This window comes from Lissotriton vulgaris, chromosome 1_1 (assembly GCF_964263255.1).
Source record: "Lissotriton vulgaris chromosome 1_1, aLisVul1.2, whole genome shotgun sequence".
Classification (NCBI taxonomy): Eukaryota; Metazoa; Chordata; class Amphibia; order Caudata; family Salamandridae; genus Lissotriton; species Lissotriton vulgaris.
In genome coordinates this window covers 83,293,245-83,437,423 of record NC_141685.1, presented here as the reverse complement: position 1 = coordinate 83,437,423, position 144,179 = coordinate 83,293,245, and the positions used below count along the sequence as shown (strand labels likewise).

The 144,179-nt window shown below is 47.6% G+C and overlaps 1 protein-coding gene and 2 long non-coding RNA genes across 3 annotated transcripts in view; 1 reads left to right on the top strand and 2 right to left on the bottom strand.

Annotated features, from left to right (window-relative positions):
* Window positions 1-19,199, bottom strand: part of LOC147737448 (uncharacterized) — a 21,172-nt gene extending 1,973 nt beyond the window's left edge. The window contains exons 1-2 of the long non-coding RNA XR_015299329.1: window positions 19,100-19,199; window positions 7,556-7,625 (exon numbers count right to left, since the gene is read on the bottom strand). This is a non-coding gene — a long non-coding RNA (uncharacterized LOC147737448). The remainder of the gene's footprint in view (window positions 1-7,555; window positions 7,626-19,099) is intronic.
* Window positions 19,200-31,781: 12,582 nt separating this feature from the next.
* Window positions 31,782-47,507, bottom strand: LOC147737447 (uncharacterized). The gene is made up of 3 exons (XR_015299330.1): window positions 47,404-47,507; window positions 32,144-32,317; window positions 31,782-31,832 (listed from the first exon to the last, which is right to left on the bottom strand). It is a non-coding gene; the product is annotated as an uncharacterized LOC147737447 (long non-coding RNA).
* Window positions 47,508-73,323: 25,816 nt separating this feature from the next.
* Window positions 73,324-118,887, top strand: LOC147737446 (uncharacterized). Its single transcript, XM_086930393.1, has 3 exons — window positions 73,324-73,484; window positions 74,833-74,952; window positions 115,653-118,887. The coding sequence occupies exon 3, from the start codon at window positions 116,999-117,001 to the stop codon at window positions 118,802-118,804; it is 1,806 nt and encodes a 601-aa protein (XP_086786519.1). The 5' UTR covers window positions 73,324-73,484; window positions 74,833-74,952; window positions 115,653-116,998; the 3' UTR covers window positions 118,805-118,887.
* The last annotated feature ends 25,292 nt before the right edge of the window (window positions 118,888-144,179 follow it).

Sequence of the window (144,179 nt, the reverse complement as noted above, 5' to 3'; positions counted from 1 at the left end):
AATGTGCTCTACGAAGTACTCAGGTGCCTGCTGTGACACCAGGGATGGTGTCAGCCTGACAGTTTATCTAAGTTGAAGGGACATCACCTGCAGGCTTAATTACTTAATGGAGAAGCTGTGTACCTGTCCTGAAGAGCCTAGAAGTCTGCCTAGAAGCCTGCCTGTCTGGTAAGAAAGGGAAGGGAGTTTGACTATCCAGCAGGAGGACAAGGCTGTCCTGGAAAAAGCAAGGTCTGACACATCCTCGTTCTCCGTAGGGTGAGCCGGAAAGCCATCCAGCAGGACCAGCTAGTCTGAGGGACCCCCTCCTCCCCCGCCAAGACTCTCCCAACAGTTCAAGGCAAAAAATAAAACTCTACAACAACATGATTGTTGAGGTCCAGTAGGACGATTGTGTGCTGCCAATAGGCCCATTCAAGGTTGCATTTGCCAAATTCCTAACACAACAGAGTCTGAATCTACTGACTTCCTGGAGAGCCTGTGTTGGGCTTTTAGCTGCTGAATTTCTGACTACTCTGTGTCAGAGGCCCATGAGGGACTACCACTACTCCAGTGTCGAACACCCTATCTGAGCTTACGCCTGTGGTCCAGCCAGCCACAGTGTGGGCTCAATTGCTGATGGTCGGGCCTCCAGAAGGCGCTTCACTTACAGACAGGCCAGGTGTGACTGCTACCTTGGGACTGCTTATCTTCTGGCAACTGCAAAGAAAAGACAGAGTAGGTGCCCTACTGAATGCAGCACTATACCCAGGACAAAAGCGCTCAACAAAAGCTTGCTGGTGGGTCACTGCTCTCTCGAGTCTTCGGGCGTGCCATTCAAGTGTCGGGAAACAGGAAAGCGACCCAGACAAGACTGACTCATCCTGTGAAAGGGTAAGACACTTACAACAGAGCATACATGCATTGGGGTGACTGGAGTGACAGAACTGACCCTATACTATATTCATGATACTCCAAAATGCCCCTAGAGGGTATCAGAACCGGACACACCTGTCTGCAGCACATGGTAGTCTGGAATGCCTGCACCATCCTTTCACCCAGACTGTCCATAAAGATAGTTTTAGAGCCTCTACACAGATAGAAGGGGGAATCTCAGACCATTCGCTGGTGGAGGTGCAACTCGATGGTCTGGTTGTGGACTTCATGCTACCCCCAAGGGTTGATCCGTGATATTTAAAAGACAAGACGTTCAAAGCTCGTATGTGAGATGGAGCAGACTTCTATTTTAAGGAGAATGGGCGGCTTGCTTGTGAATCAGCTTGCGTGCTATAGGATGAATTCAAGCCAGTGATCCTTGAGGACACTGACAACAAGGGGACGGAAATACTGGGAGAGACTTCCTGAAAGACCTGACCCTGCCAATGCTAACGAATGAGGACCGCGACACACTAGACCAAGACCTGACAGTAGACTAAATATATAAGACAATAAGAACCTTGCAAACAGGGCAAGCAACAGGGCCTAATGAGCTCCCCATAGAATTATAAAAAAGCATGATGGATAAAATCACGGAGTACTTCCAGAGTAGGTTTCAGACTACCTGAAAATAAGGGTGTCTCCCAGAGGACCAAAGAACGTCTGAGGTGGTGGTCATCCCAAAAAAGGACGAACCAGCAACTGAGTGTGGGTCATATAGACCTATCTACCTGCTTAATTTTGAGACTAAGGTCCTTACGTAGGCCGTGGCGATCTGCGTGCGGACAGTAATTGCAACAGTGGATCATCCTGATCAATCGGGCTTTATGCCACACCAGGGAACGCGATTATATCTCTGACACCTTAATGGAGTACCACACGCAACAGGGGATTCCTTTGCTGAACCAGTGGCGCTGCTGTCATGCTCTTGTACTCTAGCGCGCATGCGCGTCAAAATACAGTCTCATGAGTCTTTGCCGTCCGACAGGGATGTTCCTTGTCTCCTATGCTCTTCACACGTGCGTAGGTTAGCCAGGACCTCTCATATGGGGTATTCCAGTTGATTAGGAGTGGGATGAGAAAATCTCCCTCTATGCTGACGTTTTGCTGTAGGACACGTAATCAGCCTTCTCGAGTGAACGAATCCTACAAATTTTTCACATATTTAGAGATTATTCAGGATATAAGGTCGACTGGAATAAGTCCTTAACATTCCTGCTGGTGGCAGGGACCCTGCGGCTGCACTCTAGGTGCCCAGTTCGGGTGGCACTACATGACTTTAAATATTTGGGCGAGTTTATTACAAGAGAGCCACAGGCAGGAACATACTTCCGAAATTAGACCGGCTTTGCTGGGATGCCCCACACTTGCGGGCACTCCCGCTTTCTGTACTGGGCTGGGTGGTCCTATTTAAAGTGATGACCCTCCAGGGTCTCCTGTACATCGTGCAAAAAACGTCCTTTAAGATCCCACCAGACATTTTCTTTTTAAAAGGTAGACTGAGAACTTTGGCTCCTGTTGCGGGATGGTGGCGCTTCGTGCTTAGTAAGGCGCAAAGGGGAGTTTATTAAGGTGGACTAGCGGTCCGGAGCATTCGCAAGTATTACTGGGCCACGCAGCTGGTGGCAGTCAACAACTGGTTTTTGCGGACCGTGAGGATCCTGCTTACCGGGTAGATAGATTGGCCGTGGGCAAGAGAGGTTACCCCACCCCGGTGTTGTATTGAAGAAAGTATGAGTGCACTCTACCTACCCATACCCAAACAGTGGTAAGGGTGTGGAGAGAGGCTACCAAGTGCTTAGGCTGAAAAGGTAAGCAGACTGAAATGACTCCACTGTATGATGGTGATCTCATAAGTGCAGTGGGAGTACTTCAAAGCCAGGAATATCACCAGTAACTCAAAAAGGTTTATGTGCCAAGTTAATTGGTGGGTGTCCCATTTCCCCTTGACTGTGAGGGCTTGAAGATGCGCTACCCACCATTCGAGGGAGGCGTCTGTCGTGAGGATGAAACCGGGAGTGTCCACTACAAATGAACTGCTGAGATGTTTGGTATGAGAGTCCATCCTAGCAATGCTCTTCGTATCTGAGACGTGATGTTGATGACATCGTCGAAGGACCCTAAGACTTGTTGCAATTGGTTATCGAGTTCCTCCTGTTGTGGTCTCATTTTGAAGCGACAGTTGGGAATTAGGGGAATACAGTAAGACAGCATCCCCAGAAGCGATTTGAACTGTCGAACAGAAACATACTTTTATGTGTGCAGGAGAGTGGCCAGTTTAGAAATCCGCTGTTGTCTTTCGTTTGAGGCAAAAGCCCTTGTTTGCTGTGTGTCTATGATGGCCCCCAAGAAGGTCCACACTTGAGAGGGGGTGAACTGAAACTTCTCTAGATTGATGGAAAGACACAGAGACAGGCATGACTGAGTGTGTCTAGTTGCGACTGCGAACGACTGCGCCTTTATAAGGCAGTCGTCAAGGTAGCGAAATATTTGGGCACCATCTTGACCAAGATGTGCTGCCACCGGTGCCAAGACTTTGGTGAACATTCGGGTGCAGAGCGAATGCCAGATGGAAGGACTTGGAATTGGCAATCTCTGCCATCCACTCTGAAGCGCAGGAATTTTCTGTGTCTGGGTAGGATAAGGGCATGAAAATAGGCATCTTGAAGGTCCAGTGTTGGCTTGTAATCCCCTTGAGACAGTAATTAAAGCACTTCTAGGAGACACAACATCTGGAAAGTTTGCTTCTTGAGGCACTTTTTGAGGGAACGAAGGTCCAGAATGGGGCGCCACTCCCCCGAGTTTTCCTTGATTTGGAAGAATCTTGAATAGAAGCCTGCATCCCCTTTAAAGATTCAGAACACTTTGATCGCTCCTTTCCTTAACATGAGATTGAATTGGCATAAAAGTTCCTTCAGATGGGCAGCAGGAGGACTTCTGGGGGGAGAATTTGGTGTAGCCTCTGGACACTATGTCCAAAACCCATCGATCAGTAGTTATTACGGACCAATTGGAGAAGAAATGGGAGATCCGCCCTCCAACTTTGGTCGGATTGATGGGAAGAGCGGGTGACAGTTGGCAGTTGGCAGTGCTTTTTTGAGGAATCTCTACCTCAGCAGAAGGATTTCCCTCTGTACTGCTTGTAAGAGGCAGCCTGCGGCTGTCGAAACGACTGCTGTTGCAGGGAGGAGGAGTAACGCGGTTGGCCCGGATAGGGATGGTACTGCTGATATTGGTTGTAACATCCCCGAAAGGAAGAGGAGGAGCCACGACCCCTCGCACCCCCAAAGGGCTGCATTTTAAACTGTACAGTAGATACTACACACTACACACGGACCCGAGAGGCCTGGAATTTAGACTTTGACATTCCAATGGAAGATCAAGACTGGCAGCGGTCCTGTGAACTAACATGCATGGTTTCTAGTACTGGCCATTTTCAACTGATACATTATAATTTTCTGCGAAGAACCTACTTAACGCCACAAGACCTTTATCAAATGGTCGTGTCTTGCCCAGATATATGCCTGCGCTGCAACAATGTGGGAGCTGATTTCTTACATTAACCATGGCCCTGCGATGCAATACACTCCTTCTGTCGAAGAAATGGAGCATACCACACAACTAAGTTTTGAGCTGACAACCAAATGCTGTTTATTAGGCCTCTTTAGATGCCAGAAGGGCGCAAGATAACCTATAAATTTGGTCAGTCGCCTATGGTACTGGCATGACGTAGAATTGCAATCACATGGCTACCCCATCATGCCCCAACGATTGCGCTCTGGCATAGAAATGCGCTCAACTGGGCCGTAGCTGAGGAGAAACATATGCGCCTTAGCAGAAAGGATGACACATTTGAGGATACACTAAACACTTGCCGTGCTCATACAGATAACTCCTAGCTCCTACTTCCCGAGTGACAACAGACACAGACTCTGGCTCTGAAACTGATAAGGCAGAACACTACGACACTGGGGACGAGCAGGGAGGTGTCTCCACATGATAATTGTAAGGTACATTCCCAATTAGGGGAATTTGACAGAGGACCAGGCCCTCAGCCTGGGAGCTCCGGCGATTGAGGCCAGTCGACCCCAGCTGAGTAGCTTCCCCTCTCCCTCTTTGGATCCGGCCCTCAGCCTGGGAGCTCCGGCGATTGAGGCCAGTCGACCCCAGCTGAGTAGCTTTCCCCCTCCCTCCTTGGATCCGGCCCTCAGCTTGGGAGCTCAGGCGAGTGAGGCCAGTCGACCCCAGCTGAGTAGCTTTCCCCTTCCCTCCTTGGAGGAGTTTGGCAGCCTAGCCCTTACGATTTCATCCGGCTCGCCTCTTGATCCTCTCCCTCCCAAACTCTGGAAGGTGTTTCAGGAGGATCTTTTCCAGCCCTTGCATTCCATCTGTTGCCAGTCGTTTGAAACAGGGACGGTACCGGGCTGCTGGAAGAAGGCAGTGGTATCTCCGCTCTTAAAAAAACCTACGCTTGACCCTGTTTGCCTTTCCAACTACCGGCCAATCTCCCTGCTTCCTTTTCCAGTCGAAATCATGGAAAAATTGGTTACCCGCACTCTGTCCGGCTTCTTAGAAGGGAACACCTGGCTGGACGAGACGCAATTCGGTTTTCGCCCAGCTCATGGGACGGAATCCGCGTTGGTGACCGTGTTAGACAATCTGCGGGCGCGAGTCGACAGTGGTCGGGCAGCCTTTTTGGTGCTGCTCGACATGTCGGCCGCGTTCGACACGGTCAGCCATTCTACCTTGATTTCGAGGCTGGAAGAGTGCGGGGTCAAAGATAAGGCCAGGGACTGGTTAATCTCCTATCCGGACAACCGTCAGCAACGGGTTTCGCTCCCTCCCTTCAGTTCAGAGGAGCGGAGAGTAGGACAAGGAGTACCTCAGGGCTCAGCCATCAGCCATCAGCCCTATACTCTTTAATATCTACCTCCGCCCTCTAGTCCAGCTCATTAAATCATTTGGGATCTCCGCATTTAATTATGCGGATGATACCCAGCTGGTCTTTTCACTGGAGGGACAGGACGCAGTCCCATTGGAGACCTTCCACCGGTGCTTGCAGGCTACAGCGGAATGGCTCCGTTTGAACTCGTTACAGTCCAATGGAACTAAGACAGAGGTCCTGTACTGCTCCAACGACCGAATTCCCCGAGATCTCCCAGACGATTTTTGGCCCCCGTCATTTTCAGAGACGGTGTCAGCCGCACAATCGGCACGTAATCTGGGTGTCATTTTTGGGCCCAACCTGCAGCTGGATCTGCACGTAAATAAGACCACCTCAACGTGTATGATGTTGATCCGCATGCTGCGCAAGGTTTTACCCCTCCTCCCTGAGCAAGCCAGACCCGAAGTAGTGTGAAGTACCATCCTAAGTCGACTCGACTACTGTAACGCACTACTTCTGGAGGCCCCGGTAACACTTCTGGGCAAGCTCCAAAGGGTGCAAAATATGGCTGCCAAACTCGCCCTCTCCCGCCCCTACCAGAGCTCTTCCACGGCAGCGTTACAGGAACTCCACTGGCTGCTGGTCCATCTACGCGTTCGCTACAAAGCAGCGTGCATTGTGTTCAGGGCTATCCATGGCCTGGGCCCAGTCCCCTTGCGGAAAATGTTTGCCTGGTACCTTCCATCCCGAGCTTTACGTTCCTCTTCATCCAGGCTACTAATAGTTCCGCGCTTCCAGAGAGTGAGGATGGGTGGCCGATCGTTCAGAGTAGCGGCGGACAAACTCTGGAACTCCCTGCCAATATCCCTGAGAAGTCTTGAGGATCTCTTAGCCTTCAGAAAGGCGCTGAAAACCTACCTCTTCCCTAGGACAGGCTAAGCTGCTGATCTTGCTGGATCATGGGTCAAAGCGCCAGGATGCCCTTGGTGGTGACAGGTTTGCGCTATATAAGTATACCACAATACAATACAATACAATACTGATCACTTGGAGAATGGAAAAGCAGATTAGTGCATGTGTAATTATTGACTGCTTCTTGATTAACCTACTGACGTAGAACATATTGGTATGATATGTCTATGTATACTCTGACTGCCAGGTTGTATGTTGACAAAATTAAAATAAAGTTCTAAAAAATTTTTTTTTTAAATCAAAGCCATTACATTGTGGGTGGTAGAGGGTAGTGAACCGGTAATTCACACCACACTCCTTCGACATGTGTTTCAAGTAGCCAGACATGAAGTTGGTACCTCTGTATGACACCACCTCCGTAGGGAAGCCCACCCTGGTAAAGATGCTAACGAGGGCCCTAGCCACTGCTGGGGCAGTGGTAGTCCTGAGGGGTATAGCCTCAGAATACCTGGAGGCATGATCTACTACCAGACCGCACTGAAGGACGTGGAGTCACCACGCCAAGGCCCCGGAGTGACGTGGCTCTTCCAGGTGCGTGGGGGTCTCCGGGGCTTTTGGAAAGGGGCTGAGTCAGAGAGGGACGGGAGGGGAGGCTTAGGGGTGAAAGGGACCCAGGGAAAAGGAAATAAGTGAGACGGAAACAAAGACAAGAGCAGAAATCATTGGCTACTCTTTTTTTCTTTTGGTTGCTCCAACCTCTACCCCCTCCCTTCACATTTATGCATAGCTATTATTTATCCCTCACATCCTCCCTTGACTAAACCATAAAGCAAAAACACTTACCTGAGTCTTTTCCTTCTGTCCGAGGGACGACGGCGGCCGAGGCTCACCTAAGGGACTGAAGTGGAAGGCCCTGTGGGAAAGAAGAATACAAAAGAGACAATCAATCATTGTGATTTCCTGCAATACTAATAAAAAGTGCATACCAAGAAATTATTCCATGCAGTGTGCTCCTTCTTGACCGACTCTTCTAGAGCGGGGAGCTACATACTCTCCCTACAGGGAATGGGAGACAGACACACACACAGGAAAGCATTGTAGGAAAAAGCTACATACAGTTGTTCTATGCTTGCATATGTACATTGTTTTAGAAAGATGGTGGAACTATTTATTTTGTTCAATGTGCTTATTTTGCTAATTACTTTTATCTGATTCTATTATCATTGCAGCACATAAATTCTATACAAGAATTATGATGGTTGAATTAATAATGAAAATGCTAATGTTATGTTATTTTAATTTGATATTACACATGAATTACCCCTAAGCAGAAACTACTTTAAGGAGAAATGTAGGATTGGTACGTAAAACCACTCTATCTTTGTGAAGTTGAAAGAAAGGCTCTTGTATAGGTAATGCATGAAGTTCATCAACTCTCCTTTAGCGAGGTTATCGTTATGAGGAAAGCAACTTTCCATGATAGGAATTGTAACTGACATTTGTGCATTGGTTCAAAAGGCGGGCCCATTAGCCTTGTAAGGACTATGTTTAAGTTCCACTCTGGAGCAGGGGGAATACTTGGCGGTACCTTTTTAATCCTTCCATGAAGGCTTTAATCACTGGTACTCTGAAGAGAGATAGGGGTTGTCTATTTTGCAAGTATGCAGCTACGACTCCCAGGTGTAAACAAATGGATGTGTAAGTTAATCCACAATGCTGTAAATGCAACCGATAACAAATGATGTTCTGCACAAACGCATCAAGATGATTGATATTGTTGTTGTTACAATAGGCAACAAAACGTTTCCATTTGCTGCATAACATGCTCTAGTAGTAGGCTTTCTAGCTTCCTTGAGATTATTCATACAGTCTGGTTGTAGTTGTAAATAACCAAACTCTATGACTTCAGGAGCCAAATCGCTAGGTTGAGTTCTCTGGGAATTGGATGTCTGATTTCCCCATGGCTCGGAGTGAGGAGTCAAGGTGTGAGATGTAGCTTTTGATGTGGAACCACTGAGAGTTCTAACAGGGAGGTGTACCAAGGTTGCGAGCCCATGTGGGGGCTATTAAGATCTGTGTGAGGGACGTTTGTCTGAGTTTACGAACAAGTAATGGAATTAGCAGGAGAGGCGAAAAAGCGTAAGCAGATATACCTGACCAAATCATCCAAAGGGCATTGCCTTTGGATGCTGGTTGTGTGAACCTAGATGTAAAGTTTGGGTATTTTTCGTTGTGTACTGTTGCAAACAGATCTATATGTGGAAAAGCCCATTTTTGAAAGTAGGGAAGAAGAACTTCTTAGCTTCTCAGACTGTGTTTGCTAAGCAGGGCTGCAATCTGATGGCCTACCCCTGGGAGGTGTTCTGCTAGGAGATAGATTTTTGGGTGAATCGCCCAATTCCAAATGCTTTGTGCACAGCGTGACAGCTGGAGAGAGGGAGTCCCTCCCTGTTTCTGTAGGTAGTACATTGCTGTGATGTTCTCTGTGCGAACTCAGACAGTCTTGCCTACAAGTTGGGTGCGAAAGGTTTTGAGTGCTAGGAACACTGCTAGAAGTTCCAGATAGTTGATGTGAAGACGTTTGTATTTGTCCGACCACAGCCCTGTACTGTGTAATATTGAAATGGGCACCCCAACCTGTTAACGATGCGCCTGTTGTGAGTATAGTCTGTGGAATCAGGTCTACGGAAGGCCGCCCTTTTGCTAAGTTTTGAGGGTTCAACCACTGCAGAGAGCGATGGGTGCGACTGTCTACCGACACTAGATCGGTTAATAGACCCTGTGATTGATTGCACTTACTCGCTGGACAGTGCTGCAGAGGACACATGTGAAGCCTTGCATGAGGAACGCAGGATGCCATCATTCCCAGCAGCGTGATACCAAAGGGGATGATGGACGGAGCGATTGAGCAAATCAAACACTCACCCCCAGTCAACTGATCTGGGTTTAATCCATCACCATTCTTTAGCTCACTCCGCCACTCCAGTTCAGACATGGCCATATGCAAATCAGACTGACCCTGTGCCTCATGGGAACAGTCCAGCCCGAACTGCCAAGCGATGTCTTCCCTGGACCGGAAACAAGCATCCTGGGACCGGTTTCGGATTCATAATCCTCTTCAGCCAGGTTATCTTGAATCCAGTGGTAGAGTGAGCAAGGGACCCACGTCTGGGCATACCCTGCCAACTTAGGACGAACAAAGCGATACCAAACGGGATGATGGACGGAGCGATTGAGCAAATCAGACACTCACCCCCAGTCAACTGATCCGGGTTTAATCCATCACCATTCTTTATCTCACTCCACCACTCCAGTTCAGACATGGCCATATGCAAATCAGCCTGACCCTGTGCCTCATGGGAACAGTCCAGCCCGAACTGCCAAGCCATGTCTTCCCTGGACCAGAAACAAGCATCCTGGGACCGGGTTCGGATTCATAATCCTCTTCAGCCAGGTTGATGAAGGCTGATAGCCAGAAACCAGACTTCCTCCAGCCCGTAGATACCACGATTCCTGTATCAGGCCTACTACACGCCCCACTCAGACTGAGATCCTGCACTCTGTGATTCCAGGAGGACCCCACCCGGGCCTCTTGAAGGGCTGCCGCTTCCTCTCTGCCCCTTCAAGCATCAGCCCCCCCGGACAGCCCGCATTTTCTATCACCATCCACTGCAGCCCATCGTTACAGTTTTGAGCCCGGGACTCCTCATTTGGAGTTCTCCACTCGGTTATCTTTCTACTCCTTTTTGACGCCTCGCTCAGCATTTGGCCAGCGTGTATCCCGACCTTGTTCAACCTTTCCCGGTGCACTGATTTGCTCCCCTGTTACCTGCCGACTTGTGCGCCTTTCCATTTGACCTCCCAGATACCACCACCAGTGTTCTTTTATTGACTTGTGCCCTGATGAACGTGAGACCTCGCTGAGGTCGCACACCGAAACGTACGTCAGCACCGCGAATTTCACCTGCCGATACCTATGTTTACTATTGTATCTCCATATTTTTCCATTGTCATTATTTGTGGAGAAAGGTATTCCTTACTTGGTCAGCAAAATAACGATGGATTAAACCCAGATCTGTGACTGGGGGTGAATCTTTTGCCATTGTGCAACAGTCCGTCCATCATCTAGTGTGTTTTGCTGTTCCCTCTATGTGGGAAGGGTATGCCCAGACGAGGGTCCCTTGCTCACAAAGCCACTGGAGTCAAGCTATCCTGGCTGATGAAGGCTGATAGCCAGAAACCGGTCCTAGGATGCTTGATTCCGGTCCGGGGAAGACATGGCTTGGCAGTTCGGTCTGGACTGTTCCCATGAGGCACAGGGTCAAGACTGATTTGCATATGGCCATTTCTGAACTGGGGTGGCTTGGTGAGCAAAATAACGATGGATTAAACCCAGATCTGTGACTGGGGGTGAATGTTTTGCCATTGTGCAACATTCCATCCATCATCTTGCGTGTTTTGCTGTTCCCTCTATGTGGGAAGGGTATGCCCAGGCGAGGGTCCCTTGCTCACAACGCCACTGGAGTCAAGTTATCCTGGCTGATGAAGGCTGATAGCCAGAAACCGGTCCTAGGATGCTTGATTCAGGTCCAGGGAAGACATGGCTTAGCATTTCGGTCTGGACTGTTCCTATGAGGCACAGGGTCAAGACTGGTTTGCATATAGCCATTTCTGAACTGGGGTGGCTTGGTGACCAAAATAACGATGGATTAATCCCAGATCTGTGACTGGGGGTGAATGTTTTGCCATTGTGCAACATTCTGTCCATCATCTTGTGTGTTTTATCATTCCCAGCAGCAGCATGAAGACTCTGGCTGGTAATGATTGGTTGGGTTGAAATTGTAATAGTGTGACCTGGATATTGTGAATCCTGGCTATATTTGGAGTGGCTAGAGCTTTGAGAGTGTTGATGGAAGCTCCCAGATAAGATTGCACTTGTGCCGGATACAGGTGAGATTTTTGTGCATTTATTGTAAAACCCAACTGGTGAAGTAGGTGTACTGTTGTCTGAGTGTGTAGTATACAGTTTTGGTAAGTGCTCGCTTCGATAAGCCAGTGGTCCAGGTAAGGGAAGACATGTAAACATTGTTTTCTGCGATGAGCAGCTACTACTGCGAGACATTTGGTGAACACTCTGGAGGCCGTGATGACGCCAAATGAAAGTACCTTGTAATGGTAATGTTCGCCTGCTATCATAAACCTGAGATATTTGAGATGAGCGGGATGAATTGGAATATGAAAGCAGGCGTCTTTTAGATCTAATCAATCAATTAGGGGACTAGTACGCGTGCTACTCTCCCATGAGGGTCTCAAGGCGCTGGGGGGAGGGGGTTGGAGGGGGGGGGGGGGAGAAGCAGCTCTTTTCAGTAGAAGAGCCAGGTCTTGAGCGTCTTCCTGAAGATGTTCACGGAGGGGGAACATCTGAAGTCGATTACAAGCTTGTTCCAGGTCTTGGCCGCGATGAGAAGGCTCTTCCACCTGTTCTGGCTTTTCTGCTGCGTGGGGTTTCGGCGAGGTCGGCGGATCAGAGGTTTCTCTTGGGTACGTAGAAGGAGATCCTTTCGTTGAGGTATTGGGGGCCGGTGTTGTGGAGGCATTAGTATGCATGGGTGAGTTTCTTGAAAGTAACGCTCTTCTCCATGGGGAGCCAGTGGCGGTTACGCATGTGTTGGGTGATGTGTTCATGTCGAGGGATGCAGAGGACGAGTCTGGCTGTGGTGTTCTGTATGGTCAGGAGTTTGTGGAGCAGAGACCTGTTGATCCCGGCGGACAGGGCGTTTCCATTGTCCAGTCTGCTGGTTATGAGTGTGTGGGTGACCGTCTTATTTTTTTCGGCGGGGATCAGTTTGAAGGTCTTTCGGAGGGTGCAGGGGGTGTTGAAGAAGCTAGAGGTGACGGCGTAGACCTGTTGGGTCATGGAGAGGGAGGAGTCGAGGACGATGCCAAGGTTTCGGGCGTGGTCCATGAGGGTTGGAGGGCTGCTGAGGGCGGTGAGCCACCAGGTACTGTCCCATGCAGAGGGGGAGGGTCCAAGGAAGAGGACCTCTGTCTTCTCCAAGTTGAGCTTCAGCCAGCTGCTGCTCATTGAGGATGCAACGTCCATCATTCCTTCCTGGAAATGGAGTCTGGTGGTGAGTCCATGCTGTATGACGATGGCGGCGAGGGGGGCCATGAAGATGTTGAAGAGCATGGGGCTAAGCAACAATCCTTGAGGTATTCAGCAGTTGATTTCCGTAGGTTTGGAGAGGAAGGGTGTCAGTCTGATTCTTTGGGTTCTGTAGAGAGGAAGGAGCGGATCCAGTCGAGGGTGGTTCCGTGTATGCCGGTGTTGTGGAGTCTGGTGGTTAGTGTGCGGTGGGAGACGGTGTCAAATGCAGCAGAGAGATCAAGTAGGATCAGAGCCACGGTGTGCCCTTGGTCGAGAAGGATGCGGATGTCGTCTGTGATGGCGAGTAGAGCTGTCTCAGTGCTGTGGTTGCTGCAGAATACGGATTGGGAGGGGGCAAGGATGGAGTTTTCTTCAATGAATTTTGTTAGCGGGGCATTGACGATCTTCTAAGTGACTTTGGCCGCAAAGGGGAGGAAGAAGATGGGTCGGTAGTTCTTGGGGTCAGTGGGGTCCGCAGAGGGCTTCTTGAGCAGGGGTCTGATTTCTGCATGTTTCCAGTTGTTGGGGAAGGTGCTGGTCTTAAAGGCGGTGTTGATGGTGCGTCGTAGTTCTGGGGCGATGGTGGCACTGTAGTAGATGTGTGGCATGCAGGGGTTTGTGGGGGCTCCTGAGTGGATGCCTTTCATGGTCGAAGTGGTGTCTTCGGTGTCACTGGGATCCATGAGGAGACGGTAGGCTGTCTGGCATTGCTGGGGAGGGGGTGGTTCCGGCGTCAGGTGTCTGGTCATTGAAGTGGTCGTAGAGGCCCATGATTTTCAGATGGAAGTAGGATTCAAGCTTGTCGCAGAGGTCGTGGGAGGAGGTGATGCCCGTGGTTTTGCTGGGTGTTTGGTGAATTCATATATAGACTACTATTGGGGGCATTGATTGGTGGTTGCATCTGGTTTTTCTATTGGTTTATGGTTAGTGTTCTCATTGGTTGGTTATTTGAGGGTTCTGATTGGGTCCTGGATCAGTGATTCTATTGGTGTAGGGCTTAGGGTTAGTGATCTGATTGGTGGATAGGTTTAGGGTTTTGGATTGGTTCCTGGGGCTAGGCTTTTTATTGGACGTAGGGCTTAGAGTTTTTTGTGTGATTGTTGTGTAGTCTAGGGTTAGGACTAGGGCTAACGTTAGGCTTTCTATTGGAAATAGGGCTCAGGGTTTCCTGTGTGATTGGTTACTTAATATAGGGTAGGGACTAGGCCTAGGGTTAGGTTTTCTGTTGGAGATAGGGTTTAGGGTTTCCTATATGATTGACAGGGAACTGGGTTGGGACTGGGTTTGGGGTTAGGCTTTCTATTAGACGTAGGGTTTAGAGTTTTGTGCCTGATTGAGTTCTTGGCCTCCTATTGGCCCTAAGGTTCAGGGTTAGTGTTGCGATTGGATAGGGCTAGGGTTCCCATTGGCTGAAGGGGTCACCTGACTACTAGGGATATAAAAGGCCAAGGCCAAGGGTACGGGAGGGTATGTAGCCTTATGACCAGAGCGGTTGACCTTGAAGCTGGAGAACCAGGTTTGAGTCTCGACAACAACGCACAAAATCCTGTGATTCTGGGCAAATCACTTAATCTCCCCTTGCCTAACAAAATGAATGTGTCCTTGTGTAACGAAACTGGTGCTCATGTAAAGCACTCTGATACCTGATATCTTCGGGTCTAGTTCGGGCTACATAAAAAAAAAAAGCTTAGGGTGTCTCACCTGTGCATCGAGGCTGAGGGCGGAGAGGACAAGGGTGAGTGTATGTTTGAAGCTGGTCGGGACTAGGATCAGAAATGCTGCCCATTTCCCCATTCATCAGCACACACCCAACCCCATCCACGACCAGAGTAACACACACACACCAAATGTACTCCACTCATGGACTACAAACTAACCCTATGCACAATCCAATTTCTCAGCACACACTACTAAACCACACCTTTATTCCCTTCTATCCCAGCTACCACACATTTCTACCATCACCTGCGAACAGTGCATGACTCTATCCTACACCACTAACCAATCCACTCATCACTAACTGTAGGAAAGTAGGAACTGCTTCTCATGGTTACCCCCACTTTTTGCTGATTGCACCCACTGTTTTTGAGTAGTCTGGCTGGGATCCTGCCAATCAGGACCCCAGCCTATCTGCTTTTTCCTCCTAAACTGTAAAACACGTACTAGGTACACTCCAGATTGGATACTGGGGTACCCTTATCAGTCCCTAGTATATGGTACACATGTACCCAGTGCATTGCATAGGCACCCCAGAGGCCTCCCACGGGCTGCAGCATGTATTATGCCAACAATGAGAGTCCATGCAAAATGCAACTACAGGTCTGACATTGCAGCCTGTGTAAGCTGGTGCTTCACCACTTATGAATGATATAGGTTTACTATATCTATAAGTCACTACACTTAAAACCTATCAGTCACCCCTATTTCAGGCCTTATCAATCCTGAAGGCAGGGTGCTGGGTTTTATGTTAGAGGGCGCCCCTGCATGAGCAGGGCCCCTTCAAATAATAAATGGGTGGCGATACTAGGAACTTCATTCTCACCTGATATGTGGAGGCTCTGCTGTGCCCTGACAGGCCGCTTAACTGCAAATTGCAACCTCCGCATCATCCATTTTAAATACTTGCACCAGTTATACTATACACCGCTGCAATTGAAGCGCTTTGGTCAGCGGGAGAATGCCTGCTTTGTTCGGTGAGGGCAGGGGGATGCAGAGTTTCTGCATCTTGCATGGCATTGTACAGGAATCTATCAATTCTGGACCAAGGTCACAACTCTGCTTACTAATGTGGTTTCTGAATCCGTGATGTGTTCTCCTGATGTCTGCCTGCTGGGCTGGGTAAAGAACCTCAAACCCTGCAACCATATTTTAGTCGCTGTCTCGACCTTGCTTGCTAAACGGGCGGTGGCACAATGCTGGGGGTCTAAAACTACTGCTACTCTGAAAAAGTGGATCCGGGACTTACTCTACTGTAAAATACAACTTGAAATATATGCAGAGGAACTGCCCGAGTCTTCACGTCCTAAAGATTTCTGGGAAACCCTGATTTGCAATAGATACTGTAATGGGGCTGGGTGGGTGCACTGCCTCAGTGCCAGAAAGTCTGCACGAGAAGCACATTTAGTGTCCCTGTGCCTAGTCCAGTTCAAACCAGTTCTGAGAGTCGTTGGCTCAGGCTCTGGCACGAAACTGGACAAGGACATGGGAGTATCTCCCCACTGTCTAGACCCTCTCCTGGGAGGGTCCTCTGAATCTGTCCAACCCTCTCACGTGGGTAACAAAGGGCTTACGTGGCTGTAGGACCCTAGATTCGACGTGGACAAGATTCTAAACCAGAAACCACTGAGCTTCGACCGTCTGGACACTCTGCACTTTGCTGGACTTCGACTGAGCCCGACTTCGTCTCCCTCTCCGTCCAAAGCATCGTCGGTGCCCATGCACCATGCCTGTGGAGCATCAAAGACTACAGAAGTATCTCCCTTGGAGTGAAGGAGTCACTCCCCTGCATTCACAGGCATGTAACACAATTAACCGGTCTGCTGATCCTGAGCTCCTGCGGACTCCGAAGGCTCCAGCAACACAGGAGGTGGGTTCCCAAGTACCCTGAGATCGAGCTGCCCTCCTACCGAGTTTGAGGCCAGTATCCCTCGTAGGGACCACATAACCCATACCCCTGTGCACCGCGTTCATTTGCAAGTGCATATGCTTGTTGGCGTTCACCAAATTTGTGCATTGGGGTGACAGCCCCAACCTCTGTGCACATTTCCTACCAAGGACTTCGGCCTCCTCGCACTCTGTGCCCTGGGATCTGAGGTTTTGTGAAACTGCCTGTGGTCCCCTCGCGACTCCTGTGCCTCCGGCATGTGGGTCCTCTTGAGGGTCAACACTGCTTTATTTGGGCTCCCCTGGTTGCTCCAGGCTTGTTCTGACTTCCCTTGCTGTGGTGAGTCTCCTGGTCCTTGTTGGGCCAGACCCTAACCAATCTTGACCATCTTCGTGGGTTGCCGTTGCCAAGGCTTGTTGGTGTTCCCGCCGGACTCTGACCCCTCAGCACTCGACATCCGGGACAGCTCACATCTGGCTCCTGGTCGTCCTCAACGTCTCCTGGTCCCTGCAGCTGACGAATCAAAAACCCCCTCATCGAGCGGCAAACAAGATGGCTGCTTAAGCTCCCGGCTCCGTCGACCTCTGTATCCCGCCACAAGATCCTGTCATTATCCTGATTTCGCGCCCAGCCCCTGCGTGAATGAACTGTTCCTCACTTCGATGATGAAATCATAAACTTTTTATCGGCTGGTTTCACGAAGTTACATCGAGCTGAGGGTTGTGGCCTGTTCCAGCGGTGAAGCCGGGGCCTCCAGTATCTCCAAGGCCAGGCTGCAGTGCAACAACAGCGGCAGAGAGACCCAGGCAGGGTCCGGTCAATCGTAGTGGAGGTTTCTTTTGCGCCCGATTTTGGCGGCGATTGTTTTCTTTGCTCAGCATTGATGGAGAGGTGACCCTGCTTGCTACCGCCTGTGCGTGGGGGTCCCTGCCCCGCGGACTCGGTGTTGGCTCCCTGCCTGGTTTTGGCGGGTCATGACCCCGGCATGCGGCGTTAAGCCGGGTGAACGCGGCTGTAGAGAACGACGGGTCACCGTCCACGCTTGCCCTTTCGCGATCTTGTGTGCTCCCCCCGGAGATGCCGGATTCACCCGGGGGGGTGATTGCGATTGGTATTGGGCGTGAGACTATGGATCGAACGGTGTCTGAGCTATCGCTGAGGTCAATATTGGCAGAACTTTGGACGTTTCACTCACAGGTGGATGTTTTATTGACTAAAATGGATGCGAGCCTATCCGAGATGCTACTTGTGGTACCGGACCCTGCCTTGCTGTTGGAACAGCAATCTGCAGCCGTTCAAACCGTGGCCAGGAGAGGGAGACTTTCGGTGCCTGAAGCTCTCGTGGACTTACTGGCTACAAGTGGTAACGGATTGACTCTTGATGACTTCCTTCTCCGATATGACTCGTTTGTGTGCTTTTGGGTCTCGCTGGGGAGGGTTCTTGTGCTGGTTCGTAAGGGTTAAGGTTGAGATCAATTAAATCGGGACGGTATGGAATGGCTATTATGGACACTCGATCTGTAATTGTTTGATTTAAGGGGCTGGGCGGTATGTCACGATGCCCCCTAGTTTTTTTATAAGGGTCGCGCTATATCCATCTTGTTGCGATAGGGGGTGTCGGTTTCTTGCGGGGGGACTAAGGGGCTGGGAGCACGTACGAATATGCCCTCCTCCATTCTTCTTTCTCCTTCCTTAGGGTTTTAGTTACTTGGGGCGACAGGCATGCTGGTAGTGGGGTTAGGCTGTAGCCATCGGCAGGGGTGCAGGGTGTGGGGTTGGAGGTTTTTTTTTTATTTTGCCTTCTTTATTTTCTATGGCCTTTTTCTCCTTTCCCTTTCTTCCTTTAGGATCAGTATGGTTTGTGATTTATTCTGATTTCACTGTGTCCTGGAACTTAGTGCCCATGCTTCTTACGTTAGTCGGACTTTCGGGTGGGCAGGCCCTGAGAACTGGCGCTCACGAAAATGTATATCGTATTGCTGTTTACTCTGATTCATAAGTATTTGCGCCAGAGTCCCACATATGGCTGTTTCTAGATGGATATCCTGTTTCTGGGCTTGTCCCACGTATCCTCCTGTTTAATTGTGTGGCACCTGATCCGTTCATTTAGATAATATAAAATAAAAACCTTTATTATATCCTGTGTCCTATTCACGCGTTCTAATACAAGTTCTATCCTGAATCGTTACCGGACCTCAGGGTCGTCGGCTGATGAGCTAAGTTGTACCGCGATATAATGTGTTCTACTTCTGTATAGCGGCCGGCCCCTGCGGTTGTAGGCCCATACTTGTTTTTCAAGAATGCTCTAATAAAGGTTTTTAAAAAAAAAAAACCCTCATCTTACCAGAACTAAGAGGGAAGGGGTCCCAGTTTTAGAGGAGTGATTAAATATACATACGATTAAGTCCAATAGACAGAAAATGCGTCTATAATGTTTTATTCACATTATAGGACGGACCAACAAATATAGTTTCAAACATTATGGTTATAATGGTGCCCCTGGAGGTAAGGAGGATGTGAAATCGTGAGGGTAGTACAGGTAGGGAATAGTGACAATAAAAGCAAGTATTTATCAAACATTCGCAAAAATTCAATAGTCAATGTGTAACAAAACGGTCATAGTTCAATACAATACCTCATGGCACACATGCCCCGCTCCATAATATACAAAGGTAGTGGCTAGGGGGGGCTGTGTATTGTACGGGGGATTTGGCGACGTTTCGACCCCAGATTAGGCAGGAATCAATGAAATCCTTGCGTCAGGGTCTTCATCAGGACGAAGGGGGATGGTGCTAGCAACCTATTAATAAATAGTGGATACACATTATTTCTCTGTTTGTTAGGAATAGTTGCAACATTTATAGTAAAGTGGGAACACACCATGTTAAAAGCATACCTGAATTAATCAGTGCTTAATGGTCAATGATCGGGAAGAGTCCGCAGAGGGAGCGATGCTTCCTAAGGAAAATACCAACAATGTGTAACTCCGTAATCTAAAGCTTGAGAGAATCCATAAGGGATATACAGTTAGGACTTACTTTTAAGACTAAATCTGGCGTTCCGGCATGATAGGAAAGGTGAATCCGGGAGCGTTGGGCACTGGGGATCACTCAACGTATCTACACAGTGTGCAGCCGTTGGGATTCACCCCTGCATTATTTTACCACATACATCTTTGTATTGATTAACTGGAAAACCACAAGTACTAGGTACATATAATACTAGCTTGGATAAGTAAGTTCTACTGAACTTGGGGTTGAGTAGTCAAGGGTTTAGCACACCCTTCCCCAACCTAAGCGAGTTTAGTTTCTCATTAGGTTAGGTAGGTGCACACACCACTCCTTCAGTAGGTCTACTAAAGGAGAAACCAGTGGCTCTCTGCCCTCTAGATACAGGAATTGAAAGCCCCGTGTGCCTCTAGAAAGCTGAAGACAGGGCGAGCAGCCAACACTCGACGCCTGACTGAGGTGTTACTCATAAATGACCTTAGGGAGACCCCTGGGTTAGATGAGCTGGAGAGAGTGGGTGGGACAAGGAATGAGGACATATCAGGAGGTGACGCCTTTTATGACTTAGACTCAAACCCGGCAGGAGGAACCTGAAGTTTCCCACCTGGATAATTCAGATATTCCAGAGGATCAGGGAGATGGCTCAGGGGAGCCAATCTTCACCCCTCCTGGAAGAGTGAAGAGTTTACCAAGGATATCTAGATCCCCATCTGCAGAATCTGATTGCTCAGGGCATTCAGTAGAGACCTCTGTATCTAGCTCAGGGATGTGGAATTCCTATAGCCCGACGCCCAGGATATTTTGTTTGGGGTCAAGAGCAACATGTTTTAATGTGCATTTTGTCCTTGGGACAAGCAGGCCCAACCCCCAGCAGCACAAACCCTTTGGCTGCCAGTTTGCAGTACCACATTAAGGCTCAGGGAAGGGCATTGCCTGCAGTTAAGTTAATAATTGTGTGCATATGTTAATGCTGTTCAAACTTGTATTTATGGTTCATTGACTGAGAGCCTTTATTATTAGGCTGAGCGCTCTCAGTAAATGTAAATTCTGACAGCGCTACTGACAGTGGTTCTAGTATAAAAATATGGACACACTGTTTCAATGTTTCAAAGTTTAGTAATATGAGGCTATGCATAATGCTCCCAGAATGCTCTCTGATTAGATGTAAATATTTGCAGAAGCTTGAAAGCAAGATTAATGATGATTTGCTTTCACTATAAAATGTTCCTAAAAAATGAAAGTAGGAAAAACATTTTTATGCTAAACTACTGTAAAATTTCAGGTACCATTTCTTTGCAGCATCCTTTAGTAAAATCTGTTGATGCATGCTAGTATGTCCCCAAAATATTCATATTGGAAAATCAGTGTAACCAGTTTCAATACGATTTTGGGAAACAAAAATAAACAAGCATTGGCGGAGCCAGTAGGTCTGAAATGGTGGACAGCTTTTTAGTTTTGGCAATGCGTGACTTGTTTTGGCATGGTTTTTGTAAAACCTTATTGATGTGAGAGCTGCCAGATCCTCACCATTATAACAAACATTGGCAAAAGCAACTTCGCCCCCTAGCACAGGTACAAGTGGTGGTGCAGGGAACAAGGGAATAGTAGGGTTAACCTTGGGCTCCGAGTTGAGTTCTGGCTTAGCCAGAACTCCTGCTCGGGCTGTACTTGTCTGTGATGGTGGCAAGCCCGTCTGCGCCCATCCGCACCTCGCCAGGGGCCAGGACCCCTGCTAGTCGCAGCACGGACCTCCGAGACTCACTAACCTATTCCAGAGAGGTCCTCACTGAGCTCAACAGGCATGCCCCAAGCAACCATGCAGAATGCTTTAAAGCTTCTCAACATCAAAGGAACATTCACATGCTTAAAATGCAAATGGTGCAGCCTAGCACACATAGAATACACACCCGAAACGGTGAATAATAACTGCCTAAAAATCAAATGCCTATAGCTCAATGCTAGATCCTTCCCCACACACTCCTTGGAGATCTGGGGCATTATTAATGAAATGAACCCGGACTAGATGAGAACAACTGCCCTGATATAGCAAACCCACTCCCCCGAAATATAAAATCATACGTCAAGATAGGCAAGGGAAAAGAGGAGGGGGCCTTGCAATAATATTTAGGGACAACCTCAACTGCCTCCCAATCACAGTAGCCCAGCTTGATGAGCACGCATTACTAGCATTCCAAGTAGCTAAGGGTAATCACACCCTATTAGGAGGAGCAGTGATATATAATCTCCCCGGAAATCATGCCGACTTCAGCGCGAAGCTTCTCACACAACTATTCCCTGTCTGTCTCAAATACAAAAACTTTCTGGTGATCGGAGATTTTAACATTCACTGCGACAAACCAGACAACTTAGCTGCCACACATCTAAACAATGAGATACAAATTCTCCAATTTAAACAACGGATCCACGGTCCCACTCATAATGCAGGCCACACATTGGACCTACTGTTCTCAAACATTGAAACTACCTCGATTGAGGAGATTCAACCCGTGACATGGACGGACAACTCCCTTGTCTCCTTTTCAATTGCTCAGCCTGCGTTACCCGCTAGACCTTGTCTACCTGCGCCAGACTTCTACAGACCTTGGAAACTGGTAACTCCAGAATCATTTAAACTCCACAGGCCAATAAACACCAACCTAGAACACCTAGGTCACAGATTTCCAAACTTTTCATGTTGGTGACACGCCATTCTGGAAAATAAAATTTCGGGACACGGTAACGCGAGCGAGCGAGCCCGAACCACCCAAGGCGCTTGCCAAGGCCGAGCCTACTGAGTTTGTCAATGCTTGTTTCAATGGCATTCAATCAAGATAGATTGCTGTTGTTTGGCACAAAACCATTTATTTTTCAGCACATGAGTAGGAAGAAACTGAAAATACCCCCACGTCGCACCAAAACTCTTATGGCACCAAGCAAATGAAGCAAATCATCATGACCCTCTTTAGAACATATCTCTTGTCTCTTCCACAGATCTATCCATTCATCCTTTCATCGTACCATTTACCTGCTGATGACCACCATGTAATCTTTACATTCTGTCGTCTATTCTGTCTTTCATCCATCATTCCGTTTTTCACCATTCCGTCTGTCCACCTTTCATATACAGACCTATCCATCCAACTCAAAACCTATCCATTTATCCTTTCACTCATCCATCTCTTTATCCACCCTTTTGCTCATTCATCAATCCTTTTGCTCATCTGTTCATCAAACCTTTCACTCCTTTATTCCATCCGCCCTTTCATTACATCACCCTTTCACTCAATCCCTTCCTTTGCTCATTCATCCTCCATCCCTTTCATTCATCCTCCCTCCCTCCCTTTTATTCATCCATCCAATCTTTCATGTATCCACCCATCATCCGTCCTTTTATCCAATCATCCACCCTCTTTCACCCGCAAATCCATGCTTTCACCCATCCATCCATCTATACATCCACCCTTGCTCCCTCATCCATCCACACACTCACCCACTGAAAATACCCCCACTTCGACCCAAAGCTCTTATGGCACAATGTAAATTAAGCAAATCATCATGACCCTACCCAGAATATAGCTTGTCTCTTCCATAGATCTACCCATTCATTCTTTCATCCTACCATTTACCTGCTGATGGCTGCCATTTAACCTTTACATTGTGTCGTCTGCTCAGTCTCTCATCCATCATTCAGTTTTCACCATTCCGTCTGTCTATCCTTCATATCCAAACCATCCATCCATCTCCAAACCTATCCATTCATCCTTTCACTCATCCATCTCTTTATCCACTCTTTTGCTCATCTATCCATCAACCCTTTCACTCCTTTATTCCATCCACCCTTTCATTCCATCCACCCTTTCACTCATCCATCATCCACCCTTTCATCCACCCTCCCTCCCTTTCATTCATCCATCCAATGTTTCACTTATCCACCCATCATCCGCCCTTTTATCCAATCATCCACCCCCTTTCACCCAGCCATCCATCTATTCATTCATTCACCCATCCATACACCCTTGTTCACTCATCCATCCATAACATTTACACTATCAATACAACTTTCACTGCCTCATCAGGTTCTACTTGAAAGTTGTGACTCGTATCATGCCCTTTTTTTTTACTACTCCCTCGGAAACCTCTGACACTTGTTGGAACAAATGCGCAGGATAGTGTGACTGTGATGACACCACAGGGCCTGGCCGGACCCTGCTCTGTCAAGCACAGCGTGGTGTGAGCACCCGGCAATTATTCCAATGAGCTCGGCTGAATGGCTCAGCTGGGGCTCAGATCAGGGCTGCAGAAGCGGCGCCTTGTCTGGCAGACACACATTCCACTCCGACTCACCACCACAGCCAATGGGCTGAGTTGCGATTAGGTCTGTGCAATCTCTTCTCGGGAGGTGAGCAATGCTTCCCTTATCTGTCAAATGAATCTCTTTACGAATGCAGCGGGGAGGGGCAGAGAGGTGTCTGTTGGTGACTAGGAATGTGGGAGGCTGTCTGCAGTGCAAATATCCCTCATTCTCCTCATAAATCTGCCCTCATAAATCTGATAGCGCGACACACCTACGCATGGGGTGCGACACAGTAATGTGTCGCGCCACACAGTTTGGAAAGCTGTGACCTATTTATTTATTTTAGCTGGTTTATAACGCGCTCCGTTACTACCAGAGTGTCCTGGCGACCTAGGTACTCCCCTCACCAACAAAGGCGCTCTGAATCTAGACACGGAGATCACCTACACCTTGAACTTATGGGCCCCCTTAATCAAATCTAAATCCATAAGAAGAACCACCTCTGAAAAATGGTATACCCCAGAAATCAAAACACTTAAAAAATTAATGCAAAATCAAGGAACACACCTGGGGAACGTCCCGACTAGATGCTGAAAAGTTAATCTACAAAACTGTTCTCAAAACTTACACAATCAAGCCATAAAAAAGGTAAAAAGGACACACTATGCACAAAGAATCAACGAAAATAGCAACTCAACCAAAGAGCTATATAAAATTGCAAAAGCCCTATTATAGATGCTGTATTCCTGGCTCACGCCCGCATTAGGTCGTATTTGGACCTCTAACACTCTGATTGTTCCTCAATACTGTTTGGTGTTATTTCTATTATACTATCGCCTTACTATAAGTGAGATCTACTTGATACAGAGATATATTAGCTACTTTCTTATCTACCTTAAATTGATTACGAATTTCACGATAGTTCACAACTTGATTTTAAGAAGCCCTTATGAATTTACAAATAAAATAAGTCCTTTTGACGATTGCCCGTCCTTTAGGCAAATACGAAGCAACAGCTTATTTTGGAAACCCCAGGGAACAAGGACGCGGTACCTATAGGATTTATACAAGAATCTTTTATCCAAGGATGATCGCTTCCAGAATATCAATTCTAAACAGTTATTCTGATATCTTGCTTCTCCTTAATTCATATTCATGCCCTGACGAAGTTCCCATGGCACTAAGGGAACGAAACGCGTTGGCTGTGCCCGTGCTCACAGACAACTAATATTTTAAATAAAGAAGAGACATTCACAAAATATTCTTTGTTCCATTGACTTCATTAGAGTGCACCTTCCTTTTTTGTTTTTGAATACTGTTGTAATTTTCACATCCCTGAACAGCAGATGTTGGAAGTGGTTGCACCATCTGATATTGAGAACATACGGAACCATTGTGCTTGATCTAGGTCTGCTGTTTTTGTGCTTTTGGGATTTATAAAATCGTAAAAGAACTGTGCAAACCTGCGTGCATGTCCCAAACATTGCACCCTGCAAAAGAAAACTGTGTAATTTTTTCACAGATAAAGTAGAGAAAATATACTCAAAATTAGACCTAAACACCCCAGTGGCTCCCACTAGCAGGGGAGAATCAGACCCCCCCTCTAATAATCACGCCCGACTAAATAGCTTCGCCCCAATTTCAGAAGCAGAAGTTGCCAGAACCATGAACGATATCAAATCTGGATCCCCCTTGACACCTGCCCACAATTTATTTAAGACAGATCATACCCTCCCTCACCCCAGCTATCATGCAGCTTTTCAACAACTCCCTAGAAGCAGCAACTTTCCCAGAAACATGGAAACAAGCGATTGTGACCCCGCTGCTAAAAAAAACAGCAGGTACAGATGTGACAAACCCGGTCAACTACCGACCCATATCTCAACTCCCGTATCTCTCCAAAGTGTTGGAGAAGCTGATTAATAGACAGCTATCCAAATACCTGGAAGACAACCACCTACTGGACCCCTCCCAAACAGGCTTCAGGGCTACCAATAGCACAGAGGCCACATTGCTGGCCGTCATGGACAATATTAGGAACTCTCTGGACCAAGGAAAAGCTGTGGCCCTGATCCTGTTAGACCTGTCGGCAGCGTTTGACATGGTCTCTCATCATCTTCTGCTCGACAACTTACAGGAAAAAGGGATAAATGGAAAAGCCCTTGAATGGCTCAGTTCTTTTCTGAGCAACAGAAACCCAAATGTTCCAGCTAGGAGCCTTCTCATCTAACCGAAACAACTGAAATGCGGTCTCCCGCAGGGAGCATCCCTCAGCCCCACGCTGTTCAATGCCTATGTCTCACCTCTGGCACAAATTGGGAAAAAATTGGTCTTTGGGGTTTGCTCCTATGCGGATGATACACAACTTACAATCACCGTAGGAAAGGGGCATGAAGACACCAAAACTAAACTTATTAGCTGCCTTACCGAAATGGCTGACTGGATGACAGACCACTGACTAAAGCTGAATGCAGACAAAACCGAGATCCTGCTCCTCAGAGAAACCAAACACATCTGGGACTCTTCCTGGTGGCCCTCCTCTTTAGGAGACGCCCCCACACCCAAGCACTGTGCCAAAAACCTGGGTGTAACTATTGACGACACACCATCTATGCAGGCCCACATACGAACTCTATGAGGGAAAAGCTTCGCCACCCTGAAACTCCTAAAAAGGTTATTCCCGTGGATCCCCCTGGAAAGCAGGAAAACAGTCACACAGGCCCTGCTAGTCAGCAGGCTCAACTATGGCAATGCCCTTTTCGTGGGCATGTCAGACTACCTATTTAAACGCTTACAGGTGGTGCAAAATGCTGCAGGAAAACTAGTATGCAACAAACACAAACACAGCTCAGCAAAGGACTGCCTAAAACAACTCCACTGGCTGCCCGTGCGTCAAAGAGCCTGCTTCAAGCTTCTTGGTCATGCTCACAGGACACTCCAAATCACAGGCCCCGTGATCCTTCAGAACAAAATACACTTTTATATTCCCACTAGATCGCAACACCTTATTCTGGCCGAAACAAAAACATAAATAAGTCTAGAACAGGAGGCTGTACCTTTTCACATCTGGCAGCATGGCATTGGAACGAGCTCCCAGTCGAACTTAGGTTGACTAAAGAGTACAACGCCTTCAGGAGAAAACTCAAAACACACCTATTCCCTAAAGACTGATATCTGGCCCTCACCCACCTACTCACTACCGTAACCCTTAGCGCCGTGACATTCCCTAGGATAAATGTTGCGCTTTATAAATATATAAATAAATATGGCCACCTTATTTGTCAGTCCAAGTAACTTTGGAAAATGCAGGCAGCAGCCTTTGATTATTAGTAAGGAGGCCATAGAATACCGGGACACAGGTGCCAGAGTCACTATGGTGACAAAAGATCTAGTGGACCCTGATCAAATCATACTTGGTGAGATGTAGGAAGTGACCAAAGCTAACAATGTCAGGGCTGATCATTCCTTGCCAGTTGTTAATTTCAGCTGGGGAGGGTTCACTGGCCCTAAGAAAGTTGTGGTTAGTTCAGACCTTCCGGTGGAATGCTTATTGGGCAATGACTTAGAATCTTCAGCATGGGCTGAAGTAGAACTAAGGGTTCATGCAGCAATGCTGGGCATCTCTGCAGCTGTGTTTGCTGCGAACAGGTCACAGGCCAAACAGACATCCACTGAACAGGCCCTGGATCCTGGAAGAATGGACCAGGAGGGGTAAGGCTGTGTCTTCCCCCCTAGGCTTAGAAGGAGGACCAGTCTCCTGGGGGAGATGATCACGGTCCCTGTAAAGGTACTGTCTCAGAGGAACTTGTATCTGATCAGGTTGAGTTCTTGGGGACAGGGGGCCCTTCCAGGGCAGATCTGAGCCAGGAGCAGCAAACCTGCCCCTCTCTTGAACCCCTCAGACAGAAAGCTGCTGCTGAGGCTGATGGGAGTGCCAGTGGGTCCCACAGGATCTACTGGGATGAAGGACTCCTTTACTCAGAGGATAGAGACCCCAAGCCTGGTGCCATTTCTACCTCTGAAGTTTAGGGGCTTCTTACTGACACTGGCACATGACATCCCTTTAAGGGACACCCAGGCCAAAGTAAGACTTGGGACAGGCTTGTCCCTCACTTTCATTGGCCTCACAAGTCAGAGGACACAAAAGAGTTTTGTCGCTCCTGTACCACCTGCCACAGATGGCTCTTCCCGACCAGGGGGAGGTGTGAACACCTCCACCCAGTAAAGGCATTATCGACCTCAAAGTGCAGAGGCTCTCTCCCCATGAGGACAGCACACTGCCCGGTGGTAGCAGGCTGGCTCAGGTCAGTTGGTGACCCCCCTAAGGATTGGTAGATTGTAGGGGACCCCTCTAAGGGGAACTCTGTGTGCAATTTTTAATAAATCGGACACTGCATCAGCGCAGGTTTATTATGCGGAGATGTTTGGTACCAAATATCCCATATTTCAGAGCATCCTTCATGGAGCTGTAGCACTTGTAATGACAAGTGTCCAGCCAATGTACTTACTATAGAGCTTCCCTGTTCACTTACAATATCCAGGAATCAACAAGGATATTGCTGGGGCATATCTGCTCATGTAGATATGCCCTCTCATGAGATATCCCTAAAGCAGCGTGCACTATAAGGCCTGCTAGAGGGATGTCTTACCTATATCTCAGACAGTCCCAATGGGCATCGCATACAGGGATGAGTGCCATGTCGACTCTTCAGTTTTGTCTGCACCAAGATAAACAGCTGCAGTGGCAGTATGTATGTATGTATGTATGTATGTATGTATGTATGTGCTTGGTGAGGGGTCCCTTAGGGTGGCATAATTTATGCTGCAGCCTTTAGAGACCCTCTTTAACAACAAGGCCCTTGGTACCAGAGGTATCTTTTACCAGGGACTTATGGAGTGCCAATCGTGGAAACGACAGGTACACTTTAGGGAAGGAGATGTGGCTCAGGGGACCTGGTTGGCAGGGACCATGTGTACTTCCAGTCAAATTCTGCATACGCAGTTTCAATTATTTTGGGTAGTTCATTCGCCTGTTCTAATGGAGAGAACTCCCGTAGGCGGTAGCGGATTGACACTGATGCTGCTTCCACTTCAATGGTAGCTAGTATTATGGCGGATACCTGGCTGTAGTTATTTATTAACTTCATCCCTAAGTTTAGGGCAAGTTCTGCTCCGTACTCATTTTGTATTTGTCTTAATACATCTGGTATTATTGCTAATGAAGGAATACCATGAGGTCTGGTGTATATGGCGGCAGAGACTGCACCCCTAGAGGCGCAATCCTCTAACTGTGGTGTTATCCCCATGGGCAAGCAGATTGTTAACATTCTGTGTTTTTCAAATGGTGTTGTATTTGGGAATACTGCTTCTAACTGGGTTATTTTCTGAGCTACTCAGAAAGGAATTTGTTCAGGTTTTGTGGGCACTTTGCCCATTTCCGTGTGTGTAATGTTTGTGGAGTAATTTTAGTACCTGTGCTCTGTGTAGGAGCTTCATTAGGTGTAATTACGGTAGGTTGGACCGATAGTGTCCTCAGGACGAAGTGTGTCATGTTTCTGTAAAGTTTTATCAACTCTTTGAGTTGAACAAGCAGTTCATCACGTGGCATTGTGTCAATGTCAGGATGTGGTGAATAGGACGCTAATATCGGCCATGTTGCTCCTGGTCTTCCTAAAGGACCAAGCCTTGCTCTTGTAGTAACGTGGGGTACGGCGCCATTAAACCAGAAAAAATTATCCTGGTAGGTAAGCGGAATCTCAATCACCGCAAACGGAGTGTAGGCCGCTGAAACTTCTTCATGTGTGTAATAATGAAACGTTTCTGTTTGGGCATTACTGCTGGGAATATAACCTATGAGTAGAATACCTCTGTCTGGAAAGCCTCTATCACGAATATTACTACACCTCCTCTGGGTGGTAACCCATTTTTGAGTAGTTTAACTGTCAGAGTATGCTTTACATTGGGAGCAATCCGTATTGCATTGACATCGTCTTCTTCAGACTGATTAAGTGCCTGGGTTATTGGGGTTAAGGCTCCTTCTTACACATCGTGTTTAAGACACAGAATAACTGTCGAAGAAATTTTAAGGTACGGTTTTATGCACAATTTAGGTAAATTCCTTCAAGCTTGAATAAACAACAACCAATACATAGGATATCTTGCCTACTCAGCTGCGGCGGAGTTTTGTGCCCACCCACTTCACGTCTCTGGTTTTTGTAAGTAGGGGTCTCTGGGAATAACCCCAATTGAACTACTCAGATTCTACTGTTAAATAGGTACCAAACGTTGGTGGCGCCATGTAGTGTAGTTCCTACAGTACCCTTCATGCAGGGCCTGTGCTGTTTTTGGATAACATATACTGTGGATCTGTCGGCAGACTGCCTCTGTACACCCCAGCCGAGTATGTTAGCCTATTTTTGCATTAGCTTGCTCACAGTGCCACTGGAATCTCCTTTTAACAGAGAGATTAGTTTTTGGCAACTTCAGAACACAACATTCTTTGACCTACAGAAGCTCATTCATATTTGTTTGCAACGACAAAGAAACCTTTATTGCAGCTTGTGTCAACTGAAGAGATAAAACCTCTGGGCGTGTTTAATTAACTACTGACAAACATGAACAACCAAAAACATGAGTTTCTGGTAAACCATCAAGCACCCAATCAGAATCAGCCACCCTTCACACCCAGGAATTCATGAGGCTTTGGAGAGGGTGAATTGCACGTGGTATAAGAGGAACACTACATGACTCAAAGCTCACTTCTCAGGGATGTACTGAAATGCCAGCCTCATGGCACACTTAGCCAGCTCTTCACCTCCTCCTCCTCAAACTGTTGACCAGCTATCAGGGCAAATGAGCCTGCAGCAAAGCATCACTGTCTTGGTTCCACACCGGACCAGGCAAGGTGGCCAACTCCATACTCCTCCAAGTCAGCAAGCACTCTGGTCGAGCCAGTCCTAACCCCACAGGAATGTTCCCCATCACAACTGTTTTAATGGTACTAAGTTATGTTTCTGCAAAAATGATTGAGTCAAAAATTGAAAGGTTTTACTATGAAGTGCTAAAAGAGTAATAATGAAGTTTTTCAATATTTCTGAGTCTGCCACAATACACAGGAGCATTATTTCTCTACAGCAGCAAATCATGTATGTGCCCTGTAGAAATCATGTTTGAATGAAACATGAAAGTATTGCAGCCAAAGATCTGTGCAACATCATAGCAGAGTGCAAGATAACTTGTGTTATTATTCCAGCAGAACGAAATGCCATTCCTAATGTGTATGTCATTTTAAAGACAAACCCAGAAAAATGTATGGTCAAGTGTTGTTCTTCTGCCAGTTAAAAGACTATCACCATTAATGTGTCAGGAAATAAAACACTATGAGAAATCCTACTCTATGGAAGGGTGCTGCCTGCCACTATATTGCAGGTTACTTCCAACATAATCTGATTTATACATACATACTCCAGGGTGCTTCCAGCGATCGGGTCTGCACACAGCAGTCTGGAGCCACTCAGGAAGGAGGTAAGCTCTTCATTTCATCTTAAGCCCATAGGTTACATTCACAGCCTGATGGGTCCAGAGAACGTTATCCTCGTTCTAACTGCGCCGAACAGATAGACGTATCCATCACAGACTGTGTTGTGTGCTGGGTGATGCCTGGCATCATATTATCATTGGCGGGAGGATGAAGCTCTGATAGGAGCTACTACAAGAAGAGCAGAGAAACAGGACCACGGTTTGCCACAGAGCAACGACTGCCCAGAAGCTGAAGAAAGAACTCTGAAACAGCAAACCTCCTGCACCCTGGAGATTTTCCAGGACAAGCAAATGATGGTAATGAAATGCAAACTGCAGCACTATGGTCACACACTACAAAATATTTCCCTTTAAACCGAAGATAACAGCCTACGATAAAAAACTAACCAAAAAGCAACAAAAGTAGAAAATGCATTTCCAAATGCTGCAAAAGAGAAACAGTTAATACAAATGAACAATATTAAACTTTGTTGGTACCTTAGTAATGTGCTTGCTTCTGGCTTCACTCCATCTGCAGCAATAACGCTCTGAAAGGAGAAATTACTGCTATAAGTCTCAGAGTCTTCAGTATTACTGGTCTCAGTCACGAAGACTGCGATGTCGGAAGATAACTTTCTCTTATTTGGCTTTATAGTTCCAACAGTCACGCTATCGCTTTCAGCAGACACGCTACTGTCAGCAGCATCATAACTTCAGGCAGATCAGCAAAGTGGATATCACCACTCACATTGGGTGAACAGACTCATCTCTGCTACACACATCCACTCTGTTTTCAAATTTGCTTGTGGCTGTCAAAATACAAAGAGCTGCAATATATTCGCCACACTTTCTTGACTACCTTGTTTTAAAAAGTTGTGAGATTCAAGCACGATTCTTGGTTCGTCTGTAAGCTGAAGTTTTTTAGAGGTTCTATTGCCACACAATACTCGTCCCATATTCCAATTTGTCCACAGGGTGCTTCAACCCTGGTAGGTTATCAACTGCCTGTTTTGCAGATAATTTTAGATAGTTTCTGTAAGAAAACAGAATTATTATTTGCGGTGGATGAGGAACAATCACAACCGTTGTCAGAGTGAACATTCAATTAACCTAGGATCAACCCCCTGGTACCTAAGCACGGAACAGGCAGGCTTAACTTAAGGTAATATTTAAAATATGTATGCAGAAAACAAACAAGTAAAAGTCAAAATGCAAAACAATAAAAAACCCAAACCGAAATAGAAAAATAAAGTAAAGTGTATTGAACAAAATGACAAAATCCAATAAGGAGAATGAGATATGAACTGTAACGCTGTAAGAATCACAAGGTGCCAATGGATGAGGGGCCCGGGCATGGATTAGTCTCTCTGGAGCTGACTGCCAAGTAAGAGGAAACCAGAGGCCACGGCCTGCAAGCACATGGTGCAGGAATTAGCCGCAGTGGTCCTAAAAGACATCTAGTGCTTCAGTTTCAGATAGGGCTGCTGGCCTCCAGGGGGATTCACAGCAGGTTCGGGCGCAAAGTGCTTAGAGTATTGAGAACAAGCCTCAGATGTCCAGCAGGGCAATAGCAGACGGTCAAAGGCAGCAAGGCCCGGACGAGACTGAAAGGAGTGACACCTCGGGCCCTCACCATCAAGCAACAGCGTAGTGGAGCTCAGCGGGAGGACAACCCGGTGACTGCCAGCCACTGGGGCTGGGACTCCCACGACAAGGAAGGCTGGTTTGGTTATTGTGGTAAGAGATATAGCAGCCTTGTCCTCAGCGAGAAGCAAGAAGGATCAGAATGTAAACAAGCATTTACAATGCAATGGTTTTGCCTTTGTTAAAGTTAGAGCTATTGGCATTGCTCTTGACATTATTTTTATTTGTTTTTTTTTAACATAAATAAATGGCATTGTAATTTACAATAGCAACTTCAACCAATCATCTAACCCATCTGAACACCCAGCCACTGATCCATCCGCTCATCTATCTACGCATGCACTTGCCAATCTCTTCATTCACCCACCCAGCTGCCCACTTGTCCATTCTGGTACCCACTCATCTATCAAAGCAGGCGCCCGCCGACCTCATCATACATCCGCTCCCTCGTCCCTCCCTCCAGCTGCCCACTTACTCATCCATCCACTCATCCATCCACCTATTCGTCCATCCGCTCACACATCCATCCGCCCACTCATTAATCTGCTCATCCTTCCACCCGCTCATCCATCCTCTCACTCATCCATATGCTCATCCTTCCACCCACCCATCCGCCCGCTCATTCTTCCACCTACTCATCCATCCACTCATCCTTCCACCTACTCATCCATCCATCTACCCACTCATCCATCCGCTCATCCTTCCGCCCACTCATCCATCCGCCCACTCATCCATCCGCCCACTCATCCAAGTTTACCAACAATCAGCTCTCAAGCCCCAAAAGTAAAGCACCAGGTAGTGTTGCGCTACAGGCGCACGTGCCTTGAAAGAACACACTGAACTTATGTCACCGTACAATTCTCACTACCACATATTCTTAGGAGATATAGCAAACGACAAAGGAGGAAAACGTGCATCTCTGGAACATTGGAAGCAAAATATGGGTGTTCTCTATTAAAACATGTGCAGATCCTTAGATTCCTGTGTTAAAACTGCAGGAGTCTACAAGAGGTGGAGTCAGCGCTTACTTTGTAAAAAAAAAAGTCCTACCTGTTCCTGAGTAGCCAGCGGGCTGCTGTCTGGCGAGCAGCGCCCTGGGCTCAGCTGCCCGGTTCATTTTCCCATCATGTATTATTTGTGCGTCTGCGAAGAGCTGAGTGAAAAGCTGCTAGTGGGGAAACGTTGGGGGCGTGTTTATGAGGACATCGCCGGCCTCTCTCAGCCACTGACCACCGTGTCGCCAGCCCCCTGGGGATCTGGTAAACTAGTGAGGCACCAGCAGGGGCTCTCCAGCAGAGCCTTGCTGTGTGTTGAAGGGGTTAACTTGTGTGTGTGGTCCCGAGGTAGCCATACATTATATGCGCGTGCTGGTGTGAAAACAGTGCCGATCACCATAAACCCACCTTACCCACCCCAAGCACGGATGTACCAGCACGGGCTCTCCGCCCAAGCCTCCCTGTGTACTGAAGGGGTTAACTGCTACTCTAAGGGTCCCGTGATGCCGTCTTTTGCAGCAATGCTCACTATTAAGCACGGACCATCTTATCACCAGAGCTCCTGGGACTCTGATGAACTATTTCTGCACCAGCTGCAGTTTTCCCCGCCCATCCGCGACGTGCACTGTCATAAGGGCTGGGGTATGTCCGTGGACACATTGGAGGCGTGTTTGTGTGGGGCTAGCGTCGACCACCATAAAGCACTAATCAGCCTTGTAGCCGGCTGCCTCCAGAGTGTGGGGTGAGCTATTGATGGTGGAGTGATGCTGTGCTGCTGTCAGATAGGGATAGGGAGACGGCAGTGCACGGCACACGTGTGTAGAAATGGATGGGGTGTTTGTGTGGATACGAGTGCCCTAGAAACAGAGGTGGTGAAAACAAGGGCTCCGCTCTTGCGTTGCACCTGCCTCGCTCTAGTGTGCAGGGGGTAGCTGCTGCGCAGGGTTTAGCTGCTACGCTAACGCCAGATGGGCGCTAGTTGTGCTCTGTGGACTTGTGTGGAAGCACAGGTGGGGGAAACGAGTGCTCGGTCTAGCGTTGCACCTGTCTCGCTCTTCTGTACAGGGGTGAGCTGCTGTGTTAATGGCACCAGGGCGCTAATAGTACTGTGCAGACTAGTGTGTAGTGTGGAAACAGAGGTGGAAACTCGTGCCCCGGCTGTGCGCAGCACCTGCTGCCTCGCTCTGCTGCGCAGTGCATGGGTTAGCTTCTGTGCAGGTTGTAGTTGCTGGCTGAAGGGGCCAGTGCTCCAGTGGCGCCCCGCAGACTTATGTGGGAACAGAGGTAGTGAGATCGAATGCTCGGCCTTGTGCCCCTCCTGCTTAGCTCTGCTGTGCAGGGGTCAGCTGCTGTGCTCAGGGGGTCAGGTCGTGCTCCCGCAGACGTGCTTTGAAATACCGGAGGAGGGTTTGTGTGCCGAAGGACTGACGTCCATTACAAGCCACTGACCACTTACCGCCACCCTTGCAGTATTCTAGTGATCTAGTGTTGCACCTACCTGTTGTGCCACCGAAGGGGTTAACTATTATCAAAGAGGAGGGGACGGGGGAAGGGCGCGAGCTGTTCACTGCAGCACTGAACATAAAATCCTCCCCGCAGGGGACCCCAGCTCTGGGGATCACCCCAGGTGCACCTCAAACGACAGAAGGAGCGAGCTTAGGCAGGGTGACTTATCAGTGTTTGCGAGCGGAGCCCGGCACGCTTCTGGCGTCTGCAGACGGGGGCAGGGTGGATGCCGTGTGTTTTATCCCACGAAGCAGAGCGTCTTCCGACGACTCGGGGCTTAAAGCAACAGTGCGTGAGAGTATCAAATATGGACATGTGCATCGTGGATACTGCGCCTCTGTTACGACCGGCCTTGCTTCTGGTAAGCAGCACTATGAGCACAACCTGCTGCTTACGCGCTCCTTGCAGGTCTTCCTCTTTCGTCCTGCTGCGCCACAGAGGTCCTGGCCTTTGGTGTATTCGTCAAGATGCAAGAATGGGTCTGCCTTCGTGAACTCCACACCCTACCTGGCTGCAGTGTACACTCGCCCGTAACCGTCAAAGACTTAACCCACTGAGCTATCTCGCCGCCTCGACTCCCCTGCCTTCCCGTGTGGACGCCTGCGTGGCTGCGGAGCGCGAGCTCCGTGGCCCCGCCCCTTTGTGCTTTAGGTCTCTCCGACTACAGCCCCGTCACCTGTCACTTGACAACCTGCAGCCGAGCGGCCGCATGCACCTGGCGCGAGCCAGGCGGCGTTTCAGAGACTGTTCCGGGGATACTCGCAGGAGGGTTCTCCCCGTACTGCAGGTGGCAGGTTAGAGCACTAAAGGGGCGCCCCACTAAAAACGACGTACTTTGGGGGGCTACTGCGGACTGCTACTGGCAGGGGATGCACCACCAGACAGAGGCACGTCCTAGCCAGCTTCCCGTCTCTCTTTGAATGCGTGCCTCCCCGTGGCTGCTTCAAAACACTGCTGCTAGGACAGAAAACCTACAACCCTGGCAGTGGCACCAAAGTGGCTCTTTTCCAGTCTTTTTTTGGATTTACAATCAAAGCCTCTGCTGAGGGTCCCGGCCAGGCGAGCTCCGTATACTCTTGCCGTCTTCCTTCTTCCCCCGGGCTGCGGGGGGCGGGCACTTCCGGCCGGCCGCGCTAGGATTGGCCGGCCGGCCAGTCACGGGGCGGGAAACGGGGGAGAAGAGACGCAGAAGTGCCGGCAATGCCGGACCAGACACGGGGGCGTTCCCGGCGTCGCGTGACGTCGGCAAAAGCCAAAGAATGTCGGGAACGCCCCCGTGTCTGGTCCGGCATTGACGGACAGGCCCCTCGTCCAATGGCAAGGCTCCATTTACGGAGCCAGCCAATGAATGACGAGGGCCGACCCAAAGCCACACTACAGTTCTCATTAGGTTTTTGCTGCGCAAAAAAGATGCGCAGAGCGCATCTTTTTGGCGAGGCAAAACCTAAAAACTGATGGTGCTCAGCACCGGTGAGCCCCGGCCCACTTAAAGCCCTGATTGAAGGATTCCTACCGACCTGGTGTTGTTTCAGGTGTTGGATTTTTTCTGCATGGTCATCCTTATGGCAATACTACAGCACAAAAGAATCCTGTAATTGTATTATTAAGTGTTGGGTATATTATTCTGCGTACAATAACCCAGTATTTTTGCTTGCCAGAGAGTCGGGACGCCTCCTTTTCACAGGGGTGCTCCTACAACGGCGCTTCTGAATGGTGGGTGGGCGTGGTCATTGTTGGCCACTGCCCGAGTCATCTTATTTACTGGAACGTGCGCCATCCACGCAACGAAGCACTTTTGGGGTTAGAGATACAATTTGTGCTTTTTCTGTCGCTTATGGTACTGGTTTCAGCTGCTTTTGGGTCCAGTTCTACTTTTACAGCGAGAAGTTTGCCTTGTGGTCTGTCTGTGGTGGGAAATCCACCATCGTGAAATAAAACGCAGTTTCTTAGCAGAAAAATTAATACGTGAGGCGCTTTGATTCATGTCCCTCAATCCCAAAATTAGGCCTTGGGTAAGTTTTGGCTAGAAAAAAATGTGGCTGCTATCACCTACGTGCCATGTGCTACTGGGCGGAGATGGGGGGTGTCTGGGGGCTGACAACTGTTCGAAACGTTCTACACAGTATATTCATTAGAAACAGAACAGCCGGTTTGCAGCAACAAGCCCTCCACAGATCTCTGGGCATGTTCATACTCCGGCCTCAGATTGTAAATGCATCCCTGGAGATGAGGCACGTGTAGATTTTCAAGGGGTTATTCTAAAGCAAATATTTCTCGCCGTGGTGAAACACGATTTAGAAAGTAGTTCCTAAAAAATGCGTCTTATTACCCATTTCAGCAGCTTGAATTCTTTAGCCAGAAGCCGCCCAAGTTTGGCAATAACACAAGAGGGACCGTTGTTTCTCTCTCTCGTTAGAAAGTTTATTTAGTCCATGTTAATTGTATTATTTTCAATGTGTTTTTCAGGGTCTCTCAATGCGTGGTAAATTAATTTCAAGCAGATCTGGGATCATTATAATATTTTATCGTGGACATTTGGATACAATGAAACTAACGCCATTGAGATTTGTGGTTAAGAATAAAACCAGTGATTGTGGGGTCACATAAAGGGGTTCCCTCGGGTTTAGGGAGACGTGAGCGGCTTGCACGTGCATTCTTCTTAGCAGAAATGAAATATTTAGAAGACAAGCCTCACTCACATGGGGTGAGGGGGGGCGTTCAGGCAAGAATCAACGCGCAAGAACATGGACGTTTCCTTAGCATTTAAACTCTCTGTTTTTTACCTGGTTTGCTGCACACAATTAGACGAGGGTGATAATTAATAATTGCACACTCCAGTGGACTACGTTTCTTTCACTTTCTCTTTGCAAAAATGGCACTGTTAGAGTTTTCCCTGGTTCACACTGAGATGACGGTGGGGGGTGAGCGAGTGCCTGGGGCTCTTTTTTATCTGCTACACCAGTTGTGGTCCTAAAATAAACTCCATTCCTCGACCATATATGTCCAGGCGTCCAGCGCTCCTGGCAGGCGCAGAGCTCTCCCCGCCGCACAGGCCGCAGACAGGCTGCTCCGGTGCAGCCCGTCCTTCGAGCTGGCACCGTCTGCACTGCAGGCCTCTCTCTTCCGTACAGACGCCTCTCCTAGCTTGGAGCCCTCGCTGCTGTGCACATACCCCGTCCTACAGGCCGGTCTCTGGTTTCTACAGGACTCTCTGCGCGGTATACTCCTCTCTCAGGCTCACTGCTCTGCACCTCCCTATGTAGATCCCAGACCAGCTCTGCCTCCAAGCTGTGCCCCTTTCAGTGTCGCGTTTGTCTACAAACTTTCTGTGCCTCAAGGTCTCGCCTTTTCTTGTTTAACGCAATCTAAGGTAACACTTTCCACATAGCGCCCAGTGCTGTGTATAGACCTGGTCGGTCAGGGACGCGCCTGCCCCGTTGAATGCTATAGATTGTTCAACACAGTAGTGTTCGGGTCACGGGGTCAGGCCTATCCCATCTCATTATAGGTCTTCCCCATCGTGGGGGTTCTCCACAGGCCGGGTCTCCTCATAATTCCTGCCTCACACCCAGGCCTGGTCCGTCTCGAGAGAGAGACTCGGCCCCATCCTCGTCCCGGCATCTTCTCTCGGCCCGGCCCGGCCCCGCTCCGGGCCCTTCTCCCGGGCCATGCTTGTCACTCAGCTGAACCGGGAGTGCCTCCTGCACGTGTTCTCCTTCCTGGACAAGGACAGCCGGCGGAGCCTGGCGCGCACCTGCCGGGACCTCCTGGACGTCTTCTCGAACCCTGCCCTGTGGCCGCTGCTGAATTTCAACTCCCCGGCGGAGCTGCAGAGGAACAATTTCGTGCTGGGGCCGGCTCTGAGGCACCTGAACATCCGCTGGCACTCGAGCCGGGTCAAGGTGTGCAACGTGGAGGACTGCATGAAGAGCGCCTTCCAGCGCAACATCTGCAGCCGGCACGAGCAGCTCGTCAACCGCTTCCTGGAGCGCGTGAGCCGCAGGTGAGCAGGCGTCACTGAGGGAATTCATGATATCTGCTAAATAATGGATAACTTCCTACATTTACCTTAAGCCCCATCTTGATGTATGTACCTCCCCCCTATTTCACGAGAACAGGAAATCCGCAATGCACGCTGGCATGCACGGCATTCATATAGGAACTATTTAATACAGGAGCCCGTTACTTAATCCATAACTTCCTACTTCCGTGCACTGTCTGTCAGCTTCCTCTGCTGAGGGTCCCGGCCAGGCGAGCTCCGTATACTCTTGCCGTCTTCCTTCTTCCCCCGGGCTGCGGGGGGCGGGCACTTCCGGCCGGCCGCGCTAGGATTGGCCGGCCGGCCAGTCACGGGGCGGGAAACGGGGGAGAAGAGACGCAGAAGTGCCGGCAATGCCGGACCAGACACGGGGGCGTTCCCGGCGTCGCGTGACGTCGGCAAAAGCCAAAGAATGTCGGGAACGCCCCCGTGTCTGGTCCGGCATTGACGGACAGGCCCTCTCGTCCAATGGCAAGGCTCCGTTTACGGAGCCAGCCAATCAATGACGAGGGCCGAGCCAAAGCCACAATACTGTTCTCATCAGGTTTTCGCCTGCGCCGAAAAAGATGCGCAGAGCGCATCTTTTTGGCGAGGCAAAACCTAAAGATGCTGACCAAGCTCCCGATGACCGGCAGCGGAGAAGGGAGGCTCTCCCCAACTACACAAATCAGCCAAGATGTAGACACCTCTGAAGCCCTAGTTACCCACGCCTTTTTAGAGTCGGTATTCGGTGCATTACAAGGCAACTTGCAGACGCTGAAAAGGGAAATAGCGGGGGAGATGAAGGAGATAACCAATGGAGGCCACACGTTCCCAAATAGCATCAACGTCCTGCTTTTTGATAAGGCGGGATGTTGATGGCGTTGGGGACCGTATGGCCTCCATCAAGGATCAGAAGCAAGACCGGGAAGAGGAGGTGGAGCATCTACAGCAAGAGATACTCCGGCTCAAGGCTCAACCGAGCGATCTCCAGGCACACTCAGAAGACCTGGAGAATCGGTCTCGGCGAAACAACATCCGCGTGAAGGGAGTTCGACCTAAAGAAAAAGGGCCAGACTTCACACAATACCTGCAGGGTCTCTTCAGGAGCATACTAGGGGCCCCCACCGGATATTTTGGCTTACATTCCAGACTTTCAAATAAAAGAGTTTATGCTACCTGCTGCCAGGGACAAGCAACCACTAAGATATCAGGACCACTCCATAGCTTTGTACCAGGACCTGGCTCTAATACCCCTTCAAAAGTGTAGGGAGTTCCGAGTGGCAACCCTGCGTCTTTGAAATCAAGGAATACCGTATTCTTTGGGTCACCCTTTCCGGCTGATTTTCATATGGCAGGGCAAACTCCTCCAGCTCAGTTCCATGTAGGACACTTGCCAGGTGCTAGGCATCGAGAATCCAATCCAGGAGGAGACAAAGGACCCACAGACCAAAACTCTTTGAGAAAGATGACATAAGGTCTACGGGAGGCGTAGCACAGAGCGAGCAACGAGACCGGACCCCAAGACCATGGCACAAGAAAGACTGGCAGTGCTGGTGACATTGTCGAAGGAGAAATTCCCCCATGATGACGCCGTGAACGACTGAGGGACAGACAAGTGAAATTTGCAAGGCTGGGTGGGCGGCGAAGAAGTCTGCGGGGAGCGTAGAGCCACACACGTTCCCAACTATTCTGACTTCCAAGGACGCACACGCACGAATGGTGGGCCCTGGACAATTTGAGGTTAATGGGTTTCTAAGTTGGGGTTAGGGAGCGAAGGGTGGAGAACTGGTATGCAGGTTAATGGCGTTGAAGAGAGGATCAAAGGACAATGGAGGCCAGGCAGACGTTGGGAGCTCAGAGGTAAGAGGGATCACAGGGACCCACATACAGGCCAAAGCTGGTGCACTCACTATGACACACTATTTCCCAGCCCACACTGAAAATTCTCACTCTCAATGCGAGAGGTCTCAACAATCCCAATAAAAGGAGGTCCATCCTTTCCTACCATAACATGGAGGCATATGTGTGCCTCCTCCAGGAGACACAGCCCCTCTCCACAGATTGGCATAGAATGAGGTCACAACTCTTTCCCCAGCAGTTCTTTTCATCTACCCTGGATAAGAAGGCCGATGGCTATTTTAGTAGCCAAACTTTTTAAGGGGACAGTGGGGGAAAAGGTGGCCGAAATCAAAGAGATTGATGGGAGCTGGGCCATCGATAGAGTAGGTGTTGGCATGAGTATTTTAGAAGCCGAAATTGTGTCGCAAACCGCCAGAGTTGCTGCTCCCGGAATCACCCTTCACCCGATATACGATCAATCCAGGGGCTGCGTAAATTGCCTATAGATAGAAACGGGTCCTCCCCCCACACCCACAATACCAATAACCATTTCAAATACCAACCCCACCAGGAATGGTGCTAATAGATTAAACAGGCCCAGGGGCTCAAATCAGAACAGGTTGTCTAATACCTCGTGCATTAATGTTCCTGCCGCCCTAAGTATCAATGGCTAATCAGGATGTCCTGAGTCTGCCGCCCGCTGCTTGCCCTTATGTGTTGGCACTGGCAGGAGTACCTACTTTAAAGAGGGATCAGTATGAGTGATGGGACCAGCTACGCAAAAAATGTGCGGACTGGCTATCAAGGAAAAGATTCAGAAAAGGGGGTGGTGATGAACAGAGTGTCTGAATTAAGCAGACCACTCTTACCCAGTCCAAAGATCAGGGCTTGATCCATCACCGTTTTTTAGCTCACTGCACCATCCCAGCTCAGAACTTGGCTATATGCAAATTAGTCTGACCCTGGCCCAGTGAATCATGGGAACAGGGCAGACCAAACTACCAAGCCAATTCTTATACTGGGAAGGAAACAAGCTACCGGGGACCGGTTTCTGGCATTTCAGCCGTCTTCGGCCCGGCTTGCCTGAATCCTGATGGTGCAATGAGCTAGGGACTCACATCTGAGTATACCCTTCCACGCTTATGGTGGACAAAAATGATTCAGAAAAGGGGGTGGTGATGAACAGAGTGTCTGAATTAAGCAGACCACTCTTACCCAGTCCAAATATCAGGGCTTGATCCATCACCGTTTTTTAGCTCACTGCACCATCCCAGCTCAGAACTTGGCTATATGCAAATTAGTCTGACCCTGGCCCAGTGAATCATGGGAACAGGGCAGACCAAACTACCAAGCCAATTCTTATACTGGGAAGGAAACAAGCTACCGGGGACCGGTTTCTGGCATTTCAGCCGTCTTCGGCCCGGCTTGCCTGAATCCTGATGGTGCAATGAGCTAGGGACTCACATCTGAGTATACCCTTCCACGCTTATGGTGGACAAAAATGATTCAGAAAAGGGGGTGGTGATGAACAGAGTGTCTGAATTAAGCAGACCACTCTTACCCAGTCCAAAGATCAGGGCTTGATCCATCACCGTTTTTTAGCTCACTGCACCATCCCAGCTCAGAACTTGGCTATATGCAAATTAGTCTGACCCTGGCCCAGTGAATCATGGGAACAGAGCAGACCAAACTACCAAGCCAATTCTTATACTGGGAAGGAAACAAGCTACCGGGGACCGGTTTCTGGCATTTCAGCCGTCTTCGGCCCGGCTTGCCTGAATCCTGATGGTGCAATGAGCTAGGGACTCACATCTGAGTATACCCTTCCAAGCTTATGGTGTAAGAATTGGCTTTTGTAGTTTGGTTTGCCCTGTTCCCATCATGCACTGGGACAGGAACAGACTAATTTGCATACAGCCAGGTTCTGAAACTGGGATGGTGCAATGAGCTAAAAAACGGTGTTGGATCTAGCCCTGATCTCTTGACTGGGTGAGAGTTTTCTGCTTAATTCAGAGACTCTGTCCCTCACCACCCCTTATTGTAAATATTTTTGTCCACCCTAAGCGTGGAAGGGTATACTCAGACATGAGTCCCTTGCTCATTGCACCACCAGGATTCAAGCAAACCGGGCCGAAGACGGCTGTAATGCCAGAAACCGGTCCCCGGGAGCTTGTTTCCTTCCCAGTGTAAGAATTGGCTTTTGTAGTTTGGTTTGCCCTGTTCCCATCATGCACTGGGACAGGAACAGACTAATTTGCATACAGCCAGGTTCTGAAACTGGGATGGTGCAGTGAGCTAAAAAACGGTGTTGGATCTAGCCCTGATCTCTTGACTGGGTGAGAGTTTTCTGCTTAATTCAGAGACTCTGTCCCTCACCACCCCTTGTTGTAAATATTTTTGTCCAGCCTAAGCGTGGAAGGGTATACTCAGACATGAGTCCCTTGCTCATTGCACCATCAGGATTCAAGCAAACCGGGCCGAAGACGGCTGTAATGCCAGAAACCGGTCCCCGGGAGCTTGTTTCCTTCCTAGTGTAAGAATTGGCTTTTGTAGTTTGGTTTGCACTGTTCCCATCATGCACTGGGACAGGAACAGACTAATTTGCATACAGCCAGGTTCTGAAACTGGGATGGTGCAGTGAGCTAAAAAACGGGGTTGGATCTAGCCCTGATCTCTTGACTGGGTGAGAGTTTTCTGCTTAATTCAGAGACTCTGTCCCTCACCACCCCTTGTTGTAAATATTTTTGTCCACCCTAAGCGTGGAAGGGTATACTCAGACATGAGTCCCTTGCTCATTGCACCATCAGGATTCAAGCAAACCGGGCCGAAGACGGCTGTAATGCCAGAAACCGGTCCCCAGGAGCTTGTTTCCTTCCCAGTGTAAGAATTGGCTTTTGTAGTTTGGTTTGCCCTGTTCCCATCATGCACTGGGACAGGAACAGACTAATTTGCATACAGCCAGGTTCTGAAACTGGGATGGTGCAGTGAGCTAAAAAACGGTGTTGGATCTAGCCCTGATCTCTTGACTGGGTGAGAGTTTTCTGCTTAATTCAGAGACTCTGTCCCTCACCACGCCTTGTTGTAAATATTTTTGTCCACCCTAAGCGTGGAAGGGTATACTCAGACATGAGTCCCTTGCTCATTGCACCATCAGGATTCAAGCAAACCGGGCCGAAGACGGCTGTAATGCCAGAAACCGGTCCCCGGGAGCTTGTTTCCTTCCCAGTGTAAGAATTGGCTTTTGTAGTTTGGTTTGCCCTGTTCCCATCATGCACTGGGACAGGAACAGACTAATTTGCATACAGCCAGGTTCTGAAACTGGGATGGTGCAGTGAGCTAAAAAACGGTGTTGGATCTAGCCCTGATCTCTTGACTGGGTGAGAGTTTTATGCTTAATTCAGAGACTCTGTCCCTCACCACCCCTTGTAAATATTTTTGTCCACCCTAAGCGTGGAAGGGTATACTCAGACATGAGTCCCTTGCTCGTTGCACCATCAGGATTCAAGCAAACCGGGCCGAAGACGGCTGTAATGCCAGAAACCGGTCCCCGGGAGCTTGTTTCCTTCCCAGTGTAAGAATTGGCTTTTGTAGTTTGGTTTGCCCTGTTCCCATCATGCACTGGGACAGGAACAGACTAATTTGCATACAGCCAGGTTCTGAAACTGGGATGGTGCAGTGAGCTAAAAAATGGTGTTGGATCTAGCCCTGATCTCTTGACTGGGTGAGAGTTTTCTGCTTAATTCAGAGACTCTGTCCCTCACCACCCCTTGTTGTAAATATTTTTGTCCACCCTAAGCGTGGAAGGGTATACTCAGACATGAGTCCCTTGCTCATTGCACCATCAGGATTCAAGCAAACCGGGCCGAAGACGGCTGTAATGCCAGAAACCGGTCCCCAGGAGCTTGTTTCCTTCCCAGTGTAAGAATTGGCTTTTGTAGTTTGGTTTGCCCTGTTCCCATCATGCACTGGGACAGGAACAGACTAATTTGCATACAGCCAGGTTCTGAAACTGGGATGGTGCAGTGAGCTACAAAACGGTGTTGGATCTAGCCCTGATCTCTTGACTGGGTGAGAGTTTTCTGCTTAATTCAGAGACTCTGTCCCTCACCACCCCTTGTTGTAAATATTTTTGTCCACCCTAAGCGTGGAAGGGTATACTCAGACATGAGTCCCTTGCTCATTGCACCATCAGGATTCAAGCAAACCGGGCCGAAGACGACTGTAATGCCAGAAACCGGTCCCCGGGAGCTTGTTTCCTTCCCAGTGTAAGAATTGGCTTTTGTAGTTTGGTTTGCCATGTTCCCATCATGCACTGGGACAGGAACAGACTAATTTGCATACAGCCAGGTTCTGAAACTGGGATGGTGCAGTGAGCTAAAAAACGGTGTTGGATCTAGCCCTGATCTCTTGACTGGGTGAGAGTTTTCTGCTTAATTCAGAGACTCTGTCCCTCACCACCCCTTGTTGTAAATATCAAGGAAAAGAAGCTTCCATATATCCGAAATAAAGGATATTATTATGGCACGCAGGGTTGGGTGAGTCAGTGCATATACAAAAAATATCGAAGGGTAATAATGCACCACTGGACAGGCCTCACCTCATCTGCCACCCTGGACAGGCCTCACCTCCTCTGCACCCCCTGGACAAGCCTCACTTCTTCTGCCCCTGGACAGGCCTCCTCTCCTCTGCCCCCTGGACAGGCCTCTCCTCCTCTGCCCCCTGGACAGGCCTTACCTCCTCTGCCCACTGGACATGCCTCACCTCCTCTGCACCCCTGGACAAGCCACTCTTCCTCTGCCCACTGGACAGGCCTCACCTCCTCTGCACCCCTGGACAGGCCTCACCTCCTCTGCACCTCTGGACAGGCCTCACCTCCTCTGCACCCCTGGACAGGCCTCACCTCCTCTGCCCACTGGACAGGCCTAACCTCCTCTGCACCCTTGGACAGGCCTCACCTCCTCTGCACCCTGGACAGGCCTCACCTCCTCTGCACCCCTGGACAGGCCTCACCTCCTCTGCAGCCCTGGACAGGCCTCACCTCCACTGCACCACTGGACAGGCCTCTCCTCATCTCCACCCCTGGACAGGCCTCACCTCCTCTGACCCCTGGACAGGCCTCACCTCCTCTGCACCCCTGGACAGGCCTCTCTTCCTCTGGACAGGCCTCTCCTCCTCTACACCCCTGGACAGGCCTCTCCTCCTCTGGACAGGCCTCACCTCCTCTGTAGCCCTGGACAGGCCTCACCTCCACTGCACCACTGGACAGGCCTCTCCTCCTCTGCACACCTGGGCAGGCCTCTCCTCCTCTGCACCTCCCCTGGACAGGCCTCTCCTCTGCACCCCTGGACAGGCCTCACCTCCTCTGCCCCGCCCCTGGACAGGCCTCTCCTCTGCACCCCTGGACAGGTCTCTCCTCCTCTGTAACCCTGGACAGGCCTCTCCTCCTCTGCACCCCTGGACAGGCCTCACCTCTTCTGCACCCCTGGACAGGCCTCAACTCCTCTGCACCCCAGGACAGGCCTCACTTCCTCTGCACCTCTGGACAGGCCTCTCCTCTGCCCCCTGGACAGGCCTCTCCTCCTCTGCACCTCTGGACAGGCCTCACCTCCTCTGCACCCCTGGACAGGCCTCTCCTCCTCTGCACCTCTGGACAGGCCTCACCTCCTCTGCACCCCTGGACAGGCCTCTTCTCCTCTGCACCCCTGGACAGGCCTCACCTCCTCTGCACCCCTGGACAGGCCTCTTCTCCTCTGCACCTCTGGACAGGCCTCACCTCATCTGCACCCCTGGACAGGCCTCACCTCCTCTGACCCCTGGACAGGCCTCACCTCCTCTGCACCCCTGAACAGGCCTCACCTCCTCTGCACCTCTGGACAGGCCTCACCTCCTCTGCACCCCCTGGACAGGCCTCACCTCCTCTGCACCCCTGGACAGGCCTCACCTCCTCTGCACCCCTGGACAGACCTCTCCTCCTCTGCACCCCTGGTCAGGCCTCACCTCCTCTATACCCCGGGACAGGCCTCTCCTCCTCCGCTCCCCACTCCTGGGGGAGGGGGGGAGAATCTGATCCATGGATTAATAAATTGCAGCCAAGTGAGTTGGCAGCTCTCCTACCTGAGCAGAAACCTATCCAGGCTCTCTCCTTCCCCTGGGGGGCAGATCTGGGGTCTGAGGGGGGGGGTCTGAAGATGAAGGTAGCTGCCCACCAGACAGGGCTCCTACCTCCTCTGCAGCAGGCTGGACACACCAGGAGAGACCGGAAGTGATGTCACCGTAGCTGCTGGTGCTGTCTCTGCTGCTGCTGACCCGGAAGAGGAAAACGTTCTCCTTTCATCCAATGTGCAGTTCAGTGGGTTTCATCGGCAGGCGAGGAGCGCCCTCTGGTGGCCGCTGACGGAACCGCCGCCTCCAGGCTCCAGCAGTGAATACATTTCACACAAACAAGCATTGGTGCCTGTAAAGACCTGGAATTTCAGATGTCACAGACGTGAATGGTTTTAAGGGTCAGACAGTTCAAGTACAGGGCCTCACACTTGGTTGCTGCTGTAAAAAAGTATTTATAGCTTCACTTCAGATGAGCATCTTCCAAATATTGATGTAAAGGACTAAAGAGTATTTACAGAAAGGTGACAACTGGAAGCGTATGAATTTCAATGAATATATCTTAATTTTAATTAATATATCTGTATTTCAATGAATATATCTGTATTTAAATGAATATATCTGTATTTCAATGAATATATCGGTATTTTAATGAATATATGAGTATTTCGGTCAGTTTTGCAATTAAACTGGGCAACTTATTTATTCTTTTAAATACTTTATTTGCAGTTTTTCAAATCCACAACGTGCTAGATAGCAAAGTAAACAGATGTAAATACCATGGAGTTTTATACACCATATCAGTGACAATGAGGCATAGGTCATGTGTCAAAGCGACAATTGGAGGAACAGCTTATCTCTAATTTTCCTGTGTCTGTGGCTTATTCCTTATATTTAATACGGTTTTATATCCTCGAACAAGACTGAATTGTAGGTTCTCATTAGGTTTTGAGTTTCTGGTTTAAGAGCACAACTGTCTCCTAAAATATTAAGATAGCGGCCTCTTTCAGGCTTTGTTGTTTTGTTTACAGTAACCACCATCCTCTCTCAACAAAGATTCACTGACAAAAAATAAAGCAATTTCTCTTTGAAACAACTAATTAATAAATAAATAAATAAATAAATAAATAATTCCTAAGATAGAGATATCAAGTATGAACCAGAAAATTCTCACACAGTTTGCATTGTATCATGAAAATGAGTGGGTGTTACTGGTCTGAGGAACGGGGGAGGGGCATTTCACTACTCGAAAATATTCTACTCTCACATAGGCCCCTATATCATAGTACGCTCGTCATCAGTACACCGTTGATTAGTGAGTGCGTCAACTCTTTGTAGCATTGTCATGCAAGCAGTCTTGAATGCCTCGACAGAGACATTAGTTCGGACGTGCATACCTCAGAGCCCTCAAACCTCACTCATCATGAGTGACACTCACACAATTGGAGGTCGGTCAAGTGTCACTCAAACCTGGCTCATTCTTCCAAAATATGGGGATTAACTAGAACTTCACACGTGACTATTCGGCACAGAGCAGACCCTCCGTCCCACATTTTAGTGGCAAAACTTATATTTCACCATGAGTATTGCACACAGTTCAGTGGAATGTTAAATTGAATGTCAATTTTAGTGAGACTTGGTTGTTTTATCACTTTACATTTGTTCTGATCATGTCTATAAATTCAGTAATGTCTCTTCCTTTGGAATTGTCAAAGTCAAATGTTAAGTGACACCACTCCCTGTGTCTTTTTTAAATATCTAAATATTTTATTGACTTTTCATACACAATGAGCCTATAACAGGGATTGAAGTTTATCAATTCAGCAGAGTCCAAGATACTGTGTAAACTAGAACTGGTAAGACGACATTGATAACAGGAAAAACGATAAATAAAATAACATCTCCAGATAGAGGTGATGTGTCCTAGAAGATCCCGCAGAAGATAAGGGAAGGAGGACGAGGGGGAACAGGAGGGGAAGGGACATGGAAACAGGAGAGAAAATTCAGGGTGCCAGGCCCCATGGTCGCCCCCCAAAAAACCAACTCCCACTACGAAGGCCGTAGCCAGCTTACTCTTACCATGGGGTGTTAAATCCTGGAATATTGACATTTTGTGAAGCAAGGTCTGACGGGCCATGAATTGCGGTGCCACCCTTTGGTTGGTCATCAAGTTATCCCAAACGGAGCCCAGTAGCACAAAGTACTGTTGAGTCCACAGGAAATGCAAAATGTCACAGGCGAGTGCGCTACACCATCAGCACCTCCAGCACTTGGAATCGTCTGCCATATGTGCTTTATAGATCCACTCCGGCGTCCAGTGCCAGTGGTGTAGGAACTTGAAATAACTGATTTCAACATGACCTCCTGATCTTTCCAAAGGTCATGGGAGTCCTGCTCAGAGAGTGAGAGGTCCAACCTCTGCTCCAGCAAACAGCATAGATTGTAGGCAGCAGTGCTTTAGATAAGGCTGTCCACAGCTGTAACATAAAATCCCACCTTAGGGCCTGACTCTGATGTGGTTGGGAAGGCCTCCTAACAGCATTTGCTGCATCCAAATCAGATCAGGAATGTGTCTTACCAATTGAGGGCCCTATTACGATGCGATTAAGAAAGCATTCCCACCTCAGGCCCGATTAAGATGAGGTTAGGAACATTGGCTCCCATTGACGTTAATGGGAGTCCAACCTAATCATATCTGGAAGCATCCCGACGCATCATACTCAGTTGGTTGGACTCTCCCGATCCGATTTGGTTGGAAACCATTCCCAAGCCCATTTGGTCGGGAAGCTTTCCACACCGCATCAGAATCGGGCCCATAGTGTCCTTGAATCTTTTCCACATCAGACTATAACTCAACATTGGGACAGTCTTAAGATCATAAGGGGGAGCACCCAGCATGTGTCGCAGGCTATGCATAGGCTGTCGATACTGTCAGTGATGCGATTGTGGAAGCCCATAATCACGCATGAGAGTAGCAAAGGGGGCCAACTCAACGTCCCCTACTATATCGTCAACAGATCGTATCCCTCTGGTCCTCCACTGTGTAATGGGAGTTCAGATCATACTTGGCCCCAAGCAGCTCCTTGAGAAGAGCTGGGGTCAGCAATGCGTTTTACGTCTGAGCCAGGTGAGACTCAAGGTCAGTCAACCAACGCTGTTATGCCTCACAGTGGCACTTATAGGCAGCCAAATCGTTTATCAGATTTCCTGCCCTCTCACAGCACCTGTGCAGAGGAGATGGACCCAGCGTTCTCCTCCAAGTACTGGCTCAGATATTGGAACCATCTGTGTTTGTTTTCAGGGGCTTTACACCGTGCTGTATACATACCCCAACGGGCCTGAGGGGTTTGCAACAATCGAAGTTTATGGTCGAGTAGCAGAAGATAATGATCAGAGGTACTGTTTGGGAGGATCAAGGCGTAAACCTTTACAATGGACGCAGGAGGTGAAAGTATAGTCCGCGTCCCTCAGGTGCGTCAATCACCATGGATCCATCAAGACATGATCATCAATAATATCAGAGAGGATGAACCGGTCTCGGGCTGCCTGGTCGTATGGTTTCTGGACTTGTCAAGGTGCCATATTCCAGCCCCCCCTCATGAATACCCCGGCTGTCCAAAGGAGAGAAGGAGTTTGGTCAACCGCCGGGGCATAGATAGAGCCCACACACAAAGACTCATTGAACATCTGAACCTTGGCAAAAATATATCTGCCCAGGGTGGCCCCACCATGTCTGCAGTGTGCAAACCCCCAGGGATTTGTGAAAACAGATATCCAACCCACTCTCCCCATGTTCCAAAGGAGTAGATGGCTGTGTAAGGGTAGTCTGGATCCTGCTGGCATGTAGTACCTACTCATCCAATCCCTTCTGAGTTTATCATGTTCAATAGGTGACAGGTGTGTGTCCTGGAGCAATGCTACATCAAGGAGGTGCAACTTCTGAAATGAGAGGATTTTCTGTCTCTTGATAAAATAGCTCAGGCTGTTGTCATTAAAAGGGGCATATTTATAAGGAAATGGTGGAGCACGGCATTGGCCTCCATGGCTTAACGCCACACTCTCCACTTCTGAAATGCAGGACTACACCGTATTTACAAGAATACGGTGCAGCCCTGCATTTCTCCCTGTGCTGGTGCTGAATTTAGCTGCCTAGCACCAATGCAGGCAGCCTTGCACCATACTGCAAGGTTGCCTGCGTTGAGGGGAGCAGGCCTACCCAGTACCACGCATCAGGGGTTAGAGTAACACATTTCAATGTGGTGGTCCGCATCACCGTACTGAAATGCAAAGACACACATTTTTATGGCTTCTTGAGCTGTCAAGTGCTGAAGCGCTGCTATAATAATTAGAAGTCAAACTGAGCAAAGCTGGCAGCGCACATTTAGGGGTTCTGGTTTAGCTACATTCAGGCGTGTTATGTTTGTTGTTATGTTAAGTTAATTTCTATAGCGCATGACTCACCCGGGGGCATCTCAGCGCTCGCCTAGAAATTTGGCCCGAGGACTGAAAGTCAGAACAGAGTTAGAACAGGAATGCTTTTAGTTGTTTCCTAAAGGTGCTGTATATGGAAATTGTGTTTAGGGACAGCAGTAGTTTAGTCCAGTATCTTGGAGCCACATACGAAAAAGCTTTTCCACCAGTCTGACTCAAACACATACGAGGAACCTGTAGAAGGCCTAGAGTACTGGATCTGAGATCTCTGTTCGGTGTATGAAAGGTGAGTTTCTTTTGTAGATAGTAAGGGTCTCTGCCATTCAGCGCATTGTAAGTGAGAAGACAGATTTTGAAAAAGGATCTCTTCCTTACAGGTAACCAATGCAGCTCTCTCAGCAAGGGAGCAGAAGGGGAGCCAGCAGGGCGGGTCAGTAACCATTGCAGCTCTCTCAGCAAGGGAGCAGAAGGGGAGCCAGCAGGGCGGCTCAGTAACCAATGCAGCTCTCTCAGCAAGGGAGCAGAAGGGGAGCCAGCAGGGCGGCTCAGTAACCAATGCAGCGCTCTCAACAAGGGAGCAGAAGGGGAGCCAGCAGGGCGGGTCAGTAACCAATGCAGCTCTCTCAGCAAGGGAGCAGAAGGGGAGCCAGCAGGGCGGCTCAGTAACCAATGCAGCTCTCTCAGCAAGGGAGCAGAAGGGGAGCCAGCAGGGCGGTTCAGTAACCAATGCAGCTCTCTCAGCAAGGGAGCAGAAGGGGAGCCAGCAGGGCGGGTCAGTAACCAATGCAGCTCTCTCAGCAAGGGAGCAGAACGGGAGCCAGCAGGGCGGCTCAGTAACCAATGCAGCTCTCTCAGCAAGGGAGCAGAAGGGGATCCAGCAGGGCGGGTCAGTAACCAATGCAGCTCTCTCAGCAAGGGAGCAGAACGGGAGCCAGCAGGGCGGGTCAGTAACCATTGCAGCTCTCTCAGCAAGGGAGCAGAAGGGGAGCCAGCAGGGCGGCTCAGTAACCAATGCAGCTCTCTCAGCAAGGGAGCAGAAGGGGAGCCAGCAGGGCGGCTCAGTAACCAATGCAGCGCTCTCAACAAGGGAGCAGAAGGGGAGCCAGCAGGGCGGGTCAGTAACCAATGCAGCTCTCTCAGCAAGGGAGCAGAAGGGGAGCCAGCAGGGCGGCTCAGTAACCAATGCAGCTCTCTCAGCAAGGGAGCAGAAGGGGAGCCAGCAGGGCGGTTCAGTAACCAATGCAGCTCTCTCAGCAAGGGAGCAGAAGGGGAGCCAGCAGGGCGGGTCAGTAACCAATGCAGCTCTCTCAGCAAGGGAGCAGAACGGGAGCCAGCAGGGCGGCTCAGTAACCAATGCAGCTCTCTCAGCAAGGGAGCAGAAGGGGATCCAGCAGGGCGGGTCAGTAACCAATGCAGCTCTCTCAGCAAAGGAGCAGAAGGGGAGCCAGCAGGGCGGCTCAGTAACCAATGCAGCGCTCTCAGCAAGGGAGCAGAAGGGGAGCCAGCAGGGCGGCTCAGTAACCAATGCAGCTCTCTCAGCAAGGGAGCAGAACGGGAGCCAGCAGGGCGGCTCAGTAACCAATGCAGCTCTCTCAGCAAGGGAGCAGAAGGGGAGCCAGCAGGGCGGGTCAGTAACCAATGCAGCGCTCTCAGCAAGGGAGCAGAAGGGGCGCCAGCAGGGCGGTTCAGTAACCAATGCAGCTTTCTCAGCAAGGGAGCAGAAGGGGAGCCAGCAGGGCGGCTCAGTAACCAATGCAGCGCTCTCAGCAAGGGAGCAGAAGGGGAGCCAGCAGGGCGGCTCAGTAACCAATGCAGCTCTCTCAGCAAGGGAGCAGAAGGGGAGCCAGCAGGGCGATTCAGTAACCAATGCAGCTCTCTCAGCAAGGTAGCAGAAGGGGAGCCAGCAGGGCGGCTCAGTAACCAATGCAGCTCTCTCAGCAAGGGAGCAGAAGGGGAGCCAGCAGGGCGGTTCAGTAACCAATGCAGCTCTCTCAGCAAGGGAGCAGAAGGGGAGCCAGCAGGGCGGCTCAGTAACCAATGCAGCTCTCTCAGCAAGGGAGCAGAAGGGGAGCCAGCAGGGAGGCTCAGTAACCAATGCAGCTCTCTCAGCAAGGGAGCAGAAGGGGAGCCAGCAGGGCGGCTCAGTAACCAATGCAGCGCTCTCAACAAGGGAGCAGAAGGGGAGCCAGCAGGGCGGGTCAGTAACCAATGCAGCTCTCTCAGCAAGGGAGCAGAAGGGGAGCCAGCAGGGCGGCTCAGTAACATTCTGGCCGCCGTGTTCTGAATCACTTGTAATTTAGTAAGCAGGGTCTCTCCCACTTCTGCCAACAGAGCATTACCATAGTCTAATTGGCTGATGACCACGGCTTGAACTAAGGTTCTGCGGTGATTAGTGGGCAAGTAGGGAAGAATTTTGCGGAGTAAATGCATACTATAGTAGCAGGGGCTAGTAGGTGCAGCAATGTTGTCTTTCATGGCTAATGACTGATCTAATTTTAGGCCTAGATTTTTAACACATTATTTAGGAACAGGAGCTAGTCCCAATTGTGAGGGCCACCATTCATCAGACCAGCTAGCTGAGGCTTTCCCCGTTAGCATGACCTCAGTTTTTCCAGGATTCAACTGGAGGCAGTTCTGTGTCATCCAGCTAGAGATTACAAGCATTCCGCTGGAGAACCGCAATTTCTCTGCTTCTATCTTTGGGCCAATAGTAAATATAAGCTGAGTATCATCAGCATATGAAATTATCTCAAAACCTAGCTGTTCTACAATTTTTTCTAATAGATATGGCCCTAGCATGATAGTTTGCGTTCTGTCTGACAAAGTTCTGCAACCACTTCAAGGCTGCCCCTTCAATGCCACAGGAAGCTAGTCTCCCCGCGAGCACTAAATGTGAGATGGTATCAAAAGCCGCGGAGAGATCTAGAAGGATCAGTATCCTCCAATGTCTATTTTCTGTCTGAGCAAGGAAGTTGCAGCGAGCATTGCAGTCTCGGTACTGAAGCCCGGTTGAAACGCGGATTGTGATTGATCCAGAATTTCGTTGGACTCCAGGCATAGACTTAGTTGCTTGTTAATTATACTTTCCAGCAGCTTGCCCAATAAGGGTACCAAAGAAATAGGGCGGTAGTTGCTTAGTTCTCGGGGAACCGCAGTTGGTTTCTTCAATATTGGACGTACAAATGCTTCCTTCCATGTTATTGGAATGGTACCTGATTGTATTGAATAATTATTTATATTTAGAATTGCTGGCATGCAACGAGTGGCTAATAGGGCCATAGTCTTTGGAGGACAAAGATCTTGGGGTGAGCCAGATTTTGAGAAGAAGAGAGCATTGGAAACTTCCTCACGTGTGTTTAACTCGAAATATTCCAAGGTGCTAGCTGCCATTTTTTCTAAGCCCTCTGTTCTAGTAGAGGCTTCAAGGTCTTGAGAGGTGATCGATGAAAAGTTTGCATAAATATCAATGATCTTTTCTTGAAAATAGATTGCTAACGAATTACAAAAATCTTGGGTTTCCATAGGCAATTGTCTACAGACATGAAGAGATATGAAGTCTTTTACTATATTAAAAAGGGCCTTTGGGACGTTACTGGCACGTTCAATTTGGTTAATAATAAATAGACGTCTCACTGATTTTAAATTCAGATTACAGCTAGACAAGAATTGTTTAAACCACAGTTTGTTTTGTGGGTCTTTACTAACTCGCCAAAGTCTCTCCAATCTCTTGCATATGGATTTTTCAATCTTTAGCTCTGAAGTGCACCAGGGGGCTGATGGTGGACATTGAGGAGAATCCAAAACTGTCACAAAGGCAGTATTATATTCTTCCAACGTCGTAGGAACATCCTTATCCTTCTTTGGTGATTCCAGGTGAAAATCCTCTTTAAAGGCTTCTACTGAAAGATTTTGCCAAGGTCTTGCGCCACTTGTTTTTTCCCTGCACTTAAGTCTGAGCTCTTAAGGCATGGCTGTTGGATAGAATGATCGGTCCAAGTGAGACAGTCTGGGAGGTTACAGGTTAGATGATCAATATTAGAAAAGATTAGGCCTAGCGAGTGGCCAGCTGGATGAGTTGGGCCTGTAACTCAATTCAATTATCCTTTATTCGGCACTTAAAAAGACACCATAAAAGTACAAGAGCAATTACATTTTAAATAAAAAAAAAAATAAGAAACACATTAAAAATAACATTTAAGAAATAATTTAAAAAAGACAAAAGTCATTATATTCATTTTAAAGGGATTTCCGAAGTTAAGGAGCATTACAGTCATTCATACCTCTTGTGTTCCTTAGCCTCATCGCCACCTTGATGAAGCTTACTATACAAAACAATGTATGAGCATCAGAAGCTTCTTGTAAAAACATTAAAGCTGTTTTTGCATGTCTGAATTTGGCTTCTTTCAGAATCCCTACTAAAAACTTACGTCTGGGGACAGAATAAAAACGGCATAGTAGCACAAAGTGAAGGGTATCCTGCGGAGACCTACCGTTGCAGCCGCAGGTACGCTTCAACTTCAATGATAGGGTAAATCCAGAGGGAACAGAAAGTAGGTGATGTAACATATTAAATCTGAAACGAGTCATGTGTTTCGACAACAGCCCTATTAGCAAGTGACCAATCGGTAAAAAGTTTTTTGACCATTGATTTGTTCTGGATATTCAAAACTTCCGGGGCAGTAAAAAAGTTTTTGCAGCCAATTGCCTCCAAGGAATCTTTTACATAGTTCAACCAAAGGATATGACCCCCTCTGTCGAGGTTCAGGCAGTCTTTTAAAATTTGCCTCGTGAGTCCCGCTTCCGGGTTGGTCCAGATTTTAATCCAGGTCAAAAGTGGTCTGATCTTATTTCGATCTTCTATGTAGGGCTCTCCCAGTTCTTCATGTATAATAAAAGATGGGGTACTCTGTGGCACTTTCAAGATTCTTTTAAAGAATTTGTTTTCCTCCACCTGAAGCTGGTGCAAATGTTTATTTGTGAAACCCCACACTTCAGATCCATGAGTTGCTTTAGCGCAGCAAATTGACCTATACAGGTTGAGCACTTGCTCCGGTGACCATTTGCCAAGTCTTCTCCCATAGCCCATTATAGCCCCTGATGATGCCACCAGTTTCGCTGCATGTTTTTCCATCAGGGGATTGAAGTTTAAATGTTCATCAAATAACACGCCTAAATAGGAGAAAGACTTGACCTGTCCTATTTTGTAAGAGCCTATCTTATATACAAATTTCCTATTTGCTCTACCTCCCGCTATCATAATGTAGGATTTATCCAGGTTAGCGGATAAATCGAGTGTGCCCATAAAGTTGACAAATCCATCTATCAGCTACTGGAGCCCCAGCGGTGTTCTGGCTAGCCAACACTGCGTCGTCCGCGTAAAGCAATATGGGCACCGCGCGTTGTCCTATTTGGGGGGAATCCACACTCAGTTTGGGCAGTTCTTTGTCCAGATTATTAATATATAACGAAAATAAAAATGGAGCTAAAATACAGCCCTGACGCACTCCGCTCGTGCATGGAAATTGATCCGTTTTGATTCCCTCTTGGTTATAACGGACCGTTGCCAAGGTGTTCCAGCGTAGAGCCTTCAGGGTGTCAACTAACTTTTGTTCCACTCCTATATTTATCATTAAGGCCCACAGTTTCTGGCAATGGTATACTTGGCGGTCAAAAGATATAAATTCAAACACTGGTCAGTAGTGGATCTGCCTTCCCTGAATCCATATTGTATTTCTGTGAGAATTTGATTTTCCACTGCCCATTCTTGCAGACGATTTAGAATAACACGGCCCAACACCTTGGCCGTCACGTCGATTAAGGATATAGGGCGGTAACATTGCGGGTCATGGAACAATAGTTGCTGATGACCAAGAACGTGGCAGTCCTGCCACAACTGCCTCATTCAAGACCCTCGTGAGAATTGGAGCCCACAACTCTATGTTACTCAAATAAAGATCAGGGGGTATACCGTCAGGGCCTGGTGCTATATTTTTAGTTAACCCTGATATAGCCGATTCCACTTCTGACATGGAAAAATCTAATCGTGTGGTCAAGTTTAGTCTCTGGTCTTCGTCCTGAGGTGGTTGCCCTGTGAAGTTGTATAGACTCTGGAAGTGAGTATGCCATTGTTCAGGTAAGATCGTATTTAATAATTTGGGACCGCCAGGTTCCTGGAAGCACGGTGTATTTATAACTTTCAAGAACCCAGACATATCTCTTCTTTCAGCCGCCTCCCTTAAATCCTCCCAGGCTTGTGTTTGCAAACTGTCTTTACGGGATTTTAGGGCCTTTTTATATTTTGTTCTGCAGTAGGCTATTTTCGAGTTGTCCCTAGGGCGCTGCTTAAGGCTATGTTTAAGGTCTTTCTGTGCCTTAATACGATCTTGGTCGAACCAACAAGATATAGGTATATTTTTCCCTCCCTTGGAGGTCTTTAATAGACTTTCTACAAGACATGCTATTTCCTCGAATGCGCTAACCACAATCCCTCCCTCCATGCTTTGATCGAGGCATACGTTTATAGCATTAAGCCCTGCTGACATTAGGCATTTATAAAATCTAACTCCGTCTATTTTAGCCCACTTGAGCCTCCTTCCCTGATCCACCGCCCTTTCTGTTATATCTGTTTTACATGGTGGTTTATTACAATTTAGACCTTTTAGTTCAATGACCAAAGGATTGTGGTCACTAAAGATACTAATTTCGCTTGCCATGCTAGAAGTCCTTTTTTTGAGTGTGGGCGAAACCATAACAAAATCTATATAAGAGTGGCAGCCTCTGCCCTTAAACGTTGGGTTAGGATCTCCATTAGCACCTAACTCTATCAGGTCCATTGTATGGACCAGATTATGTCTTTTTGTAACCTTCTCTAATTCCCATCCCTCTGTGGTATGTGCAAAGTGTGGACCTTTTAATACCGTGCACCGCGACCAATCCTTATTTAGTGGTCTCAAGTTCTCACAAAGGTGGCAATTAAAATCCCCCATGAGTAATATACTGGGTATGCTTTTTGTTTTATTAGATGATATCTGACCATCTAGTCTCGAGTCCAATTCTTTTACTACATTTCTTCTGCCGTTTGTGCCCACTGCGTTATACCAGTTTATCACTAGGATATTGGTCCCTTTGGCGCGGAAACCTATCGCCTGCATATTTAGTGAGTCCCAGTTGTAATTGGACCAAACCCCTTGTATACGGAGGTCTACATATATAAGTAGTCCTCCAATCGCTCTCCCCGATGATGCTCTTACGGCGGGAACTGGGAAACATTTATACCCCTCCATACTATACTGATTAGGGTCGACTACCCAAGTCTCCTGCAGGCATATAATTTGAAAATTATTAATGTACTCTCGCCATTCCTGGGAGTCGTATTTGGCCACCAGGCCTGCGATGTTCCATGATATAATTCTGATGCTATCCTGACTGACCCCCGTTGTTGCTCCTACCAATTCGCTTAATGGACAAGATTTCCTAAATTCCCCCGCTATTGTAATATTAGTGTTTGGTGCAGATATGTTTTCTATATTCATATTCATCCTTGCCAGTTTATCTATCACCTTTGGTTTTTTGTGCTCTATCACCCTTAGTTGTTCTGGGGCATTCCTTTTATTGACCCTCCTACTGCCGCTTTCTTCTAAGGTGGTGGGGGTTATATTTCCTGTCCCTGGAAGCCCTTCCCCAATTGTGCTCCTATCGTTTGTGTTATATTAATTTCTTCCCGTACGAGTCAGTCCACCTCGTCCAAAACACAAAACCTATTCCAGTGTGCGTAATGTGATGTAACTGGATCATAGATGGGTGTACCCTGCCACGGTGTTTGCCATTGTTGTGTTCTGAACTGGGGATCAAATTGGTAGACCCTACTCGTAGGAACCCTGTTTGTCTGCCTGGGTCTTTGTGGCATAATTGGGTAAAAGTATGATAAGTGCAGCGGGTAGATTTGTGTGTTTGTTCCACTCTGCGGGGCATAACATATATAATTTACTGCAGTGGTATCTCTAAAATTAATCGTTATAATGTCCCCTGCCAACGTTTTTATTCCTCTACCTATCCACTCCCCTCTTCTTACAGCAAGTATTTCGCCGGAAATGTTTGGGGGTAGAGGTCTATTTGCCTTCAGCCATTGCACACATTTATTTTTTAACTCAAACTGTGATTCGCTTTTCCCCTCCTTTAGGGGGGGGGGGGGGGGGGGGACTCCTGTCAATACAAAGACAAAAGGCAGGCTTCTGGGGGCAGATTAATTGTCTGGAAGCGAGCCGATCTTGTTTTTTCATATGTATCCTTAGGCAGTATATGTTTGGCTGCTGTGGTACTCTCCTTTGTGTTAGGGCCTGGTGTATTATTTGAAGCTAGAGGATTCCCCTTTCCCTGATTTGTATGTACTTGGGGGATGGTCGAAGTAGTAATGTTCGAGGGAATGGGCGCTTTGTTGTTTTTTATGGTAGAGATTTGCGTACCTTTCTTGAGATTGCTTATAGAGGGGGTAACAACTGGTGCAGCCTTATCCTTCTCTATGTTATTAGAAGTTCCCCTTTCTTGTCCAGCCTGGGATGGAGTTCCCTTTTGTGCCACAGGCTTAGAGGTTCCTACCCCCCTGTTGTTAGGTATTGATATTAATCTGTTGATCTTTGACATCAGGGGTTTGATATGAGTTATGATAGTTTCTTCTAGATCCGCTTTTAAATCTGCTACCATGTTTGCCACCCAACATGGTATCCCTGGTGTAGTATTAGTTATTGGAGCCACTAGATTATGATTTGTCGTGTAATTTCTCCCTTTTTTTAATTATTTGCTTGAGTTTCTTTAGGCCTTTTCGGGTCTGTGTTACTTGATCTTGCCTTTTCTGAAACATGCACTGGACTTGAGTTTATCTGGGTGTTCTCTGTGCCACTGGGGATTTCTGTAGGTGTCTGTGCACAGGGGAGCTCTGCGTAAGAGGAAGTGAGACAAAAGCTTATATCCAGGGCGTCTGTTGTATCAACTGAGAAGTCATCACCTAAATCTTGAATAGTTATGGTCGGTGGTAACGAAAGCCTCCTTTCGGTGTTAACTATTGCCGTGGCTACTACCCCTATAGTTTGTTGTAGCATCTTGTCTATCGCAGTTAGTGTAGGCAAGGGCTGGGGCATATTAGCCTTCTGTCTGGTGTTAGAGCGTAGCGTAGGCATCCTAGCACTTTTAACGACCTTCCTCATGCTTTTAAGGTGTATGCGTATAAAATATAAAAAGTTCTAACAGAGCAGTCAATAGTAGTGCGTAATGAACAAGAAACAATAGTCACGATGGTCTTAATGGTACCTGTCGGTGTCTTGGTTGGCTGTCCACGCAGGGGGCAATTGGGCAGGAGTAAGAGGGGTGGCCCAGCCCAGCCTCCTCTGGCCTCTGAGGGACGTAGAGGGCCCGCCCTTTGCCCGGGCTTCGCCCGGCGCCGTCCGCGCGCTCGTCCGCGACGCTGTGGGAGCTTCCGATGTTTTAAGCGCCTCCGGGCGCGGTGCGGCGGGAGTGGGCGTCGCTGGCCGCTAGGCTTGCTGGGAACTGTAGTTTCCCCCCTCAACGCCGTTCGGTGTCACAGGCTAGCCGGCGGAGGAAACAAACAGTGTCAGGGGCCCAGAAGTAGCCCTGTCAGCTGGTGTAGGGCAGGTCAGCTCAGCCCCTTGCAGGTTTAAAGATTGCCCCCGCTCCTCCGTGGGAGCTTCCGATGTTTTAAGCGCCTCCGGGCGCGGTGCGGCGGGAGTGGGCGTGCTGGCCGCTAGGCTTGGTGGGAACTGTAGTTTCCCCCCTCAACGCCGTTCGGTGTGATAGGCTAGGCGGCGGAGGAAACAAACAGTGTCAGGGGCCCAGAAGTAGCACTGTCAGCTGGTGTAGGGCAGGTCAGCTCAGCCCCTTGCAGGTTTAAAGATTGCTCCCGCTCCTCCGTGGGAGCTTCCGATGTTTTAAGCGCCTCCGGGCGCGGTGCGGCAGGAGAGGGCGTCGCTCGCCGCTAGGCTTGCTGGGAACTGTAGTTTCCCCCCCTCAACGCCGTTCGGTGTGACAGGCTAGGCGGCGGAGGAAACAAACAGTGTCAGGGGCCCAGAAGTAGCGCTGTCAGCTGGTGTAGGGCAGGTCAGCTCAGCCCCTTGCAGGTTTAAAGATTGCCCCCGCTCCTCCGTGGGAGCTTCCAATGTTTTAAGCGCCTCCAGGCGCGGTGCGGCGGTAGTGGGCGTCGCTGGCCGCTTGGCTTGCTGGGAACTGTAGTCTCCCCCCTCAACGCCGTTCGGTGTCACAGGCTAGGCGACGGAGGAAACAAACAGTGTCAGGGGCCCAGAAGTAGCGCTGTCAGCTGGTGTAGGGCAGGTCAGCTCAGCCCCTTGCAGGTTTAAAGATTGCCCCCGCTCCTCCGTGGGAGCTTCCGATGTTTTAAGCGCCTCCGGGCGCGGTGCGGCGGGAGTGGGCGTCGCTGGTCGCTAGGCTTGCTGGGAACTGTAGTTTCCCCGCTCAACGCCGTTCGGTGTCACAGGCTAGGCGGCGGAGGAAACAAACAGTGTCAGGGGCCCAGAAGTAGCGCTGTCAGCTGGTGTAGGGCAGGTCAGCTCAGCCCCTTGCAGGTTTAAAGATTGCTCCCGCTCCTCCGTGGGAGCTTCCGATGTTTTAAGCGCCTCCGGGCGCGGTGCGGCAGGAGTGGGCGTCGCTGGCCACTAGGCTTGCTGGGAACTGTAGTTTCCCCCCTCAACGCCGTTCGGTGTCACAGGCTAGGCGGCGGAGGAAACAAACAGTGTCAGGGGCCCAGAAGTAGCGCTGTCAGCTGGTGTAGGGCAGGTCAGCTCAGCCCCTTGCAGGTTTAAAGATTGCCCCCGCTCCTCCGTGGGAGCTTCCGATGTTTTAAGCGCCTCCGGGCGCGGTGCGGCGGGAGTGGGCGTCGCTGGCCGCTAGGCTTGCTGGGAACTGTAGTTTCCCTGCTCAACGCTGTTCGGTGTCACAGGCTAGGCGGCGGAGGAAACAAACAGTGTCAGGGGCCCAGAAGTAGCGCTGTCAGCTGGTGTAGGGCAGGTCAGCTCAGCCCCTTGCAGGTTTAAAGATTGCTCCCGCTCCTCCGTGGGAGCTTCCGATGTTTTAAGCGCCTCCGGGCGCGGTGCGGCAGGAGTGGGCGTCGCTGGCCGCTAGGCTTGCTGGGAACTGTAGTTTCCCCCCTCAACGCCGTTCGGTGTCACAGGCTAGGCGCCAGAGGAAACAAACAGTGTCAGGGGCCCAGAAGTAGCGCTGTCAGCTGGTGTAGGGCAGGTCAGCTCAGCCCCTTGCAGGTTTAAAGAATGCCCCCGCAATCTTTGGGTGAGCTCAATCATGTCAAGAATAGAGAGGAGCTTATTAACCTCAGGGTTCGTAAGATTTTCACCATGAAAATTAAAATCCCCCAACAAAAGAAATGTATTTCAGGAGAGCACATGTATAGCAATTAGATCTATCAGTTGGTCCGTGAAATTAGTCTTAGGAGAGCTCTTCCGGGGAACCCTCCCTGCTCCTGGGACCGACGTTACAGAGCCTAACAGCAACCTAGGTCTGCTGCCGATGCCTGACACAATTCTGCACTCCTGCTGCTGGGCCATGGCCGAGCAGGGGAAGGTAGGACAATAGGTTTCCTGTCACAGGGAGGTCGCTCCCCACACTGCAACAGCACCACCTGTCTGCCCGTGTCTCCCAGCTCCCTGCTGTTGCCTAGGACACGAGTTCAAGGCCCTCCTCCACCCGCAGGCTACCACCTGTGCCCCATCCCTGGGGGCCAGTGGTAGGTTGCTTTGTGTAATTGTATTGCTTGTTGTATTGTTTATTTTGTTTGCTTCATTCCCCCTGTTACCTCTTGCGCTAAATCTGTGCCCTTCTGCCTTCTCGCCGTTCCTCCTGTGGTTTCACCGCCGCTGCGTCCCCTCCGGCCCGCCCCCCCGCTCGCTACACTTCGCCTTAGTGTATTTTGCATTGCATTTTGTTGGATTGTTCGTTGTTTTCCTTTCCATTCCTTCTTTTCCACTTGTGCCATTTCTGTGCCCTTTCTGCCTTCTGTACCATCGCTGTTCCCCGTTTTCCCGCCGCTGCATCGCCTGCAGCCCCAACCCCCCGCTCACCCATTCATGCGCCCCCACCTCCCAGATGCTCCTCCCTCCCATCTTCCCTTCTTATGGCGGCTGCTGCACGGTGAGGAGAACGACCCTTGACCCTTTCACAGGCAGGTGGCTCCCCACGCCGCAACAGCACCACCTGTCTGCCCGTGTCTCCCAGCTCGCTGCAGCTGCCTTGGACGCGAGTTCGGGCCCTCCTCCACCCGCAGGCTACCACCTGTGCCTCATCCCTGGTGGCCAGTGGTCGGTTGCTTTGTGTAATTGCATTGCTTGTTGTATTGTTAATTTTGTTTGTTTCATTCCCCCTGTTGCCTCTTGCGCTACTTCTGTGCCCTTCTGCCTTCTCGCCGTTCCTCCCATGGTTTCTCCGTCGCTGCGTCCCCTCCGGCCCCGCCCCCCCACTTGCTACACTTCGCCTTAGTGTATTTTGTATTGCATTTTGTTGGATTGTTAGTTGTTTTCCTTCCCATTCCTCCTTTTCCTCTTGTGCCATTTCTGTGCCCTTTCTGCCTTCTGCACCCTCGCCGTTCCTCCCCCATTTTCCAGCCGCTGCGCCCCCGCCCTCCCGCTCACCCATTCGTCTGCCCCCACCACCCAGCTGCTCCTCCCCTCCACCGCCCCTTCTTATGACGTCCGCGGCTGGACCGCGCCAAGAGCCAGAACACCGGGCCCCCGCGAACGCCACAACACCCGTCTCCGCTACAACTTCAGCTCCCTCCACGCACTCAACGCCGGACAATCATGCACCTGCTGTGTTGCTGCCCCGAAACGCACCCAAGGACCCTTCTCCTGCCGGAACTGCAGCTTCACCAGCATCCGGCCCGCCAACTACCTTAGATGCATTCATCTCAACAGGGCAGTAGAAAAACGAATTTGCAGGAAGTTGGCACTTCTTTACGATCCCAAAGGGATTCTATAAGGACAGTATCCACTTGTCCTAGCTCAAATTTACATTTTGTTACAATCAGTCAGGGAACTTAGAGTCAAAGAACTTAAAGTATAAGTAAAAGATTCATATATTCATTTGAAATGTAAATGCTCCACGTTCGATTTCTGAAGAACGAATAAATCATTGTGAGTTCTCTCCTCGCTTCTGGTTAACGAAACACAGCAGAAAACATAAACGGGATGCAGCTGGCAGCCGCAGCGTGTGCATGCAGTGTTCAAAGGCCTCGTGTAAGATGGCCGATCAGTTGAGTTGCGGTTTAGCTGCCGCTTGCTGTATGGTACAAGTGGGATGATACGAAGTATGCATCTAAGACTACCCAAGGTTACAGTGCTGTTTTTCTATCACAAACTTACTTCAAATGTTTTGTTTGATTTAAGTTATTGCTGTAACTGTTCAAAATGAAGAGATTGATCTTGAGAACACAATTTGTCACAAGGGTAGGCTGAGAATTAAGAAAAACAACAAATCTCCTGGTTTTATAGATGCCATCTTGTTTTTTAGTGGATGTCACTGTCTGTGATGGTGAGACCGGGACCGTTCTTATCATTGAAATGCCACTGAGTGCGAGCTGCCCAGACCTTGAACAGAGAGTTCTCAACCACAATATTTTGGCAAAGAGGTGAAGCCACAAATAAATGAGTGAGGTTTGTGGCTGCCCAAATCAGTGAACACCTTGTTGGGGGGGGGGGGGGGGGGGCGGGGAGATTCACAAGGATTTTTTTAAAGCACTCGCTACTTTAACAGAGACAGTTTCCAAGCACTCAAAGTGTTTACCGATAAGAGACTAAGGGCCAGATGTAGGTAGCTAAATACCGGTCGGTAATGGCCAGAAATTGGTGAATTTCCCGTTACAGACCGGTATTTAGCCCTTTCCAATGTAGGAGGTTGTAAATAAGGATTCGGTAATTTACCGATTCGTTATTTTAAGGAATCAGTAAAATACTGATTCCTTATTTTAAGGAATCAGTAAATTACCGAATCCTTAAAACCTATGTAGGTAGCACTTAAGTGAGTGCATTTTTGCTTTAAGGATTCTCTATTTACCACCAACTACAAGTTGGTGGTAAATACCGAATACCTTTAAAAAGCAATTATTTGCTTTTTTCAAAGTGCCATGTGGCAGACATACATGCCCTAAGGGCATGTATGTGCGCCACATGGGCACACATGCACGATTCAGGGGTGTTACAGGGTGTCAATGTGACACCCTGCCACCCTTGAATATGCTCCCGCTATTACCGATTCGGTATTTACTGAATCGGTAATAGTAAATGGCTTCCTATTCATTCCAGGGCCATAGGGATAAATGGGAAGGTATTCCTCATTACCAAATCGGTATTACTGATTCGGTAATAAGGAATATTACCAAATCGGTAAATTTTACCTCTTTTTTACCTACATCATATTTACCAATTCTTAAATACCGAATCGGTAAAATTCGTTATTTAAGAATCAGTAAATTGAGATTACCTACATCGGGCCCTAAAGGTATAATAAGGAGATAGCGATGCCTAAGATTTTATTTCATACCAATCGAGTTACATCCTGTGTAGACTTGGCTCACCAAATGCAGCAATAGCAGGCAGAAAAGGCTTACTTTAAGGTCCAGTACCGTCTAATCTATGTTTCTTCTAAACACTAGGGGATTCAACAAACTTTATTCGGTTTTATAAATGGAAAAAACCATAAAAGTCATAGATAGGATGCTTTTTTGCAGCATGCGTATGACAATATGAAAGAAGCCTGTGAACAGATACAAACACTATTCCTCTGTAGAAAGTACGCATGTTTACCTGCTAATAAACACAAAGCATCACTTCTGAAATGATGAGACTGTGAAAGAACTATCAGGAGTCTCTTTGAATTGACATACATAGTGAAGGGTGGTCCTGCTAGATAGAGACCCGTCCCACTTAAAGCCCTGCGTATGACAATATGAAAGAAGCCTGTGAACAGATACAAATACAATTCCTCTGTAGAAAGCACACATGTTTACCTGCTAATAAACACAAAGCATCACTTCTGAAATGATGAGACTGTGAAAGAACTATCAGGAGTCTCTTTGAATTGACATACATAGTGAAGGGTGGTCCTGCTAGACAGAGACCCGGCCCACTTAAAGCCAGAGCGTGACAATATGAAAGAAGCATGTGAACAGATACAAATACTATTCCTCTGTAGAAAGCACGCATGTTTACCTGCTAATAAACACAAAGCATCATTTCTGAAATGATGAGACTGTGAAAGAACTATAAGGAGTCTCTTTGAATTGACAAACATAGTGAAGGGTGGTCCTGCTAGATAGAGACCCGTTCCACTTAAAGACCCGCGTTTGACAATATGAAAGAAGCCTGTGAACAGATACAAATACTATTCCTCTGTAGAAAGTATGCATGTTTACCCGCTAATAAACACAAAGCATCATTTCTGAAATGATGAGACTGTGAAAGAACTATAAGGAGTCTCTTTGAATTGACAAACATAGAAGGGTGGTCCTGCTAGATAGAGACCTGTCCCAATTAAAGCCCTGCCTAGGACAATATGAAAGAAGCCTGTGAACAGATACAAATACTATTCCTCTGTAGAAAGTACGCATGTTTACCTGCTAATAGACCACAAATGCTGCAACCCTATGAGCTGCTGCCACACGGTAAACCACTGGCTTAGTAACCCTCCCTGCCAAGAGGCTCCTTGCGGCCTCTGTTATATTGGGCATGTGTCACCAAGCACTCTCTGATTTGGAATCAAACCTTTTCTTCCTACCGGATTGCCTCCTCGGATATCATTTACTTCCGTTTCTCTTCGGCAGCGACGCACAGGCTGTTGGTGGTTATTCGGAGTTAAGCGCAGCTGATTCAGGGCTGACACCATCTACGCTGGAGGGCAGTTAAACTATTTATTATTTCTCCCCCCCCCCCTAGCCTTGCAACGCAGTTTTATTGCGCCCGAAGCGCAGAGGCTTTGAGGAGGAGATCGGATCATCCACAGGACTCCCAGCAGACGACCTTGGGGTCAGGCGCGGTGCGTCCATTGGGGCGTGGGGGCGTAGCCCCCCCCGCCGCAGCTCCCTCGGCGTCTTTGAACTTAAGTAAACTCTCATTTAAAGACGCCGAGGTTGAACTGACAATCATGTCAGTCAACATGACGCCGGACCGCCCGGTCCGCGTCATGTTGACTAACATGATTGTCAGACCAGTGGGGGGCAACAGGCATCAGCACAACAAAAGTGCGCAGGAGTGGGGACGGAGGGCACCGTGCCCACGCATGCGCACTTGTGTTTTGACCTGTTTTGACCTGTTTGCGCATGCCCATTAGGAGCCCTTTGGGCTCCTAATGGGCGTGCTACGGGCGAAGAATAGCCATGCCCTGGCGCTGCCAGGATTGGCTTAGAGGGGCTGTACCTTTGGTGGTGATCCTGCCTCCCGTCTGTAATAAGTATCTTTTAGGCATTTGCAGGACATAAACCTGGCCTGATGGGCGGCGAATCGCTTTACATAATGAAAGCAGAGATATGCAAAGCGAGTAGTCTCATATATAATGATACATTGGGGCAAGTAGGAAGGTGGGGGCACGGAATGTTAGGGCCACTGTTTGGTTTTAAAGTGACCATAGCTTATTGTTATGACATGAAAAATACAAATACACTGCGGCATCCGCTGGTGGATATCAGGCACAGCAACCTGCCGGGGATACTGGTGAATGGGGGAGGGAGAGGGGGGGGGGGGTGGTCCTGGTGGCTGCGAGAATGGATTAATTGAATTCTATTGATGAAGGGTAGATGGATGAATGTCATGTGGGAGAGTTTGAATTCATGGCTGCAGGTGGATGGATGAATGTCATGGATGCAGGATGGATGGATGAATGTCATTGATGCAGGATGGATGGATGGATGGATGCATGTCATTGATTCAGGATGGATAGATGGATGGATGAATGTCATTGATTCAGGATGGATGGATGAATGTCATTGATGCAGGGTGGATGGATGGATGAATGTCATTGATGCAGGATGGATGGATGAATGTCATTGATTCAGGATGGTTAGATGGATTGCCCTTTGCTTACCGTGGGACGTACAGTATTAGTGTGGAAACTCCCACATAAAAACCTGCAACGAGACACAAAACTCACCCTTGAAATGTTCTCACGCCTGACGAAGTCATTACATTGGTACTATTTATAAGATTAATTTAAATAGAAGGCAGCAGAACACCACGTCCTTAAGAGCAGCCTACGACGGGTATGAATACATCTACAGGAATGCAGCGTTCCCTGCTCCTGCGGAAAATGAACCTGCCATCACTGACCCGGAAGAGGAAAGTCCATTTCGCCTTTCACCAGCAGAAAAACACAAATTAATAAAACTACCAGAATGTTAGCCCCAGAACTCCCAAGTGCATTATGGTATATGCAGTTCACTGTAATGTTTCATGGCATGCGACATTCACCAACAGAGAATAGTCCATTTGGTCTGTGGGAGCCTCATTTTCAAATTTCACTAGCTCCATTTTAGCAACGAGCGCACCCCCATGTTTCGTCCACTGCATTGAACCCGCAGCTTCCAGAGGCTCTTGACAAAAAGAGCTGAACGCTGCAGGTTAGTCAAACCCCAACTGGCCAGACCTACACGCTATGTCACAGTTGCGCACGAGCAGGACCACGCGTCACAGTTGCGCACGAGCAGGACCACGCGTCACAGGTGCGCAAGCGCAGGACCGCGCGTCACAGCTGCGCATGTGCGGAGCTGCGCGTCACAGCTGCGCATGTGCGGAGCGAAGATAGGACTCAAATCGCCGAGTTAGGACCTACTTCTGGACAGATCTCACTCAACCTGCGCAGAGGAAAGACACTTCCCCCCGCATAGAGGAGCCAACCCGAGGCGCTTAAATATATCTCAGCATGTGCGGTGTGTTGTCCTCAGCGCATGCGCACTTAAGCTATGTTGTCCTCAGCGCATGCGCAGTTAGTCTAAGGCCTCTACCCCGCGCTGTGGGGCGCTGTGTCTATCTCCAGCGCATGCGCAGTTGTTCATCCACGGCCCTCTTTTAACCCGACCCCAGCAGGGCCCACAGGACCCACATCAAACCCCAGGTGAGGGCATGAGGTACAAAGACTGTCTGGTGCTGGCAGGGTCTCGAGCCTGCTGTCCGGGATTCATTTTGTTGTTGTCTGCATCGATCGATGATTATTTGTATCAAAAATGCTGATTGACCCTCATTGGTCATCCATTCCTATGTGACCCTTGAGTATATCCAGTCATATCCCTTCCCTATGTATATAGAGATAACTCTAATCACTAGTATATGCAGTAGACCGTTGTACTCTCTACCATTTCTATGTGACTCTTAGAGTATATCCATCCGTATCCCTTCCCTATGTATATAGAGATAACTCTAATCATTAGTATATGCAGTAGACCTTTGTACTCTACCATTCCTATGTGACTCTTAGAGTATATCCACTCGTATCCCTTCCCTATGTATATAGAGATAACTCTAATCACGAGTATATGCTGTCGACCTTTGTACTCTACCATTCCTATGTGACTCTTAGAGTATATCCGTTTGTATCCCTTCCCTATGTATATAGAGATAACTCTAATCACTAGTATATGCAGTAGACCTTTGTACTCTCTACCATTCCTAGGTGACTCTTAGAGTATATCCATCCGTATCCCTTCCCTATGTATATAGAGATAACTCTAATCACTAGTATATGCAGTAGACCTTTGTACTCTCTTCCATTCCTACGTGACTCTTAGAGTATATCCATCCGTATCCCTTCCCTATGTATATAGAGATAACTCTAATCACTAGTTTATGCAGTAGACCGTTGTGCTCTATTCCATTTCTATGTGACTCTTAGAGTATATCCATCCGTATCCCTTCCCTATGTATATAGAGATAACTCTAATCACTAGTATATGCAGTAGACCTTTTTACTCTACCATTCCTATGTGACTCTTAGAGTATATCCGTTTGTATCCCTTCCCTCTGTATATAGAGATAACTCTAATCACTAGTATATGCAGTAGACCTTTGTACTCTCTACCATTCCTAGGTGACTCTTAGAGTATATCCATCCGTATCCCTTCCCTATGTATATAGAGATAACTCTAATCACTAGTATATGCAGTAGACCTTTGTACTCTCTTCCATTCCTACGTGACTCTTAGAGTATATCCATCCGTATCCCTTCCCTATGTATATAGAGATAACTCTAATCACTAGTTTATGCAGTAGACCGTTGTGCTCTATTCCATTTCCATGTGACTCTTAGAGTATATCCATGTCTATCCCTTCCCCATGTATATAGAGATAACTCCAATCACTAGTAAATGCAGGAGACCTTTTTACTATCTTAGAGTATATCCACGTGTATCGCCTCCTTGTGTGACTTTACATCTTGTACATTTGCAATTTCTTCCGTGTGTATCCTTCTTTTGTAACGCATGTAATCCTAAGTCCTTATGTTTCTCAACTGGTGCTTATGTAAAGCGCTCTGACACCTTTGGGTAAAGTTCGCGCTATAGAAAATCGCATATATAAATTGGTGGAGTTGGGTCACTCTTTTTTTTCCCGCTGGGTCTGGGTACCTTAAGGTCTGTACTGCATAGCAGCTATACTGGGTCTCCTTGTGTCTGCTGAGCTGGGTCACTCTTTTGAAGGCCTCAGCAAACGTTGACATTTTTTCAGCCTGAAAACTCAGTGTGATGAGAAGATCGACTCGAATTCCGTTTTTGGCTTTCACCAGAGTAAAGGGGGGCAGCCCCGTCAATTGAAAGTGAAAGATCACACTCACAGTCAGCACCACCAACTGCGCCTCATTGCTACATAGTCCTGGGCCTGCACATCTGATGTGGATAAAGAAAAATATGTCTCAACCTCACTAGGGCCTCAGTAACCAGGTAGCGGTCAGCCAATGCCCATCAGGTAAACAAGCATGGTTGGGCATAGCCAGTAGGTCTCGCCTCTGGGACCTTATACGTGTTTAGTTATCCAGCACAATATCCTTGGGGCAACAATATCAACTGTTGCATGGCTAAACACTTATAAGGTCCCAACGGCGCAACCTATTGGCTATACCAATGCTTGTTTTCATTGGTTCCTGTTTGTGCCTTTCAGAGATGCAAGCTTCTGTTTCATCCTCCTGTCTAACTACTTCCATCTTTTGTTGATCTAGGTCACAGGTACTCACAAACATTTTCCTGGGGCCCGCAAATTTTGGTCTATGGTAGGACCGAGGGCCGTACTGATGCCATCGGGGGTGTTAACTCTGGGTAGGGGAAACAAAGCATGTATATCTAGTGGCTGCCTTTAAGAATGAAGGTGTTCCTAAAGTTAAGGGCCTAGTTACCTCCTTTTTATGTCTCGTGGCGTTAACAGCGCGAGCGCTGTCTCGCCAGAGACCTATTGTTAGCGACGCAGCTTTCCAGGAGACAGGACCTGGCCGCGTGCCTCTCCTCTGCCGGAAGGCGATTTGAGCGGGCCACGCGCACAAGAACGCGCTAGCTGTGGCCAGCTCCTGTCTCCTGGAAAGCTCCACCACACACGCATGTGCACACACAGAGGCACACACGCAAGCGCACATACACGCACGCACACATACAGAGACACCCTACTCCCCCGTCGCACACAAGAGACACACACACGAGCACACCTACACGCACACATACAGAGACACCCCCCTCCCCCGTAGCACACAGAGACACACACATGAGCGCACATACACGCATGTACACATATAGAAACACCCCCCCCACCGTCGCACACATACACACACGCGCGCACACATACACGAGCTTACCGACACCCTCCTGCCGCCCCCCCTACAAGTAAGGCCCACTTACCGGCACTCCGGACATCTGCAGCCTACGCGGGGCTCTCCCTCGGGCATAGGAGCCCTGCGTCACCACTGCTCCTCCAGGCACGCTTTCACCAGGCACACACACACCACCAGCCGTCAGAGCACGCTTTCACCAGGCACACACACACATCACCAGCCGTCGGTGCACGCTTTCACCAGGCACACTCACACCACCAGCCGTCAGTGCATGCTTTCACCAGGCACACACACACCACCAGCCGTCAGTGCACACTTCCACCAGGCACACACACACCACCAGCCATCAGTGCACGCTTCCACCAGGAACACACACCACCTGCCGTCAGTGCAGGTATCAGAGCGCTTTAAATCAGCATGCTTATAACAAGCAAGACTAGCACTCTATATTACTGCCAACTTTGCTTAGCATAAGCAACAGCTAACCATTCACAAACAATGTTTACATACCAATTGCAAATTAAAAAAAAATTAATGCAAAGCATTGTCATTTACAATGCCAGTAACTCTAACTTTAATGCTGCGAGACTTATTGCATTGTAAATGCTTGTTCTAACTGCAATTAACCTTTAAATAAGTGTTTGCTGTATATGTACGTTTCTTTTTCATGTTAGTTCTGAGTCAAGTAAACAGCAGCCCAGTGCTGCTGCTGCCGAGGGGCCCGCATGTAAAGACCTGGAGGGCTGGGGCTGCCCTTCCAGATGCTCACACCCTGCACAGCTCAAGAAGCTGCCATGGCTTAACAAGAGAAACAGGAAGAATCAGAGAAACTGACACAGGTCAGACACACAGTACCAGAGAGTACTAACTGAGAACTTGCTTGTTTGCACAGTCTCTTTAAGCCAGAGTATTTTGAATGATTGAATGTATCGCTTTTAAAATTACTCTGGATGCTTCTAAGACAATCGCATTTTAAATTTAAAGCTTTTTGAAACAAATGTTTTTTAAACTGAAATTGCATTGAATGCTTACTCACTGTGGGTAAGCCTGACTTACGTCGAACAGTAGAACGGGAGCTGGGCTGGGCAGGACCAGTGACCACAGCTGGAGGACTCCCCCTCGTGGGGAGCGAGGGACAGGTCAGCGCTCTAGTAGTTAAGCATAAGCCTACTTATGGTGCCCACAGCATGGACGCGCAGCGGCACGCTGCTGGCGCGCCTAAGGCTAGCCCGCCTGTTTACGGACACGGTCGAGGGCGAGGAACCATGCCGGATTCGTCCCAGAAAACGGTAAGCTCATCACATATGATAGAGCATTATTACTCTCATTTAGATACTCGGGTAGAGCCCATTATGAGATGATTCTAGCGCCAACAAGCTTGATAGGGTGGAAGATGTCATGCTCTATCTGCCGCACTAAGTTTAACTCAGGCATGGTGATGGATGTGGTGGTTATGGACGTGGTGATGGTGGTGGACATGGTGGCGGTGGATGTGGTGGACATGGTGGTAGTGGACGTGGTGGTTGTAGGTGTGGTGGTGGTGGGCGTGGTAGTGGTGGACGTGTTTTGTACACAAATACAGTGCCATTTAATACAATTAAAAATGTGTCAATTCATATGAAGAATAATGACAACCTGTATTTTATTATTCTTCATGTGAATTGACACGTTTTTAATTGTATTAAATGGCACTGTATTTGTGTACAAAAGTATTGTTTTATATCGAATAAATTGTACAATTTTCTTAATATTTTCTCAAAATTGTTTTGATCTTATTTTTCTATTTTTGTGTTTTATTAGAAATGTGGTTATGGCATTAATGGGTCTGTGAGTTATGAGTGGTCGCATTTTGAATTCCTTTTCATTTTTGGAAAAATAGGGACTTGTTTTTATTACTAGTCTCGTAAATACAACACATATTGCATTACAAATGCTGTAGGTGTCACATTTGCGAAAGTTATAACTATTGGCATTGTAAATGACAAAGCTATTAATTTTGCTATTTTCAAAACCAACACATAAATAAAAAAATTGTCATTTACAATACCAATAGCTCAAACTTTCCTAATGCGAGACCTATTGCATTGCAAATGCTTGTTTAAGTATTTGACACAATATTGAATTTATAACCTTTGTTTTTATGGTCATGAGTCACCAGAATACTAAAAACGTGTCTTTTATTTACAGGGTCAATTAAGTAATGGTCACCAGCTTGGAAGCTCTGTTCATTCTTCAGTATTTGTCATTGATCTCCACTTGTGGCTGGTTTGGGTCTGCCCCCTGCATCGTTCCCGATAACTCGCACAGGTAGGAGCTTGTAGCAGCAACATGATAACCCCATACTCGTCTGTAAGAAGTGCGCTCTGAGGCAGGAATCCGATCATTTTTGTGAAACAAGGAAGGACCAATATCTGCTATGTACATTTGTTAAAATAAAACAGTCAAATCACAGTATACTGTTCCAGAGGTTCGTCCCAGAGACATTTTCTGTAACTGAATGCAGACACCCTAAAGCATGTGCTTTTAAGACAAGTTGTGTTTACTCACCTGAAGGTGACATGTTTCATCATTGGGCTATACTCCTCACCAGGCCGGTGCTACAATGCCTGGTGGGCACCCCTAGAGGGCACTCTGTCGGAGATCTTTTAATAAGTACGTTGGATGAGCATAGTAGGACAGAGGATGTTGTGTCATAAGATGTGAGATTGGTGAAGTCTGAATATAAGATCAACTATCGACCAGTTGCCGCAATATACTTAATGTGATCTTCCTGGTCCATGTTGAGATTAAAAACAGTGGCAGAGAAATTGAGGAACTAAGGGCGCCTATCACTGTGTGAAAGTATTGATCACCTATGGACCTGCTGGTAAGCTGGGGTCTATACTTCAGGTCAACTTTGTTCATGCCTTGTGTAGTCATGGAGCAATCTGTTGGCATTTCATCAGGACCAAATATAGGAAAATTGGTAAATGGGACCTAATCTTCTCCACAGCGTGAGGAGCTCTGTAACTCAAAGCCCTGCACCATGCATAGGTGATAAGGTGCCTAGTAACATCTTACTACCACAGGTGAGCACTCTCTAACAGAGTGCACTAGTTACGGTAACCCTCCTAAAATTCAGGACAAACTGATTTATTCAATAACTTGGACGCCGCATCAGGGGGCAACTGGTTTGAAAAGCACATGCTTCCTAGGGTGTTCAGTTAGAGATAATGTCTGTGGGACGGAACCTCCAGAACAGTATACTGTGGGTTGATTTATACAAAGAATGTGTATACTGGACTGTCATATTCCTCGTCATCTCTTATGATATGTAAAATAAAACACAACACACCTGGAGGCCAACACATCTATTATAAATTTAATGCAAAAATAGCAAAAGGCCAAGCAAACTAACAAGTGACAATTGTCTTTGCAATGGACGAGAGCATCCACCCTAAAGCAAGTTGGAGTATATAATGCTAATGCTACACAATGCATTTTTATACACTTCACCTAATACAAGTCAATGAAACATGAACACGTGATACAAACAGTTACTTAAACAATACTAATGAGTAGGAGGCAAGATCTTCTCTCGAGAGGAATGTGAGGAGTCCGTGAGGTGCAGATAAAAGATACACAGACAAGCAGCAGAATTCACTGTTTCTGGAAATAACACTTCTGTTTGTCAATATTCAATTTACGACAAGGTGCAGGAAAGTGTGGAGATGGACATCACTAAATAAAACGGTTCTGGGCCTAATAGAATCATGTAACTTTGCAGGCATATTAAGGCGAACAGTCACATCAAATTAATATAAGAATATTGTAATTTGGTAATGTAATATATCAATGCACGTTGTGGCATTCATGTGTAACCAATTATCGGTGTTAAAGAAACCAGTATATCCAGGTATGCTTTCTCAATTCCTTCTTCCGAGAGGCCACCACTGCTGCTAGCCAGCTGTATTCAGCAGTGCCACCTGTGACCTGGAATCCTGCATTTACTCAATACCAAAGGTCGTCAATGCTTCTAGCCAACTCCGGTCACTGGTGCCACTCGCACCCCACCACCCTTGGGCCTGTTATTCTTTTAGCCAGCTCCAGTCAGTAGTGGCCCCTTGGACCTGTATGTAAGCCTACTAGCCAGCTCCTGTTAGTACTGGCCCCTGGGACCTGTTATCATCCTAGCCAACTTGAGTCATTAGTAGCACCTTGGGACTAGTGATCATACTAACCAGCTTCAGCCAGTATTGGCTCCCTGAGACCTAGTATCCTGCTAAGTAACTCCAGTCAGTAGTGACCCCTGTACCTTACATCCTGCTAATCTACAAAACCAGAGGTCAACTCTACTGCCAACCAGTTCCAGTCAATATTGACATGCATTGTTAGCCTGCTTGTCATGAATACCAGAGGCCAGCATTGTTGCTAACCAGTATTGGCTCCCTGAGACCTATTATCCTGCTAAGTAACTCCAGTCAGTAGTGACCCCTGTACCTTAATTCCTGCTAATATTCAAAACCAGAGGTTAACTTTACTGCCAACCAGTTCCAGTGAATATTGACATGTATTGTTACCCTGCTTGTAATGAATAACAGAAGCCAGCGTTGTTGCTAGCCAGCTTCAGTCACCATTGGCCCGTCACATATTATCCTCAATAGGATCAATGCCCAAGGCCTGTGCAGCTGCTAACCTGCTCTAGTCAGCAGTGACTTCCCGGACCTGTTATTCTGCATATAATCAGCATGTCTTCAGACCTAAATACACTCACCCCACATCCTTACTGTATAATAGCAATTATTTACTTACATCATACAGTAGGTACCGCACTATATCACACGATCCCAAAAACAAAGAAAATAAAAAAACGCCTAAGCCTTCAGTACTCCACCTTGTCAAAAATGACCAAATCACACCAAGCACTATAGCCTGCCACATCACATGGCACACTCAGCCACAACATGACGATACCACAGCAGGGATTTGGGGCCATTAATCCTCTGTTCTAGGCATGTATGCTGTAGATGCACATGCTTTGCATACTCCTGCCATCTGGTGTTGGGTCCGGATGTTTGCAAGTTGTCTTTGAAGAAGTCTTTCCAGTCACGAGGTAAGGTGACCATCTTTCGGTGCTAGTGCACATGGGCATTGACTCCATTGTTAGATTGTTTTTTACCCCAAACGGGTTCGGGTGCATATTGCTGCACTCCGAAACCGCTCTTCGGGTTCCCCTCAGTGCGCAGTCCACTCTACCCTCAACTGTATTGTTTCAGTACACATTTCCCTGTTCTCGTTTCAAATAGTTTGGAAAACTCTCCATTTTTGATAGAAAACCTTGTGGGCAACCGTCGGGCCTTGCTGCGTAGGGCCAGCCATCTCAAATGGAACGGCCTCCATTCTATTTCTGTCCTGAGTGCCACACCAAGTTCCCTCCACCGACGTACATCAAGTTTGTAACTTGTTCCTCTCTCCGGAGCACAAGAAGGAAGACTGCGACCCTTGTAAGTCGTTTTGGTCCAAGAGAACTCTACCCGATCATCAGGCTCGATGACAAGAGAAAGAAACTCAGATGGTGATTTGGCAAAAACCTTGTTTTAAACTTGTGTGGTGTCACTTATTTACTTGAATTGTGATCCTTACTGTACCCTCCACAACAGTAAAAGCCTCTTGAAGCACACAGCGGTGCATACGCTGTAGCGCTTTTTACTTTGCTAAAGCGGCCGCCATTAGACCAGGCGTGCTCGCCGACCACGCCCACTAGAGGCCACGCCCCCATTTTCCCGCCTACTTAAACGCTGATCGTCAGCGCAACGTTTACATCCCTGACCCAGTCCTGAGGCGGAAGCCGGGAGCTGGAGGTACGCATCAAACCTTGGCAAAAACCTTGTTTTAAACTGGTGTGGTGTCACTTATTTACTTGAATTGTGATCCTTACTGTACCCTCCACAACAGTAAAAGCCTCTTGAAGCACACAGCGGTGCATACGCTGTAGCGCTTTTTACTTTGCTAAAGCGGCCGCCATTAGACCAGGCGCGCTCGCCGACCACGCCCACTAGAGGCCACGCCCCCATTTTCCCGCCTACTTAAACGCTGATCGTCAGCGCAACGTTTACATCCCTGACCCAGTCCTGAGGCGGAAGCCGGGAGCTGGAGGTACGCATCAAACCTTGGCAAAAACCTTGTTTTAAACTTGTGTGGTGTCACTTATTTACTTGAATTGTGATCCTTACTGTACCCTCCACAACAGTAAAAGCCTCTTGAAGCACACAGTGGTACATACGCTGTAGCGCTTTTTACTTTGCTAAAGCGGCCGCCATTAGACCAGGCGCGCTCGCCGACCACGCCCACTAGAGGCCACGCCCCCATTTTCCCGCCTACTTAAACGCTGATCGTCAGCGCAACGTTTACATCCCTGACCCAGTCCTGAGGCGGAAGCCGGGAGCTGGAGGTACGCATCAAACCTTGGCAAAAACCTTGTTTTAAACTTGTGTGGTGTCACTTATTTACTTGAATTGTGATCCTTACTGTACCCTCCACAACAGTAAAAGCCTCTTGAAGCACACAGCGGTGCATACGCTGTAGCGCTTTTTACTTTGCTAAAGCGGCCGCCATTAGACCAGGCGCGCTCGCCGACCACGCCCACTAGAGGCCACGCCCCCTCCACCTAGAAATGTGCATGCACAGGAAGCGCAGCGGACGAGCGCAGCGGGAGCGCCGTTTGCGCACCGAAGGCGCGCCTAAGGCAAGCCCGTCTGCGCCCGTCCGCGCACGACCGGGCCTAGGGCCAGCCCCCATGCCGGAACCTACCGCCAATAGGAGATATTACTCACGTCGAGATCTCCTCAGCATCAGACCTTCGAAAAATATCACCTGTCATGCAATACACGACCCAAACGTCCCCTTCACTAGCTGTAACATCTGCAAACCTGGAAACCTACTCCTTCCCAGGATGGCCGCCCCACTCCCAGGCCTCAAATTAGCGACACTCAACTGCAGATCGCTTCCCAAGCATGCCCTACTCATAAACCATCTGATTGTCGATCACGATCTGGATATACTCTTCCTAACCGAAACTTGGATCACCGGTCATTCCAACTCCGACATAGTCTCGGCCCTTCCCCCGGGCTTTCTTATCATGTCCCAACCCCGCCCTCTGGGTCGAGGTGGTGGAATAGCCATCATCTACCGAGACTACTTCACCTGCCGATCTACTGAGATTCAGAACCAGGAGTCGGAGAGCTGTCTGTTCACGCTGACGCTCTCACCATCCTACTCCCTGTCAGGCCTTCTGGTCTACCGGCCCCCTGGACACCTCAGCCCCTTCTCCGCCGCTTTCTTAGAAACCGTTTCATCCCTGGCCCACTTAACATCTAACTTCTTGATTACAGGTGACCTTAACATCCATTTCGATGATCTATTAGACACAGGGCCATCTGACTTAATCTGTGAACTTGGCGCCCTTGGCTTCTCCCTGGCTAACTCAGGAGCCACGCATTCGAAAGGACATCTGCTCGACCCTGTATTCTCGAACATCCCTTCCCTCCAGTTCACCAATTCCCTCCCCCTCCCGTGGACGGACCACTTCTTGGTCTCGGCCCATCTCCCAGGGTCCTTTAAGAAACCCCATAATCCCCCAACTTACACCAAGGACAGATCTTGGGCCAGACTTTCGATGGAAAACTGGGCCTTGGCTCTTGACGCTACCACCCCCAGTCTTGCAGCCGACCCCGCCTTGGCAGACACCCAGTTCAGAGACTGGATTTCCTCCTCCCTCGACAGCCTCATCCCCATCAAAAATCGAGAGGTTAAAAATAAGACCAAGGGCCATGCACCTTGGTATAATTCCGAACTCAGAGCGCTCCGTAAAGAGTGCAAGAAGGCCGAGAGAGTATGGAGGAAAGATTGGCTCCATAGTAACAAGGACATATATCACAATGCGGTAAGACGATACAAAACAGCCTTGAAATTAGCTAAATCAACGTTTTATGACAACAGAATAAAAACCGCGACTAACTCATCCAAAGAATCTCCCCCCTAGAGTTTCAGCAAAGCCTGCCCTCAAAGCCCTACACTGGCTCCCTGTTCGCCAGAGAGTAGAGTTCAAGGCCCTCTGCACCACCCACAAGCTCATCAATGGAGCTGGTCCAGCCGCGCTAAAAAATATGGTTACTCCATACAAAGCCTCCAGACCCCTTCGCTCTGACGCCGAACATCTTGCCACGGTTCCCAAATTCAGGAAGGCCCGCACCGGCGGTCGTCGCTTTTCGGTCAAAGCCTCCACAGCATGGAACTCACTCCCTCTCAGTCTACGTCTGGAACCCTCCCTCACTGCGTTCCGCAGGAAACTTAAAACCCTCTTGTTCCCCAAATAATTCACTCCCTCTCCCCCTCCTCTGGATCTTCTCAGGTTTATAGCGCGGGGATGCCTACGGGTCACCAGGCGCTCTAGAAATCGCAAAATAAATAAATAAATAAATAAATTAGAATCGTGATTTAAAAAGAGTGTGGGCTACTCATCAGACAATAATTTTATTGAGAAGGTAGCTTTAACTCTAGTAAAAACAGTGAAAAAACAATGGACTAGTGATTGGTTGGGTTAGCTTGAACCAATAAGTCCTCACAAAGGTGACAAATAAACAAAGATGGTCAACATGTTTCTGCTAAGGAGCCCAGAGTCAGCTCAGCATTCGTCAGGACCAAAACACTCATTCATACTCCTTGGTGGGCACTCACTAAGGTGTCCTAACCTAAGGTGTAGAAAAAGAAAAAACTAATACAACCTGGTGACTGTAAGGGTTCCTAAGATGGATGAATCTCCATGGGGTCTCGCCTCATTAAGGGAGACTAAAATTCTGAAAAATAAAAGAAACAAACAAATCTGTTTTGCTACTAATTGTACTAGACTTAATAGAGTTCAGTTTATCTAAGCCAACGTGCACAAGATTTACCAGTTAATAAAATTACCACAGAAAATTGTACTGTAGAAAATACAGGGTACAGTGCCCGAGAGAAGGCCATCTCATGTTATGAGTTCCCAGACAAGTATTTACTCGTTATTTAACCAATATCAGAGAAAACACGCAAATAATATTATATCTGCATGTTTTAAGGGTAGATACTTTATTAATGAAAGTGCTCGTCAAAAACGACCAACGGTCGGGATTGTGAAATTGCAAAAACGCCCTTTAAATAAAGCGCAATCAGAAGTCATATCGAGACAGGGAGGTAAAACTCACTTTCAAAAGTCCGCTGTCGAACATCATGGGCTGGCGGAGGGGGGAAACCTTCACGCTCGGTCAATCTGTCAGCATAACATAATGGTATTAATAGCCGGTTCTGCTGGCGTGTGTTTTTAGAGTTGCGGTTTTTTTTAATGCGGTGAATGGAGTGTAAACCTAAGACCTACTTGCTCCGATGTGACTCCCCGCCGGTAGACCTGTTCAGACCAAAACCACCGCCCGCAACAACCGAGGGGCAATGCGGTCGCGGATTTGTTTTTGTTGGAAAACGCGGAAGTTCGGGAAGGGCGCGACTCGCGTTGTCAGCGGTTACGTGTTCCTATGACTACTCATATCACTTAAAGGGACCTCGCTGTTTCTTAGTTCGTTGTGCCGTGTTCCCAAATTATCGGCATAGCAAAACGAAGAGATCCCATCATTTTGGAAAAATGCTATGTATCATTGACACTACGTTTATAAAGATGGCATATTACACTAATATGATCACGAAATATAGGGAAGTCAGGACACATCCAGGGAGTAATAATTTTAATTTAGGATGGCAAAACAATTAGGCCAAACTCATTGCGGGCATGTTTAAAGGGGATAAGTGTAATCTGGGTACAATTCACCTTATTGCTCGCATCCCCCTCACTCCATGCCTGGAAGGACATACTGAGTGCCATCTGCCTGATTGGTTTTAATATCTAGATTAGGAGCTCCCTATGGAATGGTGCGCGCTTAAGTACTCTCACTACAAACCAATGCCATACTCTGGCCGTTTGTCGCACAATATATGGATTATCTCTTGGTGTTGCTGATTCCTCCATTAACAGCTCCGGAAGACAACCAGCATCCACCATTCCCGCCGAGAGCCGAATTTCCCAACTAGGGACTGTGTTGAGCCATCGAGCTGCGTGTTGAAAATGAGCGGCATAATATTAGGGGTCCAAATCCCCCGCTGCATACGTCCTGGTCAGTGTGGCCAAAGCCACTCTGCTATGTGTAATGGCCTTGTTGAAAGATTTAACAAGACAATGAAGGGCATGATCGGTGGACTTCCTGAAAAACTCAAAAGAAGAAGGGATGTCTTACTTCCCTGCCTGCTTTTTGCCTATTGGGAAGGGCCACAGAAAGGAGTAGGGTCCTCCTTATCTTAACTTCTGTTTGGGTTTCCTGTCGGTACCACTGTGCCTTGTGAAAGAGTGATTGGAGAAACCTCTCGTTGAACCTTAGCAGATATAGTGGACTATGTGTTTGGCTTTTGCTCCAGGATGTATGAGTACGTGGAAATAGCAAGCAAAAACGTCGAGGCCAGCCTAGCTCCAGAAGCTCTGGTAATGCCAAAAGGCTGCTATGGTTGAGTTCCAGCCAGGGCAGATGGTGTGGGTTTTGGGGCCTGTGACTCCTAGGGCTCTGCAAGGTAAGTGGAGTGGACCCTACCCTATCCTAGAACGAAAACTGGTGGTCACCTACCTGGTAGACCCTGGCTCAGACAGGAACCATAAGAGGGTCGTCCATCTCAACCGCCTTACACCCTACTATGACATGGCAGATGTGACCATGCTCATGGTTACAGATGAGGATCGGGAAGCAAAGAGTGAACCTGCCCCTGACCTGTCCAGCAATCAAAAGATGGGTCAGTGGAAGGTGTGGTCTTGTCAGACACCCTACCTGCCCATCAGGAGACTGATTGCAGGCAAGTCCTAAATCAGTTTGCTGAGCTCTTCTTTTTGACCTGTCGCCAGACTAGCTGGTGTATCCATGCTGTAGACGCTGATGAAAGGCTACCTTTCGAGAATAAAACATACAGGCCGACCGAACATGTGAAAGAGAGCATCAAAGCTGAAGTAAGCATGATGCTGGAATTGGGAGTTCTAAAGCCTTCTGAGAGCCCCTGGACCTGCCCAGTTGTCTTAATCCCCAAGCCTCATAGCCAGGATGGTAAGAAAGAAATGAGGTTTTGTGTGGACTATTGGGGCGCGAATGCTGTGATCAAAACTGATGCATGCCAAATTCCATGGGCAGATTAACTTATTGACACGTTGGGAGCAGCCAAGTATCTGAGTATGTTTGATCTCACATCAGAGTACTGGCATATAGGTCTCACGACTCCAGGAGCAAAATAAATATCTGCATTTTCAACCCCAGATGGGTATTATCAGTTCAATGTAATGCCCTTTGGTTTGAAAAATGCATCTGCCACTTTTCAAAGGTTGGTGAACTAAGCCCTTGCTAGGTTGGAATCCTTGAATGCAGCATTTCTACACACTATTGCTGTCTTTAGCTCCACCTGGCAGGATCACCTGAACCACCTTAGGAAAGTACTGTGGGCTCTGAGAAGTGCAGGCCTCGTTATCAAGGCATTCAAGTGTCAGATAGGGCAGGGAAAGTTTGCATACTTGGGTCACCTTGTTAGTGGAGGCCAGGTTCAACCCTTACACCCCAAGATCTAGACGATTCTGGACTGGGTGGCTCCAACTACCCAGACTCAAGTGAGAGCCTTCCTTGGCTTCCCTGGTACTGTAGGAGGTTTGTGAGGGATTATGGCACCATTGTGGCACCCCTCACAGACTGACTTCCAAAAGAATGCCACAAATAGTGAACTGGACTGTGAGCTGTCTAATAAAGACTTATAAAGCGCGCGCACACCACAAGGTTTCATGGTGCTGCAGACAAGGGAGTCCTGCCGCTAAGTATTTCATTCATAAGCCTGGCGAAAAAAACAGGTCTTTAATAGTTTCCAAAATTGAGGATATGATATCATCGATCTAATGTCCCGAGGGAGAGAATTCCAAAATTGAGGGGCCAGGACCGCAAATCTTATTCCCCGCGATTTCTAGCGTTTAAAGGATGGAGTAGCTAGGGGATTCAAATGGGAAGACCTAAGATCCTGAATGTGGATATATTTCTGGACCCGAGTAGATACAGACAATGGGCAGTTGCCATGGAGCGCTTTAAAGAGGAGGCATCCCAACTTGAATGCACTGCGTTCGACTACCAGAAGCCAATGTAACTTTTTCATAAGAGGGGTGACATACTGCATTCTTGGCTGGCGATAGATTACTCTAGCAGCCTGGTTTGGCACTAGTTGCAGTCTTTTCGATTGATATGCCGGAATGCCAAAGTAAAGAGTTAGTGTAGTCAATGTGAGAGATAACTAAGGCTAAAGCAACTTGGGTAAGAGCTTCAGTAGTGAGAAATCTGTTGTTCTCCAGTAATGGGGTAACTTTCATAGATTCACATGCTTGAATCATTCCCCGTCATCGAAGTGAGATCCCCACGGTACATAGAATAGCAGTATAGCAACAGCATAGCTAAAGCACAGCTAAAAGAGCAATAGGAAGTATTGTAACATGGATGTTAATAGGAAAAAAACATGTCACTTTACTAACTTGTCCAAGTCCTTAGATATGGTACAAGCTCCAGCCAATCAGGCGACCGCACCCTCTGGAACCTTCTCCTCAGAGGCTCAGGCTCTCAGATGTTCTACCGCACGTCGTGTGAAGGGAGTCTCCCTGAGCGCTGCTCAGTCCCTCTACCTTTTCTCTTCAGAAACCCATCTTCACTGCTTTGTCTACTAGAAAGAGGTCACTCATCAGACACTGTGAGTCTTGTGGGAAACTCTGGCTTTATTCCAAAGACCCCCACAAAAAATGTATCTACTGCCTCCACCCTGAACATCAGGTGAGAGATTGTAAAATCTGCTGGACTTTTCTTCAAAAGACTTTAAGAGACAGAGAGGGAAGTCTACTTCTGTGGTTACAGAAACTCAAGACCACGGATAATCCCTTATCAGATGTTGAGAGTGATTCCTCTCTCAGGACTGTCATCTCTAAGAAGGGGCTAGTGACTGGGGGTTTGGTATCTGCTAATCAATCAATTAATCAAAGACATTTATATCGCGCACTACTCACCCGGAGGGTCTCAAGGCGCTTGGGGAGGGGGGGTCCGCTATTGCTCGAACAGCCAGGTCTTGAGCAGCTTCCTGAAGGCGATGTGGTCTTGGGTCAGGCAGAGGGGGTCGGGAGGGAGTTCCAGGTCTTGGCGGCCAGGTAGGAGAAGGACCTTCCTCCTGTTGTGGCTCTTTGGATGCGGGGGACGGCGGCCAGGGCGTGGCTGGTCAATCGGAGCTGGCGTGTGGGAGTGTAGAAGTTGATGCGGTTGTTGAGGTATCTCGGGCCACTCGGCTACGTCTTGCATCCCTTCGTGAAGGTTGGTTGTGGCGGTGGTGGGGTCATTGGTGAGGGAGAGGATCAGCTGTGTGTCGTCGGCGTAGGAGATGATGTTGAGGTTGTGTTGGCGTGCGATGGCCGCAAGGGGGCTCATGTAGATATTGAAGAGGGTGGGGCTGAGCGAGGAGCCCTGAGGAACGCCGCAGATGACTTCGGTGGCCTCTGACCTGAACGGGGGTAGGCGGACTCTCTGTGTCCTTCCGGCGAGGAAGGAGATGATCCATTCTAGTGCCTTCTCCTGGATTCCGACGTTGCTGAGGCGCTGCACTAGGGTGCGGTGACAGACAGTGTTGAATGCTGCGGAGAGGTCTAGGAGGATGAGGGCCGCTGTTTCTCCGTTGTCGAGCAGGGCTCGGATGTCATCGGTGGCAGCAATGAGGGCGGTCTTGGTGCTGTGGTTGGCCCTGAAGCCCGACTGTGAGGGGTCGAGGGATCCATTTGTCTCGAGGAAGGCGGCCAGTTGCTTGTTGACGGTCTTCTCGATGACTTTGGCTGGAAATGGGAGGAGCGAGATTGGGCGGTAGTTTTTGAGTTCGGTGGGGTCCGCTGTTGGTTTCTTTAGTAGAGCGCTGAGTTCGGCGTGCTTACAGCTCTCAGGGAAGGTGGCGGTGTCGAAGGAGGTGTTGATGATGTCCCGCAGGTGGGGTGCGATGACGGCGTCGGCCTTGTTGAAGACGTGGTGAGGGCAGGGGTCGGTGGGGGATCCGGAGTGGATGGAGTTCATCGTGCGGATGGTGTCTTCGGTGCTGATCGGGGTCCAGGCGCTGAGGGTGGTGGTCGGGGCGTTGGTGCGGTCGTGGGGAGCGTTGTTTGTGTGCTGAAGCTGTTGTGTATGTCAGCGATCTTGTTGTGGAAGTAGGAGGCGAGGGAGTTGCAGAGGTCCTACGATGGTGTGATGTCGTTGTTTCCGGCGTTGGGGTTGGAGAGCTCTTTCACGATGTTGAAGAGTTCCTTGCTGTTGTGTGCGTTGTTGTCCAGCCGCTCCTTGAATGCTGTTTTCTTGGTGGCGTGGATCAGTTGATGGTGCTTTCGGGTGGCGAGCTTGAGGGTGGTCATGTTGTCCGGTGTTGGGTCTCTTCTCCAGGCTCTCTTGAGGGCTCGGCAGATCTTCTTGGAGCTCTTGAGTTCGTCGTTGAACCATGGGGCCTTCTTGCTGCCGGGTCTGCTGGGCGGAGTCCTCAGTGGGGCGAGGTCGTCTGCGCAGATGCTGATCCACTTCGTTAGGTTGTCGGCGGCCTGGCTGGGGTTCGCTGAGCTGGCGGGAGGATGCTGGCTCAGGGATGCGGCGAGTTGGTCGGCCGTGATCTTGTTCCAGCTTCTTCGTGCAACCTGTTGCTGGTGGTGGTGGATCGTGGTTCTTCTGAAGCTGAAGTGCTCGCAGCTGTGGTCCGTCCAGTGGAGTCCGGTGGCGTGGCTGAAGGCGATATCCTTGCTGGATGAGAAGACGGCGTCGAGTGTGTGTCTGGCGTAGTGGGTGGGGGTGGTCACCAGCTGCTTGAGTCCGAGGTTGTCGAGGTTGTCGAGCAGGGTGGTGGTGTTGCGGTCGTTGTTGTTCTCCAGGTGGAAGTTGAGGTCCCCGAGGAGGATGTAGTCAGCGGAGGGGAGGGCCTGCGGGCTTGTCAGGGTGTCGTCGGTGTTGGTCGTGATGCGGATGGTGTTCCTGTGGATGATGGCGATACCTCCTCCCATCTGGTTGGCGCGGTCTCTCCGGGTGATCTTGAAGCCCTCCGTGATGGCGATGGCGATGTCAGGCGCTGAGGAGGCATTCATCCAGGTTTCCGTGAGGAAGGCAACGTCTGGCGATGTGGTGTCGAGGAGGTTCCAGAGTTCGATGGCGTGTCTGTGGACGGAGCGGTTGTTGAGCAGGATGCACTTCAGGTGGTTGCTGCTGGTGTTCGGTTTGGTGGGTGCTGGTGTAGTGCAGGTCCGGATGCAGGTGAACTTGCAGGAGTGACAGCTGAAGGGTCCGTGGGTGCGTCTCGGGGGGGCTCGGTAGCATCCTGGGATTCGGCCGGTGTTGTGTGCGTTGAGGGTGGCGGCGTCGTACGCCCGGTGGGTGGGCTGGGGTCTGCGGGGGACAGGGGACCTGGCGCTCGGCGCGGTCCAGGCGCGGACGGGCTCAGACGGGCTTACCTTTGGCGCGCCTTCAGCGCACATCGGCGCGCCCGCTGCGCGTACGCCCGGTCGCCATTTATGGCGAAGTGGGAGGGAGGGAGGAGCTGGGAGGCGGGAGCGGGGAGGGTACAGAAGAAAAGGGGGCGTGGCTACGAGCACGGCGGCGGGAAGCGGGGAGCGGGGCGGGGGGCACAAGGGGAGACAACAACACGGAGGAAAAGTGCAAAATCACAGGGGCACAAGGGCAAATAACAGCATGGAGGAAAATAGCACAAAGTCAGAAGCTCAGGGGGATACAAGAAACAGTGTTACACGGGAGGAAAAACAAGTTTAGCACAAGGTAGACAATGCGATCCCGCTAGGGCAGCGGGGGGCGGGGTCGTGGCTGCAGGCTCAGCGAGGCTGAGTGCAGCAGCGGGAAGGAGGGGCACACACAGCAGCTGGTGGTCGTGCGGTGCGGGGGTGTCCTGGGAGCAGGTCACACTCACCTGCGCCGCACGGTCGCCATTTATGGCCAAGTGGGAGGGAGGGAGGAGCTGGGAGGCGGGAGTGGGGAGGGTACAGAAGAAAAGGGGGCGTGGCCGCAAGCACGGCGGCGGGAAGCGGGGAGCGGGGCGGGGGGGCACAGGGGCACAAGGGGAGACAACAACACCTAGGAAAAGTACAAAATCACAGGGGCACAAGGGCAAATAACAGCACGGAGGAAAATAGCACAAAGTCAGAAGCTCAGGGGGATACAAAAAACAGTGTTACACGGGAGGAAAAACAAGTTAAGCACAAGGTAGACAATGCGATCCCGCTAGGGCAGAAGGGGGCGGGGTCGTGGCTGCAGGCTCAGCGAGGCTGAGTGCAGCAGCGGGAAGGAGGGGCACACACAGCAGCTGGTGGCCGTGCGGTGCGGGGGTGTCCTGGGAGCTAAGGCTAAGGTGCTCAAGAAAGACCACACCTCTACTCATGAAGGCCAGACTTCTTCCCCAAAAAGGGCTCCTGCTCCTTCTAAGGGACTACTTATGACCTCTACGCCTCCGAGATTTGCCACTAAGTCTCAGGCTTCTAAGTCTCTTCCTGAGTCAAATTTGCCTAAAAAATGGGTTCCTCGTCGACGAAGACTTCCGTCGCCACTGCTACAACGACGACTTCCACCTTCTCTTCTCCTCAACCTACAATGATTATTTAATTCGCGTCCTCTCCGTCGATGTTTGTCATGGTGTCGGTGAAGCCTCGCTTGTCTGCCACCTCCCTCACTTCGTGGTCAATGAAAAATAGTACTGTCTCCGGTCGGTCGTCGTTGGATGCCTCCTCGCCGACGAGACGGTCGATGGCTTTCAAGGCTCTACCTGCTTCGTCGACAGATGCCTCGTCGAAGGTTGTCTCGAAAATGATGGGTGCCCAAGTCGGCAGCTCTGGCTGCTGCACCACATCCTCTCCCCATAGCAAGTACATAGGCTGGACACTCGTCATTATGAGTTCGCAGCTCCATGATGGCTTCACTGAAATATGTGATGTTTGGCCCCAAGCATCTCAACATAATAAACTTGCACCGATTCCAGTGTAAATTTTTATTAAAAATTACACACATAGGGCCCGTTAGCGTGGTCCCCTGAAACCTACCAATCCTTAGTGTGGTAATTGACTGGCCTGAGCCTGCCTGCTACCACCAGAGTGTGTTCTGACCTCAGGGGAGAGTGCCTGCGCACTCTGAGACTGAGAACAATGCCTTTCCTGGGTGGAGGTGTTCACGTCTCCCCCTGCACAGGAAGAGACATCCGTGGTGGGGAGCCTCAAAGGTCTTGCCGCCTTTGTAAGGCAACCCCAGCCTCTTCTGTTTGAAGGAGCTGGTCTCCATCCTGTCCTCACCCCCTTTTTGGCAGCAGGACAGGTGGGAAACCTTTGATAGAAGAGGAGATGTGCCCCCCTCTGCCAACTATACCCCTCGGGTGATGGAGGCTAGGTCAAGTTCACTTTTCAGTGACCACCATCTTGAAGATGATGGGACTTATCCAGTTAGGGCTAGGACTGTGTCCTCCTCTCACAGAAGGTGGGCATGTTAGAGGGCGTAGACCCCCCAGGCAAAGGGCCCATTGGACACTACCTGTCACTCCCTTGTAACACCCTTAAATCTAGTTTTCAGGTGGCATCCCCAGACTCTGAACTTCAGTTCCTGATGAACTAAGAAGAGCCGGCACTACCGATGTGCACCAGCAGAGAACTACTGTACACAGGTGTTCCAGGACCTTTTGTCTAAAGTAAAATCTGTATCCCCTACGGACTGCTGCCCACCACACATCCTAAAAGAAGCCTTCACCGGCCTCCCAGGACCAGCCCTCTCTCTTCTGAATGAGTCCCCATTCTAGAGTTGTGTCACTAAGGCCTTTAAAGATGCAATTGTGGTTCCCCTTCTAAAGAAATCAGGGGCAGACCCCCAGATCCTGTTGAATTACCGCCCAATCTCTTTGCTCCTGTTCCTGTGGTGAAGTGCCTGTCCAATTTTATTGAACAGTCCAATTATATCGACTCACACCAAGCTGGCTTTCGGCCTGCCCACTCAATGGAGACCGTAATACTGGCGGTATTGGACTTGAGAGAGGGCTGACAGAGGTACTCCTCAGGCCCTGGTGCTGTTGGATCTCTCGGTTGCCTTTGACACGGCCGACCATGGTACCGTGGACCGTGTCAAGGAGGCTGGCATTCAGGGCTCAGCCCTTAGTTAGATTAGCTCCTTTCTAGAGGATCGCTCCCAGTCAGTCTAGAGCGAGAGTCCACCATGAGCTGACCTCGTCTGGACTCCTCGACGTTACCTGCAGCCTCTGCAAGGAGACCCCCCTCAACCTTAACACGCTTTGGTATGCCTTTTCTGACACCAAAAGGCACCCTTGCAACCATCCGTTCTGGGCTTTGGTGAAGAGGACAAAGGGTGTTGCTACGTTCCCGAGAATCGAAACTTACCATGACAGCTTTTGGTTTCCTTCGACCGGCCTCCTGGCCCGAGCCTGCAGATCTTTTCCAACTTGGCCGGTCTTTGATGCTGTGTTGTCTTGCAACCTCCATCGCTGGTGGTGTGGTGTAGTCATGGTGCTGCTTTGGGCCATGTCCAGTGTTGGCCTCAACCTCCAGAGACTAGTTCCCCCAAGCGCTGTTACTTACCTGTAAGCAGCCTCTGTCCGATTGCCCCAGTCCCCCTTAATTTGTATTGGGTTTCCAACCTTGAACTTGCACTTGCACCTGGGCGCCCCTGTGCCGCTAGTGGTGCACTGTTGGTTCGGAACTGAACCTTGTCCAATCCTAACTTTAACTTCCGAAGAATGGTCTTGTAAGTAGATGTTGCCTATACGTATGTTGAATGTTTTCTTCACCCCATAGGTTAACATTACAAAGTCTGGAAAATGCACTAATTGTCCACTTTTTATATTGAACAGAATTTCTATTGCAAAACGTATTTGCGGAAGATGAAATTCTGTGGTTCCGCAAAATAAATCTAACCAAGTGTCATTTTATAAATTGGTCTCAAATGTATTCATGAGTGTGTGTTATTTATTGCCCCTTTGTGTACAACACTATGTGTCATGTATTGCCACTGTGTTTACAACAAATGCTTAAAACAATCCCTCGTATACGTCTAACTGCTCCCCCACACTACCACAAAGAGCATTAGTATTATCTACTTTAGCCTCTGTTTACCTCTGGGGATCCGCTGGACTCTCTGCACGCTATACCTCTTTTTGAGCCGGCTCCCCACGCTCAAGTACTCTCACATACTCAGACATAGACAGACAGACACACACACTCTCTCTGTCTCTCTCTCTCTATCTCTCTCACACATACCCTCCCTACCTCACATCAGAAACATGTATTTAACTTCTATATGACACCTTCAACTAGGACCATTAGTAAACAGGTTCAATCAGAATTCATAAGACCCTACTTATAAGGATATCTGTGCTGTCATCCCCATGACAGGAAAGAAGAAATGCAAATGAATGAATAAAATGCTTTAGGAGGCTGAGCACTCTTTTATGTATTGATTTATTTTGACTTTTTTTAAATTGATTTTAATGCAAAAACAAAAAGAAAAAAAAACTGACATGTCGGATACATACCTGAGAATTACAGTCGGCATACATAGTCATAGTCAATACAGAAACCAACAACTGAATAGCATCCCCCAATTCCCACCCCCAGCCCGGGCCTAGTTCTGCATTGTTGACCACACATTAGCATGATTTGACCCATCTGGGTGGAGAAGTGTGGCTCAGGGGTTAGAGGTGGCAGACCCTGAAGCAGAGGTCAGACCCGGGACCAGGGTTCAATTCCCGACGCGGCAGGGTCTTGAGCTCAAATGTCCACTGACTCGATAATTCTCGCTTCGGGGCCTACTCAAATCAGGGGTTCACACTCTGCAACTCTGGGCAATAGCTTGCTCAATCTCCACAACGGCCCCGGCAGCGGGATGCCTGGCTTTCACCTTGGGGAAGCCCAGTAGGGGCTATCTCACAGGGAAAATCCAGGACGGGTTCCCAAAGCAAGCGCCTTGATACCTGTAAGGTGATAAGTGCGCTGTATAAGAAACCACACATACATACATACACATACATCTCGCTGGTGGATACGTATATCAGGACTAGAACACATCCTTGCCCTGTGGGCTTGCAGTTCAGTGGCTACAGTCTTTGACTGAAACAGTTCTCCCATCAGTCAGAAGGAGCATTGACCGCATCTTCAGTCTGCTCTCTACGGGTCAACAAGTATTCTCGTAACGGGGCCCAGATGTCTTTAGGTCGTGATCTCATTGGAAATTCTTCTTCATAGAGGGACATTTGCGCCAGACAATACACCATATCAGTTAACCATTTGGCAGCTGCCGGGCCTCGCTTCCCATCCCACGTGAACAGAACCCTTCTCTTTGCCAGCAATATAGCAATTCTCACAAAGCGTCCCATCACATCCTGCACTGAAGGTACATATCCCAATAAGCAGAGCAGTGGGGTGCAGTCCAGCACTTGACCAGTCATCGTGTAAACCATCTCCAGTACCTCTATCCGGTATCTGTGCACACCCTGGCAGTGCCATGCTAAATGAACGAAATTTGCCTCCTCCTGTCCACATCGTCTGCAGCAACTAGTATCTCTAAGTCCTATTTTGTGTAAGCGTGCGGGTGTGTGGTATGTTTGATGGAGGAATTTAAGGTGTATAATGCGTAAATTACTATTAGCTGACAGCTTTCCCGTCAGACCACAAATCTGTCCCCACATTTCCAACGTGACCTGTGTATCTAAAACCCTGTTCCATCTTGCCAGACTCTTTTCTTCCGGGAGCACCAATTCTTCCTGCACCACCCGATAAAGTTTAGTGAGTAGATGGTTCCTGGAGGCTGCCGGGCCTCGCTTCCCATCCCACGTGAACAGAACCCTTCTCTTTGCCAGCAATATAGCAATTCTCACAAAGCGTCCCATCACATCCTGCACTGAAGGTACATATCCCAATAAGCAGAGCAGTGGGGTGCAGTCCAGCACTTGACCAGTCATCGTGTAAACCATCTCCAGCACCTCTATCCGGTATCTGTGCACACCCTGGCAGTGCCATGTTAAATGAACGAAATCTGCCTCCTCCTGTCCACATCGTCTGCAGCAACTAGTATCTCTAAGTCCTATTTTGTGTAAGCGTGCGGGTGTGTGGTATGTTTGATGGAGGAATTTAAGGTGTATAATGCATAAATTACTATTAGCTGACAGCTTTACCGTCAGACCACAAATCTGTCCCCACATTTCCAACGTGACCTGTGTATCTAAAACCCTGTTCCATCTTGCCAGACTCTTGTCTTCCGGGAGCACCAATTCTTCCTGCACCACCCGATAAAGTTTAGTGAGTAGATGTTTCCTGGAGGCTGCCGGGCCTCGCTTCCCATCCCACGTGAACAGAACCCTTCTCTTTGCCAGCAATATAGCAATTCTCACAAAGCGTCCCATCACATCCTGCACTGAAGGTACATATCCCAATAAGCAGAGCAGTGGGGTGCAGTCCAGCACTTGACCAGTCATAGTGTAAACCATCTCCAGCACCTCTATCTGGTATCTGTGCACACCCTGGCAGTGCCATGCTAAATGAACGAAATCTGCCTCCTCCTGTCCACATCGTCTGCAACAACTAGTATCTCTAAGTCCTATTTTGTGTAAGCGTGCGGGTGTGTGGTATGTTTGATGGAGGAATTTAAGGTGTATAATGCGTAAATTACTATTAGCTGACAGCTTTCCCGTCAGACCACAAATCTGTCCCCACATTTCCAACGTGACCTGTGTATCTAAAACCCTGTTCCATCTTGCCAGACTCTTGTCTTCCGGGAGCACCAATTCTTCCTGCACCACCCGATAAAGTTTAGTGAGTAGATGTTTCCTGGAGGTTGCCGTCACAACCAATTGCAGCTACTTAGAAATCGCTGGCTCGTCTGGAAATGTAGTATAGTAATCCCTGACAGCTCTGCGCAAACGATAGCAGGTATAAGTAAACAACGGTGTAGGATTGGATATAAAGCTCAAATCTTCCCCAGTAATATATGTCCCATCTCTATAAAGATCACCCATAATCGAAATGCCTGCCTCTTTGAGTGCACGAAGCGCCCCGCGCTCTCGCGCAACCGATAGGGCACTATGCTCCTCAATAGGCATGTTAGGAGCATACAGCGGGAGTTTATGTGTCCTCCGGCCTATAGCTTGCCATGCAGAGACCGTGGCATCAATGGTATTTATTTCCGATTTGGGCGTCAATCTTTGCACTTGTGTAATAATGCCATGCAAAGGTATCTCGCCGGCATCCCCCTCCTCAACCGGCACATGAGGAATAAAATCATGCGGCCGAAACCAAAAATATGCGTATTGGGCCAGTCCGCATAGGTAGTATACGAAGAAGTCAGGAGCACAGAACCCCCCTGTATCAAAAGGCAATTACAAGGGTGTGACAACACCGCATAAACAACACGTGCTGAGTAAACCACAGGGTTCAAATAAACCCACACACACACCATAAGATTAAACTTCTACTAAACACACAAGCCTCAGTATCTGATAGAGACTACTAGCAGCAGATTCCTTAACGTAGAATTATCCCCAGGCGTGGGACTGGATCCGGAAAACTTTTTGCCACAGCATCCCTGTGCGCCAGGGAGACGGCATCACGCGACTCCGCCCAGGCGTTGTCCGTGTAAGCGAGGTCACATAAGTCCCACCCCGGTGCGCCTATGTCAGTTTTTTCTTTGGATCCGGTCCCTGTTTGGGCCTGTTTAGGCCCCTTTTTCTTTCATCATTGTGATATTTTTTGGTGGAACAGTGTGTGAATGCCTTCGGGCTTTAAGACTTGCATATCGTGTGTGCGCCTTATGTCGGCGATGGACCCTCACCTCATTTGCATGTGGTGTTAGGGGAAGATCACGGCACCACTGATTGTGAGGCGTGCCAACAGTTGAAGCCGAAGTCACGACGGGAGCGCCGGAAGAAACTACTCTCGGCGCGTCGCTCAAGATCGGCTTCTTCCCCTCGATCAGCCTTGGCAGACTGTTTCAGAAGCGGCCGTACTCGTCGGCGTCCTCATCCCTCTCCGATGTCGCACGAGCACCGCTCCCCAGTGAGTGAGTGTTGCAGCTTGTCCCCGGGTGCTGGTGTTCGGCCTGCCGGGGGTGTGAGCTCTCCGCGGCTGATGCGGCCCTGCGTGTCGTCCTCCTATATACGGTTTCCCAGTGAGGGGGCGTTGAGAGCCCAGATGGAGACATATGCGGCGACTTTGCAGGCCTCGCTAGTGTCTCCTCCTCCTTCCCATGCTGGGACGTCGGCGGATCCCTTGCATTGCGCGGCCCTCTGCGGCGTCGCCGGCGGCTCTGGCACCGACTGGCTCGGCTCCAGGATTGGAGGATATGATGCTGTTGGGGTGCGGACCTTCGGGGGTTCCTCCTTCGGATCACGCAAACTCCTGCGCAAGTTCCTGTGGTGACGCGGGAGGTCACCGGGGCTCGGGTCGCATCCCCGAGTCCCACTCCGCCCTCTAGACAGGCGACGACCTTTACCACGGCTGAGCTGACGCCGCTACGGCGCCGGCGCCTGCTGGCCCTGGCAGCGCCACAAGGGTCGGTAGACCCGCTCATCCTGCTCTGGGTCGTGGCTGGACGGGGCCCTTTGTCCCCCTCCGGGCCCCTCTCGTCCCGCCACGCAGGAAGCTGCCTCATCGGAGGTCGAGTCGGAGATTGAATCGGCCCTGGCGGCGCTGCATGCGTCGGCGGACCACCTACGTCACATTCTGGGCCGAGGCTGCAGAGGGCTTCTTGTCACTCCCCTGGTCCCTCTCATCCCTCCACGCAGGCGGCTGCCTCGTCAGAGGTCGAGTTGGTGCCGATCCGGCGCCGCCCCTTGGCCACTTCGGCTCCGGTCTCCGGCGCTGCGTGATTTGGAGGAGCCCTATCCGGCGTCTCCTTCGGCGCCGGATGGTGATGACGTCCTGCCTCGGGCTGCAGACTCTACGACACCGGACAGACATTGAGTTGCGGATTCGGCTTCGGATAGTCATAGTGATAGTCAGACATTCTTATTGAGCGCGCAAATCACCAAAGTAGGTCTCAGGGTGCTCCCTCTTCTCCGGATGTTGGGTGCCTGCTGGCGTCATCCTCACCGGAGGCAGGCCGCCGCATGGTGGCTTTTTCACCGGCGTCATCAATGGGCAGCTCCCCACCATTACCAATGCTGCGGCGTTTTCCGGAGGTGCAACAGGTCCCCCACTCTTCGGTTCCTCCTTCGAACTTCCAGGTCTGGTCTTTGCCCGCCCCGCCCCGCTTGGCTTCGGGGACGGGCGTCTTAGTTTACAGCCGTATCCCACGGAGGAGCTGCTTCTCCACTGCAGGGCCCTAAGAAGGCGGGTGCGGCCTTCACTCACGCAGTGTCCACGGCTGTGGGTATTCTGCGCATTGGTGACCCGCTTGCTCATTTCCCGGCAGACCACCTTTTGGAGGTTCTCCCCCAGGGCTCTGGTGGGAGGAAGCTATTGCTACCCTTTGAGGGTTCGCTCCTTTCTTCCGTGATGGGGGCGTCCCGCCACAGGCGATCCGGTGCCCCAACACCTCCTGCAACGGCACCTTCCAGCGCCAAGTGACTCGGCGTGTCTTTCCCTCCACTCCTCTGCCTCCAGTCCACATTTGCGGGCTGTTTTTCCCTCCCTGCCGCCACTGTTGTTGCCGCCGTCCCGGTAGGTACGCTGGCTGGACTTGAGGGCACAACATGTTTGCCTCGACCAGCGACGCTTTGGGGGCCCTTAACACCTTATGTGTGTTGGCTAGGGCCGCCTCTTCTCTGTGGGACTCTGCTGAGTCCATGGGATCCACTGCTTCACAGGAGACTGTTCAGGTCAACTTACGCCATCATGCCTTGGATGGCCGGGAGCTAGCGGCGTTTATTCTCCGCTCCGCTCTGGACATCTCGGAGGTGCTGGGCCATGCCATGGCTTCCTCGGTCGCCCTTGGTCGGCATGCTTAGCTTCGAGATGGTGTGTTCCCTGAAAATGTTCGGGAGTGGCTGGTTGATCTTCCATTCAATAGCACTCTGTTATTCCATGCCCCAGCAGACTCCGCCATCCAGAGGTTCTTGGCAGGGCTCAGTCCTCCTCCTCTTTCTCCTCCTCCACCTTCTCCCCCTCAGTTACTGCTGAGTTTATCTGGTTCTTGGACCTTCTTTTGGGCAGGCTGCCCTGGCTGTGCGGTGTGTTTTATGGCCACTCGAGTCCTTCTTGCTGAGACTGTGGCATTGTTGGCTGCTGGACGGCCCTTTGTTGACTGTGTGTGTGTTTGCTTGAGTTATCTGCACATAATTGGCCCTGAGATTAGGCCTTCTGTTTTTGTTTTGGGCTGCTTAACAAGTCTTCTGTGGGTTTTCCCCCCGAGGCTCTTTTGTTTTTTCCTCTGCTGCGGAAGTTTCTTCCAAAGAGGGTTCCCTTGTCTTGGGACTTAACGTACACTATGTGGGGTAGTCGTAGCTGTTATACAGCTTGCGCTCTGCTAGGGAGTTCTGGTCGCCTTTGGGTCTCTGCTCTCCATGGCGTTTATGTATGTTGCTGATGCTTCTTTGGGTCGTGTGCGCGGACCCCTCGTAGTAGTGTGTCCGGGCATTTCCTCGCCTTCATGCTCCTGTCCTGGAGGCTGGGTTGGTTCTGTGTTTCTCCCTTCGTCAGGCATAGCCTGCCCGGTCTTCCTGGGGCCCGAGCTGTTCTTCCTGCTTTCGGTGGCTCATTACTGCCGGCGCCGCTCTGTCTCGTCTGTTGCCTTGAGTGTATGGTGGGCTCGCCTTCTTTTTCCTCGTTTCCTTGGGCCCTCTAGGCTTTTCTTCTTCCTCTTCCTTGCCCTGGCATTGGATAGAAGCTCTGTTGCCTTTTAGGGGCATGGGGTGCTTCAGCCTCCCTGGCCTTTCCCTTGGTTCCTCTGTTGAGAGTGAACAGGCTTTCTTCTTCTTCCCACACCCTTCTTGGGGTTGGTGGATTTCTGCTTGTGGGGGTTCCCCCTCATGCCTGGGAGGGCGGGGCTCTTCACCCTGTTCATTGGACTAGTCCCCTGTGGGACCCTCTGTCATGTCCAGGCTGGTGGGGTCCTTCCGCAGACCCTCCTTCCCCATGGGTATGGCTAGGGTATCTATGCTACGTTAAGGAGTCTGCGGCTAGTAGTCTCTATCAGATGTACGAGTTACATACCTTCGGTAACAATGTATCTGGTAGAGACAATTCTAGCCGCAGATTCCTCACGGCCCGCCCTTCCTCCCCGTTCTGCGAGGACCCTTTGGCTTGCCCTTCTGCACTCGCCGGCGGATGACTATGATGAGTGAGTGCATTCTTTCGCTCTCTCGCCAAGACGTTGTCTTGCTTTGTTCCTTCCTCTTCCTTGGCAATGTAGAGGCTGGGTCTATAGGTACTCCTGTGCCCCTCTACTCTGGTTGCTCCAGGATTGAGGCTGGTGTTCTTTCATCCCTCTTGTTCCTGAGGGTCCTGGTCCCTCTGCTACCCTCTGAGTTTGGGTCATTTGGCCGTGCCCTGCCCTGGCTCCCTTAGGGAGGTTGTCGCACTCTGTTCTGGGGTTGCCTTGGAGGTCTGTCGTTCCCTGTTTGTCTTGGAACTGGCTCCCCTTGATGGGTCTTGGTCGGGGTTGTAGTCCTGCTGCATGTTGTCATGACATTTTGCATATGTTCCTTGTCTTAAGTGGGTGCTATTTTCATACTGGCAGGGTGGCTGCTCAGGGCTGTGCTCTGTTCTTTCTTCTTTCCCTGTTTTGGGTACTGCAGTGTTGGCACTGGTCCTTATGGTGTTCTTCGACACCATTCCTTCTTTTCCATTTTTCTGCTGTTTCACACACTGTTCCCATGCTCCCACACCTTCTCTGCTGGCTCAGCGTTGTGGTGCGGAAAAGTTCTCCTAACAAAACTGACGTAGGCGCGCCGGGGTGGGACTTATGGAACCTCGCTGACGTCACGTACGCAGACGACGCCTGGGCGGAGTCGCGTAATGCTGTCCCCCTGGTGCGCAGGGATGCTGTGGCAAAAAGTTTTCCGGATCCAGTCTCACGCCTGGGGATAATTCTACGTTAAGGAATCTGCGGCTAGAATCGTCTCTACCAGATACATCGTTACCGAAGGTAAGTAACTCGTACAACAGGAACATCATAGAAAGACTGATGGACATATTGAAGCGGACCTAGAGATATATGCATAACACAGAAAATATAGAGGTCTTGATTTAGAGTTTGATGAGCAGGGTACTCCACCACAAATGTGGTGGAGTATCCTGTCCAACAAACGAATGGTCTGCCTGATCTAGTGCAAGTCAGCAGGATTGTCATGTGTCCAGCCTTGCTTGAGTGGCATCAGTGTGAATACATCGGATGGCCCTTCCTCTCTAGATCAGGCTGTCTGATGTATTTTTCTCTTATTCAGGACCACCAGGGAATACCTGGCAGTCGTGATGAGAATTTCTTTTTAAATGAACCCCACTTCCTGGGAGAAAATTAATCAGGGAGAAAGTTCCAAGGGTGTGAGAGTGATTAGTTATTTGTTTTTAAAAACAAACTCCAGCTTTGGAAGTTTGTTTTTGAAAAACACAAATATTGGTGAATGGGCGCCTGAAACATGGCAGCCGCTCACCACCCCTGCAGTGCCTTCAGAGGAGCCACCGTGGCTGCTGCTCCTCTGAAGGGTCAGAGAGCGCCACAGGGCCAGCAGAGATCGCTAACAAGTCGGGTTACCCATTGAACTTAAAATCAGACCCATAGTCTTGATAATTGACAAATAGAGGAGTGGAGAAAAGAGAGAGTTAATTAGAATGCTTCCTATATGTTATTTCTTTTATGTGAATAAGTAAATGACAAGACGCTGCTGTGTTCCTTACCTTAACGCAGCCTTTTTTTAAAAACCTGCTATCTATGTTTCTGGGTTTATCTCTGCAATGTCAGCTGAACAAGTTACTGGTTATGTTCAAATCAAATTGTCTTTATTCTGGTTTCGACAATCATTGAAACACCATAAAAGTACATAAAATACATTGTTTACATGATTATTTAAAAACATTAGAACGGGACTATTTAGATTGTCCGAGGATTAAGACAAAATACACATAAATGTACAGTTAATTAAAAGCTTGCTTTAGGGATGCTTATTGTACAAAACGAAAGCAGTTAAAATTAATGGTACCGACTTGTATCACATCTTGGCCAATCTGGAGCGAGTCAGCTCCATTCACACTAGCTGTACATTTTTCACAGATTTGCACGGTGCCTAATACAAAATTTAAGAAAGTAGGCTACAGGTTTGGCTATAAGTTCGTTTTCCAGGCACTGGAAGGCCAAAAAGGCTGGGCGACACTGCCTCAAGTTCCATGCCTTTAAAATGGGAACAATCCATCGCCTCCGTGGAATTGAATACAATTTGCAGAAAAACAAAACATGTATGGTAGATTGTGACGAACTTAGATCACAGGGACAGGGGGATAGATTTGAGGTCCAATCATTCTGGGAAGGGAAAGAAATCAGACGATGAAATACATTGAACCTGAAACGGGTCAACAGAAATTTACCATATTGGTTTATGTTGTAGTTCAGGTATGGCTGAATAGTAGGGGCTGTCTGTTTGCATTAACAGACATTGCTGGACAGAAGGTTTCCCTATCTCACTCAACAGCCGGAGTACATTCAGGTGTGACAAACAAACCATTTTTAACTCCTTCCTTGTAATATCCAAATAAAACCTTGCAAGACCTATGTCTGTTAAGAATGACTTTACATATGCTAGCCATCCTATTTTTCCAGTATTGTCTAACTTCATACAATCCTTCACAATTGACCTCGTTAGATGACACTGGTCCGTGACCCAAATTCGTCTCCACAACATAACTGGTTGGATTTTTATAATGTCTGTTAGATAATCCACTCCCAGTTCAATTTGGCACCCATATGTTGTCTAACTTTTCGGGACTGCCAGCAAATACCTAAGGAAAGAGTTTTCAATTAGCTGGAGCTGGTCTACGTTCGCCCCACCCCAAATCCCTGCCCCATAAGTTGCAGCACTGACACACTTTGCCCTATATATTGTGAGCATTTCTGCAGGGGGTCTTTTCCCCAGTTTTTGGGCAAAAGATTTCAGTGCGGCAGCCGCCCTTAGGAAGACTAGTTTGCGTGATTTGATGGCTTCCTTCCATTTGAGTGCCTCATCGAATAAGATTCCCAAATAGGGATATGTAGCTGTGCATTCGAGAGGGGCCGTGTTCACGAAGATTTTCCTGAGGTTTCCAGTCTTTGGGCCAACATGCATCACAAAAGTTTTCTTTATATTTACTTTTAGATTCAGACTATTCATAAACGAGCAGTACTTGTTCAGAACCCGTTGTAGCAGGACTGGGGTTCGGGCCAGGATAACTGCGTCGTCGGCATATAATAATGCTGGTATCTGCCGACGACCAATGACAGGGAGATCAACTGCGCCCTCAAGAAGGGCGGCCTCTAGGCCGTTGGTGTATAGGGTGAATAGGAAGGGGGCCAGGACGCACCCTTGCCTGACCCCCTTCTCCACCACAAAACTATCCGTCAGTTGCCCCTTGGTTCCAAATCCGACTCTCCCGGTAGCCCCAGAATACAGTTCCCGTAAAAAATTGACAATAGGGGGGTCAATTCCCATTTCTAGTAGGGTTGTCCACAGCCTCGTATGCACAACGCAGTCGAATGCTGCAGACAAGTCGATGAATACCATGTACTGGTTATGTTAAATTATGTCATGCTGGATTGCGGTCTAGAAAACATACAAGGACCAAATGCTTCAGCTTGACAAAGCAAGGGAGTTTCAGTCCTGTCTCTATGTTAGTCCACTTCTGGGGCCTCTAATAGGTCAAAGGGGCCCCCTGGGGAGGATGTAGGGCAGGTCAGCAGGGGAAAAGTCAAGATTCTAAGCAAGGGAGGGACCTACCCTGTATTTCATCAACTAGCGGCTCATCAGGAGTCCAGCATTTACAATCAGTCGCAACTTTGAGCTCTCTACCTTTTTAGTGCCACATTAATTAATCATAGAATTCATTCATTCCAAAAATATACTTTTTATTTTTATTGTAGTTTTTTCCATATATTATTTGTAAAACAGTACATTGGTTAATCAGATTCGACAAAGAAATTATAAATAGCACACTTCCCCTCTAGTTCATACATTCATGCATCCCATTCCGCAGCAAACCTCACACATTCGCATTCACTATTCCTCATAACACACAACACAGCTTTAATCAATAGTGCTCTGAGAACATCCTGAGTAGGTCCTCTCAGCCATCGGCAGGGGACCCAGAACTGGAAACTCAGGACAAGATGTAGTAACGCCAACGCGCGTTTCGGTGCGAGGCCCAATGACCAGCCGCACCTTCGTCCATTTCTGGGGCCATGGGATAGGCAGCGGCTACTGGGTTGAGGTCACTTTCCTTTGATGTTATGTGACCTGTCCTAGTAAGGCTGTGCAAACTGACCAAGTAAACCCTTTTTTGTACTTGACTCTCAAGTTAGCGAGGGCGAGCAGTCACAATATTCACAGCTTTGTAATGTCGACCAGCTTGAACTCAGAACTCAGAGCTCAACAATAGATCAACAGACTCAATTGAATAATGTCCAGCACACTGATTATCTTGCCAAGACACAGTTACTTTTAAATACTCTTTTTATTGAACTAGTGCTCAATTGATGGTGTTGACAACGAAAATACGGTGCACATTAGTGAGAGTGATTAGACCAAAAAGTCTGCAAATATGGAGAGAGTAACATAGCTTGGCTTTTCCTGATACTCCCTGGCCAAATCCCACTACATAAACCTAGATCGCAAGGATGGTACATATTTAACTTTCTCTACCTCATGGCCAGTCACATGGCCCAGTAGCTCTGCCAGCCCTCCCATATCTTTTCCCATTTACAAGGGCAGCCCCTGCTGAGATACACCCTGTGTCCACCCGTTGACACCAATCGAGATCTGCTTCCCAATCCTCCACTCTGGGGGAGAGCTGTCTCCCCACCCCGTGCAATATTATGCTTGCCAACGGCTGAAGCCAGGGCCAGTCATATTCTGCGAAAACTATGCCATGTCACCTCACTCGTGATATCCATGAGGTGCCATTTGGCCCCCATGGCGATCGCTAGTCCCATGACCTGGGACTTTATTCTCATGATCTCTACCCAGTAGCATTGAATTACCGGACAACTCCACACCGCATTAAAACAAGCCCCCCCACATTCCCTTACGCAGAGAGGTGGCCACCCGCCCTATTCGGTGCAACAAAGTTCTGGAGTAGTAGGTCCTATGTAGGATCTGTAGTTAAATTAGACCAAAACGAGTTCTAATTGCCACCTCCCTGGCACCCTGAATGGCCTCAACCCAATCGCCATTGCCAAGCGTGCCTAGGTCCCTCTCTCACATATCCCTCCGAGTCCCCAAGGGATCCAGGGAATTGTAGATCAACTTCCTATAGATGGTTGAGATTGCTTTTTTGGTCAGGGGATTAGTTAGCAGATGGTCCTCCAGTAGGGATGCTTCAGGCAACTGCTCCCCTTCCCACATGTGACCATGCAGAGCGTGACCCACCTGCAAATGTCAGAACCGTTTTTAGTCACCTAATTTATACTTTTGTTGTAGGTTTGTGAAGGACACAAGCGCCTGTCCCCTCCACACATCGCCCGGCCGCTCTAAGCTAACAATCCCCATTTTGTGAAGCCCTGCAATCCTCCCGCTGCACTTACGAGATCACCACCATACAGTGGAGTAATTTCAGTCAGCTTACCTTCCCAGCCTAAATACTTGGTAGCCTCTCTCCACACCCTTACCAATGTTTGTGTATGAGTAGGTAGGGTGCACTCATACTTTCTTCGATATAGCACCGGGGTGGGGTAACCTCTCTTGCCCATGGCCTATCCATCTACCCGGTAACAGGTTCTTCACGGTCCACAAAAATCCAGTTGTTGACTGCGACCAGCTGCGTGGCCCAGTAATACTTGAGAATGCTCCGGACCGCCGGTCCACCTTAAACTCCCCTCTGCAACTTACTCAGCGCGAAGTGCCACCATCCCACAACAGGAGCCGAAGTTCTCAGACTACCTTTTGAAAGAAAATGCCTGCTGGGATCTTAAAGGACGTTTTTTGCACAATGTACAGCGTGCCAGTTTGGGTTATCCCTGCGACACCGGTCTAATTTCGGGAGTATGTTCCTGCCTGTGGCTCTCTTGTAATGAACACACCCAAATATTTTGTTTGAAATACATTTTTATTTGGTAGGTAAAGAATAGAACACAGGTCCAGATATACACAGCGTTAAGCTCACAACCCTATTTAGAGCCGGCAGCGTACTGTGAGAGTCTACAAGAGTATAGAGAAGCAGTAGCAAAGTAGCTTGAACACAGCATGTCGCCTACAACCTTCGTACCACATTATTTATAGCAATATTGGTCTATTGTGGGAAGTCGCAGGACCCTTTAAAAACAACAGCACTAAGAACACGGGCAAGAAGCCCATAAGAAGTGAGCAGTTATGAGTGGACAGAAAAGTGTCGGAAAGAGAAAAGGTAGTAGGAAAGACAGATTACGCCCAAATATTTAAAGCCATGTAGTGCCACCCGAACTGTGCACCTAGAGTGTAGCCGTATGGTCCATTGCCTCCAGCAGGAATATTAAGAACTTCTTCCAATTGATCCTCCATCCTGAATGATCTCCAAATATGTGAAAAATTTGTAAGATTTGTGCACTCGAAAAGGCTGGTTGTGTGTCATATAGCAAAACATCAGTGTAGAGGGAGATTCTCTCATCCCACTCCTGATAAACTGGAATACCCCATCTGAGAGGTCCTGACTAACCCACGCACCTGAGAAGAGCATAGAAGACAAGGAACATCCCTGTCGGAGGGAAAAGACTCGGGAGACTGTATTATTGACGCTCATGTGTACTAGAGGGGCCACATTACAAGAGCTTGACAGCAACGCCACTGGTTTTAGCAAAGGAATCCCCTGTTGCATATGGTACTCCATTAAGGTGTTGGAAATTTAAGCGCGTTCCCGGGTGTGGCATAAAGCCCGATTGATCAGGATGAACCACTGTTGCAATTACTGTCCGCAGGCAGATCGCCAGGGTGTACGCAAGGACCTTAGCCTCAAAATTAAGCAGGTAGATAGGTCTATAAGACCCACACTCAGTTGCTGGTTCGACCTTTTCTGGGATGACCACCACCTCAGACGTTCTTTGGTCCTCTGGGAGACACCCTTATTTTCACGTAGTCTTATACCTCCTCTGGAGGCACTCTCTGCTTTTATATATTTGTAAGGGGAGCTCATCAGGCCCTGTCGCTTGCCCTGTTTGCAAGGTTCCTATTGTCTTATTTATTTAGTCTACTGGCAGGTCTTGGTCTAGTGCGTCTCAGTCCTCATTCGTTAGCATTGGCAGGGTCAGGTCTTTCAGGAAGTCTCTCCCAATATTTCCGTCCCCTTGTAGTCAGTGTCCTCAAGGATCCTGTTCCGTCCTTTGTCTTGTCTCTCTAACCATGTAAGCAACTCATTGGCTTTATCACCAACATCATAGAGACCATTCTGGGTAGCCAGCGCATGAGTGCCCGCTATTTTCCATTATTGCTCTTAATGTGTGCTGCTTCAGTTGATGGTGTAATAGGAAAGAATCTCATTCCCCACTTGCAAAGGGAACCTCCAGGAAAGCACATTCCTTGTCCTGAGCCTCGCACCTCAATTTACGTTCCTTCGGCATTCCCCCATCAAGGTTTGTTGCTTGGCTTGAATTACTGCCTTGAATTCATCCTATAGCACGCAAGATGATTAGACAGGCCGCCCGGTCTCCATAAAATAGAAGTCTGCTCCATCTCTCATACGAGCTTTGAACATCTTGTCTTATAAATATCACAGATCAACCCTTGGGGGTAGCATGAAGTCCACAACCGGACCATCGAGTTGCACCTCCATCAGCGAATGGTCTGAGATTCCCCCTGCTATGTGTGCAGCGGCTCTAAAATCAACTTTATGGCTAGTCTGGGTGAAAGGATGGTGCATGCATGCCAGACTACCATGTGCTGCAGACAGGTGCGTCCGGTTCTGATCCCCTCTTCCCCTCTAGGGGCATTTAGGAGTATCATGAATATAGTATAGGTGCAGTTCTGTCACTCCAGTCACCCCAATGCGTATATGCTCTGTCGTAAACATCTTACCCTTCCACAGGATGAGTCAGTCTTGCTTGGGTCTCTTTCCTGTTTCCCGGCACTTGAATGGCACGCCCGAACACTCGAGAGAGCAGTGACCCACCAGCAGGCTTTTGTGGAGCACTTTTGTCCTGGATGTAGGGCTGCATACAGTAGGGCACACACTCTGTCTTTTCTTTGCGGTTGCCTGAAGATCAGCAGTCCCAAAGTAGCAGTCACACCTGGCCTGTCGGTAAGTGCAGCCCCTCTGGAGGCCTGACTGTCAGCAATTGAGCCCACACTGTGGCCGGCTCAGACAGGGTGCTCAACACTGGGGTAGTTGTAGTCCCTCATGGGTCTCTGACACAGAGTAGTCAGGAATTCAGCCGCTAAAAGCCCAACACAGGCTTTCCAGTAAGCCAATAGATTCAGACCCAGTTGTGTTAGGAATTTGGCAAATGCAACCTTGAACGGGCCGGTTGGCAGCACACAATCGTCCAACTGGGCCTCAACAATCACGTTGTCGTAGAGTATTAGATTCTGCCTTGAACTGTTGTGAGCGTCTTGGGGTAGGGGTGTCCCTCAGACTAGCGGTTTACTCTGTCGCACTCTCACATTGCATTTATCCTACGCACACCAACACCCTAAACATGCACTTGATGTTGGCGCAAAGTCTGGGCACAGGCATAGAAATGGAGCATTACATGGGTGTGTCAGTAGGACGCCACTCGCAAAGATCGCATCAGGCTATTGATCCTTACAACAGGGTGCATTGCCACCACCGCTCTAGCTGTTAAACCCATGACAGTCCTCTGCCTTAAATAAGAGCACACTTCGTGTGACCCTCCAGGTCACAGGACCCGTCCTAGACCTCTCATAGCCCCTTGTTAGAAGTTGCACAGTACTGGAGTGGCAGAAAGATCTCATGTAATTGTTTTTTTTTACTTTGTGGTAGATTTACCCCAGTAACGTCCAGTTACAAGTTTGACGCAATGGACTGACGAGTTGCCACGAGGAACAGATTCTTCTGCCTGTCAAACCACATGCCATTCACTATTTCATAGTGTTTTTCTGCTTTTATTTGCCACTTATTTTAAGCAGGTGGTAGATATATGCATGTTGTTGGTTGGGGGGAGATAGGTGAAGCAGGGGAGGGAAGGGTAAAGCATTTTCTAACAGAGGGAGTAAGGTAAATTGTATTTACATGATTAACAAAAATCTTACAATTACTACATTCTTAAAAGAAAACACACCACTTTAAAATACAGACCAATAATTTTAACATTTCAAAAAATCCAAATTAGTTTGATTAACATAAACACAATTTATAGACCGTCATCTTTCCAGGACTTAATATAAATAATGTCAATTAATATTTCTGTAATTTATGTGTGATATCATAAAAATTGTCCTAAATGTTGTCCTTAATTATCTTAGACTTCCAGATTTCCTGTGGGCACCTCACAAGTATCCAACTTCTTTTTAACAAGTATTAAAAATGTTGTAAAATTGGCGTTCATCTTAATAACCGTTGGTCTAAAACAAACTACCATGGCATGTCTGCTGGTACGAACACCTCTGTCAATGAAGCAGTTTTTCAAATTTCGTTTTCTTTCCGCCATCATTACTACACATATACAAACAAAATGCAAAATACTCTCGTCCCATAGGTTGCATACTCTGCACATAGTCGGCTTAGATGGTCTCAGCCAGGGCACTACATGTTTAAAGCCAGGTAAGTTGCCGAATCGTGCTTTCATAAAGGTGTTTTTGGTTTGTAGAGACCATGGTATTTATAAATATAGTTGGACCTTAAGACTTGTACATTCCTGGACCAACATGCATGTGTGGGATCTCTTAATAAACAGTTCTTTGTCTTTTAAAAGTGACAAATATTCTACTGATTTGTTAATTATTTTCTTAAACTATGTACTGTTAAAGACATTTCCCAGATCTCAGCAATTGACAATTCTTCAAGAGCTTTTTTCAGATATTTACAGAAGGACAATTTTTTCATTTTGTTGCATTTCTTTCCACAAAAATGTGCACATTGGGTTATTGATATTAGTTTTGATTTGTCTCCAGGTCTTACCGTACTGACCCATTCTTGCATATTGTTGATTACAAAAGCCAAATTCTAGCCTTATCTGAGCAGGTGATACATTAAGTGGAAGCCGAAACAGATGTTTAAATGTATTTGTAATAGCATTATTTAATAATGCAGAATCCAAAACACGGAGTATTTCACTTCCATATAAGGCTCGGGAGCAATTTCGCTTTTATTACTTTTATTAATGGGGTATAAGTTGGGCCTCCCAAGGAGCTATAAAGTAGGCGAAAAGCCCCTTGTAGACTTTTGGCTCTTATCTTCATCTCCATTTTATGGTATGAAAAAGATCCTTTCTCGTCAAACAGTATCCCAAGATATTTATAACATTGAACTTTTTCTAGCTCCCGCTTTTGGTGGTACCATTTAAATTGACTGCCCTTCCGTTTCTTGGTACTGACTTCGATTACTTTTGTTTTTGTTTCGTTTATTGTCATTTTGTTCTCAATTGAATACATTGATGTTTTGTTTATTAATTGCTGCAGACCATTTTTCGACAGCATTTGAATAATCTCCTTCGAAGTGAAAATCAACAATTGCCTGCGCAGTGTTTGTAATAGAATCTTTGGTGTTATCTGACCAATAAAGTTTCTTATAATTTACTGTCGTTAGTTCTCCCGGAAGTGTCATATAGTTTTCAAATCTTAGGCCATTTAGGTTTAACTCCATTATTTGTTGATCGTGGTCGCTTATATCTATTCCCACTGTCTGATAAGACAGAAATGTATGAAATAGATGCAACAATGCTATGGTATGATCTATTCTAGACCTATGACACCCTTCTTGAAAAGTCCATGCTGATGGCGAATCTTGGGGAAATTGCTCATTTAGCACCCTTAGACCTATGATGTATAATTCTTTTACAAGAGTCTTGCCGATTTTTTCATTCTTTTGTTCCCTCATACCCATTGTTGATGATAATCTTGGAATTGACCATAAGTAATTTTGCCATTGTATTTCAACATCTCTATCGTAAGACCATAGCATGTTCATGTTATATTTCCCGGTAATAATAATCTCAGTTTGGGTGTCATTGTCCAGTTGCTGCGTTATCATAATTATCAAATTGGTCGCCATTGTTCTTCGTGATTATATACGTTGATTACTACACGAGATTTAATTATATTTTGCTCCTTGTATCGTATTTTGACAATTAGATCATCCTTTTGACTTGGGACATCCATTTCACTTACCATTTTTAGCTCAGTATATATTAAAAATAGCCAAAACCCCACGAGGTCTGCCATAGTTACTTGTTCTCTTAGCTAATGAGTAATAAGCCTATACCCTTCCAATCTAAAAGGAACTAAAGCCCAAGTGTCTTGTAAACAAATGATTTGAAAACAGCACAAAGTAGCTAATTGGTTATTCTGAATCTTTGCTTGAACGCCATTTATATTCCACGAACATAATCGGACCCTTTCATTCATAATTGTTGGCCCCCTTAAAGAAACTTCAGATTGTAGATGTCAATCCTGCCTGACATTATGGAGGGCTGCTGTTAGTCAACCTAATTTGACAGTGTCAAATAATAATTCTCCTATTTTTTCCCTCTAATTATTTTAAAAGATGCCTGTTGGTCATACCTATGGGGTTTTTTAATATGGAATATTTCTTATTATTCTCGGTTCTCATTTGGTTATGATTTTGTAATTTTGATGAAACAAAAGGGCTAGGATAGGAAGGTTGCAGGGGAGTTGTTATTTTTATTCCCCAGTCCTGAAAGAGATTATGTTCTTGCATAATACGGCTGGCGGCAGTAGCAGATGCCCAAATTACTAATGTCGATTCGCGATTATTATTCTTGATGTGTCTAATTCAATTGATTCTATGCAGGTACATTTAATTTTCTTTAAAGAGGGTACTGCATTACACAATTTTAATATGTTCCCACGAGTCAAGATATCATTATTACCCCTAGATTGATATTCTGGCATAAAAATTACCTGCACCACTCCTTCTTTTTTTATCTGGGTTATTTAATTTAATTTGTTGCAGACTATTTTCACCTTGAGCATGTTCAATTAACCTTCCATTATGATTACTAAGAGTTTGAGACCATGATTGTCGATGTTTATGTAACTGCTTCGTTTTGGTTCCCAGATCTTGTGGTAATTTAATATCCTTCCAGGTTTTTAACAAATCTCTATTCGTTTCATCTTCTCTAATACTCTCACTCTTTGCTCTATTTGTTTCTAATTGTGATGGCTTATTTTCCACCTGTTTATTACTTTCCTCCACTTGCAGCATTTCTAAGGACTGAATTTTCCCATTCTCTATCATTTCCATACTATCAGCTTGCTTGTTTAAGCATTTATTTTTCATAACACATTTCACATTAATTAATTAATAAATTTCAAATTTTTTATCAATGAAAAAGTCAAAGTTAACCCGGCTCAACTCTCCAAGCCCAAAGTCTGGAAAAGAGACTTGAAAAAGCTTAACCCAGGCTCTTTGCCCCCTAACAGTTGCAACTTCCTACTGCCACCGACAGGCGCTACAGACGTCCAAACTCTGACGGACCACTATCTCAACGCTATGACATCTATAATTAATGAGGCTGCACCTATGGAGCTGAAAAGAGACTCTACTAAAATCTCCAAACCATGGTACGACAGGAGTCTCAATGAGGATAGACGAGACATGCGAATGGCAGAGCGTACCTGGAGATCAGCCCCCTCTGCAATGCACCTAAAAGAGCTGAAGAAAAAGAGAAACGCATACTTCAGGAAAATAAAACGCTCAAAATCAGACTTCTTCAGCCTCCAACTCGACCAAGCAAAAAACCGCCCGAGAAAACTGTTTGAGCTAATCAGAACACAATCCAAGGAACAACCCCAACCGCTCAACACTAGGCGTGAGGCACCCTCCTGTGAAGACTTCGCTGCTTTCTTCATCCAAAAAACTGACAAAATAAAAAGCGATCTCCTCATTGACGCAAGCCTCTACTCCAAACCCCAACGCCTAGCACCCACTGAACCAAAAAACAATGCTACATGGTCAACCTTCGGCACATACTCGGAAGAAGAAATTGGCAAACTGCTCAGCACCCTGAAACCATCCAATCACCTCACGGACCCCCTCCCTGCCTCCGCAGTAAAAGACTTTACCCCTTTGCTTCTCCCTCTCTGGACTAAAATTATCAACAGCTCTCTCCAACAAGGAAGCATACCTGACTCCCTCAAAATTGGTCAGATCACACCTCAACTAAAGAAACCTACAGCCGACCCCTCTGATCTTAACAATTACCGTCCCATCACCAATATTCCTACTCTCGCCAAGCTATTGGAAAAATGCGCACAACTACAATTGACTAAACACATTGAGCAATTTGATCTCCTCAACACCCACCAGTCAGGCTTCCGAGCAGGACACAGCACAGAAACTGCTATGACTCACATAATCGACGACGCACTTCAAATGCTAGACCAAAACGACACCTGCCTCCTCATCCTTCTAGATCTCTCTTCAGCATTCGACACCGTTAAACATGAGAATCTACTAGAACTACTAAATACAAGAATGGGTTTATCTGGAACTGTTCTCAAGTGGTTCACTTCCTTTCTTAACAACAGGTCGCAGAAATTCAAGAGCAACAACCTGATGTCCTCGCCAATACCTGTAACGCTAGGCGTCCCCCAAGGATCTTCTCTATCCCCAACTTTGTTCAACCTAGTCATGGAACCTCTCACCTCCTTGCTACAAGCATCCAATGTAAACTTTCACATGTACGCCGATGACACTCCGCTATATTTCAAGTTACAATCCCCCAAAGACATCTTACGTCTGAACTCAACGATCAGGAGCACCCAATCTTGGCTGGCTGATAACCACCTCAAATTAAACGCTATGAAGACGGAGTTCCTTCTGATCTCACCTCCCACGAAAATATCTACCACACAAACATGGCTGAAGCACCTAACAGCACTCAATGTCCAACCGACCATAGTGGATTCAGCAAAATCTTTAGGCATAACACTTGACACCAACCTCAACATGCAGCAACATATCAGCAAGGCAACAAAGGGAGCGAACTTCCAGATCAATACTCTGAGGAAACTTAAACCCTACCTCCCAGCCAAAGACTTCCAAACAGCAGTACAAGCAAGCGCTAGTCATCCCACGTATTGAATACGGCAGCACCGCCCTCTGCGGACTCCCCCTAACTACTACCGCACCACTAAGAACTTCTCTGAATGCTGCAGCGAGACTCATCACTGGGTCAAAAAAGCACTCCCATATTACCCCTGACTTGAAATCCCTAAACTGGCTGTCTTTTGAAGCCAGAATACATCTGAAAATCGCCTGCATGACACACAAGGCGGTACACCTAAACTCACCCGGCTACCTCGCTCAGAAACTGACAATCTCTGGGGGAACTAGAAACACGAGAGGCACAAACAATCTTCTGCTGAAACCTCGAAGATTCCGGAAGGAAAAAACATGCAAGCGCTCCTTCTCAGGATTGGCGCCTAGGATTTGGAACTCACTCCCCCCCCCCGAAACCAGGCTTATCTCTTCCACTACACTCATTAAAAAAGAAGTAAAAGCTATCCTCATGGCTAAATACACTTGATCTATTATCTCGAACTCTGTTAACACCCTGCACCGATCTGTATTACATGCTTGACTCATTTACTTATTTGTATGAGTTGTCTTATTACTCACGTGATGGCTTCGCAGCCACCTATTTGTACTGTGTGATCTATTGATTTACTGTTTGACTATATTCCCTCATGTACCCCTCTATGTAAAGCGCTCTGATATCTGTGAAGATCTTGTTCGCGCTATATAAAACTTTGAAAATAAATAAATAAAATAAATAACTGCTTTTACCTCCGATATATCCTTATTAAATAGAGGGTAAAAGGGTTTTGTTGGTAACATTTGTTTACCCTCACCTTCACAATATGATATTTGGTCATGGCTGTTTCCAGTGTTCAATCTCACTATATCTGATGAATTTGTATTTTTTATACTTTTAGAAGCTTTATTTCTTGCTTTCTGTTGTTTTTTTCTCTGTCTTTTTGATAGATGAACTTCTGGAGCTGCGTTTGTCAATGTTGATTGTGTCCAGCTTAGGTGTATCACTTCTTGATCTTTTGTTTTATCATCTATTTTTTCTTTAACAACAACAGTATTGTCTTTACATTTTATTGTATCTTTAGAGGGGCAGTCGGTCTTGATGGGTTGAATTCCCACATTAGGAAAATTCCCTTTTACATTGTCAATTATCGTTTTTAAAATATCCGGAATGGTAGCAAGTTTGTTAATTAGCGGGGCACAACTACACTCTGCATACGTAGATATTGGCTGAGATTGTGCCCTTACTATTAGATTATTTTGCGTTGTTATCTTCTGCTCAATTCCGGCAACAGAGGATGCCATAGCCCTCAAGAGATCTATTTGGACCTCCATTTTGTTGGACTGATATGTTAAAGCTTCCAGATTTACTTGCGAGGTTTTGAAGAATAAATCCAAAATTGCTCCCGCGTTCCCACTTCCAGGTACCTGAGTACCTGGGCAATGGTGTTGCCCATTTATGAATGATAGGTCCTTATACTCCTCTTTTTGTGGTCCTTGAAAATCATGTCCCTCGTCACAGCCGCCGCACCAGCAGCACCGCAGGCCAAGGCTCCCTTGACCCCTGCAGCGTCCGCCGCACAAGCAGCACCAGCAGTGCCTTAGCACTGCGGTGCCGGCAGTGGCCGTTCCTGCCCACAAAACAGATCCGTCGAACTTAAAGCGCCCGTATAACAGGACGCGGGTGAAGCGGGAGAAACCTTCGGGAGCGGGAACTGGTCACAAAACAAACCCGGGCAGTCGTCCCAGGCTCCGCTCCTCTTGCTCGTTAACTCCTCCTCGGCTCGGCCCCTCGGCTCTACTCGATACGCTCTGCACTCAATGCCGAATCATAGGCCGACAACGACTGTGAACACCAACAGAGGGAAGAATTGTGGTTTTCCCCCAGTTAGTAAAGAAAACAGCATAAGTCTTGGCTGCTTCTGCTGCACCCCCAGAGTCTCATGCGTCTTTTCAGTCTAATTTTTCTGTCTGGAAAATAATTGTGTCCTGATTTTCTGCACCCAGTAATTCCAGGTGCAGAAAAACCTAACAACTGATAATCAGGTGGAATAAAATGAACACATGAAAGTACGCCTTCATTTTATTACCCTTGATTCATACTCTGGACCATAGTCGAGGGATAGGTCTAGGCATAGTCCTCGCAGCACATAATAGATTTGTTTGAGGCAGAGGCCAAAACTCAAAAGTCAGGATACCAGATACAAGTAGGCGGTAACTCAGGGCAGGGGAGAATGCCTGTTGTCCGTGGCGGAGTCCTTTAAGTCCCAGAAATTTGCATTACAAATTAATTAATAGTGTATATTATTTTAATATCAGTTTGGTGCCAGTCCATATGACTTTAATATCTGCCTTTGGGATTCTATGTTACAACTCCATAGGGTATCCTTTGTGAGCTTAATAAAATGCTGAAAATTCTACAAATCCTCACTCCTACATCCAAGTACTCTCAGGCTACCATTCTACACTCTGCTCTGTCTGAAAAACAGCTCAACATTTTAAAAATCCTGCATTGATTTGGCTTGTGAATTATTATTTTTGGAAATGTACATGTATTAACTATTTAATTTTAATACTATAGGTGATTGAAATTACGGACGAAGAAAGCAAGATTTAGCACTAAGCCACTAAATGTCAGTGCCATAAGAAGGATTATTTTGAAAAACTGAAGGACATCCAGCATTCTACGTTTAAATAATTTCCAAAAATCTAAGTGTGGCGAGGAAAGTACTCTACCTGTAAGTGAAGTCTCTAATTTTGCATTTCATTAACCCAGAGCAAAGCCATATCTGTGCACACAGCATCAGAAATAATGTAGAAAGACCACTTCAGCATCCTCATCTGAAATATTATCAGAAAGACAAATTGCCTCAGCATGACAGAATAACGTTCATCTAAAGCATCATGTAATTCTAGAGAGGAAGCACACACTGCATAAAAGAAAGTTACAACAAAAGGTTTCTTCAGCATACCATCAAAGAAAAGACGCTCCAAGAAGACTCCGAAGCTGACACCTTAACAACCAAAAGATTGGAAAATCACCTTTGTTCAACAACCGTTTTTAACCAGTTACATAAGTTTGAGACTATCTGCCTCTGGATATAACACCTCGACCCACTCTGCTCACTCTGGCGAAAACCTTAAAAATTCACAACTTTATTGTTTTCATGACCATCTCAGATTGTTTCCTTTTTAATGTGTACTGTTCTGTAATTCTATGTAAATCGCCTCAACATTCTGTTGTGCAGGAGTGATATGTAAAACTGTTAAATATAAAAATGGATTAAATGAGCACCGTTGCGCTATAGCTAATGTAAATAAATCCTCGTCTTTAGAACTACACCTTATAGAAAGGGTATAATTAACTGATGTTCTGCGACCGGTGAGCCACAATAGTACTGTGCATGTTCTAATGTTCTCAGTTACTGCCATTACGTCAGTGCAAAAAGGTACTTCTCAGTTTAATCATTAAATATCAGACTAACACCTTATCACTGCATTGCTAAGAACCTATACAAATATATTTGAGAAAAACTTCAGTCACAAAATAAGTTGCTGCCGGAGAGGCTATAACCAAAAGACTTTTATCTGCTAGAAACATTTCAACAGGTTTTACAGGGCTGCTTCGAGACATATTTTGCTTAATTCAAACGTTAAGCAGATTACACACAATTTCTTTTAGAGATAAATACTGAACATTATCTAAACAAGCCAGACTCTAAAATCTAGTTCAATCTTACGGTGGCATATAAGCAAGAGAAAACTAAATGTAACTCTAGAAATACACCTTACAAAAACACAGACTGTGAGAACAAATTCAGTGTTCAAACCCGCCTCAATCAAAGCAAAATAACCCAAGTTGGGGAAATAAGTTACCTGTACCAAAAAAAATTCAGCCATCAATCGCATCTCACTGAATTTGAGAGAATGCAGACTGGGAAAAACCTCTCTCAGTGCTCAGTGTGCCAAAAAAGTTTCATCAGTAAATATTATCTCATTGAGCATATGAGAATCCACACTGGGGAAAAACCTTATCAGTGCGCTGAATGTCAAAAAAGTTTCAGCAGTAAATATTATCTCACTGAGCATTTGAGAATCCACACTGGGAAAAACCTCTCTCAGTGCTCTGAATGCACAAAAAGTTTCAGGCGTAAATCTTATCTCACTGAGCATATGAGAATCCACACTGGGGAAAAACCTTATCAGTGCTCTGAATGCCTGAAAAGGTTTAGTGTCAAAGCGAGTCTATATCGACATGCATTAACCCACTCTTTGGAAAAACCTTACCAGTGTGCTGAATGCCAAAAAAGTTTCAGCCGTAAATCTTATCTCACTGAACATATGAGAATCCACTCTGGGGAAAAACCTTACCAGTGCCCTGAATGCCAGAAATGTCTCAGTGACCAAAACAGACTCACTCGGCATATAAGAACCCACACTGGGGATAAACCTTATCAGTGCACGGATTGCCAGAAATGTTTCATTGAGAAAAGAATTCTCACTCTTCATATAAGAACCCACACTGGGGAGAAACATTTTCAGTGCTCTGAATGCCCAAAACATTTCAACGTTAAATCACTTCTAACTGCACATGTGAGATTTCACACTGGGGAAAAACCTTATCAGTGCTCTGAATGCCAGAAATGTTTCAGTTTAAAACGTACTCTCACACGGCATACAAAGATCCACGCTGGGCTAAAGATCCACGCTGGGGTAAAACGTTATCAGTGCTCTGAATGCCAGAAATGTTTCATTGACAAAAACAGTCTCACTCTTCATGTAAGAACACACAGTGGGGAGAAACCTTTTCAGTGCTCTGAATGCCAGAAATGTTTCATTGACAAAAACAGTCTCACTTTTCATGTAAGAACCCACACTGGGGAGAAACCTTATCAGTGCTCTGAATGCCAGAAATGTTTCAGTTTAAAACGTACTCTCACACGGCATACAAAGATCCACACTGGGGAAAAACCTTATCAGTGCTCTGAATGCCAGAAATGTTTCATTTACAAACTCAGTCTCACTCAGCATATAAGAACCCATACTGGGGAAAAACCTTATCAGTGCTCTGAATGTCAGAAATGTTTCAGAGACAAACTCAGTCTCACTCAGCATATAAGAACCCATACTGGGGAAAAACCTTATCAGTGCTCTGAATGTCAGAAATGTTTCAGAGGCAAATTCAGTCTCACTCAGCATATAAGAACCCACACTGGGGAAAAACCTTATCAGTGCTCTGAATGTCAGAAATGTTTCAGAGACAAACTCAGTCTCACTCAGCATATAAGAACCCACACTGGGGAAAAACCTTATCAGTGCTCTGAATGTCAGAAATGTTTCATATACAAACTCAGTCTCACTCAGCATATAAGAACCCACACTGGGGAAAAACCTTATCAGTGCTCTGAATGCGACAAATGTTTTATTGATAAAAGCCATCTCACTCAGCATATAAGAACCCACACTGGGGAAAAACCTTATCAGTGCTTTGAATGCCAAAAATTTTTCTGCCAAAAAAACAGTCTCGATAATCACATAAGAACCCACACTGGGGAAAAACCTTATCGGTGCTCTGAATGCCACAAATGTTTCAGTGAAAAAGGCAGTCTCACTCACCATATAAGAACCCACACTGGGGAAAAACCTTATAGGTGCTCTGAATGCCAGATATGTTTCAGTGTAAAAGGCAGACTCACTCAGCATATAAGAACCCACACTGGGGAAAAACCTTAACAGTGCTCCGAATGCCAAATATTTTTCAGCCTTAAATGTAATCTCACTAAACATATGAGAATCCACACTGGGGAAGAAAATTATCAGTGCTGTAAATGTCAGAAAAGATTCAGAGGAAGAGATCATTTTAAGCGCCATAAGAAAACACACCAAAATATTTTAGTGCTTTGAATGCCAGAAAAGCATCAATTTAAAACACAATCTCACTCTACATGAGCAGACGCACACAGGGAAAAAACATTACCAATGCTGTGAATACCAGAAATTCCTATTTGATAAGCACAGCCTCACTAACCATAAGCGATTCTCCATACTGATGAAAAACCTTATGAGTGTTCTGAATGCCAGAAAAGCTGCAGAGAAAAACGCTATCTCACTATGAGAAACTCCACACTGGAGATAATCTTTATGCCAAAAAAGCTTGTATCTGAAAGACAGAATCTGAAAGAAATATTATTGTTCGCTTGGCGTTGTTCAATTATAGCCCTGCTCCCATCTTCTATCTCTGCCCTTCCACTCAACACAATGTGGTTAGTCACTGCAATATCATTAGATGAGATGAAGTAGGATTAGAACAGGGGCACTGATATCAGCTGCATTACTCTTAGGCAGAGGGGTAGAGGGAATTTCAGATTCATTAGTTTGCTTAGATAATCTCTTTTGTTTTTCTGTTATCCCTTTATCCTGTTTCCCACCCCGTGCCTGAGCCGAAGCAAACGATAATTGGAGACTTGCAAGCCTGTTTTCTATCAAGTTAAGTCTGTCATAAATGGGGAGACATGTCTTTTAAAAAACGTGTTCAAGTTTGGTCCAAAAGTCCAATCCCAACTCAGCGGGGAACACAACACCAGGACTCAATATCGATGTGGGCTCTTCCGTGATGGCCTGGCATGTAGCAGGACTATGCGGAGTTGGTGGTATTGTACTTCCCCCTACTTTATCAGATTTCTGAATTTTAGCTTTTCTTTTGACACTTAATGTTGGAGGTCCAGAATGCACAGTGTGAAGGTTAGGGGCATTTCTAGTATTTAGCATGGCGGCTTCACATACTGGGTTGCAAGGCCAGCCTCCAGCAATTTGCAATTGTTGGTTGCCCTCTCGCACGTCATTGCCTTCTGGCCTTGTAAGATCAATATTTTGTAGGGGGTTTGGTGAAGATGCCTGGGCCAAACTTCCCATTGATGCCCGTTTGTTGAAAGCAGGGTCAAGTGGCAATCTTCTTTCTGTCAGCTCTATTTCGTGGGCCAGAACGGAAGATGCTCTCGCAAGAAACTGGTCCAGGGTACCCACTATTGACCCACCATTAGTTGATTTCCTGCCTCTCCCAGCCTTAGGAGTGGTCATTTCCGATGAGGTTTAGAACAACTACATCTTTGAGTGTGTAAATGATAGCTAGTAATTAGATAATCTACAACAAATGGCAGGGTATAAATCATGCACCGACCTTGTAGTGGAGATATTAGGGGGGAACCCCGTCTCGTCCTCGGTCGTTCTCGTACGGGCTCAAACGGGCCCGCCCTTGGCCCGGGCTTCGCCCGGCGCCCGCCCGCACGCGTTCTGCGAAGCGGGGGCCTCGAGCCGTAAAATAGCGCGGTGGGCGGGATTGCGCTTCAGCCCAGGTGAGTGCAGTTAAGGGGATTCTGGTGTCTGTAGTTCCCCAAGCTTCCTTGTAGCAGAGAACACCCAGCAGCAACAAAGTCCGGCTGCGAACAAGCATTTGTTGTACACACTCAGTCAGCAAAAGGTTTCACACACTCAAGGACTGAACTCCAGGCCAATTGTTTTATATCCACAGTTATAGTTGTTTTATTTTTGGAAACAACAGTTATAAAAATATACTTTTCTTGTAATGAGTACTCTCATGTAATTACTTTGCAAAGCAGCAATAAAGGTTGTGCACACAAGGGATACAGTATTGGAAGTAAGCAACACAAACCTAAAACACACTATAGCATTGAGCTCGGTGGGTTTTCCACATATAAGTACAGTTGATTACTTTATAGATTACTTTGGTAGTTCCAGGACTAGATCCTAGATTCAGTCCTGGGGTCTAAGCTGAAACCAGATTAGCAAAAACGTTTAAGTTACTGTAGTGAATTTTCATGAATATAAAGTTGTTTTAAAAGTTAACACTTAGAAACTTTTCAATGGAAATCTGGCTATGTTATTCAATGGGAGAAAATTCAGGTTGCAGGTAAATTACGATTGCGTTACTTTTATAATCCAGCACTGGTCTCCTAGGGCCAGCACTGGGGTCTTGACTTAAAACAGGTAGGTTATTGCGCTTCAGAATTTCGTGTGATTTTTAAAGAATGTTTCAAGTTTTCAAAAGTAGACACTTAAAATAAATTTCATAGAAAAGCAGACAATGGGTTCCTATGGAGAAAATACTGATTAATAGTAAACCCGGAAAGGATTACTTTTACGGTTCAGTACTGGGCTGAAAGGTACAGTACTGACTTCTCCCCTGGTCACAGTTGAGTACTTTGGAATTCGGACTTTGGCTGATTTTATGTGAATATTTTCAGTTTTCAAAACTTCACACTTAAAACATTTTCGAGTCAAAATTGGTCAATGTTATCCAATGGCAGGTAAGTGAGCTACCGGTTTCCAGGTGAGTGCCTGGTGGGTCAAATTAAGGTTCTGGGCATAGACTCAGGGGTCCCCCAGGGTCAGGTAAGTACTGTTAGTTCAATCCCAGCAGCACAGGGGCGGCCAGGTGCAGAGGTAGGTAGGCCCAATGATATCCAATGAGGGAAAGGGGGCCTTCGGTTGGTGGCTGCTGGCAAGCAGGCCTCGCGGCTGTGGGAGCCGGGCTCCTGGTCACTTGCTCAGGGCAAGGGGGAAGTAGGCTAGGACAAAGGTGGCACAGCCAGCGGCACTCAGGCGGCTGGGTACAGGGTGGTTTTGAGCCGTCGGCGCTCAATGTTATTCAATGGGAAAGGTCAAAAAGGAAAAAAGGCTGCAGGCTCGGAGACGGAGACTCTCCAGGGGCGACCAGCACTTCGAGAGTTAAGTTGGGGTCTTGGAGCCCAGGTTGGTACCCCAAAGGGGGGCACAGGGAGCCGCGGGTGCCGGGTGCAGGGGTGTCTTTGGGTGTCGGAAAAGCTTACCCTCGGGGTGGCCCCTGGTTCTGAGTCTGCAGGCGTCGTCTGGTTCGTTGAGGAGGGTCTTTAGGCACTGGACTTCGGGTCCCAGTCGCGGGGGGGACGTTCTCGTGGTCTTGTTCGGTTGGGCACGGCCTGGGCTCGGCGGGTGCAGAGTGGGCTGGTCCGGAGCTTCCTGGTTGGCACCAGGGTGGTTGTTGCAGCAGAGCCTCTGCTGAAGGGAGTCCCAATCTTCAAGAGGGTCAAGGCAGGCAGGTCCTCTGGATGTCCCAAGGTTGCTGTCCACAGGAGTCGCCAGGGTGAGGCAGGATCAGGTTCCAGGATCAACAGGCCAGTAAATTTAGGGATGTTACAGGTAGGACAAGGACAGTGACCAATGTGTCCCTGTCCTGGGGTGAGTACACCCCCTAGCCTGCTCCTCTCCTGGGGGAGGGGGGCAGAAGCCTAGCTGGGATTGGGCAGGGCCCCCCATCTACAAGATGGCCGGAGCCCAGGGTTGTGCTTCACCTCTCCTCCCCCACCTGAGGGGTGGAGTTGGCAAGGCTGGCACACCCCCCCTTCCTGATGTAGTTTGTCCCGCCAGTCTTGTTATGTTATGTTAGTCTTTATTTGTAGAGCGGATGTACACCAGGTTGGTTTCTTGGCGCTGATCTAGAGGTGATAAACTGGGGTGTTAATAGTATGCCTGCTTGAATAACCACATTTCTGATAGATACATCTGCCAGTGGATTCCTCAACTTGTGAATATCCCCTTGCGTCAGCAACATCCGGAAATTCTTTTTGGAGCTTCGCGCCGACCTGGACGTCGTCACCGAGGCACGGCATCGCGCGAGACTCCGCTGACGTCACCGACACCATAATAGGCCCACGCCGGCGTGATGACATCAGTTTCCTTTTTTCCGTGTAGTCGACGCTAACGGTTTCTGGGAATCTCTGTAGGTGTAGTAACTTTGTTACTGTTTTCTCTGTTTTCTTGCTTCTTTGTCTCGCTGAAAGATGTCCAGGTTCAAGCCATTTGGGGAGTGCGCAAAAAGATGTCGATCACGGACCCGCACGATGACTGTATCTGGTGTCTGAGTTCGGACCACGATGTCGAAAGCTGTTCTTCGTGCAAGAAGATGAACTCGAAGGCACTCCGAGAGAGAGAAGCTAAACTTCTGGTGGCGAAGTTGAAAGGTAGAATGGAAAAGAATACTTCGAGATTGCATTCGAGAAAGTCGAGGTCGAAGTCAAGGGCGCTGTCGAAATCCAGGTCGAGATCCCGTACGGCGTCGCCTGCGAGGTCTTCTTCCGATCATGCTTCAAAGTCAAGTAAGAAGCATAAGAAGCGGAGGCATGGATCTTGCCATCATTCCGGTAAGGAGTCGGACTCGAGGCCGAAGTCGTCTAAGAGGAGACATGGAGAGGATGTAGTGTCTCTGTCGCCCGAGGTCTTGGATCCAGAAGGTGAGGCTCCGGTTTCGAATCCATCTCATGCACCGTCTCCGGCTCGAGAGGATGAGGAGGTTCCATTGGCAGAGGGCTCGATGACTCCGACCCAGCCACCTGTGGAAGAAGAGGCGAATCCGGTACCTCCCAAGGTTCAGCCAGCGGGTTCTTACCCACCCTTCTCAGCTCCTGGACAAGACCCTACTGCGTTTTTAAACGCTATGTATGGAGTCTATTCGAGAGCTTGGTACCCCTCTGGTGCGCCTTCGGGTCCCATGGGTCCTATGGCATATAATTTACGAGTTCCCCATTCCTATGCTCCAGCTCCTTTCATGCCATTTATGCCGGCGTTAAATCCGCCTTGGCCTTTTCCGGCGCCGCCGAGGTTGTCGACGCTGATGCCGTCGATGCCGGCTCGGATTCGACCTCGAGAGCAGCGCATTGTTCCTCCGGATTCGATCTAAACACCCATACCGGCTCCGTCGGAGTCGTTCACGGATCCGACGGCGCGGCGTGTGAAGGAGAGATCCAGAAGGGATGCTCAGCGCCTTGTTGAGGAGCAAATATATAGGGAAGCTGAGGCTGATATGGAAGAAGGTGAGCTTCAGGAGGACTGTTGATGATTTAAGAGAAGCAAGTGGGCTAGAGCTTTCTCCTGAATGGGAACTGCCATCTGTGTCTGACGCCTCTTCAAAAGACAATGTGCCATACCATGTGGTTATTAAGAAGGCTGCGGAACTTTTAAATTTAACCTTGCCTACAGTGGAATATAAATCCAATCTCTTCACTGAGGTCCTTCCTTCTCAGAGTTCTGTTGTCGAACCGTTGCTCCCTTTTAATGATGCGTTAACTCAGCCTATATTGGAGGTTTGGGGCAAGCCTCTTACAGCTCCTGCAGTGCCAAAGGTGTTGCAAGGAGGTATAGAGTTGCACCTGGGGATCCTGAATTTTTATCCTCGCATCCTTTGCCTGAAAGTCTGGTTATTCAGGCAGCCTGTTCAAAAAAGACTGTGGGTGCATTTCCTCAGGTGCCTGGGGATAATGAATCCAAGAAAAAGGATCAGACTGCTAAGAAGGTTTTCTCTTCAGCAAGCATGGCATTGAAATCGACCAATGCCACTTGTCTTTTGGGGAGGTGTATACATGCCCTGATGGACTCAGTACGCCAGTTGGCTCCTAAAATTCCTGAGGACAGCAGGAAGGATTTTAATGAGGTATTGGCCGATACGCAAGCGGCTGCACGCCAAGTGATTCAAGTCGGCTTGACACTGCTGATTCAGTTGCTCGTATTATGGGTACTTCTGTTGCCTCTAGAAGGGCTGCCTGGCTGAAGTCATCTGACTTTTCTGCGGATGTTCAGGCTGCGTTGTTGGATTTGCCCTTTGATGGTGTTGGGCTATTTGATAAAAAGGCTGATGCGGCTTTGGAAAGATTTAAGGACTTTAGGGCTACTGCCAGATCTTTAGGGCTGCAGACCAGAGGTTCAACAAGTAAAAGGTATAGAGGTTTTGCAAACGTGCTTCCTTCCGTCCCTACAGTCAAGTTCAACAGCAGCAGCAACAGCAAAATACGCTGTATAAGTCATACAGGGGCAGACAAAGAGCTCGTCCTCGAGGGCGTCAAGCCTCCTCCTCCTCCTCCTCTTCCTCTTCTAACCCCCCTCCAACCACAGCAAAGCAGCCTTAGATCTGCCATTCCAGATCATGCGGGTCCTGTGGGGGGTTGGCTTACCAATTTTCTACAAGATTGGGAATCTGTTACATCAGATCTTTGGGTTCTCAATCTTGTAGAAAATGGGTATGCTCTTCCTTTTCAGGAGTTTCCACCGAATTACCCTCCTTGCCAAGGTTTTTGCATGGAGGAACACCTGTTGCTCCTGCAGGAAGAAGTCCTGGCACTGTTAAGAAAGGGTGCGAAAGAGGTGGTTTGGAGCAGGAAAGGTTCAGGGATGCTACTCCCAGTATTTCCTGATTCCCAAGAAGGATGGCAGACTTCGTCCAAACCTAGATCTCAGGATCTTGAACCTTTACGTGAAGCAGGAAAAGTTCAAGATGCTCACCCTTGCGCAGGTTCTTCAGGCACTGATGGAAGGAGACTGGATGGTGTCGATAGATTTGCAGGATGCATATTTTCACATCCCTATCCTGCAGTCTCACAGGAAGTATCTCTGTTTTACGGTGGGATCTCAGCATTACCAGTTTATGGTCCATCCGTTTGGTCTTACTACTGCGCCTCGAGTCTTCACCAAGGTGATGGCTGTGGTGGCAGCACATCTCAGAAGGTCGGGGATTCCGGTATTCCCTTATCTGGACGACTGGCTGATCAAAGCAGAGTCGCCAGAGATAGTGCTCTATCATCTGCAAGAGACAACTCAATTGTTGCACAGATTGGGTTTTTCGATAAATGTACCCAAATCTCACCTGGTGCCCTCCCAGCGCAACCTGTTCATAGGTGCGGTACCGGACACAACTGTTTGTCTTGCATTCCCTCCACCTCAAAGGATTCAGGAAATGATTCCTTTATTTTACAATGGAGCGGTTGTTCCAGTCCTGAAGGTCCTTTGTCTGCTCAGTCTGATGGCTTTTTGCATTCTGTTGGTCAACCATGCACGCTGGCACATGAGGGCGCTCCAGTGGTGCTTCCACAGGCAGTGGTATCAACATCAAGGGGATCTCAGGGAGTCTGTGAGGATCTCCAGAGAAGCTGCAGCAGATCTGTCTTGGTGGGGCGTGGAAGGCAATCTGTCACAAGGAAAGCCTTTTCAACTGCCTCCATCGGTGGCCACAGTAATAACGGATGCATCCACTCTAGGGTGGGGTGCTCATCTGGGGGATCTGGAGGTCAAAGGTCTTTGGTCTCCGGAGGAAAGGTTGCTTCACATTAACCTTCTAGAGTTGCGGGCAATACGTCTAGCGCTCAAGGCCTTCCTCCCTTCCCTTCGCGGTCGGTTCAAGTCCTGACGGACAACACCACCGCGATGTGGTATATCAACAAACAGGGAGGTATGGGGTCGCAGTGTCTCTGGTCCTGGGTTAAGAACCATCAGATTTGTCTGATGGCAAATCACCTGGCCGGAGTTCGGAACGTGCGTGCAGACAGTCTCAGTAGGCAGTTCTCGGCCGACCACGAGTGGAGGCTTCACCCAGAGGTGGTTCATTACATTTTTTGGATGTGGGGGACTCCTCAGGTGTTCGCTACTGTCGAGAATGCTCACTGCCCGTCATTCTGCAGTCTCCAGTTTCTGATACAGGGAGCTTTGGAGGACGCGTATCAGTTGAGTTGGGACTCAAAACTACTTTACGCGTTTCCTCCCATACCCTTGATTCCTCGGGTTCTGAGGAAGATTCGCCAAGACCGGGCCCAAGTCATATTGGTCGCCCCGGATTGGCCAAGAAGGGTGTGGTACACAAATCTTCACCGCCTCTCCTCCTGCTCGCCGCTCCGTCTCCCTCTCAGGGCAGATCTCCTCTCTCAGATGGAGGGGCAGGTTCTACACCCCCACCTCCAGACCTTACACCTTCATGCCTGTTGATTGAACGGGGCAACCTGAATTCCTTTTCTCTCCCACCTACTGTGGTGGATGTCATCTTATCAGCCAGGCGTGACTCCACCAAGTCTATCTACTCTTATAGGTGGTCCAAATTTGTTTCCTCGTGTGGAGAGAGATCTATTGACCCCTTGAGGGCTCGTTTGTCCAACATACTTCAGTTTGCTCTTTATTTGGCCCAGCAGGGTTTTGCTATTTCAACTGTAAAAGGTTATTTATCGGCCTTGTCGGCATTCCTTTGTTTGCCGGACCAGCCGTCTTTATTTAAATCACCTATTGTGTTATGTTTTATAAAAGGTCTGACTAACAAATTCCCTCCTACTACATTTATTGTGCCTCAATGGGACTTGAATCTTGTTTTGACCTATTTGATGGGTTCACCTTTTGAACCATTACACAGGTGTCCCATGAGGCTTCTGTCTTTTAAGACTGTTTTTCTTGTAGCAATCACCTCGACAAGGAGGGTAAGTGAGCTTCAAGCTCTTAGTTCTAAGCCCCCATTCTTGACTATTCACGCTGAACGAATGGTACTCAGGACCAGGGCTGCTTTTCTGCCAAGGTGGTAACTCCCTTCCATCTAGGACAGTCCATTACCCTTCCTACCTTCTATCCTCCCCCTCACCCTTCCAAGGAGGAGGAGAGACTACACCGTCTGGACCCTAAGAGGGCGGTGAGCTTTTATCTCGATAGGACTAAAGACTATTGTGTGGATGACCAGCTCTTTGTTGGTTTTGCTGGCTGCAAGAAAGGAAGGGCACGCTATCAAGATGGATTATCCTGTGCATTAAGATATGCTACGCTCTTGCTGGTAAGGAACCTCCATAAGGCATAAGAGCTCACTCTACTAGAGCAAAGTCATCAACATCTGCTTTGTCTAGAGGTGTACTTGTTGAGGACATTTGTAGGGCGGCAACTTGGACCTCCCTCCACACTTTTGCAAAGCATTAATTCTTGGATACCGAGGTGAGGAGGGACGGCCACTTTGCGCGCTCTGTCCTCCAGGATTTTCTGGTATAAGAGAGTGGACACCCTCCTCCGGGATTGGGGACTGGTGTGGGACTCTATTCACAAGGTGAGGAATCCACTGGCAGATGTATCTATCAGAAGAACAAGTTACTTACCTTCGGTAACGCTTTTTCTGGTAGATACAGTATCTGCCTGTGGATTCCTCACTGGCCTCCCCGTTGTCCACTCTTCTATACCTGAGTTACTGTAATGTAAATATTTTTTATTGTCAAAGGAAATGTTTTATTTCAATTGCTTTCCTTCATTGGTTTCACACTGTGTGTGTTATCTTGGCATTTGTGTATTGTGTATTCTGTGCATATATCTACTGTCATCGCTCCGTCCGCGTGCCTCCAAAGCACGGAAAAAGGGCGGAACTGATGTCATCACTCCGGCGTGGGCCTATTATGGTGTCGGTGACATCAGCGGAGTCGCGCGCAATGCCGTGCCTCTGTGACGTCGTCCACGTCGGCGCGAAGCTACAAAAAGAATTTCCGGATGTTGCTGACGCAAGGGGATATTCACAAGGTGAGGAATCCACAGGCAGATACTGTATCTACCAGAAAAAGTGTTACCGAAGGTAAGTAACTTGTTCTTTTAGTAGTTTCCGGAATCTCATGAGGTCTGTGCACGCTCTAGCTTCCAGAGTTAAGGAGTTCCACATTTTTGGGCCTAGGGTGGCGAATCTTGACCCTCCAGCGCGTTTTAGCCTGAAGGGGGGGTATGACCAGAAGGTGCAGATGGGCAGATCGCAGTTTGCGAGTGGGAATGTATCTGTTGATCAAATTATCGATGAATTTAGGATTTTTATTATTCAAGGGTTTGAAAATGATACATCCCACTTTGAAAGCGCATCTCTGGGTTATAGGGAGCCAGTGTAGCTTCTTTAGCAGTGGGGTGGTGTGTTGGCTCCTATTTGCTTGAAGGACCAGCCTGGCTGTCTGATTTTGAACCATTTGAATGCGGTTGATGAGGTAGGTCGGGATGCCGAAATAAAGGGAGTTGGCGTAGTCGATGTGGGATATTACCATCGCAAGGACTGCCTGAATCTATGCTTCCTGGCTAAGGAATCTACTATTTTTTCTTATTTTTCTTAGCTGGAAACAGCAAGTAGAGACCACAGCTCCAATTTGTTTGATCATGGTAAGATCGCTGTTGATTATTACCCCAGGGTTTTAGCAGAGGTAGAGGGGGTTGGGGATTGTCCCAGATCTTTAGGCCAAAAAAGGGGGCTCCAAGGGTTCGTTAGGCCACCTGTGAGGATGACTTCCGTTTTGTCCGGATTCAAGCTTAAGGTGATTGCTGTTCATCCAGTCGCGGATGAACAGCATTGTTGTCTGGAATTCGTGGACAGTAGTGGGGGAGTTATTGATTGGGAAGATTAACTGAAAATCATCCACGTAGTTAAAGGTTTGAATTTTTCTTTCCTTAAGTGCATGGATGAGTGGGAGAAGGTATAGGTTGAATAAGTGGGGGGAAAGGGAGGAGCCCTGGGGGACACTGCATGTATTTTTAATCTTTGAGGTTGTGAAGTTTCCCAGACGGACCGCTTGGTAGCGGTTGTATAGGAAGGAGCTTATCCATTTGAGGGCTAGTCCTTGGATTCCAGCCCATGACCCGGTCGACCAAGGTGCTGTGGTCGACCGTGTCAAACGCGGCGGAGAGATCCAGAAGCACAAGTGCTTGGGGGGATCCTCCATTTTGCTCGTAATTGGTCCAAGACTGATAATATAACTGCTTCTGTAGAGTGTGCAGGGCGGAACCCTGCTTGGTGAGTGTCCAGGTAGTCTGACTGCTCCAAAAAGGCAGACAAGTTTTTGGCTACATGGGCTTCAAGTAGTTTGGCCATGTAAGGGGTCAAAGAGATGGGACGGTAATTTGTGAGAGACCCGGGGTCTGCTCCTGGTTTTTTCAGGAGAGGGATGACTGACGCCTCTTCTAAAATGTTGAGAACATAGCCATTAGATAGTGAGAGGTTTAATAAGGCCATGGGTGGATCTGGGCAAGCCGTAAAGGCTTCCTTTAGGATCCTCGGGGGGCAGCAATCTTCAGGGGAGCCAGATTTGACCTTCATCATAAGGTCCCTGAAAGCTTCTTGGTCAAAATCAAAGATTTCCACCGGTAAAGAAAGCAGAGGCTCCATCAGTGGAAACATGACGATTAGCCCAACTTTAAACATAGCACTCAACTCCAAAGTGGTGGATTTCCCTGCCTGCAAAGTACGTAATTTCTGAATATTCATTGTGAGCAAGCCCATGAACACCCCTATATGACAGGTGGCTTTATTTAAAATAATAACTGGTTCTTTAATATAGCACTTGATATCAAAGTTTTCCTTTTTTAAGATGGTGATGCTAATGTTAACCAACTTAAAAGTATTCAGTATATCAACCTCGTAAGGATGAAAATCTAAATTGACCTATTCAGCATTTAAACACATGACCTGCAGGTGACACAGATTAATTTTCATGGCTTTAAAGTCCACTTTCCCTCATTTGCTAATTAAACTCACTCCCAGACTGGCCTGTTAAAGGTGAAGTGTAACACAAATAGAGGGGCGGACCTGTTCACACTTTACTCTTCCAATAAACAGGCAGAATCAAAGCTTGTGCCTCGCCTATGCTGTCTATATACGTTACTAGGCGTCTGCTCAGGAACTGAAGTGAGGAGTGAATGTTACGACAAATTGTCACTTTGTTCAGGGAAGCAAAATCTTACCGTCACTCCCAGTTCTTGTCAAAACGTTTTTGCACAAAGTATCTTAGAGAAGCTGACTGGGAAAATAAATGTGCACAGTTCACCAGGATTCTGGTCCATTTTGCTGCCAAAAAGGCCTGGATGGCCAGTAAGGAACGTCCGGCGAGTTAGCGGTAAAGAAAGGTCGTCTGGGGTTTACAAATGTGATTCAGCACCACCATCTGCTGGTCGTTTGTTTTTCCTCCGGTTCCTACTTCAAAATGCATCAGAGAGCTTTTTAACAGTCTGATAATTGAGAAATGTGTTGATTCTTACGGGCACAAAGGCTAGGCTACGGAGCTATTCTCAGACTAATCCTGTCCAATTAAAAGGTCTCGTCAGGTAAGTGTTACTCAAAATAACGCGAATAGAGTGAGGACTCCATGAGACTCCCACAGATAGCGTAACTGCTTGACATTAAACCATCCTCCTCTGACTAAAAAAGAATCGAGCATTGGTAAAAATAATAAATCGGTCCTTGGAAAGCTGGTGCGATATTTATTTATTTTATATTTTGAAAGCATATTCCACTGAATAAAAAAGAAGAAAAGAAAACGCAGTGCCTGCTAAAGTGTCAGCCTTATGTTTGCAGTAATAAAAACATTTAAAACAAGCTCTTGGCATTGATGAGGGGGGAGGAGAAATGTGAGACACGGCCTGGCGGCCGTGAAAGTGAAAATACTGCCGGCCGGCCGTGGGCAGTGAATAATTAGGGGAGGAGAAATGCCTGAGGCCGAGCGCATGCCGGGGGGAAGCTTCAGATGCCTTTGATGTGGACGCGCTTTCCGCTTGACTGCTCCACAGGCACTGTACGAAATCCGCCAATGGTTTAGCCCTGGTTTAGCCCCTATATATCTCGCCAGCAATGCGCAAGCGTATTGGCAGGCGAGACCTAAAAAGGAGTTGTTATATACTAAACCTCCAGAAACGTTTGATTAATCAGTTATAAAGTCATGTCTAGCTTAGTTAGTTTATAGTCTTTTTTTAATAGAAATTATTTCACATTGTTACTGGATCTGCATTGCTAAACACTTATAAGGTCCCAAAGGCGAGACCTATTGGCTATGCCAATGCTTGTAATTGATTGAGTACAATGAGCAGCAGCACTTTTGATTAGGTTCTGAAGAAAGCCGCAAACACTTCTTTGAAGGGCTAATAGGCTGAAACATGTTGACCTCCTATTAACACTAACAGTGCATATATATTTCTACCACAGTGCCCTGTTTTTAATCGTGGCCCAAAGGAGTACAAATAATGGAAACCATATACCCTTTACCAAGTTTTAACTTTCATTCTGCTGCCCCCACTACCCTGAGCTCATTATTGTGGTATTTAGTATACCTTTCTCTATAACAAAACATGCCTGAACTCCTCCCTCTCAGTGAGGGGGTTGTACCCCGTACCGTGACTAGGTATAACTGAGCGAGGAGATTCCAAATGAGGAAGCATGCCAACTATGGTGGGTGAGGGAAATCTTCCTTTTAAAGGGATATTTCATCTTAGTTAGGTCTTAATTTGCAACAGTAATCCTCATAGACCCAAGGGTTTCTTGATTGTGGTAGAAATACATTTTTACCCCTTCATTGTACATTTAAGCACATACCATTGCTTGAAATGTTGTGATCAATGTAGGAACAATACTCTGTGCACTGAGAAAATGTGTTAAAATAATGGAAAGTTGATAATCGCAGTTAACACCTTCTCATACCTGGATTTATGTAGAAGAGAAGTCTATTAATTCTAGCAGATTTTTGATACCACAAGGTATAAGAAATAAGGGGATCTTTATCCGATATCTTTATCAGTAAATTATCTGAAATTATTTAACTAATGTTTGCAAGTATTATTTCTAAAGATAAAGGAAGGCCTATATTTGTCTTTTTAAAATGAACCCCAGTGCGTATGACTACAATAACCACCACTCTCAAATCAATATTGTGCTTGGTTTAGTGAGAAAGCTAAATGATCTAGAAGAAACCAGGACTGCGCGTCAGTATTTTTCTTAGGAACCTTTAAGTTGGAGAGTGAAATTTTTTTTTAGAATGCCCCAAAAATTGTGATAAAGATATTTCAATATGTTTGACAAAAAAATAGGTACATTTCATGACAATATTGAAATAACAGAAACACATATTTACACAACATTACAAAAATATTAGAGACTACATTTCAGCAATATAGGAAATACTGAGGTTCACGTATTAATAATCCATTTGGTAAAAGTGGTTGTTTGTGGAGTCAGCACACTACTGTGTCTGTGATTGCTTTTAAATAAAGGCATTTTTAATGCACCCCATTTTACTTTCAGATTCACAAATGTCCCTTTGGGTTACTACCTCCTGTTACTGTTTTTCAGCCCACATACGGTTTCAAAGCTTAATACATACCTTAAGGATGTATAACATATTCAGAAAGGACACTATTAACATTCCCCTTCCAAATTATGGATTGTTAAATGGGCTTAGTACAATTCAAAAAGGGGTTTAGCATTTGCAAACTCTGTGAATTACCGAACCAGTGGATTTTTGAACAATAAAACCCTTGGTACATGAGGCAATTTTTCTCAATTCCCTCCAAATTAAGTTTGCTAATAATGTTAGTTGAATGATAACCTGTGCACATAGCTATTTAGTGATAGTGTTGCTTCAGATCAAATAAAAATCATCACACAAAACTCTTACACAATACTTAAAGACAGAATTTCTGACATCCAGCTTTAATGTTTTGTTAAGTATATTTGCAAATGTTGTTACTTAAACAGGAAAGCATTTAAAGCGGTCTCTGGACATAAATGGGATGTAATCATAATCTTTAGATACATTTTCTGAGTTTTAGGACTAATGTGTGTCTTCTGGGTTTAAACCACTATAATAAACATATTCAATCCTTTTAGATTTGATCTGTTTATACTGATTTCTATTGCAGACAATAATCTAGATTTAGACCAAGGATCAATTCTATCCATGGATTTTAAAATCTATTTATCATTGATCTCTTTTAGTGTTATCGCAAGTAAAACTGTAATAGAACTGATCTGAGAGATGGACTTTCAAGTATTATGCCTAGTCAATTTATTGAACAAACTATGGAGTTAAAATCTGAATAGATTAGATCCACAAGCATTGCCTGACAACTGCATTTTACATCAATAGATTACTAATCAGCACATTTTCTCTAAGTACAATTCACTCATCTTCAATTTTTCGCGGAGCTCGTGCTGGATCTGTTTGAACTCTTTTAAAATATGACATTTAAATGTCCAAAAGTTCAGGAACTCTAGTTTCAAGCTTGGTCAAACCTTAATGAATGCTATACCTAAAGACGCCGTTCGGTTCCTACATTTTATTGTGCACCATGATTCAGAAATGGCATGTTTTTCCTTTTGGAGGTAAAATTCTAAACATATTTATTGTTGTTGCCATCTGAAACATTATCACTAATTGGGAAGATAACAACAAGTGGTCCTGTGATGGTTGCTGGAATGGGAACTGTTTAATCAAAAGGTGGATTGAATTCAAGTTTAGGTGACAATTTTACAAAAGTGTATGGATTTTGCATATATTTAAAATTGCTGATCTCCAAAAAGCCTAAATCAATTAATTGAATTGAAATTCAAGTTTATCATTGTAATCCTATTGTTGGAAAAGATGTGCTTTTGAACCCCATGAGGCGGTTCCTTTCCAGAAAGCATTCAGGTTGTAATCATGAGTCAAATAATGCTGAGGAGGGTAAAATATTCAAATTGAATTCAAATTACACATGAAATGTTCATTGTTCAATATATTTCTCTTAGTATTTTAGTGTGCAGACATTATTGCTTAAGGAAAATAATTAATTTTGATTTTCTATATGTAAAAGCATTACATTAATGAAATTACTGGATCCTACCACCTTTCTTTCCTGTTCTTTATGAACGTTTCTATCGTTGAACTTTAAAGATTGCACGAAATTAGGAATTGTGCTCTACATAACTTTGCAGTGTTACAGTATGTTGATTTTTATGTACATTTTTTGTCTCTTATGTGTATGGTAACTGATGTTCTGTTTTGCTTTAATAATCAGATTATATTTATTAGGTTTTATTATTCAATAAAATGTTTCAAACACAACAAATGGTAGTTGATATGTATTTACAACTGCAGCATATTTATTGTATGGGCAGTTTCAAAGGGGCTAAACATATGGTCTGTGGGTTGACGTAGGACCACATTTGCATCATCAGGGGAGGTTTGGGCAGGTGATTGGGGGTATATGTAAGGTTGGAAGTAGGGGGAACAAAGCATGTACATTGTGTGAACTGTGACTCCTGGAGTTATTGTGAGGGATACTATGCTACCCTGTAAATGAATCCCCTAGTGATTATTATCAACAAACTTTATTCGGTTTTATAAAGGAAAACCATAAAAGTCATGTATAAAATGATAAAACATCTTCCAAGTTGCAGATTGACAAATATAATATGTCCAAGTTAATCAAAACATAAAATACAAATTCATGAATTACAGTACAGAAGTTAATCGCAGCTTGACCTGAGTCTAACAGCGACCAGTAAAAAGTATAGCATATGCAAAACAGTGTCATAAGAGAGGAGTTGTAAAAAGATAAGAGCTGGTCTCACACTCCTAAAACCCGCTTTTTAGGGCTCGGCCTAGCGTACACTGCCCAGCAGTGTCACGCAGCCGATATCTTATGTTTCCCTAGTACTGGGGCTTGAACCCGCCTTCTCTTCCATAGGCTAGCTTCATAAATGAAGGCTAGCCATTGGAAGAGATGTGTGTCACTCAATTCTGTCCCCGGCTTGAGCAGATTCGTGGGCGTTTCTTGCTTTTTTTAAGCCCGCCCCTTTTTTTGGTCATTCAGAGGTGGGCGTTTCCTTTTTTGTTTTTTTTGGCAGCGCTTTTGTTTTGCCATTTCCCCCGACCGCCGCCGGAAGAAATCGTCCTCAGGTGAGTGCTTCCTGTCCTGCCCCCCTCGTTGTTCGTGCTTCCTGTCCTGCCCCCCCCTTGTCCGTGCTTGCTGTCCTGCCCTCCCCCCATGTTCGTCGTGCTTGTTTTTTTTTTGTTGTTGTGAGGAACAGCTCAGATGTTCGGGTTTGGTCCTGTTTTTCCTCCTCTCCGACTTTTTACTCGTGGATTTATTGGAACCGCTTCATTCCGTCTGAAGACACCCAGCAGGGCGCTGTTCCTCTTCCCTTTTACCTCAGCGCTCTTACCACTGCCCCATCATCTGGCCCGGCCCTTTGAACTGTCCGTTTGTTCCAGCACATGCGCTAAACCAGAATCTGCCATTTTACCCCGAGACCTGCCTTCTCGCCCCCCGGATCTGCACCCTGAGCGCTGCCGGGATCGCCCCGTGTGCTGCCGGTGGGGTCTCTGCCTGGGCCCCCTCACCGCTGGATTTTGGATTTGACCCGCAGCTGTCCGTCTCCTGCAGCTGCCCCCCAGCCCGGCGTGCGGCACCCACCCTGCACCTGCCCCCGGTGAGTCCAGACTGCCCCCTTGTTTCTTGCCTCCAGTTTTTCTTAAACATCCACTTAATTAGGAGCCACAAAAGAGGAGCTCTTTTTTGTGGAGCTTTCATTTTGCCACATTCTTTCTTTGCAGTAATGCATCTTTGCTAAATGAATACATTGACTCAGAGTTTGTCTAATTAGTTTCGTTCATGGACTTTCCTTTCCTTCTCCTGTTTTCTTCAAACATAATGTTATCTCAGTGAGCATACTGTGGCACCTGGCAGTTAGGTGAGGCATAGTGAAGTAAAAGATGCAAATGCAGGAAAAGCACACAGTTGAGGAAATTGCACCTTTTTATGGAATTAAAAGATAAAGAGTGGCGGAAGAAGATGAATCTTAAATTTGTTTATTTTCTTTTTTCCCTGTGGTCTTCATTCCTTTCAGCTTGAATTCATTGCTTTGGGTTTTTATCATTCAACTTTACCTATTGCCACTTCACTCCTTTTGGGTGAGAGCTTTTCTGTGGATGTTTGTGAGTCCCCTCTGAGCTTTCTCATTAGTCAATTTCACTCTTACGTCTCTACGAATTTTCTTAAGTTCAAGAAAGATTTTATTGACCAAAGAAAAATAGGCAATGAAATAAAAAGAAAGGGAAAGGGTAACAATAAAAGGGGGAAAAGAAAAATTAAACAGTTTCGCATAAATACCTGTTACAAGGAAGAATCATGAGTCAAGGAGAGTATAACATTGGTATAAAGTAATTACAATGGATAGCAAATTACAAAAAGAAGACAACCAGTGCATATGATAACAGAAAAATTAAGGAATGATAAGGCAATCAAGGAGGTTTGGAGACCTCCTGCTGAACAGGTGGCAGACAATGGGAGCGAGTAGCACATCTGTCAAGATATAAAACAACAGGGAGCCATAAGACCGCCCTTTTCGGAGCCAGCTGAGGAGGAAAGACAAAAGTAGTGTCCAGTCTGTGGTTATACCAAACATTGTACCACCATGCTTGAAAAGAAAGACTAGGCAAAGACTTCCAGTGAATGGTAATCTGTTGGAAAGCAACAGCCAGCAGCAGGTCAATGATACGTACATCAAGCTGAGATGACTCCCAGCACGGTGAAAGGCTTCACAGAAACACGTGAACATGAGAAAAAGGGATACAAGTTTGAAATATGACATTAATTTGAGCCCACACCTGTAACCAAAAGTTATGAACAGACGGACACAAAAACAGCATGTGAAACATGGTAGTATTGGAAGAGGAGCAAGACCAACAAGTGTCTGGAGTAGAGGGGAATCTCTTATGTAGGACCGAGGGAGTGATAAGTAACCTGTTATAAATAAAGAACATAGACTGCGTGAGAGACGCCGCCCTGAATGACTTGCGTACCTTAAGCCATAGTCTGTCCCATAGAGGTAAGGGCCACATCTCCCCGAAATCTCGTTCCCACTGCTCCTCCACCTTAGACTTGGGTCTAGGCATCTCAATAAGAAGAAGGTGTTTGTATATGGCGGAAGCCTTAGGGGCAGTGTTATTTATGTTATGTTATATGGAGTTTTCTTATGCGCTCTATTACTGGGGAGTATCCTGGCGCGATGAAGAGGCAGAAAGCAGCAGAGCCAACTACACCTTACTGTTGAACAGATGTGTTTTCAAGTTCTTTTTTAACTGACCCAAACAGTTACAGGACCGCAGGGGGATAGGGAGGGTGTTCCAAGCCCTGGCAGTAATCAAGCGGGGGATGGTCAGTCTAAACGGGGACGCTGACCTAAGGCATCGTGTTGGAACATAGAACGAGAAGCGCTTCCTTAGGTAGGAAGGTCCCAGCTCATGAACCGCACGGTATGCAAGCACCAGGGATTTAAATCGGATGCGCTGCGCCACCGGCAGCCAGTGAAGGCTACGCAAATGAGTGCGAACGCTTATCCATCTGGGGATGTTAAAGAGAAGACGGACGGCCGCATTCTGGACAACCTGCAGACGGTTGACTAAGTATGCAGGGATGCCACAGAACAGAGCGTTCGCATAGTCCAGTCTGGACAGAATTAGTGCTCGCGCTACAGTCTCCTTCGCTACTTGAGGGAGCAAAGGGAGAAATTTGCGCAGTGCTTTTAAGGTGACAAAGCAGATGCTGGACAGTTTCTTTATATGTTCCGTGTACCTAAGGTCTTCACGGAACCAAATACCTAGATTTTTTTGCGGGGCCTCCCATCACCCTTGGGTTAGGAAAATCAGAGGGCCACAGGCTGTCCTCAAAGTTGGCAGGAAAGGTGCCGTAGAACAGAACCTCCGATTAATCCTCGTTGCATTTAAGCTGGGCCGAGGTAAGCCAGCGAAACACAGCAGACAGACAGAGTTTAACCCCTGCAGTACACAACTGCTCGTCAGGCCAAGTGAACAAAAGCTGGGTGTCATCAGCGTAGCCAATTATTTTAGCCCCAAACTGTTCAGCGAGATAGACCAAAGGTGTGATGTAAATATTGAACAGCAGGGGACTAAGCGTGGAGCCCTGTGGTACCCCCGTAAACAGGGGCTTGAGCTCCGAGGCATAAGGCGGCACCCAGACCTGCTGCGTCCTATCAGTGAGAAATGACGACAGCCAAGCCAGCACCCGACCCCCAATACCAAATAGACGACAGTCTGGCCAGAAGGAGGTCGTGAGGGACAGTATCGAATGCGGCAGAGAGGTCCAGAAGAATCAGGACCGCTCTGCCACCCGCATCCAGACACTGTCGAATGGACTCCGAGATCTCTACCAGTGCTGTCTCAGTACTGTAAGCCGCTCTGAAACCTGACTGAGCAGGATGGAGGGCGCCAAATGTTTCCACGAACATCTCCAGTTGGCGAAAGACTACCTTCTCGCATACCTTCGCCATAGCGGGCAGAAGGGAGATCGGACGGTAGTTGCTGGGAAGCCTCGCATCCAGGCCCGGTTTCTTCAGTAGTGGCAGAAGCTTGGCCTGCTTCCAGCAGCCAGGAACAGTGGCAGAAGCAAGAGAAAGATTCACAATTTGGGTGACATCTGTATGAGTGATTTTAGCCACCTCGGAAAACACCCGAGCAGGGCATGGGTCAGCAGGGGACCCTGATTTTAGCGCCTGGATGATGGCCAAAATGTCCTTCTCCTCGGCCGCTGAGAAATCTGTGAGCTGGCAAGGGACACCTTGCGAGCTAGGAGGGGCCGAAACCAAGGGAATATTGGCCGTTGGCTGAGCTGAAATTAGGTCCCTCTGAATTTTAGCAATCTTTTCAATGAAAAAGGTCGATAGTTCCTCACACCATTCAGTAGAAGCTGGCGTCAGAGGCGTATCGGCCACCGGGGACATAAAGCTCTTGACAATAGCAAATATCTCTTTGCTATTGTTTTGCGCCTTCTCAATTCTCTCGGCGTAGTACTCGCCTTTGGCCGTTCTGATAGCAGCGTAATAACCCTTTTGGGCTATCCTCAGGGCAACCTTGGCCTCAGGGTGGTAATCATGCCTCCAGACACGCTCCAATTTTGTCCAGTGCAAAGAAGGCAGTGTAAGCGTGCTACGGAAGTGAGGGATGGAGACGTTGTCTGTGCGTGCAGGAGTCTTGTATTCACCGCCATCACCGCTGCCTTGCGCAGTGAGTATTTGGAAGCAAAGGATGCAGGCAAGGTATACATCAATCTGAGACTTGGGAAAGACATAAATGTAGAGTGGGAGAACAATTGCGAGATCCAAAGTAAGCCCCTCTGCCTCCAGGATTTCCAGTAGAAAGGCTTAGCCTGGATTAGAAGATGAGTATTGTGCCAAACGGGAGAAGAGAGAAAGTCCGCAATAGAGCGAGGAGGAGAGGGAGATGAGGCCAGGAGGAGTTTGGTGGTAAATCTGTGAATAGGTGTGGAAATAGAGGAGGGTTTACAAGAAAAGGAAATGTACTTAGCAAAGGAGAAGGGAGAGAGGAAGAGACGTTCAACCTTAGCCCACAGGGGACACGGAGCATCAGGATCTTGCAACCAAAAAGATGCCTGTCTTAACAGAAAAGCCTTTTGATAGGCTGGAAAATCTGGAAAGTTAACACCGCCCTCTGAGGCTGGGCGAACCAATCTAGTAAGGGACATCCGTGGCTTTTTGTTATTCCAAAGGAAGGCAGACAAAATAGAATTAATCTTCTTAAAGGACTTAGCAGGAATAGGCACAGGAATATTTGAAATGGTATATAGAATAATCGGGGTCAACATCATCTTGATTGTATCAAGACGCCCCCACCAAGATAGGTAAAGGGGATGCCACCTAGCGGTGAGGTCCGAGATTTTCTGAATGCATTTACTCAGGCATAGGGAGACCGTGTCTGGGATAGAAGGAGTAATATGCAGGCCAAGATATTTAAGGTGTGAGGAGTTCCATACAAAATTAGACGCAAGAAAGTCTGGTTTGAAGGTGAATTTGGTCAGGGGCAATATCTCGCATTTATTATGATTAAGTTTGTAACCCGAAATCTGAGAGTATTCCCGCACTTCCTCCAAAAAAGCAGGAATGGAGGTTTCGGGTTCGGAAAGAAAAAGCAAGATGTCGTCCGCGTAAGCGGCGAGTTTTATGTGGGAATCGGTAAAATGAAAACCATGGATATTGGGATTCTGTCGTAATCTAGATAAGAAAGGTTCCAAAGCCAAATTAAAAATAAAGGGTCAGAGGGGGCAGCCTTGGCGAACACCTCTACCCAAATCAAAAAGGGAAGAGATTTGACCGTTGGCACAGACTGCAGCACGTGGGTGTGAGTACAAAAGGGAGATCAGGGAAATAAAATGAGGGCCAAAACCAAACCATTTAAGAGTGTGAAAAAGGTAGGACCACTCAACCCTATCAAACGCCTTCTCCGCGTCTAGGGCAATCGCGGCAAGCGAAGACTGCATTCGCTGGGATTTCGTCAGGATGTTAAAAAGTAGCATGGTATTGTCGGTGATAAATCGACCCTTGACGAAGCCGGATTGTTCCTCGCCCAAAAGATCAGGAAGCAAGGAATCCAACCGTGCAGCCACAGATTTGGCAAAAATTTTATAATCAATATTTACCAATGATATGGGTCTGTAATTCTTTCAGTGCTGGGCATCCTTGCCTTCCTTGGGTATCAGACATATATGAGCTTCTGAGAAGGTCCCTGAAGAACCTCCAAGGGCAGAGAACGAGTTGAGGAGAGAATGAAGCTTAGGGATGAGAAGTTTAGAAAAGTGAAGGTATAATTCGACAGTGAAACCATCAGGTCCCGGGGCTTTGTTCAATTTAAGATGTTGGAGTGCTGTGAGCAGTTCTTTCTGAGTAACATCAGACTCCAAATTGGATAAATCCAGGGGAAAGTGGGCAGGTTTCTGAATTGTAGAGAAAATATGAGTGAGTGAGTGGGGAGTGGGTTGAGTCTCGGAGGAGTATAGGGTCTTGTAAAAGAGGGAAAACTCAGAAAGAATGTCAGTGTCGTTGTGTTGAAGGACAGAGTTAGTGTCATAGATAGCTTCAATGTTCAATTTATTGTGCTTGATCTTCAGATAATTAGCAAGGAGCTTCCCAGCCTTATTTCTGCCCCCGTAGAATTTGGAAATAAATTTCAGCAAGAACAATGAGGCATCCTCAGTAGATTTCTTATTAAAATGCATTTTAGCAGCCACCAATGCAGTGAGGGACTCTTGGGAATGAGAGGTAAAATAGGCGTACTCCAGTCTCTTAATGTCCAATAAAATGTGTTGGGTAGACGCACGGGCAAGTTTGCGCTTCTTTGCCACAAAACGAATAATGAAGTCACGTGCTGCTGCTTTGAAAGCATCCCAAATGGTATGCGTTGGGATAGAGGGGGCATCATTAAGCAAAAAGAAATCGTCAAAAAAAGTAGTGAACGAGGAGGTGAAGGCAGGGTCCAAAAGAAGGGCATTATTAAAACGCCACCTCTTAGGACCGTCAGACTTAGGAACTATCTCAATAGTGATGAGGACAGGGGCATGATCTGAAAACAAAATCGGGCCAATCTCAGCAGCAGTGAGAGTTTGGGTGAGAGTATGGGTAAGAAAAATATAATCAATCCGGGACTGAGAGCGGTGGGATCGGGAATAAAAAGTGAATTCTTGCAAGGTGGGATTACATATGCACCATGCGTCAACCAGTTTATGTTGGGAAATAGCTTGGGCGAAGAGCTTGTGGGGTTTATTGGGGACGTAATGAACCTTGGAGTTTCGATCAACAAAGGGGTCTAAAGGGTGGTTGCAATCTCCCGCAAGGATGAAATTGTCATCCATAAATCTTGTGATATGGCGGGAGAAGTCAGACCAAAACAGAGGTTTACCAACAGTAGGTGCATAGACATGAAGAAAAGAGACTGAAGCACCTCTAAGCGACAGTTTGACATACGTCCACCTTCCATTAGTGTCCGATTCCTGGGAGACAATGGAAAGGGGGAGCGACCTCCTGCACAAAATAGCCACTCCATTACGCTTCCCATCTCCTGGTGAATAGAAAACCTCACCCACCCAACCTCTTTTAAGTTTAAGAGATTTAGAATCAGACAAATGAGTTTCCTGGAGGAAAGCCACATCCACATTCAACTTGGCCAGATGTGACAGGATTCGCTGATGTTTGATTGGAGAGTTGATGCCCTTAACATTCCACGGTGTTATATTAAATGACATTGCATAAAAATGATATCAAGCATAATGCAATAGAGAAGAGAGAAAAGAAAACCCATGCAATCAAGTGAAAGGATAGAAAGAGGAAGAACAAGTAAGATGAAAAGGAGAGAAAGGAAAAAGAGAGGGTCAAAAAGGAGTAAAAAAGTGAGATAAAGTAGCATAAAGAAGATGTGAAAATGGAGTAAAGTCAAGAGATTAAAGAGGACAACACCGAAGGTAAGAAGCAACACTGAAGATACATGAAGAACAGCTGAGGGGAAAGGAAAAAAGGACCAGAAAGGGAAGGGGAGAAGCTAAACGCAAAAGGAAAAGAAAACGAATACCAGCGAAGAGTAAATACGAAAAGGGGAGGCATTGGAAAAAAATAGAGACAAAATACAAAAGGAAGTTATAAAACAAAAGACAAAAGGGAACCATACCTACAGCGAGGAGAGTATGAGAAAAACACGAAGGAGGGATGGAGCGACAAGGGCGAGACGACACACCAAGGTCGACCACACGGGGAGGCCGGAGGACAAGGTGAAACTGGAAGGGGGAGTCCTGTATGGGCAAAAAAGAAAAAAAAAAGAGTAACATAAGGGGTTAGAACATGTAAGAGAGTCATATCAGTACCAAGAACAACACCAAATAAGCAAACAACATGGAGGGAATAACAACCAACATATTTGAACAACGTAAAGAAGAAGAGAGTTAAACTGCAACAACCAAGTAGAGGATATACTCAAAAATCGGAAAAAGCCAAATGAAGCAATATTAGAGAGTTAACACAGCCACTGGTCAGCCAGGCGCAGTAGAACGTGACCCAGTTGAATCCATAGCAGAAGTCTTGTGCGCGTTAATGAAGCTCCGGAGGTGGACAGGATCCTCAAAGGCAGTGGTCTTGTTATTATAGGTGACCTTGAACAGGCATGGGTGGTAAAGGCCATATCTCACCCCCATCTCGCGGAGATCTGCTCTGAGATTGAGAAACTCCCTGCAACGATTGGCGCTAGCTTTTGCATAGTCCTGGGCAAAAAACAAGGATGATCCAGACCACGACAACGCTGGAGCAGATTTGGCTGCCGGCAGAACCTTCAATAAATCGGTGTATTCCAGGAAGTGGAGAATAACGCCTCTGGGCTTCTGTGAGGGAGAAAGCGTAGAAGAAGGCCGTCCCAAGCGGTGCGCACGTTGAATGTTGAGCGAAGTCCCTTCAGGAAGGCACAGCAGCTTAGGAAGGAAAGACTTAAAGAAGGTGAGAGAGTCCGACCCCTCAAGTCCCTCCGACAGGCCGTAAATGCGAAGGTTATTCCGCCTGTTTCTATTCTCCAACTCCTCCACCTGTCGTTGTAGGGCAGACACTTGAGAGTTTAGATGAGAAACTGTGGAACAAGTTTCTTGGAATGACTCAACAGAACGCTCAACGGAAGTGACTCTGGTTTCCATCTGTGACCAGTGATCCGTGAGAACCTGG

What these genes read in the sequence shown, in the direction of transcription:
- LOC147737446 (XM_086930393.1), top strand. Translation starts at nt 116,999, where the DNA reads ATGCAGACTGGGAAAAACCTCTCTCAGTGCTCAGTGTGCCAAAAAAGT.